The 124,230-nt window shown below is 46.3% G+C and overlaps 4 protein-coding genes and 2 long non-coding RNA genes across 11 annotated transcripts; 4 read left to right on the top strand and 2 right to left on the bottom strand.

The window, feature by feature from the left end:
* Window positions 1-4,218: 4,218 nt before the first annotated feature.
* Window positions 4,219-29,930, bottom strand: H6PD (hexose-6-phosphate dehydrogenase/glucose 1-dehydrogenase). 2 transcript variants are annotated; one of them, XM_079986905.1, is made up of 5 exons: window positions 29,818-29,930; window positions 24,984-25,631; window positions 20,233-20,350; window positions 8,416-8,685; window positions 4,219-7,987 (listed from the first exon to the last, which is right to left on the bottom strand). In XM_079986905.1, exons 2-5 carry the CDS (start codon window positions 25,611-25,613, stop codon window positions 6,627-6,629), a joined length of 2,379 nt encoding a protein of 792 aa, XP_079843031.1. In that variant the 5' UTR covers window positions 25,614-25,631; window positions 29,818-29,930; the 3' UTR covers window positions 4,219-6,626. The 2 variants fall into 2 exon arrangements, with proteins under 2 accessions (XP_079843031.1, XP_079843030.1); XM_079986904.1 differs by lacking the exon at window positions 29,818-29,930 and adding an exon at window positions 27,233-27,357.
* On the top strand, window positions 22,870-34,879 carry LOC307222268. The gene is made up of 2 exons (XR_013841701.1): window positions 22,870-24,623; window positions 34,435-34,879. It is a non-coding gene; the product is annotated as an uncharacterized lncRNA (long non-coding RNA).
* LOC307222291 lies at window positions 34,623-41,200 on the bottom strand. Its single transcript, XR_013841727.1, has 2 exons — window positions 36,627-41,200; window positions 34,623-34,825 (listed from the first exon to the last, which is right to left on the bottom strand). It is a non-coding gene; the product is annotated as an uncharacterized lncRNA (long non-coding RNA).
* Window positions 41,201-61,211: 20,011 nt separating this feature from the next.
* Window positions 61,212-75,253, top strand: LOC307222203 (uncharacterized protein). 5 transcript variants are annotated; one of them, XM_079987384.1, is made up of 5 exons: window positions 65,662-66,615; window positions 67,286-67,324; window positions 70,856-70,939; window positions 71,046-71,197; window positions 75,134-75,253. In XM_079987384.1, the coding sequence occupies exons 1-4, from the start codon at window positions 66,437-66,439 to the stop codon at window positions 71,056-71,058; spliced, it is 315 nt and encodes a 104-aa protein (XP_079843510.1). In that variant the 5' UTR covers window positions 65,662-66,436; the 3' UTR covers window positions 71,059-71,197; window positions 75,134-75,253. The 5 variants fall into 5 exon arrangements, 3 of the variants coding, with proteins under 3 accessions (XP_079843510.1, XP_079843509.1, XP_079843511.1); XM_079987383.1 differs by having other exon boundaries at window positions 67,230-67,324; XR_013841626.1 differs by lacking the exons at window positions 65,662-66,615; window positions 67,286-67,324 and adding an exon at window positions 61,212-61,642.
* An 8,964-nt stretch (window positions 75,254-84,217) lies between these two features.
* On the top strand, window positions 84,218-101,567 carry GPR157 (G protein-coupled receptor 157). Its single transcript, XM_079987210.1, has 5 exons — window positions 84,218-85,246; window positions 91,837-92,050; window positions 94,383-94,577; window positions 99,246-99,535; window positions 100,701-101,567. The coding sequence occupies exons 1-4, from the start codon at window positions 84,870-84,872 to the stop codon at window positions 99,471-99,473; spliced, it is 1,014 nt and encodes a 337-aa protein (XP_079843336.1). The 5' UTR covers window positions 84,218-84,869; the 3' UTR covers window positions 99,474-99,535; window positions 100,701-101,567.
* A 789-nt stretch (window positions 101,568-102,356) lies between these two features.
* On the top strand, window positions 102,357-123,167 carry LOC307222036 (solute carrier family 2, facilitated glucose transporter member 5-like). The gene is made up of 13 exons (XM_079987052.1): window positions 102,357-102,506; window positions 104,777-104,853; window positions 106,528-106,623; window positions 107,678-107,838; window positions 108,641-108,765; window positions 110,156-110,308; window positions 111,927-112,052; window positions 113,837-114,024; window positions 115,099-115,209; window positions 116,464-116,565; window positions 120,519-120,594; window positions 121,177-121,304; window positions 122,757-123,167. The coding sequence occupies exons 2-13, from the start codon at window positions 104,812-104,814 to the stop codon at window positions 122,931-122,933; spliced, it is 1,485 nt and encodes a 494-aa protein (XP_079843178.1). The 5' UTR covers window positions 102,357-102,506; window positions 104,777-104,811; the 3' UTR covers window positions 122,934-123,167.
* Window positions 123,168-124,230: the final 1,063 nt, after the last annotated feature.

Here is a 124,230-nt window from a genome sequence, read left to right as displayed (position 1 = left end):
GGAAAAGACAGGGACAGTTGCTCTCAACATAAACCACCTCACAGGGTTGTTGTAAGGATAAAAAGTAGGAAAGGGGGAAGACACAAGTGTGCCACCTTGAGCTCCTTGCAAGAAAGGGAATATGAATGTAATAAATAACTGCACAGCTCTGAAAGCTAAGCAAAGCCTCCATATATAAGAGCAGTATATCTCAGAGAACCAGATGCTAGTGGAACACTAGGTTTAAAACTAGCTGTCAGACAGGGAGACTCAACTCCAGAACATAGAAAAGGAATAAGAGAGTGCCTCTAATTTCATGCAGAGTAAATTTCAATCATGAATGAGAAACCAGAGGCAAAGCCTCTTGCACCTTGAGATTTAGCCTGCAATCCATATCGGACTGAAAGAGGGTGTCAAGCTCAGTAACACTTATTATTGAGTAAGCACATTTAGGACTGATTGCTCCTTACAGGGCAGAGCTTCCTGATCAGAAAGCATCATTTCCAGAGTGTGTCTTGATTTCCAGCACCTTCCTCTGGTAATCGAACCTCTTGCTTTTCATAGACAGTTACATGGTGGCATACCATTCCCTTGCTACAAAGACTGGAGGTTAATAGTTGGGGGGGGGGGGGCTTGACTGATGTTTCCATCAGTAGGAGCTAATGGGTAGGAGATGGTCTCCTGATAACTGGGGATCTCTCTGTTTTGGAATGAGATGCCCATCAGAGCTTGGGGAAAGTGGCAACCCTGTCAGAGAGGAGGGCGCAGGGATATGTGACAAACAGCAGTTGAAGTTTGGGAGAGAGCCAAAGACTCTGTGTGCAGGCTTTGGTGACTTGCAAAGTTGTATGTATAGCAAATTTTACTGCAACAACAAAAGCTTTTAAAGTCTCGGCCAAAAGAAAGCAAACTTACATAGCACTGAATTACTTGACATGCAGGAAAGCAAGGAACAGGTGACAATATTCAGCTCATAAAATCCACCCAGCTGTCTGTGCATGTTGATTTGCACAGGCTTATGCAGGTACAGTGGTACCTTGGGTTACAGATGCTTCAGGTTACAGACTCCGCTAACCCAGAAATAGTATCTCGGATTAAGAATTTTGCTTCAGGATGAGAACAGAAATCGTGTTCCAGCGGCGCGGCAGCAGCAGGAGGCCCCATTAGCTAAAGTGGTGCTTCAGGTTAAGAACAGTTTCAGGTTAAGAACGGACCTCCAGAACAAATTAAGTTCTTAACCCGAGGTACCACTGTATTGAGTTAAAATGTCCTTTTAAAGACTCTAGCCCTCTGCAATCTTGTTTATTCAACATTCTTTTAAAAGCATGTTCTTTTCTGCTCTTCTGCGAGGGAAGGAAAAAGGCCCTCAGTGTGGTTTACAAATATCAGTAATGGCAGCCCGTGAAAAAGGCAAATTCCATGCTAGGGATCATTAGGAAAGGAACAGAAAATAAAAATGACATTTCACAAATCTGTGGTGCAACTGCATTTGGAATACTGTTCACAGTTCTGGGCCCCTCAACTCAAAATGGATATTGTAGAGTTGGAAAAGGTTCAGAAATGGGCAAGCAGAATGATCATGCGGGTGACCCTCAACGCAGACAACACGGAGCCAGCAGGACCAATGGTCTCTCTTGAAGACCTTAGTTTTTCAAGTGGCGCCACCTGGTGATCACAACAGGTGGCACAGTGCCTCTTGCATCCTTCCCGCTGGGTCACGCCGGCCTATTGACATCCCTTTACAACACAGTTGGGAAAACTCCCTTCTTCACATCAGCCTTGGACATTCTTTTCCCTTGGTTTATGTTGTCAGAAGAGTGGGTTGTTGGGAGAATATTTTGCTTTTATCTTTGGATGAAGCAGCTGGGGGGCTGCCCAGGCCGTTCTGTTCTAGGAGACAAGAGATTGACTGCTCTGGTTGCACCATAAGAAGGGGATGCATTTGCTGTTCTCCAGTCTGCTAGGGCCATGACATCAGAGAGCACTGCTGTGTTATTGTGACCCTGTGGGTCCTCAGCGCATGGGCACAGATAAGAACAGCAGCTTGCGTGCGGAGGGGAGGAGGCCAGAGTCACTGGGCTGATGGGAAAACGAAAGCTCATTCGGCCCAGACTTTTCCTAGAATGCTATCTCAGAACAGCTGGGATCTCTCTGACCTTCCCAATTGCTAGAATAGGGCTCCATCTGCACTATACATTTAAACATTTTAAACAACCATGGTTCCCGCCCCCCCCCCCCGAATTCTGGGAGGCTGTTAAAAGTGCTGAGAGTTTACCCCTTTCCCCACCCTCACAAATACAACTCTCAACGTGGTTTAACCATCAAGGAACTCTGGGAGGGGAATAGGGCTCTCCTAATAACTCCCATGGTTGGACAGTGTTCTCGAAGCTACCAGCATGAGTTTGACCAAACTTCGGGAGGCAGTGGAAGACAAGAGGGCCTGGCGTGCTCTGGTCCATGGGGTCACAAAGAGTCGGACACGACTAAACAACAACAATAACTCCCAGAATCCTTAGCAAACCACAGTTCCCAGGATTCTTTGAGGGAAGCTGTGACTTTGTAAGGCCTGAAAACCAGCTGACAGGTCACATGACTTAAGTTTCAAGCAGTCATGGCCTCACCCAAAGAATCCTGGGAAGTGTCATTTACTAAGCGTGCTGAGAGTGGTTAGCAGAGGAGACCCGCTATTCCCCTTAACAGAGCTGCAATTCCCACAGTTCCCCGGGAAGAGGGACTGACTGTTAACACTTTGGGACTGTAGCACTGTGAGGGTTTAACAGCAGAATGGAGTGGTGGACTCTCCTTCACTGGAGGTTTTTAAGCAGAGGTTGGCTGGCCATCTGTCACCTGTGATCTCTGCACTGCAGAGGACTAGATTGGATGACCTTTGGGCATCGCCCCATGGGGAAAAACAGGAAGGTGCCACACACCCCTTCCCAAGCCTTGCTTACTGGGGTTGCATGGTGGCAGCTTCCAGTGAGATCTCTCAGAGCTGTCACAAGATCTTGGTGGAAGCCGCTGCCTACAAGTCTCTGAGTCTATGTGGGGGAATAGGGCTCTCTTTTCAGCCCTCAGCACCCTGCACCCCCTTTTAAATGCTTTTTTTAATCAATGCACACATAAAAGGCATATATTTGCACAATCAGAAAAAAATAACAAAACACAACTCCCAGAAGCCGTGGCTGTGGGAAAGCCAGCAAAGTGAATGCGCTGAGTGAGCTTTTTGTTAGTGGCTTGGGCTCCCCAGGCTGTTTCAACACCAGCATGGTTCCCTTAAGAGAGGGGCCTTCATTCAGGTTACTCATAGAATAGAAGAATTCTAGGGTTGGAAGATACCCCCAAGGGTCATCTAGTCCAGCCCCCTGCAGCTCCTACTGTCAGAAAGTTCTTCCCAATGTTTAGCCAGAACCTCTCTTTTTTGTCATTTGAATCCATAGGTTTATGCTTAAAAACATTTTTGTTTAGGCGAGCCTCTCCAGACACGTGGAATGTTGACAGGAGTTCTAATTGATTTTCATTATTTTCTGAATGTTTTAAATAGGCTAAAGTTTGCATTAAAATGGACATATTTAGTGAAAATAACCCACAATGATGTATTAATTTGGGGGAAATTACTTTGCAAAAAAATGTACAGTTGTAGCTTGGATCCCAAACCCCTTGGTACTCAGAAAATTTGGCTCCCGAATGCCACAAACCTGGATGTGAGTGTTCCGGTTTGCTAACGTTCTTTGTAACCCGAATGTCCAACGGGGCTTCCGTGGCTTCCAATTGGCTGCAGCAGATTCCTGCAGCCAATCAGAAGTCATACTTTGGTTTCTAAACGTTTTGGAAGTCAAACGTACTTCTGGAACGGATGCTGTTCCACTTTCAAGCTATGACTGTATATTAGGTGAAATTGCACACAAAAATGAGGAGAAATTCACACTAAAATGTTGATGGATTTTCTTGAGGATTAAAAAAATTTGCAAATCGCTGCAGAAATGTGAACTGAATTGATTGGAAAAATTGTAAGTTGAGAGAACCAAAACACACAGATACATCCCTGGTTAAGATGTAACCCACCCTATTATCAGTGGAACTGATGAAAGGCAGGATATTAACCAAGGAAACAAGCAAAGGAATATATTACTGATTCTTTTCTTTTTGAGGGAAAACAAATACCAAAATATAATGACATTTAAAACATTTTTCTCTACTTATTGCAAGGGTGAGACTTTTATTTCTAAAAAAAAAAAATCATTTATAAAATTTAAAAAGTTTTATTTCCAGTGTTCACTTACAAAAACAACTTTTTAAATGAGACGTAGTAAAAATTGTGTCATTTAAGCAATTGTAGAGGGCATTCCTACCCCGTAAATGTTTAAATACAGCAGTAGTAGTCAAAGCCGCAGCTGGCTTGCTGCAGGAAATCTGAAGAGCCTCTGTTCAAATCCCCACAGAGTTTGATAGTATTTAAAGAAGACACATCTCTTATACTAAAGCAGTAATTCCCAAACTTTGATGTGGAAAAACTGAATTAATCAAAGAGAAATCCCAGAGCAGGTGGCTTCAGAGGAGGTTTCCTGCTGCATCTCTGTATGATATACTGCTCTGGGGGAGAGAAAAAAGGCCAGCCTGTGTAGGTAGGTACACCTGCCATGGTGGAATTGCTTTATCCCATCACTGCCACCACAGAGAGGGGCTTACAAGGGGGGCTGCCTGTCGCATCTCTGTATGAGCCGCTGCTCTGAGCCTGCCTCTTTTTCAACCAGACTCCTGAAGAAAGGGAGGGAACACGGGCTCCACTGAGAGTGGACAGTGGTTGCTTTTACGTACTCTAAAAACAGCCAATGATGGGAGGTGTACTCCCAACAATGGGAGAGGGCACAGGCCCCCCCCCTAGCTCTAGGCAATGAAATTCAGGTCGCATCCACACCACATTTCTTATGCACAATTCCTAGTGGTTCAGCAATAAAACTGCAGCACATTTGCAAAGCTGGTATGGTTTCAGATTGGATTGGGGGCCACATGTTGAGATTCCTGCCTTGCAAAGCATTGGGCTACGTGACTCTTGGAATCCCTTCCAACTCTATGATTCCATGGCTTCTCCTCAAAAATCCTGGGTACTGCCATTTGTTAAAGGTGCTGGGAATTGTAGTTCTGATATGTAACCTAGCATTCCCAGGATTTTAGAGGGACCGTGTGCTGTGTAAATCATAGAGTTGCAGAGCTAGAGAGGACTCTGAGGGTCATCTAGTACAACCCCTGCAATGTAGGAATGTATGGTGTGGCTGCGATTTGCGTTCATGCAGTCCTATGCCACATTTTATGGGAAAATCAGTAGGAACACAAAAGAGACTTCGAAAGCCACTATTTTTTTAAGCCTAGTTTAAAAGAAACTCTTAACAAGAAAAAGTGGAAAACTCATGTAACAGCACCACCTTGTGGCAGAATCTAGTCATCTTTCCTCTTTTTGCCATTCTGCTTCGATGCTAGGAACTGGCTTTGACATCCACCACCCTGCAAAGATGAGAAAATCCCCTAGGCTAGCACCTCAATGCAGCATTGAGCTAGGCTCACCTAAGGACACTGAAATTATCAGGCGTAGGAAAGCTTTCCTCCTCCCTGGATCAGGCTGCAATCCAGCTTTCACAGGAGGTAACAAGGTTTTTGGGACGGCTGGTGTTTTAATACTCTGCAGGAGGACTTGCTCAGTGCAAAGTGAGATCTCAGGTTGTGCAAAAGTTCATGAATTTGCTCAGTGCAAAGTGAGATCTCAGGTTGTGCAGAAGTTCATGAATTTGCATATCGGCTCCCTTTGCATGAATTATTCAGAAGAGGAGTTGTGGGTATGTTTGTATACCAGCACAGTGCGTGTGTATTTGTGCACGTGTGTGTGTGCGCGCACACACACACACTATCTTTCATATATTTATATCTATATATGGAGAGATGCACCGTGGAGCCATTTACCAGGAGCCAAAACCTACAAATTTCCAAAGGGCTATTTAAACAGTGATTTCCACTGTGGATGTTTTAGGGCATTTGTGAGAGGCAGATCATTTATAAGACCCCCCTCCTTTTCCTCTAGAGGAGAGGGGAAAGTGAGGCACACAGCAGTGAAGAGACTTGAGCATGGCAGAAGAAAGAGCCAGGAGGACATCTCGGCTCTTAAAGCCACCACTCATAAGCTCACAGGTCCCAATCGTTAACCGACGGAACTCACAGCCCCAAGATGTGGGAACAGGCATCAGCACAGACAGCTTTAAAAATCCCAAACAAAACAGGATTAGACAAATCCCACAGGGTAGAATGGGTTGATCAAGGGCTATGAGCCATGATGTCTAAATGGATCCTCTGCGCACGGTGGCAGTGTAGCACATTAGGGACATACCTGAAGGGCTTGTCACATCCTGCTTTTAAGTTTGCGGGCCAATGGTGAAATAAGGCCAGCTGTTGTCGGAAGTAGCAGGTTATCAGACAGGCCTTAGTCTGCAGATCTTTCTTTAAACAAAAATAAAAATACAGTCTCATTAACAACCAGTGGAACTCCCTGCCACCAGACAGAAGAATTTTCCTGAAGACAGCTGCAACAGCTGCCCGATATCCTGAATGCCAAGACAGGCAAAGGGGGAGGGGGAGGAGGTGAAGGCAGAACTACCGGGGCATCATCCAAGCAGTGCCTCATAGTCCACGTACCATGCTATCTGGCCAGAGCTGGGGCTGACTCCAGAGACGGGCCATTTCTTGGGTTCGTGCCCCACCCTGCTGACTACTGTCACGATGTCATGCTTGCCCTTCCCCATCACCAGCACCGACACCCGCTTGGCCTTGTTGATGAGCGGCAAGGTGAGGGTCATGCGCTGGTGCGGCTTGACTGGGCTCTCGGTGAACACCACGCCCTGGCTCCCCTCGAGGCCCACGGGTGAGTGCGGGAAGAGCGAGGCCGTGTGCCCATCGGCACCCACCCCCAGCAGCACCAGGTCGAAGCTGGAGTTGGTCACCAGGGCGGCGATCTCGTTGGCGTACAGCTCGGGGCCCTTGTCCTCTTCCACGCAGAGCCTCCGGTTGAGGTGCACCGGCATGGGGTGGATGTTGAAGTAGGGGACTCGGACGTGGCGGAGCAGCTGCTCATGCAGGTTGCCGAAATTGGACTCCAGGTCAGTAAGAGGGACGCAGCGCTCATCCACCAGCCACAGGTGGGTCTGCCTCCATGGGAAACCGTAGTGACGCGTAGCCAGCTGCCGGAACAAAGCCAGGGGGCTCGACCCTCCCGAGAGTGCCATGTGGAACTCCCCGGACCTCCGGACAGCACTTGCCGCCGTCGCTTCGATGTCCGATGCCAGCCGGTTGATCAGTTCCTCCGACCAAGCGGTGATCAGCTGGCTTTGCCGAAACCTGGACTGGATCGTCTTGTACTTGTCCGGGGTTTGTTCGTCCCTCGCGTCCATCAGTTCAATGGTCTCTTTCGCCACGAAGGACACTTCCCTGCCCACCATCTCAAAATCCAGGAGCTGCTTGTTCTCCCGCCCCCCTGGGTACAAACGCGGGACCTGGCTAGACAACCCGTCCAGTAGTGGCGTCCAAAACGCCCAGGATGCCAGCAGGTTCTCCACAGTGATGAAGGACTCTTTCTTGCCAGAGTAGATCCTGGAGATCAGGACTGAGTAGGCGTCCCTCTCCGCTACGGGGACGTAGACGTAGTAATCACAGAGGGGCTGTCCGAAGATGCGCAGCTGGGGGCGGTTGCGGACTTCCTTCCAGCCGCTGTCTGGCATGGTGGGCTTGAAGAGGTTGCGGCTGACCAGGATGGCGGGCGAGTTCAGCTCTCCCTGCCCGATGTGGAAGATGATCTGCCTGGGCTTGCACTGGCTGCTCTCGGGGTCCCACATCGTTTCGTTCTGGGTGCAGTAGGCCCGGTTCTTGAAGAGGATGCGTACATAGCTGATCCGTTCATCCAGGACTTTCCCGGAGGCGAGGATGAAAGGGACCCCTTCCCAGCGGAGGTTGTCCAGGTGAACCAGCACACCTGAAACAAAAGATGCAGAAGTGTTGTTATTATTGTTACGTCGCAACTGTCTTGGTTGTGGGTCCTGGAAGACCTGCTCCCTGACTCAGTGGGCTTTCCCCAACCGGCCTGACTGACTGACTCCAGCTACAAAAGCTGAGGCTGCTGAACAGACTCTTGGACTGGCATATAGCTTAGGCCCAGGGGCTTTTGTTAGGGGGTGAGGTTGTTGCTGTTAATTGATATTATTTTTTTATATCTTTTATTTTAGATACAAAAATTACAGGGCGGGTGGAGAAGGGCTCATGTACCTTTAACAAGGAATTCCACCAAGTGCCGCTTAACAGGCAAGCAGCTATTAAAAGTGCCAGAGCCCCGTCCTCTTTTGCACCCAGGGAAGGTGTTTTCCGACTTTTGTACTTGGCCACGCTTACCCCCACTGGACTTACCTGCGAAGGTTGGAGTCCTGCTGAAGTAGTCCTGCCCCTTCTGAAGCTCCTCCCTCACGTGGCTGTTGTATGCCACGTACTGGCCAATGACAGCGCTGGTTATCTCTGGGCTCTGGAGCGACGTGAAAGCCTGCAACTTGCTCCGGATGACGTCTTCGGAGCTGCTGATATTTGCTGGGAGCTCCATGGCGAGGAACATCAAGATCTCAGTGAGGTGGTTCTGGTGGATGTCGCGGATGACCCCGTATTTTTCATAGAAGCCAGTGCGATCTGAGCACAGGGGTGGGAACAACAGTAACAACAACACATAAATGATGCCCAAATAGTGAGAGACGCTTGGCAACCCACTGGTTTATTTATGGGAAGGGCTGTAGCTCAGTGGCAGAACTTCTGCTTTGCATGCAGAAGGTCCCAGGTTCAATCCCTGGTATCTCCAGGTAGTTCAACCCCCTGCAATGCAGGAATCTCAACTCAATGGGCCCTCCTTGGATGCAATGATGTCTCGGATTATACTACTCCGTGTAGACCAGGCTTCCTCAACCTCGGCCCTCCAGATGTTTCTACAACTCCCATGATCCCTAGCTAGCAGGACCAGTGGTCAGGGATGGTGGGAATTGTAGTCTGAAAAAACATCTGGAGAGCTGAGGTTGAGGAAGCCTAGTGTAGACAATACTGAGCTAGATGGATCTATGACTTCAAAAATCTTTACCCCATTGGGTATCTGTCTTGGATTTGAACTGATTTTATTACGTATTGCTGTTTTAAACTGCTTTTGTATTTATAATTGCTTTGCTAATTGTTTTTAGATATACAATTGGTGTTAACTCTTTTCATACAAGCGACTGATGTACACATTTTTTTTTTATTAAAATTTTTATTACATTTTCAGTTTACAGAAAAGAAAAAGAAGGACAAACCAGAAAAAAGAAAGAAAGAAAAACAATCCAACTTTCAAAATACATTTTTAGGTTACTAACTGGACTTCCCCACATCTCCCTCACCCTGCGTTCTTTACAATAAACATATCAGCAAATTATTACCTTGTTTCGTATCTTATTTATATCTTTCAGAGTGTTTTACTTCTAAATTTAAAGTAAAAGGTAAAGGTAAAGGTACCCCTGCCCGTACGGGCCAGTCTTGACAGACTCTGGGGTTGTGCACCCATCTCACTTAAGAGGCCAGGGGCCAGCGCTGTCCGGAGACACTTCCGGGTCACGTGGCCAGCGTGACATCGCTGCTCTGGCCAGATCCAGAGCCAGAGCCGCACACGGAAACGGCGTTTACCTTCCCGCTGGTAAGCGGTCCCTATTTATCTACTTGCACCCGGAGGTGCTTTCGAACTGCTAGTTTGGCAGGCGCTGGGACCGAGCAGCGGGAGCGCACCCCGCTGCAGGGATTCGAACCGCCGACCTTTCGATCGGCAAGCCCTAGGTGCTGAGGCTTTAACCCACAGCGCCACCTGCGTCCCAAAATTTAAAGTACCTTTTGTCAAATATTTATACCTTAAGATAATACATAAAATAACTTTAAATTTCAACTTTTTCTTACTTATAACTTAACTTTCTATTTTCCTAGTCTAATTGCAGGAGCTAAAATTTCCAAGTCATGCAGATTCTTAACATTCATACAACTTCTGCCAGTCATTTCAGCCAGTTCCATATAGTCCATCAACTGCGTCTGCCACTCTTCCAGCGTGGGAAGGTCTTGTATCTTCCAATATTTTGCAATGAGTATTCTTGCTGCTGTAGTTGCATACATAAAAAAAGTTCTATCCTTCTTTAACACCTTTTGGTCCACAATGCCCAGGAGGAAGGCCTCTGGTTTCTTAGGGAAGGTGTACCTAAACACCTTTTTTAACTCATTATAGATCATTTCCCAGAAGGCCTTCACTTTTGGACAAGTCCACCAAAGATGAAAGAATGTCCCTTCAGCCTCCTTACATTTCCAACATTTATTATCAGACCGATGATATATTTTTGCAAGTTTGACTGGGGTCATGTACCACCTATATATCATTTTCATAATATTTTCCTTCAGGGCATTACATGCCGTGAATTTCATTCCAGTGGTCCATAACCTTTCCCAGTCTTCTAACATAATGTTGTACCCAATATCCTGAGCCCATTTTATCATGGCTGATTTGACTATCTCATCCTGGGTGTTCCATTTAAGCAGCAAGTTATACATTCTCGAAAGCGCCTTGGTCTTAGGTTCTAACAGTTCTGTCCCTAATTTCGATTTTTCCACCTGGAATCCTATTTTTTTGTCTGACTTAAAAACCTCTTGAATTTGAGCATAATGAAACCAGTCTTGCACCCTATTCTTTAATTTTTCAAAGCTCTGCAGCCTCCAATTATCTCCAATTTTTTCTATTATTTCCCAGTATTTCGGCCATCCGGCCTCCATATTGGGTTTTTTTCGAACCTTGGCCTCCGCTGGTGATAACCACCTTGGGGTCTTACCTTCCAATAAGTCTTTGTATTTTGTCCAGACCATAAATATAGCTTTCCTGACAATATGGTTTTTAAACATTTTATGAACCTTTACCTTATCGTACCACAAATATGCATGCCATCCAAAAACATTATTATACCCTTCCAGATCTAGGACGTCAGTGTTCTCAAGGAGTAACCAATCTTTCATCCAGCAGAAAGCCGCAGCTTCATAATATAACCTTAAATCTGGCAGGGCAAACCCCCCTCTCTCTTTTGCATCCGTTAATATTTTAAATTTTATTCGGGGCTTTTTGCCCTGCCAGACAAACCTAGAAATATCTTTCTGCCACTTCCCAAAACACTCCACTCTGTCCACGATCTGTAGGGTCTGAAACAAAAATAACATCTTCGGCAATACATTCATCTTTATAGCTGCAATTCGACCCAACAAGGAAAGTTTCAATCTTGACCAGATCTCTAAATCTTTCTTAATTTCTGACCAGCATTTTTCATAATTATCTTTAAATAGATTCAAATTTTTGGCAGACAAGTTTACCCCTAGGTATTTTACCTTTTTAACAACATTTAACTCTGTCTCTTTCTGAAACCCATCTATTTCCAAAGGTGTCAGATTTTTCTCCAAAACCTTGGTTTTTTGCTTGTTCAGTTTGAACCCCGCTACCCGACCAAATTCATAAATTAATTCTAACACTCTCTTCGTACTAGATTCTGGCTCCTGTAGTGTTAAAACCAAATCATCTGCAAAAGCTTTCAATTTAAATTGTTTCACTCCGACCTGTATTCCTTGTACCAACCGATCTTCCCTAATCATGTTCAAAAGCACCTCCAGAACAGAAATAAATAACAGAGGGGATAGGGGGCAACCTTGTCGTGTTCCTTTTTCAGTTTTAAATTCTTCTGTCACCACATTGTTTACTATCAGTTTAGCTTTCTGCTCTGAATAAATTGCCTCTATTCCATTTTCAAACCCCCGTCCCACTCCCATCCCTTCCAAATTTTTCTTCATAAACCTCCAAGAAATGTTATCAAAGGCCTTCTCCGCATCAACAAAAATTAACACTGATTTTGTATTAATGTTGGTTTGCAAAAGTTCCAAAATATCAATAATATTCCTAGTATTATCAGACAAATGTCTTCCTGGGAGGAAGCCTGCCTGGTCCTTGTGAATTACTTCATTTAATACTTTTTAAAATCTACTTGCCAAAATATCTGCAAAAATTTTGTAATCCACATTTAGGAGTGAGATGGGACGGTAGTTCTTAAGTTGAGTCTTTTCAGTTTCCACTTTAGGGATCAATGTGATGAAGGCTTCTTTCCACGATTCCGGTGCCTTCTTCCCCTCCAAAATCTGATTGCATACCTCCATTAATGGTTGTATCAAATAATCTTTCAGTATCTTATAATACTTGGAGGTAAGCCCATCCGGACCTGGAGATTTGCCTAGTTGCATATTCTGGATGGCACCCTCTATTTCTTGTTGTGTTATTTTATGATTCAGGATTGTTCTCTTTTCCTGGGCAAGTTTTGGTAAACCATTTGTTTTCAAAAATTGGTCTATCTCCTTCTCCTCTTGTGGCCCTTGAGTATAGAGCTTTTTGAAATATCTCTGGAAACACTTCCTAATTTCTTCGGGTTTCTGGATATCTTTCCCTTCAATCTCTAGATTGGTGACTGTATTCAATTTTTGTCTCTTTTTCAATTGCCATGCTAATAGTTTCCCACACTTGTTAGCTGATTCAAATGATCTTTGTTTCATTTGTTTAATTTTCCACTCAACTTCTTGATTTATCAGTTTCGCGTACTGTGCTTGGTAAAATTTAATTTCTCTCAAGATCTCCTTCGATTTTGGCTTAGATCTCAACTTTTTCTCTCCATCTCTTATCTTCTCTAAAATCTTATCTTTTTTCCCATTCCAGATTCTTTTCTTTATCGTGTTCTGTTGTATCAGAAACCCTCTCATAACTGCTTTGCTTGCATCCCAGATTGTTCTCCTTTCCACCGTAGTATTCAAATTTATTTCAAAATAATCTTTCAAGGTTTTTTGGGCCTTCTTCACAATCTCCTGATCTCTTAATAGGGTGTCATTCATTTTCCATCTAAAGGAGCCGATTGGAGTAAGTCTTAATTCCATTTTCATAGCGTTATGGTCGGAGCAAGTTTTGGGGCAGATTTCCACTTTTCTAATCATAGGTGCCAGCCTTCTAGTTGTCCATATTTAGTCTATTCTTGTCCATGACAGATGAGCCTCAGAAAAGAAAGTTCCTTCTCTATCTAAGGGATTCTTAGTCCTCCAAATATCGATTAAGTCCATATTGTCAGTTAGTTCAAAAAAAGTTTTGGGTAGTCTGCCATCTTTTGTTAGACTTAGGTCTTGTGTCTTATCCATATTTGTAGAGACCACTCCGTTCATATCTCCCATCATAATGATGTTGGTGTAGTCCAAATAGTCCAGGAGTGTCTCATGTAGTTTCCTATAAAATTCTGATTTCCCCTCGTTCGGTGCATAAATTCCTAATAGCAAAAATTTTTCTCCTTGGGCCTGTATTTCAATAGCCAAAACTCTTCCTTGCTCATCTTTGAATAAAAATTTTGGTGACAGGCTCTCCTTTGCATAAATCACCACTCCTCTTTTCTTTACTTTATCCGATGAGATGAATTCTTGGCCTAATCTTTTATTAATCAAGACTTTTCTATGGAGCCTGGTCACATGTGTTTCCTGCAAGCAGATGACGTCCAATTGTTCTTTTTTCAATATGTGAAAAATTCTTCTTCTTTTCTCTGGGGAATTTCCGCCATTTATATTCCAACTAAGAAGCTGCAGAGACATCCTGGGTCAATCTATTGGTCCTGTGGTGACGTCCCTTTCTTTTGGTCCTCTGGTCCCGAGGGTGTAGGTGCCAGTATAGGTGTAAGCGGTGGTGGTGGCCAGGCTCCTGTTGTCCCTTTCTGTAGATCCTCTTCGTGGTCGTTCAAGAACTTTTGTTGGTCTTCTGCTGTTCTAATTTTAACTTTCTTTCCTTTGAAATTAAAGGATAGTCCTTGAGGAAACTCCCACCTATAAGGAATTGAGTTGCCTCTCAGTAATTTTGCAAGTTCTATATACGTCGCTCTAAGATCCAAAAGCTGTTTTGGTATGTCTCTGTAAATTTCAGCTCTGTTGCCGTGGATGTCAAGTGATTTTCCAAAATGAAGGCCTAATATTTTATCTCTCTCTTGCTTAGATCTTAAAATGATCAAACAGTCTCTGGGTTTATCCCTCCTCGTCACTCTTCCCAATCTGAAAGCAGTCACAATTTTAAAATCCTTATCCTCTTCAATACCCCAGAACTTTGAAAATTCTAATGTCACTTCCGGAGGCGGCGCGAAACAGCAATGGCGGCCCTCTTCGTGTTCTGAAGAGGGGCTCCGCAGAAAAGGGTCGTTCGCTGCGGCATAGCGGCGACCCATCAAGAAAAACCACGGGCAGAGTGAGCTCGTGGCCGTGGGACTCGGCGGGCGCCAGAAGCCCCCCCAGAAACGGAGAAGGAACCCCGTAAGGGGCTCCGGAACGTGGAAGGGTGAGCGGTGCTGTGAGTTCATTGCTCTTTCTGCGGGAAGCAAAGCCGCGCGGCTGCTGCTGCTGAGCGCCGACCTTTCTTCTTGGAACATCAGATTTGCAACTACAACCCGTGAGTAAGGGGACTTAAAAATTATCGGGACTAAAGTATTTAATTTGGCTGAAAACGGGAAACGTAACCAGGAAGTCCGCTTCCCGACCGTGCTAAAGAGATCAAAGCAAAGTTTGACAAGCGGGAAGCGCTTTGAAAGAACTATAAAAAAGATTGGATTATCGTGCAGACTATTGAACTTTTGGCAGGGATTAAAAGAGACAATTTCGGAGTATCTATGCTGATTTTCTGACTGGATCTTCCTTCTTCCTTTGGGATTTATAAATAATTGAAGAAACCAAATCTGTGGGCTGCCAGGGTAAAGAAGAACTGTCAAACTGCCAAACTGCTGATATTGTTTTTAAGGTTGAAAGTGATGCATGTAAACGTTACACCATAGAAGAAATAGGGAAACTGTTTCTTGCACCCTCTCTGAGACTTTGTATTAAGTTGGGAAAAGCTTAATGCTAAAAAGAAACTAAAAGACCTTTTAGAACTTCAGTTGTTTCTTCTTTGGATTATTGGGACTGTAAAGAAGGAAAAGGACGCAGGTGGCGCTGTGGGTTAAAGCCTCAGCGCCTAGGGCTTGCCGATCGAAAGGTCGGCGGTTCGAATCCCTGCGGCGGAGTGCGCTCCCGCTGCTCGGTCCCAGCGCCTGCCAACCTAGCAGTTCGAAAGCACCTCCGGGTGCAAGTAGATAAATAGGGACCGCTTACCAGCGGGAAGGTAAACGGCGTTTCCGTGTGCGGCTCTGGCTCGCCAGAGCAGCGATGTCACGCTGGCCACGTGACCCGGAAGTGTCTCCGGACAGCGCTGGCCCCTGGCCTCTTAAGTGAGATGGACGCACAACCCCAGAGTCTGTCAAGACTGGCCCGTACGGGCAGGGGTACCTTTACCTTTACCTTAAAGAAGGAAAAACCTCTTTCTTTCAGTTGAACTTTATTACTCCCCCTAGAGGACTTTGGATTTATAATTCTCTGGGAACTATATTTTGTTTTGATTCTCTGCTGCCTGATTGTTTATACTTTGGAACTGTCTCTCTCATGGGAACACATACAGTCTAACCTTGATACACAGACGGGATTGGAATGAGTGACGCAGGGAAAACAAGGCTGGCTAAAATAAAGGCAAAACAATTGGTACAAACAACTTTGACTTCCCAACCACGTAGATCATCTGTCCCAGCTGTTCTAGAAATACAAAAAGGGGCTGTTGAGCAGACATCTACAGGGGATATGGCTTCAGGAGGATCTGAAAAAGTTTTAAATCAGATCCTAGAACAACTGGCAATTCTAAATAAAAAGGCGGACGAACATTCGACTAAAATTGATCAAGCCACATCCTCAATAAATAAATTGACTGACCAGGTGGCTCAACACACACAAGCAATTGGGAATCTTCAAGAAGCAACAGCAGAGAATCACAAACTGGCTGAGGAAGCCAAACAAAAAGCAGAGGAAGCCAACTTGAAAGTTGAGGCATTAAAGGTGGAGGTGAAGCCGTTGCATAAACAGATTAGTGAACAGCAGGCCTACTGGTCGATGACTGAACTGAGAAATCGGGAAAGCAATCTTAGACTTAGAACTATTCCAGAACTTGAACAGGAAGATCTGATTGGTTATCTGATGTACACATATTTTAAATTGCATTGAGATGCTACAGTGGAAGCGATTCATAAATGAGATTTATAATAACAACACCAACAGTTTGTTGAACTATAGAAATTAATGGACCCATTAATGATGCCCATTAATGTCAATAGGCCTACTCAGAGTAGGACTAACATTGGAGACAATCCATTGATTCCAAAATTGAATCCAAAATTCAACTAAGTTTTGGTCAGAGGAGGCCCACTCAAATCAACAAGCATGACTAAGTTAGGCCCACTAATTTCAGTGTGTCTTCTCTGAGTAAAACTTACTTGAATACCTTCCAATATTCCTATGCTGCCCAACAATTAAAGTTTCCTGAGCAGCTAAGAATAGATTTTTTTAAAAAAATGAATTAAATGCAAAAGCATTTAATCTAGAATTTAGGAGATTGGCTGCCTCTTAACATGGCCATCATGACTATATTATTATTATTATTATTATTATTATTATTATTACCCAGTGAGCTTCATGGTTGTCTGGGGGTTCGAACCCTAGTCTTCCAGGTCTTAGTCCAACATTCAACCCACTACACTATGTTCACAAACCCATCCCCCATAAATTTATCCAATCCCTTTTTGGAAAAACTAAGTCATAAATGTGTTACTGTAACAGTGGCTGTGGAAATGCCATACATTCAAAGCACACGCCCCTCAAAATAATCCTAGGAACTATACATTGTTAAGGGTGTTGGGAATTGTAGCTCACTGAGGGGGGGGAGCGTTCTTTAAATATATATTGTTTATGCAGCCAAAATTTCCCTACTCCAGCTGAGAACCTAAGACGTTTTAAACTTCTTCTGTGCATGTTTGCAAAACACAGGCAAGAGCCCTGTTCACCCGTGGGCTGCTACTGAGCTCCTCGGGAGGAAGAGCCAAGCAGAAATGAAACGGAACAAGAATAAATTGAAATAAAATTTAAATGTCAGACTGGCTGGAAGGAGCGACAGGTCCTGCTCAGCCTCATACTGCAGTGCCCTTGAGAGGTTACAGAAAAGGGTTAGCTGCAGCCTTCCTTTCAACAGCCCTGGCTGGCTCATATCTTAGGCTGCACACATGCACCATCTCTTTAAAGCATCCCTTTAAAACACTACTCCTCCAAAGAATTCTGGGAACTGTAGTTTACAGAGCTACAATTCCCAGCATTTTAAAACTACGGCTCCCAGGACTCAGTGTGTGGTTGTGCTTCAAATGTAGGAAGTAGGAGCCATTCAACTTTACGCAGAGTAAATCCATTGATGTTAACAGACATAGCTGTTCATTTCAATGAGTCTACTCTGATTAAAACTGAGGGGACAACCAGTACACAACAACACCTGGTGATCAGGTGTGATGCATATGTTGGGGGGGAAGAAGTGGGAGGAAAGAAAGGCAATTTATCTCTAGAACCCCCTCCCTCATTTCTCCTTGGTGCTCAGATGCAGACGATCTCTCTGCAGATGACAGTGCGACTCTCTACCCTCTTAAAAACTTTGGAACCGAGAACACCCCATCTCCTTCCAACCCGGCGCACATTCATTAGCGTAATCAATGCTGCACACACATTTTGGCACAGGACCTGGGCAATGCAGGCATCACTTGAGCATTTGGGATGGGGGTGGGGGCTGGTGGCAGTGGGCTGTCAGCAAATGAAATATCACCCCTTGGAAGTCTTGCAAGGGGGAGAGAAATAAGGAGACAGCCTGATGGCATTGGGTTAAAGCCAATGCTAGACCTACTCAAGAGTAGACCCACTGAAATCAACTGCCACGGCTCGCTCAGGTCTGTTCATACTGAGTAGGTCTCAGCCGGCGACTATTCCCTTTTTTTCTCAACCAGGATGCAGGAAGCAAACGGGAGTTTGCCAAACCACAACAACTTTAAAAAGAAAAGAAAAATCGCTCAAGTATTTTTTTTTAATAAGGCAATGGCTAACTGGCACGGCACCCCCGCTGCAGGGAGCGAAGGGTGGCCAAGCGGCTGTCCCCAGAACGGAGGCAGGCGGCAGGTGCAACCGGCGCTGCGGAAGTAATGCAGCAGCCACTGCAGGGAAATTGAGCACAGCTGTGTCCTTGAGTTCATGGGGACGTGAGGCCTGGCTTGTCCTGACGGAGCTGAGAATGGGGTCGCAAGGAACAGGACCACAGCCAGCTTCCAGGGTGGGGGAAGCCCTGCAGCCTTCCCCACTCCTCAATAATACTAGCATGGAAGGTGGGGAGGGGGCTTCATTCAATGAGGATTGATTTGCAGCCCAGGGAAAACCGCATTATACCGACTCGGGCGACTTGTGTATTGGGCATGAACACAATTATTATTATTATTATTATTATTATTATTATTATTATTATTAATTATTATTATTATTATTATTATTATTATTATTATTATTTATTATCAGCACCGCCCATGTATTAATTTCCCCCTAAGCCCCCACTGTCTCAAGGCAATTCACACGTGAGAGCCAGTTTTCCAGAGTGGTTAGAACCTGGGACCTGGGACACGAGGGTTCAAATCCTGCAGTGAAACTCACTGGGTGACCTTGGGCCCCTCACAGTCTCTCAGACTAGCCTACCTCACAGGGTTGCTGTGGGGATGAAACCACTGTCTTGAGGTGATGTACATATCAGGTAATTCAAAATACACTGGTACTTCTTTAGTGTCTGTGAGTATCTTGTGCTTTATTCTTGGCCTTCCCGCCCCCCCCCCCCCCCGATAAACTTAGAAATTTCCTTCTGCCATCTTTTGAGGCAATCATCTTTCACCATTACTGGGACTGACTGGAAAAGAAATAGCATTTTTGGCAAAACATTCATTTTTACTGCTGCTATTTTTCCTAGCAAGGAGAGATTCATTCTGCTCCATATTTCTAAATTTCTTTTTATCCCAAACCACACTTTTTCATAATTATCTTTGTAGATATTTTTGTTTCTTGATGTTAAACATACCCCTAAATATTTGACCTTTTTATGGACTTCTATCTCAATACTTTGCTCCAACTCTTTTTTCTCTTCTTCCTTCAGGTTTTTAACCAATAATTTGGTTTTATTCCTATTTAATTTAAATTCCTGCCGCTTCCCCAAATTTCTGAATATTTTCTATAACTCGGGGGGGGGGGGGAGGCCAAGAATAAAGCACAAGATACTCACAGACACAAAAGAAAGAGGCAGTTTAGCTCTCCCAGACCTTAAATTGTACTACGAGGCTGCATGTTTGGTTTGGATTAGGGACTGGATAAAACTGGAAAAGCAAGAAGCATTGGATTTGGAAGGGGGGGAATGATGAAGATGATATGTTATGATAATCTGTTATACAGTGGTGCCTCGCAAGACGAAAAGAATCTGTTCCGCGAGTCTCTTTGTCTTGCGGTTTTTTCGTCTTGCGAAGCAACCCTATTAGCGGCTTAGCGGCTATTAGCGGTAAAGTGGCTTAGCGGCTATTAGCGGCTTAGAAAAAGGGGGGGGGGAGCAAAAAAAATCGCAAGACTCACAAGACGTTTTCGTCTTGCGAAGCAAGCCCATAGAGAAATTCGTCTTGCGAAGCGCCTCGAAAAACGGAAAACCCTTTCGTCTAGCGGGTTTTTCGTCTTGCGAGGCATTCGTCTTGCAGGGCACCACTGTATTGAAATTATTACTAAAAATCATTTTTTTAAAAAAAGAAGAAGACACATTCCAGATCTGCAAAGGGTCCCCTTTCCCATGGCCATATCTGCATCAGATATTTAAAGCACCAAAGCATCCTGGCAACTGTAGGGTTTTGGTTTTTTTAAGGGTGCTGGGAACTGTAGCTCTGTGAGGGGTCTCCTAACAACTCCTAGAATTTTGAACAAATTGCAGTTCACAGGATTCTTTGGGGGAAGCCACGGAAAGTGGTATAAAAGTGCCTCCACACAACACATTTAAAGTACACGGCTTCTGCCAAAGGATTCTGAGAACTTTAGTTTGTTGAAGGTGTTGTGAACTGTATCTTTGTCATGGGCAAACTATAGTTCCCAGGATTCAGAGAGGGGCCTGTTTTATTCAAATGTGTGAATGTAACCTCTGACTCTCGAGCTACCCCTCCAGAGGACTTCAAATCAAGACTCACGTACTCTTCACATCCACTGTCTCCTTCAGGACAATTTCCACCCTTTCAACATGATGCCGGTTCCAGATCGGATCCAAATGGTGTCGGTTCTGGTCTCGGAACGGTAAGATGTGAGCCACAGCCTTTGGGGAGGAAATAATTGAGATTAAAAGGTGGAAAAGGCAGGGGAAGACAGAAGAGTTTTTTTAAAAAAATTCAAAAGCAGAGGGATAAATGTTTAATTGCTTCTGGGGACTTGGCACAGAATATAAATAAATTACTGCGATAACTACGGAGATGATGGGAAATTCCACACCACAGGAAATTCCACACCGAGAGCCAGTGTGGTTTAGTAGTTAAGAGTGTCAGACTAGGACCTGGAAGACCAGGGTTCAAATCTTCACACTTGGCCACTGGGTGTGACCTTGGACCAGTCACTGCCTCTCAGCCTACCTCACAGGGTTGGTGTAAGGACTAAATGAGAAGCAGGGGGAAAGCCACGTAGTCACCTTGAGCTCCTTGGGAGGAAAAGGTGAGATATAAACGCAAAAAATAAAATGAACAGATAATAATTTCAAATAATAGTTTAAACTATGCATTGCATGAAGAAAGTCCTTTCTTTCGTTTGTCTTGAATATTCCAAAATTCACCTTCACTGGATGGCCTCAAATTCTAGGAAGATGAGAGAGAAGAGGAGAAAAACCTCTCTCTCCATTTTCTCTGCAGCAGGCATAGTTTTATGCATCTTACATTCTTAGAAACCTCTACTGTGTCCTTAACAATTTTTCTAAGCTAAAATACCCAAACGTATTTCATCATACGTGTGTGTGTTGCCCCTTAATATCTGATTCAGCATGGGGTGGGGTCCTGATATTTTAGTCAACCAACAAAACACAAGTTAACATTTTAATGCACTGTTGCCCTCCCATAGCCAAACATTGGTTGAACTGAAATATTTTATTTTTGGAGGTGGAGAGGTACTGACCCCCCCAAAAACACCCAAAATTAATTCAAAGCTGTATTTAGATTTTATTTTTACTTTGGTGGGAGAAACACTGGTAGAGATTTTAAATCACTACCCTTCCAATAGTACCGGTATATAACTTTACCTAACATTTAATTCAGATTTTGAGGGGGAGAGGAAATCAAGGTGCTGGAATTTAGTAGAGGAGGGGAGACAGAAAATTGGCAAATGGACAAAACTCTGAAGGTTTCATCTGAAAAAGCCTTTACCTGCAAAAAATAAATAAAAATGTACACACACCACACACTTTTGAATTCCCTGTGGACTCAAAAGTGGCTGAATCAGACAGATGCTGTGAAGATCTAACCCCCTGCCTCCCCAGGGGGGTTGGAGTTGCTGCGGTAGATATTCACATTACCAATGCAATATGGCTGTGGTTGGAGGGTTTCTTTTTAAGCAGGGGGATATCTCTTTCTTGAAAACCGAAAGCAAAGCACATGGCCTCAGGGCCTTTCAAAATGGACACCTCAAGGCCCTTCTCAGACATCCAGGGTGCAATTCTTCCTCAATTGATGGAGGACTTGGCTCCATAGATGCTGTTGGAAACAGTCCTGGCTTCCCTCAGGGAATCATAGGAATTGTAGTATTTAAGGTGCTGAAAGGAGGAAACCCCCCCCCACACCATTCCCCTCACAGAACTAAAATTCCCAGTTTCCTGGGAAGAAGGACTGGTTGTTAAACCATTCTGGGAAGTGTAGCTACGTGACGTGGGGAAAGAGGGCTCCTCTCAGCACCCTTAACAAGCCACAGTTCCCAGGATTCTTTGTGGGGAAGCCATGACAGTTTAAAGTGGCATAATAGTGCTTTAAATGTATGGTGTGGACGAGGCCTCGAAAAAAGGCAGTCAACCCGTGTTGGGACTATACCAGTTCAGACTGCAACTGGAGGGCTACATGAAAAAATGCTCCCACAGAGTGATGTAGGCAGGCGGGGGGAGCCTCCCCCCATGTAGAAAGCTAGCATGTCAGGAGCTTGGCTCTCCTCAGCATGTTAGATATCTGTGTGGAGAGAATACTGTATTTTGCCACGTGCTTGTCACCGCTGCGTAACAGTCTCACACCCCCTTTTTGGGAAAGGAAAAATCGGCACAAAAAGATGTGACCGCTATGAGGCAAAATGCTGTATGTTTGCCTGGAAAGTCCCCACCTGCAATCTAGTTGAGACACAGACGGACTACTTCTGTGAGGATTATTCATTCAGACATACATTCAATTTATGGGAATGCCTGCGGCCTGAAACCCCAGGGATCCACTGCCAGGTAGGCCTATGGTTTGGATGGCTGGCTAGGAGAACAAAACAAAAGGCCTGTGTGGTATTATCTGTTTGTGTGGAACATGGTTGACACGTGAAAGGTTAAGATACACCTTAATGATCTTGTGTGAAACTTAGGCTGCATACACACAGGACATTTAAATTGCATTCCGCCCCCTCAAAGAATTATGGGAACTGTAGTTTACCTCTCACAGAACTACAATTCTCAGAACCCTTAACAGATTATTTGTGGGGGGGGGGTGTATGATGCTTTTTAGATATATGATATGAGCGCAGCCTCAGAATAAGGCTATGTCATTGCAAGAAAAAAACATATAAATAAAATTTATAATTGGGAATAAAATTAGAAAAATGCTGATACCACGTTTCAAATTTAGGGGTTTAACTGCATTAATACTAACTAACAAATACCTGATTACCACTATCCAGAATCTGCTTCCTGAACCAAGGAATAAAAAACCCTCATCCCTCACTAGCGCCACAGTGACATATCCCCCCCCCCCCCGCCCATTTTGTTACTGACTTGGAGCTAAAGACTTTTCCCCCTTGTAAAGCTGCCTGATCAAAAAACAAACAAGCAAACGTAAAGGAGAATTGTGCGTGCTCCACATTCCTTATCAAATTAAAAGCCTCGTTTGGAAAATCGGGCGCTTGGCTGACTCTCCGTTAGCGAGAGTGTGGAGGGCGGTCGGCGGGGGTTGATGACTCAGCGAAATTGAGGTTTCTGACCTTGGTTGGGAAATCAGGTGGATACAGCTTTGCTGGTGTGGCCAGTTTACAGCAGTGGTGGGAGCTAATAAAATAACGGGCAATTATTACTTGGGTGGGGAAACGCCTTCGTCTACAGCAGCAAACTTTTTCAGGCAACTTCCCCCTTGGGGAGTTAAAATAAAAACTAATCTCCAGTGCCCCCTACCCTACTCTATAAAAAACAATATTCAGCATAGCAGTTTGCGCAACCCTCTAAGGAAGATAACGGTGCAATAAAATTCAAAACAGCAACAATTAATTTCGCATTTGCTCAAAACCCAGGTAAAACTATTTTGTTTAATTAATTCAACAAAACAAATGGCACCAGCTTTTCAAAGTCTGAGTGTCCTTTACACCTCCAGTGCCTCACTGCTTCCCTTTTGCCTCTTAGAACCCCCCAGGTAATTCCACCACACACATTCGGAGCACTGGTCTACAGCTTTATTTCATCACGAACACATAAGAACATAAGAAGAGCCCTGCTGAGTGAGGCCAGTGTCCCATGCAGTCCAGCATCCTGTTCTCACAGTGGCCAGCCAGGTGCCCCTAGGTGAAGCCCTCAAGCAGGACCTGAGCACCAGAGCACTTTCCCCACCTGAGATTCCCAGCAACTGGCATTCAGAAGCATTGCTGTCCCTGGCAGTGGAGGGAGAACATGGCTATGGATAGCCCTATCCTTCATCCAAGTTGGTGGCCATCACTACATCTTACAACATTGAGCCCTGTGGGATCAGGCCAATGACCCAAACAGCTCAGCATCCTATTCCAACCAGATGCCCTCCCAAAAGCCCACAAGCAGGAGCTGAGTTTGACAGCACTGGTCATTTCCAACTGCTGGTATTCAGAGACCCAACAAGTCCAGCATCCTGTTCTCTCGATGAGCAAACAGTTGCCCATGGGAAGCCCTATCCATTTGTATTCCTAGCAACTGGCATTCAGGGGCAGCCTGCATCCAACAGTGGAGGTCAGGATTAGTAGCCACGGATGCATGGAACTGAAGCCCACCTTAGCCCAGGGGATGGGGAATTTGTGGCTCTCCAGGTGTTGGACTCCAACTCCCATCAGCCCTGACCAGCAATGCCAAAGGTCAAGGATGATGGGAGTACAATAACATATGGAGGGCACCATATTGACTACCCCTACTTTATTGTTTTATTTACAAATCCAGTACTTTTGAGGAATTTGACCACTTTGTGCTATTGCACATGTTGATTCAGTCTTGCTTTTTTCCAGGGGGGATGTTGCCAGCCTCTGCTCACCTGCCCCAACCACCCTGGGCATGTTTTCCAGAAGACGAAGTTAAGAAAGTCTGTTTTAGAACGTCTACTTTGCAAGTAGAAGGTCTAAGGTTCAACCCCTGGCATCTCCAGGTAAGGCTGATAATGTCCCCATCTGAAATCCTGGAAAGCTGCTCCCAGTCAGTGTGACCAATACTGAGCTAGATAGTCTAATTTGGGATAAGGCAGCTTCCTATGTTCCTATGTGTTACAGGACGAGCTGTAGCTCAGTGGTAGGGCATCTGTCTTGCACACAGAAGGTCCCGGGTTCTATTCCAAGCGTTTCCAGGTAGGGCTGGGAGAGAACCCTGTCCAAAACTCTGCTGCCAGTCTGTGTAGGCAACATTGATCTAGATGGACCAATGGCTTGACTCATGTTTACTTACTATGTTTACCAGCAGCTTCCCACGTTTACCAGGTTATATCCCCTCCAGTTTTCACAAGGAGACTCACCTGTTTGCCAAGGTAGTGGTCCACCCTGTATATCTCCTCTTCCCGGAAGAAAGTCCTTAGCTCATCAGCCAACTCCTGGGCTGACCTGAGATCATGGCCAAAAGGCTTCTCCAGCACCACCCGTAGCCACAGCCCTGGCGGCGGCCTGCAGCTGCTGTTGATGTGGCGGGCAATCTCTGCGTAGGCAAACGGCGGCACGGAGAAGTAAAATATCCTGCCCGCTTCTTCCATGCCTTCCTGACTGAGCGTGGTCATAATCTGCCGGTTTAGGGTGGCGTAGTCCTCTGCTGTCTTGAGCTGGTGGTAATCTGTCAGTCTGATGAACTGGTCCTTCAACACAGCACACCTGTTTGGGGGTACGTCTGAGGGACAGGCCAGCCTCTTCAGCCGTTCAAAGACCAGCCTCCGACCTCGCTCAGGCTCTGTCTGAGCGGCCCCATGGAATGTGAAGGAATGCCCGTGGCTCACCTCGTCCAGGTACATCTGGAAGAGTCCTTGCCACAAGTATTTATTGGCAAGGTCTCCTGTGGCACCCAGGAGGACCACAGAGATGTGGCCACGGGACTCTTTGGTCTCAGAAGAGAGGACTCCCCAGAGGAAGATGAGGGAGAAGATGGCTCTGAAAAGCATCTTGGGAAACAGAGAGAGCTGGAAGGAAAGTTTTAAAAGCTATGATCATTTCCTTTCATTTACCTAACAGAAATTTGCATGCCACTTGATCATAAAAAACCTCTAAGCGGTTTACATAAAATAAAAGTTATCAGTAAAAGTCAGAAGTTAAAACAAGTTTGCCTAATGTCACCCCCGAAATACATACATACAATCAGTTAAAAAATAACTGTCCATGTCCATTCATAGAATCGGAAGGGACCCTGAGGATCTTCTAGTCCAACCCCTGCGATGCAGGGATACGCAGCTGTCCCATTTGGGGATCAAACCTGCAATCTTGGCATTATCAGCATCACGCTAGAACCAACTGGGCTATCAATATAAAATTAAACTTTAAGGATTGTAGTAACCAACTCAGTCCTATTCAGAGTGGACTCACTGACATTAATGGACATAAGTGATTGTTTCCTTGCATTGATATTCCACGGGGGCATACATGGTTCTCCCCCTCCTCATTTAACCCACCCCCAAACAACCCTGCAAGGTAGTTTAAGTTGAGAAGCAGTGATGGGCTCAAGGTGACCCAGTGAGCTCTACAGTTGATTGGGGGATTTGAACTCTGGTCTCCAAGTTTCTAGTTCCAATACTCTAACCACTACACCACACTGGCTCTGGTGTGAGGAATTTTTTTCAATGTGTTTACTCTGGGTAGGATTAGTTTTGCAAACAAACCTAATAATGTATCATCCTCTTGATATGTTGGGGTTTTTTTTTAATGCATTTTCCATTCAGCTCTCAGTAATACCTCAACATGTATTATGGCTTTGTAAGCCGCAATTTTAAGATTTTAAAAACAAACATATCTATAAATAAAACTAGTTATTACAAAAGCACCCTTACGACCCCAATTCAACCTCATTACAAGGAATCAGATCCCCCTAATCAGGGCACACTGAAATATCCTACAACTTAGGGAAGTGGGGTGAGCTCCTTTACCCTTTTTGGTAGCAGTATATAACAACCCAGGTAAGGTATGGAACGTGGGTGGTGCTGTGGTCTAAACCGCTAAGCCTCTTGGGCTTGCTGATCAGAAGGTTGGTGGTTCAAATCCATGCAATGACTTGAGCTCCCATTGCTCTGTTCCAGCTTCTGCCAACCTAGCAGTTTGAAAGCACACCAGTGCAAGTAGATAAATAGGTACTGCTGTGACAGGAAGGTAAATGGCGTTTCTGTGTGCTCTAGTTTTTGTCATGGTGTTCCATTGCACCAGAAGCGGTTTAGTCATTCTGGCCACATGACCCGGAAAGCAGTCTGTGGACAAACGCTGGCTCCCTTGGCCTGAAAGCAAGATGAGCACTGTACCCCATAATCACCTTTGACTGGATTTAACCATCCAGGGGTCCTTTACCTTTTACCTATAACAATCCAGGGCCTGCCAGATGTTATGCACTACAATTCCCATCAGCCCAATAGCAGGGGCTGATGGGAGTTGTAGTCCAAAACTTCTGGAGGGCACCAGTTTGGTGAATGCTGGTTTAGGACCAGAAGACCTACAATTAGCTGTGCTCATCCTCCCCTACCTTCTAAACAAATGCCAATCCGATTCATTGCCTTTTGCTGATCTTGCCATATAGACTTACCTAAGCCGTGGAATACCGGTAAGTCACCTGCAGAGGAACCAGCTTCTTTTTAGTTCTGCTGCCTTTATGTCTTCTAAACTTGTGAGAAAGAATCTGCAAAACCAGTCTGGCTGCCGTGTTCAGCTGTAAGGTAAACAAAAGACTACAGAGATAAGCAATTCCCAACTTTTCCTGGTAAGACTAGACCCCTCCTATTCCCAGCGGGGGGCGGGGGCGGGAATAGCAATGCATACATTCCTCTCTCCTTATACCACCCTGTTTTATATTCACCATGGCTAACATCTGTCCCTCTCAGGGTGCATGGGATTGACTGATTGATTTGATTAATTAATTAATTACACTGTAATTTGTTTGTACAAAAATAATACCCCCCCCCAGTTTAAAATACCATAGACTGTTTGATTAGCCAAAGACCTAGGAGAAGAGGAATGTTTTTGCCTGGCGCCTAAAGATATGTAATGAAGGTGTCAGGGGAGACTCCTTGGGGAGAGCATTCCACTGCAGAAAAGGCCTGTTCTCGTGTTGCCGCCCCCTGGACCTCTCATGGAGGAGGCACATGAAGATGGGTTTCAGGTGATGCTTGCAGGATCTGAGCTGGTTTTGTGGTCCTGAGCTGGTTAAGGTACACAAGGGTTTTAAAGAGGCACACAAAAGTGCTTTAAAGAAATAATTTGGGTTGCTTTATAAAGACACAGTTTTTATTATGTAGTTTGTATTCTCATTTTGTATTTTAATGTTGTGAACCTCCCTTTGGTCTTCAGATGAATGGCAGTATACAAATAAAATATACCATGTAAAGTTATAAATCTCAGTGGGGAGAAGATGGCAGCCCTAAACCCAGCCTTGTAAATAGCTCTGTACAAGGTCCACAGTAAACCTACACTAGTCCCTTGCAGCTTGAAAGAGTCAACTCTCAAAAAGCTTCCCTGACTGGTTGCCTAAAGCCAATTCTTACTTGCCAGAGAGGAGAGTAGTGATTTGAACCACACTTGAGCTTGTGGTGTCAAATTAATATCTACAAATGTGCAAAGTATGCCCTGATAAGTGTGTGTGTGTGTGTGTGTGTGTGTGTGTGTGTTTTCTTTTGCTGACGAGACCACAATACCAGAGATGGATCCATTCATCTCCTTGGAGCAGATTCAGCAGCTTGAAATGCTTCTAACATACCGGTATTCCTCCTCCCACCAGAAAACTCCCTAGTTACACAACACCCATCCAATTGCACAAAATTCACCTAGCTGTTCCAACAATATTTCTTTATCTGTGCCCAGTTGTCATGCAAATAAACCCAGACTATTTGAGGGGAGGGGAAGCTGATAATTTGCTTAACCGCTTCCATGTCAGATTGATCAAACAAGGAAGTGTGTGAGTAGCACTGGACTACTGATTTTCAACCATCATATGAGCAAAAGCAACTGGAGCAGTCTTGTGGGTGTATTGCTTGGAATATTATTCCTTGGAATAAAATCCCAAGGATAGGGAATCTTAAGGCCTAATATGGCTTTCCAAACCTCTCTGTATCGTCTTTGAGGTTCTCCCCAGGCCATGCACCCCCCCCTCCCCAGTCTCAGGCCACACTCTCAGCTAGCCCTGCACATTCTAGCTTGTGCATGTTATCGAACTGTGACTCTTGCTGAACTGGATGGAGAGGGGTGTTTGTGTGTTTGCATGGCTGGGATGTACCATTCTGCACAAAGGTGGTGCCCATGAGAGGCCTCGAGCCCAGCAAGGCTTTCAGTGGGTTGAGGTCTTATTTGAGTGCCAGGGAAAGCCTTGCTGGGCTTTTTAATCTAGGCCAGAGGTGAGAACCTGTGGCCCTCTGTATGCTGTTGGGACTCCATCTCCCATCAGCCCCAGCCAGCGTAGGCAACAGTCAAGGATTATGGGGGTTGTAGTCCAGTTTTAAAAAAAGCAAAAGCAAGAGAGGTAAAGCCACATGTTCCTCAGCCCTGATTCAGGTCACACCAACACCACAGGTTTAAAGCAGCCATATGCCACTTTTAGCAGTCATGACTCCCCTCCCCTCAAAGAACCCTGGGAACTGCAGTTTGTTAAAGGTGCTGACCTCCCAGAACTACAATTGCCAGCACCCTTAAGGAACTACAGTTCCCAGGACGCTCCGTGACCCTGTAGAATGACCCGGGCAATTCCAGCTCTGTCTTGATTAAATGGCTAGGAGTTTTATTAGAAGCAAACCCAGGCCGAGGCGAGAAAGCTTCCTGCTTTGACCACGGTGCACCTTTTTTTTTTTTTTTTTTTTTTTTTGCCATGCTCCACTGCAAGATCAGCTGGTCTGGCGCGGCGGAAGGCCAGATCTGGAGGCGGCTGCCTTGCTTGCCTTTGCAAAGAAACAGTTAAAAATAAACTAAAATCTCGTCTCCTGGGTCTTCCTCCAGCAGGCTCAGAACGAACCTTTTTCTCCCAACGGCGCAACGCAACACTTTCAATTTGCAATGGTGCAACCAGGAACCTGTTTAGCGGGCGATGGGGGTGGAAGAGGAGTGGACTTGATTGACAGTTCTGGACCGCTCCCCCCCCCCCCTTCCCATTTTGCTGTAGGTCCAATGCTGATCCAGGGCACTCACCTCCCTCCCACTGGCGGCGTGGAGCCCCCAAAAGCGAATTTTGCAGCAAACGTGAAGCGCGCTCTTGATCTGGTTTCCTTGGAAGGGCAAGAAGGCTCCTCCTCTTCCAAATAACAAGCAGGTTTTTTTTGTTTTTTTTTATAAAAAAGAAAATATTTATGGTTCGCGTTGCACAAGCGCAGGCAGTTGTGATGCGGGAGGGAGAGTTTTAGATGCCTACTCGGGAGTCAGTCCCGTTAAGTTCAGCGGGGTTTACTCCCAGGTAAACAGGCTTAGGCGTGCAGCCAAAACTAACTGGTAACCAAGTGGGGAAGAAGGCCCTTGGAGTTGTGGGGGGGGGGGGGGGATTCTGCTGCCAAGTAACAGACTGCAACGCTCCTCAATACTGTGCACGCATTTGCCTAAGAGAAAGTAGCAATGAACTCAACGGGGCTTACTTCTGAGTAGACATCCGTTGGGCTGCGTTGGTAAGGCTTTTTATAAAGCGTGGGGGAAAGAACTTTTTTTTAAAAAAAGCGTTTTTTGTTGCAAGGCAGTGTTGAACAATGGTTAGGTGCAATTTTTAATCTTCCTTTTTTTAGACCGCACTTGTGATGTTGTGGCCTTCAACACTGCAATCCCATACACATGTGCAGTGCTTTACTTGAGAGTAAGGACTATATCCAGTGTTGGTGGGTCCATTGGAATGAATAGACATGGTCCATTCATTCCAATAGGCCCTGCTCTTTCGAAAACATTGAAGCTTCAGAAAACAATATTCCTGTTATTTTTAAAAAAATTATGGCTTGCTTCCTCCAAAGCGTCTTGAAGCGATTTCACAACACAATCTGCAAAAGCAATGCAAAAGCACACCTGCGAAACAGGGCATTAATAATAGTAATAATAATAATAATAATAATAATAATAATAATTTCATTACCTGCCCTTCATCCAGCAGGTACCAGGACAGATTATGACAACTTAAAATTCAGAATTAAACAATAGATTACAGTCACAGCAATCAAGGTGGCCCCTGAAAACACACGGCTCTGTGGTTAAACGCCTGGATAATAAGCTGTGTTTAATAATAATAATAATAATAATAATAAAATTTATTTATATCTCGCCCTCCCCAGCCGAAGCTGGGCTCAGAGTGGCTAACAACAATAAAAGTAACACATTTTACATAAAGTCACAATCAATTAATTGAAATGCATTCTAAAATCAATTCATTCTAAAATCAATTCAAAATCAAATTAATGGCAACCATTGGGCTAGAGTTCTGTGAAGATTTCCAAAGGAGGGGTTCAGACTGTGCCTTGGCCAATATAACAATTAAAACAAGTATAGTATTTGTTTAAGGTATTTATATACTGCTTAACTATTAACATTTCTAAGCTGCGGGTGCTGAAAATTACAGAAAGTAAAATCAGCCCTACAAAACAATTACATATACAACTGGACCTACTCAGAATAGGCCCCATTGAAGTTAACAAACATGCCTAACTTAGGCTCATTCATTCTTTTATTTCATTTTTTTGGGGGTGGGGGGTGGTAGTGAAGGCTTTTCTTTTCTTTTTAAAAAAAATCATACAAACAGAGAGAACAGTTTTAACAACAGATGAAAATTAAAAGGCAAAAACCAAAACCAAAAAACAGGCATGCACAATAAGCACAGTTGCATGTGGGTTAAAATAACGAAGTCCAAGTAAAGAACATTAGTGTTAACTGATGATCAAAGGCTTATTATTATTATTATTATTATCATCATCATCATCATCATCATCATTATCATTTCATTTATTAAATTTGTATACCACCCTTCATCCGAAGATCACAGGGCAGTTTGCAGTGCCATTCATTTCAGTGTGTCTACTCTGAGTAAAATAATGGCTGGCTGCAACCCTGGCTGCCACGAAGCATCCACTCTCCATATTGATCTGTGCAGGGTTTAAATCCCTTGCAGCTTTCACAGCTTAATGAGATGGGCTCCTTTCCATCCCAACCTTTCTTCTCTCTCTCTCTCTCTTTCTCTCTTTGGAGAAGACAAGGACATTGCACCTGCAATGTCTACCCTGGCTAGTGGAGTGGAGGAGCCAGCCGGCCTGGAACACTCTGCAGCCGGCCGCCAGTTGCTGCAGTGGAGCTGCAATGCTCACACGCGCAGCATGTCCAGAGGACACATACCCGATGAGTTAGGAGCTGCTGCAGTTACAGAAAGCTTGGGGAACTGCAGAGGTAGGTAGGAAGGAGGGGGCGTGGGCAGAGCTCCCCTGGCGCTCTCCGATTCCTGATCCTAAGTGAGGGGGGTTTAAATGCTGCTATAATCTCCCCTGCCCCATCTGGCTTCATTCTGCCTTCCCTCACCCCAGCAAGAAGGCCTTAGATATACAAATCATTGATACCAGCGGGACTGCAAATCAAACTTAATGCATGCCGCCAAATAATTAAGCTGAAAAGTCGTCACACTCCATGCACGAATCCGTTTTGGGTTGCGGCAGAGCTTGGAGAGGTTGGTTTGGAAGGTGAATATTCCTGCATCTCCTAAATATTTCTAAATAATAATAAAACTGCTTAGAATAATTGTAATGAAATAATGCATCGTAACCACAAACCTCCCTCTGCATCCCCCCAGCATTTGTGGCAGGCCTTAAAATTAGTCATAGGAATCAGAATCGAGCACGGCTGGATCAGGCCAATGGCCCATCTGGTCCCATTCCTACAGTGGCCAGCCAGATGCCGGTGGGAAATTTGCAAGCAGGGTTTGAGCATGAGAACACCCTCCTGTCCCGTGGCTTCCAGCAGCTGGTATGCAGAATCATTGCTTCCTTCAACCATCAAGGCAGGTCATAGCTATCATGTCTAGTAGTAGCCATAGGTGGGGAATGGACTTGCTTGCTCCCACTTTTTTAAAGGCCTGGTCCACAAACAGCAGGTGAAGAGTGTGGGTTTAGCTGGCTCTCCCTCACCCCAAACTCTTTTTATTTTTTACGAACAAAATAATTGGAGGTTTTTTAACCAGTAGAGACTCATTTGAATGGGCGAAAGTGCTAGCTAGCCAAAGAGGAGAGGGAAGGAAGGAAAGAAATGTCCATGGGGCATAGGGAGCTGCTGTACCATTGGTGTATTTAGCTCAGCATTGTCCTGGCACAAACTGCCAGCAGCTCTCCAGGATTTCAGGTTGAGGGCAATTCCCAGCCATACCTGGAGGTGCTGGAGATTGGATTTGGGGCAGTGGGGCTTTCTGCATGCTAGGCAGCTGCTCTGCCCCATAGCTGTTGGCACTCCTACCGTATCTCTCTTTTATGGCCCCATTTCATCATTTGAATGTTGCATTTTTGTATAATACCGTTCTGAGATTTTTCAAATATTAAGTGGCTTAGAAATGCTTTTAAGTAGATCAATGTGTGTATGAACTACTGCTGACACTTAATTTTATTCTACTCTGTTGACTTTTGGGGCACTGCTTTTAAATACACATTATGTATTTGGGATGTTGCTGTGGGCAAAGCCCTGTGAAAGCAGGAAAGATGGGTTATAAATGTTCCAAATTATTATTTGCTTCTCTGCACGCACAAAAGGTGTCTTTCAGGCTTAAAGGGTGGCTGGGTAGTAATCCTAACTTGCAGTCAAACTGTGATTTATTTGGAGGTGTAGCTAATGTTGATCCTACTCCAAGGAGACCCACTAAAATTGGTAGGCTGAAGTTACCCATGTCCATTAATTTCCATGAACCCACTCTGAGCAGGACTAACTTAGAAGAACTGCTGCCTTAATTGACATGGGCAACTCAGCTCCATGAGTTCCAGTGGGTCTGCTCTGAGTAGGACTTAAAAAAAAGGTAAAGGTACCCCTGCCCGTACAGGCCAGTCTTGACAGACTCTGGGGTTGTGCGCCCATCTCACTTAAGAGGCCAGGGGCCAGCGCTGTCCGGAGACACTTCCGGGTCACGTGGCCAGCGTGACATCGCTGCTCTGGCCAGAGCCAGAGCCGCACACGGAAACGCCGTTTACCTTCCCGCTGGTAAGCGGTCCCTATTTATCTACTTGCACCTGGAGGTGCTTTCGAACTGCTAGGTTGGCAGGCACTGGGACCGAGCAGCGGGAGCGCACCCCGCCGCAGGGATTCGAACCGCCGACCTTTCGATCGGCAAGTCCTAGGCGCTGAGGCTTTAACCCACAGCGCCACCTGCGTCCCTTAGGAGTAGGACTTAGTTGGAAACAATTGTTTGTGTTTTAGATGGGGACCACTAATGTATAGGACTGGGGTTGATCTAGATGACCACTGAGGTCCCTTACAACTCTAAAATGATAGGATTCTAAGTTTTGCAGAGTAACACAAGCAGACACAAGTGTGTGCGAGCACACACAACGTTCCCATGCCCCAAGAACCTTCCTGCGACAACTATCCATCAAAAAGAAGATGTTCAGAATAGCTTTGATGCATTCATTGACTAGCAACACTCTCTGGCTTCCACATTTGCAGAAAACTGATGGAGGCAGAATGCTGCCTCTGACGTGGAGGTGGTTTTTGCCTTTCCATAGGAAGATGCAATCCTGCAAAGTAAGTGATTTAATATATTTAATGTCCTCCCCATTGGCACCCCCCCTTTCTTGTCTCCTGTCCCTGCTTAAACAGCTTCTCTGAGCTTCCCTGGATGCTATCCGTGCAAGGACTCCTTCCCAGGTCCTGCCTCCTGAGCAGAAGCTTGTAACTTTTTAACAAGCATCATTCCGAGAGGAAGGCAGAGCTGCAGATCACAGGTCCGGGAGAAGGCAGGTAATGTGTGTGTGTGTGTGTGAAGCAAGAGTGTTTGATAACCTGACTCTGATGCATCTCAATTTATTTGAATTTATTTTTATTTTAAAATTATATTTCTGTAATATGCCCATGGTCTCCAGGAATCAAAACAGTTCCGTTGATTTGCAGAAATGACTCGGTTTTGGGCACCAGCCTTCCTACCCGACTCCCATGGAGAAGATTCCCAGCTGTTCCTTCAACTTTTGATTTGGAGCCGGTTGGAATTATCCTAGGGGATCCATAGAAAGAACAGCTGAATTATATTCCCGTTTCCCTAAAACCACCCTCCGGGTTTCAATATTATTTCTGATTTAAGTTGCTGTGGGTGTGGGGTGGGGATTGCATGTGTCTGCTTGATGTTAGGGGTGATTTGATGCTTATAATTTTTTTTTAAAAAAAATTGCATGTGAAAGAAACCCAGGTCTTCCCTGGGAAGTTGCTTGCGGCATATCCATTGCATTTTTCCCTCCCCCTCCCCCTTCTTTATTCTGATGCAGTCTCGCTGCAGTGGGAACTCTGGGGGGAGGAAGGAAAAAACTGCAGAGCTTTTCTCTCTTCCCCTTCCCTTCCCTGCTGCAGAAAGAGTATGCATCAGAGGGCATCCTCTTGCAGCAGAAAGCATTTAGCGAGAGAAGCAGCAGCAGCAGGAGGAGGGATGGTCTTCCAAGAATAATCTCTGCCTTGAATTTCATTGCTTCGCCCTTCCTCCTGCATTAGCGTGTCTCTGCTGAAATGCTTGAGAGCAGCCTATAACATTGCAGGTTGTGGGTTAGTGCAAAAAGGCCCCAACTCTCTCCTTCAAATTATCTGTAGTTGGGTGGTTTAGGGCATCTTTCACACTCTCTCTCTCTCTCTCTCTCACACACACACACATGTCTGCTATTCAACTCTCTAAACTTGGGAATGGATCCATTACAGAATGGGGCACAGCTCTGCTCAGCTGTCTGGTCTCAGATATTAACCAGGGTTATCTTTCGGGATTAATTTAGCAGGAACAGCTACAGTATTTGGAACTTTATTATGGGCGGGGTAGGAGAACCAAGGGGAAAGTAATTGTGGTTTATAAAATTATGGATAGTGTGGCATCACTTGGGAATGTATATTATTATTATTATTATTAGTAGTAGTAGTAGTAGTAGTAGCAATAATAATTGCATTTTTATCTCACCTCCAAGGAGCTCAAAGTGGCATCCATTGTTTTCCCCTCCTCATTTAATTCCCACAACAACCCTGCGAGGTAGGCAAGGCTGTGAGGCAGTGACTGGCCCAAGGTCACCCAGTGAGGTTCGTGTCTGTGGGGATTCGAACCCGTGTCTCCCAGGTACTTGTCGGACACTCTAACCACTACACCATGCCGACTCTCATTGTAATGGCTCTCATTACAGATTCCTGAGTTTAATTATGCTCAGCTGTTCCATCCCATAAATTAGCCAGGATTATCCCCCAGGGTTATTTTAACTGGAAAGGCTGCTGTGTTTTGTTTTGTTTTGTTGTTTTTAGTTTGGGGCAGATAACATAGCGGAGGTTGATTGAGGTTTATAAAACCCTGCCTTTGGACTTCCTGGGACCATCTGATTGGCCACAGTCAGGATTCTCATAGAATCCTAGAATTGTGGAGTTGGAAGGGATCACGAAGGTCATCTAGTCCAATCCCCTGCAATGGGGGAATCTTTTGCCCAACATGGGGCTTGAACCCACAACCCTGATGTTAAGAGTCTCATGCTCTATCAAGTAGGGAGCAGCAGGCTGGGTGCGATGGACCCATGGCTTGATGCAGCTAGACTCTTTCTTATGTTTAGCCACAACAGGTTCTGGGTGGCAGGTCCTTGCTGAGAAATGCAAAGTTTCGTGCCTGCTCTAACTTCTCTTCCTCTTTCCTTGTGCCCCTTCTGCATAGAGTAATGCATGCTTGGAAATTAATTCATTTTAGTTTTTGTTAATTCAGTTATATTTGAGGGAGGGGAGACATTCTCCAGTGACCCTTGAAGGTCCAGCCACTTTCCGTTTTCCAATTTCCCCTTTCCACTGACCCGACTGCAGCGCTGGGTTTAGGGTGGTGCGGGTGGTTCCCCTCCACAGGGCGCTGAGCTGAGTGGGCAAATAGCAATAGTAGTAGTAGTAGTAGTAATCCCTATATTTATCTGGATGCCTTGCTCTGGGCGCCATATTACCAAAGCCCACCCCCGACTGATTGCTTTCAGAACAAGGAACCTGTAATTAAGAAGGCAGCAGATTCAGGCACCAGAGGAAATTGTTGTCAAAGTGAAGCTGGAGTGATTTCTCCCAAAATACAGAGAATACTAAAGAATGATTGTGTGTTGATGGCAGAGCAGAGAGTCCTAGATTCAATCTCCAGGTAGGGCTGGGATAAATACCTCTGCCTAAAACTCCAGAGAACAGTTGCCGGTCAGTGTAGACAATACTGGCATACCCGGACCAATGGTCTGACTTGGTATAAGACAGGTTTCCTGTGTCCTTGTGGCACTGGCATAGGTGATGTAAACTTTCTCTTCCAAATTATTGCAGGAGTGTTTTTAACCCTTGATCAGTGCAGAGGCTGCACCCCTGCTTGCTGCACTCACCAACCTCTATCATGCCATTCTCCCTGTGTTCACCCACTCCCATGCCATGTTGTGGAACCTGCCTTCTCTTTTGCTCCCTTGTCCCACCCAGTTCAGGATTGCGATGACAAATCCTCCAGTGGGGCCTGCTTTCTGACTTCATACAAATCCTTCAGTTGGGGGCTGTGCGATGAAGCCTTACGTTTTTTATGTACATAGGAGCATGTGTGTGTGTGTGTGTGTGTGTATTTTGGCCATTTTGCATTAGGAAAATAGGGAGCTGCTTTACACCAGGTCAGACTGTTTGCCCATCGAGCCCAGTAATGTCTGCTCTGACTGGCAGCAGCTCTCTAGAGTCCTAGGGTATATTTGCATTTGTGGCTTAAAACACAGCAAGGTCATTTTGCACAGTGTTCTTTTTGCACATCACAGAGGGGATGGGGATGGCTTAACCTGACGTGCATGAACTTTTTGGTTCCCCACCCCTGGCCACCTTTCTCTGGGAACTCCTATTCCTGAAGCTGTCATCTGAACAGGCCTACTCATTTGCGCATGTGCAACAGCTGTTGGAATATGTTCACATTACCACTTACTCCACATCCAGCTTTCTAGTCAAATTTTAATTTATTTTTTTCAATTGCATTTATATCCCACCTTTTTCTCCAGGTGAGCTCAAGGTCAAGTACATGGCTCTCCCTTTCCTCGTTTAATTCCCACAACAACCCTGTGAGGCAGGTTAGGCTGAGAGGCAGTGACTGACCCAAGGTCACCCAGTGAGTTTCTTGGCGGAGTGGGGATTCGGACCCTGGTCTCCCAGGTTCTAATCCAACACTCTAACCGTTACACCACACTAGCTCTGTTTTTTTAAAAAATTAAAAAAATGCACCAGTATTTTGTAAATAAACGCCTTACCACATATGCATCCCCTCAACTGCTTCTACAGTGGTACCTCAGGTTACAGACGCTTCAGGTTACAGACTCCGCTAACCCAGATATAGTACCTCGGGTTAAGAACTTTGCTTCAGGATGAGAACAGAAATCGCGCAGTAGCAGCGCGGCAGCAATGTGAGGCCCCATTAGCTAAAGTGGTGCTTCAGGTTAAGAACAGTTTCAGGCTTTTTTTTACAGTCTGGTGGTGTATAATAAGCAAACAAACAAACAGGATTGATATGGATTGATACAAATTGAGTCAATGGGTTCCTTGGATGGTGCTAGACTCTCCTTCACTGAAGGTTTTTAAGCAGAGGTTGGATGGCCATCTGTCATGGATGCTTGAGTTGAGATTCTTGCATTGTGGGGGGTTGGACTGGATGACCCTCAGGGTCCCTCGTGGTCTATGATTCTATGATATGGATTTCCTTGAGTACATGCAGCTTCCAAAAGTAGAAGCAGTTGGAGCGCACTGGATGCAGAGCAAGCAGAAATGCGAACAGATACTCAAAGAATCTTCCCCATTACCTGCGCTGTAACCTTTTTAATAAGAGATGCTGAAGGATTGATCCTAGGGCCTTCTGTATGCAGAGCAGGTGTTCTCCCACTGAGTTACAGCCCGTTCCCTGTTCCTTTGGCTTTCTAGGAATACAAATGCATGGAGAAGGGTTGTACAGGGATGCGCATCAGCAACTGTGACTTTCATTCCAGTGCAATAGAAACCAAATTTCCTGTGCTGCGTAATTTCTCCCAGTTGCAGAGAATGTATGGATGACTAGCTAACGCAGCCTGGGCAGCATTTTTTTAAAAAAATAAAAATGGTGGCAAGCTCATTTGCCTGCATCGTCCCACTCTCCTATTGCTGGCAAATGGAATCACTTCCCTGCGGTTTTCCAAATCGTCGCCTCTCTTCTCTGGCCTGATCACCTGCATTGAAAGCTGCCTTTCAGGATTGTCTACCTCAGAGGTGGAGCTTTCTAGCCTCTGGGCAATCCTTTGAGGGCCATGTGCCAGTGGTGGGCAGGGCCAGAGGGAAAAGTGGGCGGAACAAGGCGTGTGAAACACCTGAGAGGAAGGTAAAAACATCTGAGATGTGAATAAGGGTCTGGGGAGAGTTATGAGGGCCAGATAGAGAAGCAAGGAGGGCCACATTTAAACCCTGGCCTGGGCCTGAGATTCTGCCCTCCATGTCTCCAGGATTTCAGACAGTCTTTTCCCAGCCTGCCCCGGAGATGCCAAGGATTGAACTTAGGGCCTTCTGCATGCAGAGCAGATGTTCTGCCACTGAGCTACAGCCATTCACTTAAGAAGATACAGGAACAGAGGAAGCTGCCTTATACAGAGTCAGAATTTTAGGTGGGGAGTTTTCCCCATGAGGTTCCCATCTCCCTACATCCCCCTCCCAGAGCTGGTTTAGCAGTCAGTCCCTCATTCCCAGGAAACTCTGGGAATTGCAGCTCTGTCAAGGGAATAGGGGTTCCCCTACAACTCTCGGCACCCTTAACAAACTACAGCTCCCAGGATTCCTTGGGGGAAGCAGTGACTGCTTAAAGCAGCACCCCAGTGCTTTCAATGGACATGGCCTCAGTCCCATTCAGAGCAGGCCCCTTGAAATGGATGGACCTCTGCTGGCCATGCCCATTCATCTCAATGGGTTTTTGCACTGAGCAGGGCTGACGCTGGAGACCTCCTGAGGAATCCGCTGCTCCCTTAATCCTGGAGAGAGCAGAACTCCCTTCATTTTTTTGCTGCGGTTCCGCGGCATCCCCTGCAATAAACTTCTCAGCTCGTGAATCAATCCCGCCCCTGCCCCCCCCCCGCCCACTTAGAGAGGGATTGCCCATCACGCCACCATTGCCTTGCTTGGCCACTTCATTTATTTCTGAGTTTATTGATTCTCTCCCCTTCATAACTCAACGTGTGGCACGTTCCCCTGGCTCCGCTACCCAGCACTGCAGCAAACGTGCATTTTTGTAAATCATTCACTCTCCCCCTCCCAGCCCATGTCTGCAAGGCGTGGGCACGTGGTCGGCAAAGGAGGGCAGTAGGTGCAACGAAGAGGGAGCCTTCTTGACTAATTGTGAGCCGTTTGGCTCGGAAAGGACCACAGCTTAGCTTTAGAGCATCTTCTTTGCATGCAGAAGCCCCAGGTTCAATCCAGTGTCTCCAGGCAAGGTTAGGAAAGACTGTATCCGTGGAGAGCTGCTGCCAGTAGGGCTGGGCGATATAGCGTCCAAAACCAGTTTGAAGTTCACATTGCAAATCACAGTGTGTGTAACGGCTAGGCGATACCTGGTTTTCAAAATCATGATAACTCACCAGCTAAACACTGCAATGTTATCGCCAGCTAAATCTCACAATATCACCAGTTAAACATTGCAATCTACCACAATGTCTGAAATAAGGATGGAACTATACAGAGGTGAACAGGGCAATGTCCTGGCAACTGCTACTACTTAGGGGTCTAAAACAAATAAACGACAATATTATCAATAATAAAACACTCAGTTTCATCACCAGGCAAGGCAAAATGCATCCCAACAGAACTTTTGGGTTTGGGTTTGGCTACCAAATGGTGGTATTCAGGACAATCTAAAGTACGTCAATGAGTGATAGTCAATTCAAATAATCTGAAACTGCCAGCAGACCTCCTAGGAGGTAGAAGCAGCAGTGGCAGAAACAGCTTGCCATGACTGTCATATGTGTCGGCAGTAGCGGCGACAACCTGCAAGGCCTTGTGGTGGCAGCACAATCAGTGGTGGCCTGCGAGTCATTGTGACGGTGATGGGAGGAGGCAGCAGTAACAGCAGCAGCCTGCAAGGCCTTGTGGTGGCGGAACAAGCAGTGGCGGCCTGCGAGGCCTTGCGGTGGTGATAGAGTGATGGGAATACCAGTAGCAGTGGCGATAGGAGGCAGCGGCAGTAACGGTGGGAGCCTGCGAGTACTTGCAGCAGTCACAGGAGATGGTGGCTATTGAATAGTGGAAATGATGGACGAAGGACACAGCTCTGTTGGATTCACAGCTCTTTATTACAGCAGTTAGAACTGCTCCTGGAATCAGATTGACTGCAGCCTAGCTGGCTGCTTTATATAAATACTAAGTAACTTGTAACAGTTGTTGTTGTTTAGTCGTTTAGTCGTGTCCGACTCTTCGTGACCCCATGGACCAGAGCACGCCAGGCACTCCTGTCTTCCACTGCCTCCCGCAGTTTGGTCAGACTCATGTTTGTAGCTTGGAGAACACTGTCCAACCATCTCGTCCTCTGTTGTCCCCTTCTCCTTGTGCCCTCCATCTTTTCCAGCATCAGGGTCTTTTCCAGGGAGTCTTCTCTTCTCATGAGGTGGCCAAAGTATTGGAGCCTCAGCTTCATGATCTGTCCTTCCAGTGAGCACTCAGGGCTGATTTCCTTAGGAATGGATACGTTTGATCTTCTTGCAGTCCATGGGACTCTCCAGCACCATAATTCAAAAGCATCAACTTGTAACAGTAACAACTCACAACTAGCTAACCAATCAGTGAGCGACAGTTTTCAATCCTTCATTGGCATACTGGTGGCCCTGAGTGAGAACTGAAACTAATCTTAATACATAACACCACTCCCCACCTAGAAGAGGTATTAGGCTCCTCCAATCCTTAATTGTTACAACCATATACCATATACGCTAGCCACGGATTTGTTTAGAATTACAAATACTGATATCATTTATCAGTTCAAACATGCTGTCAATTTCCCCCCCCCCTTGTATCTCTAATATTTCCTCTGACGTAACAATTGGTACATATGCCCTTCTGGGTATTCTTTCTCATCTTGGAGGTGCTAGTGGAGCCAGTGGAGAACAGGCCAGTTTTGAAGGGGGATTGGGTCTGTGTAGAGACATTTTTTCCAGATCCGCCTTGCTCCCGATTCTGCTCCCCTTTACATAAATGTGTGGCAGGTGGGGGAACCTTGAAGGAGATATTTGATGTCTTAATTGTTGTTCCTTTAAATTTCCCCCCTGTCTTTTCATCTTCATGCAGGGGAGACTGGGGCAAAGGGGAGGCCGGCTGGCCTGCCAAGCACCCAGGGTGATGCTGAGCTGCTCCTCCTGGCGCCATGCACGGGTAAAACGGGGAGGCAGCGCTGCCATTGTCCCGCTTGCTCCACTTTTGGGCACACCAGAGGCTTTTCAGAGGGAGATTGGGTCCCAAAGGGGGTGCACAGAACAGACAGCGACCTTGGCAGGCCTCCTCAGCAGCCCGGAAAGTCGGCCTATGTGAAGAAAATTCATTTATCAGTTTTAGATCCTTAAGTAGTATCAGTTTCCAGGACATTGTCCTGTTTGCCTCTGTGTAGTTCCTTCCTTGACGCGGGTGGCGCTGTGGGTAAAAGCCTCAGCGCCTAGGGCTTGCCGATCGTCAGGTCGGCGGTTCGAATCCCCGTGGCGGGGTGCGCTCCCGTCGTTGGGTCCCAGCGCCTGCCAACCTAGCAGTTCGAAAGCACCCCCGGGTGCAAGTAGATAAATAGGGACCGCTTACTAGCGGGAAGGTAAACGGCGTTTCCGTGTGCTGCGCTGGCTCGCCAGATGCAGCTTGTCACGCTGGCCACGTGACCCGGAAGTGTCTTCAGACAGCGCTGGCCCCCGGCCTCTTGAGTGAGATGGGCGCACAACCCCAGAGTCGGACACGACTGGCCCGTATGGGCAGGGGTACCTTTACCTTTACCTATATCATGATATTGAAAACCAGTTATCGCCCAGCCCTAATATAGAGTTGGAAGGTAACTGGAGGGTCATCTAGTCCACCCCCTGTAATTTTGTTGTTGTTGTTGTAGATCAGAGGCTGATAATCTCTAGCCTGTGGGCTTAATCAGGCACCTGTCAAATCTGAGCTGCAGGTAGAAGGGGGCATAATAGGGCTCTGGATCCAGTTCCCCACCTCTGCTGTGCAACTTCATTATTATTATTTCAAAAAGGTTTGTCACATGACAAATCTGAAGAATCATTAATTGTGCAGGATGTTTATGTTAGCCAGATTTAATATGTTTCCCTCGATTATAGTGAGAGGAAGATATTTAGCTCTCCCAGAATCAGAGCGTCTCTGCAAATGTAGTAAACAGGAACCTGATACTTTGGAGCATATTTTCTTTTCTTGTGATTTTGGCATTTATGCCAGAAGACAATTATTAGAGGCCTTACAACTAAATAGGCTGCCTTCTACACTACCAACAGTTCAGAACCTGCTTTCGGACAGTAATGATCAAATTCCTTTAATAGTGGCCGAATTTTTGAGTGCTGTCCATGTAGAAAGGCTGGGCCGTTCTAAACAGATTTAGTGGTTGTATTGTATTATTTATGCAAATTGATTTTCTCTGGAGTTAAAGATCTGACTGGGACAAACCTTGTTATGTTGAGCTTGTATTTTGCATAATTTGTATACTGTGTCTGTTTGATAATGTGTGGTTTGCTATGCCTAATAAAGGATATTTGATTTGATTATTATTATTTTAAAAAATAAGTTGCTCCAAGCATTGCTCTTGCAATTGGAGGAAGTCTTTCCAAACTATATCAGAAAAGAAAGGGACAAGAAGTGGATTACTGAGCAATCTCAAAGCAGTTTACAAAAATAATAATAACAACATTGTCAGTAATAAAAGAGTTAAAAAGAACTGTTTAAAACATTTAAAAAATAAGATTCAGATGGCACAGAAAAGAATACAGTGAAGGTGTCTGTCTACCTGATTTCATAGGCAGGGAGTGCTGTGAGTGCTGCCACACTAAAAGACCAATTTCTTACAAATGCAGAATGGGTATTATGGTAAGGTGATCTTGCAGGTAAACTGGTCCATGTCAAGTCTGTTGCAGCAAACAGCTAATTTAAAGGAATTCAGAGGCATAAGCATTTTCATGAGTAAGCCGTCTTTTTACGAAACAGAATATGTCGGGCTGAGGTGGGGAGAAAATCAAATTATTTCAATGCTGGTGTTGCAGTCCAGGTGTTTAAACACCTGGAATTCCACCCCCCCACACACACACACGCTGCTGTCAACACCCCCAGATAACAGCAACCCAAAACCTCTTGCTGTTGAAGGTTGCCCATTACCGCTGCTCCAAAGCTTTCTCCTGTTCGTGCTGCAGCCGTTGGTGCGGTGCTTTAAAGTGCTTTTAAATCCTCTTTCTTTCCCCCTAGTTTCTTCCAGCTGACTGCATCTCTGCAGAATCCAGAGTAACTATAGGAGTGGGGTGATTGGGAGATGATGTATACAAGGGGGAGATGCTGACTATTTAAGATTTTGGGATTGGGGGCCGCCATGTGAATTTTTTTGGAGGTAGGAATACGGCCGACAGTCTGTGCATAGATGGTGTTCATTTTCACAGTTATTTCACTTTCTTTTACCAAAATATTTTGGTAAATATTTTTTTATTTCATTTTATAATGCAGAGAGAACGGTCACAATGAAAGATAAAAAATAAAAGATGAGAAGCAAAACTATGAAACAGGCATGTAGAATAAGTACAGTTGCACGCGGGTTAAAACAGCAAATTCCAAGTAAAGAATATTAGCATCATCTGATTATCAAGTACAGTTGCAGACTTTGGCTATTTCATTTCTAGAACGACGTCTGTGCTGATTGTTTGGAAGGGGAGAAACCCTGCCAAAGAGTCTTGTGACACCTTAAAAAGACTAACAATTAAAAAACAAAAAAGACTAGCTAAAAAAAGCTGACTATTTAGCTGGCCCTGCCTGTGGCGTTTCACCAGCCAACCCACCTCTGCGAAGAGCTTAATGGTTTTTAGCTCTATTCCCAGGTGCCCTGGCAAATTCTGCCTCCACCCACCCACTTTTTTCGAAACTGCATGAGGCTGCGTGATGAAGCAATAGCATTCCGGCTCCCTTCTGCAGCCAACGGCTGCACAGTTGCGAGAGCTGATGATTTGGCATGTTGTATGGAGTGGGAAAAGCATGCAGGACATTCTGCAATAACTGAATGGAATTTCCATGTGCCCTTGTTCCCTCTCTTGTCATGCAAGACAATCGGCTTCATTCAATTGGTGGCAGGCTTAGGTGGCTCTTCCTCTCACTTGTGGAACTCCCTGCTACGAGACTGCGGCAGCTTGCTTGAGCAACTTTGAAGGTGAAAAGAGGCTGAAATAAATTTATGTGGGACTAACAACTTGTACCTTGACTGGCCTGAGCTTCATGGCCAAGTGGGGATTTGAACCCTGGTCCTCCTTGGTCTGGTTCTGGCACTCTACCTACTGCACCAGTAATGTGGAGGAGAGAAGGTTTTGGAATGCCCTTAATGGGGAGCTGACCTCTTTCTCTTCTCCCCTGCCCCACCTAGTGATAACCCTGACTTACCAGCCTCTGATGTGGGCTTTGGACATGAGAGTCTCCTGTTGGCGTCTAAACGCACCTTGGGTTTGCCAAGGAGGATGCTCAAGCGTCCTCTCCTGAGACTGTTCTGATGTGCCAAGTCTGCACTGTAACGTTTGGCAGTACAGCCTGCTGGAAGTAGAGGAAACCACTTGGTGTGCATGTGTGTGTGTGTGTGTTGATAAAGGTGATAGAGGATAGAAAACATGGTGAGATCATTCGAGGCTTGAAAGCAGCAGTGGGTTGGTAGGGTGCAAGGCAGGAAGCCTAACAGTAGGTGGCGCCAGAGGCAATGACAGGCTGAGCCAGCTGATTCTAGTTTTGCCTCCATGATGAGTTCTACAAGGGGCAACACTGAAACTGAGGAGGAGGAGGAAGTCGACAGCCAGGGCCTGGGCCACCCACTAGACTGCTTGTAAATTAAGAAGGCAGGCATAGATTAGTGGGGCAGTGTCTCCATTCACCCAGGCAGCCTCCGCAGCCCAAATGACTATAGCAGGGGTCAGCAACCTATTTCAGCCATGGGCCGGTCCACTGTCCCTCAGACCATGTGGTGGGCCGGACTATATTTTATTTGGGGGGGGGGAAATGAACGAATTCCTATGCCCCACAAATAACCCAGAGATGCATTTTAAATAAAAGCATACATTCTGCTCATGTAAAAATGCCAGGCAGGCCCCACAAACAACCCAGGGAGGCATTTTAAATAAAAGAACACATTCTACTCATGTAAAATCACGCTGATTCCCGGACTGTCCGCAGGCCGGATTGAGAAGACGATTGGGCAGCATGTGGCCCCCGGGCCTTAGGTTGCCTACCCCTGGACTATAGGCTAAAATTGGTCCAGAGCAGTGAGAGGAGGCTTCTTCTTGGATATTCTGCCAGCACTGACTATATGTGTGTGTGTACGTTATGATTCAAAGTGTGAGCTGGAACTCTGTCTCCTGAGCCGAAACCTCAGCTCCATCACAAGGAGGCCACTGGGCAGCTCTAGGCAAGTCCACAAGCCTCAACTTTCTCTGTTTTGCAAGGGGCAAGCAAAAGAAAGTGCATTGTTAAACTGTGGAACTCCCTTGTGCAGGAGGCAGCAATGGCCACCAACTTGCACCATCTCCCATGGGACAGCCCTTTGCTACGGACAATGTACACATCATACAATTAAAGCACATGAGCTTCCTCCAATGAATTCTGGGGGTTGTAGTTAACCCCCTGCAGATCAACAACGCCTAGCACTCTTAAACTACAGTTCCCAGAATTCCTTGGGTGAGTGGGTGCATACTGTGTAAATGCATGTTGTGGGTGCACAGCCAATGTCATTCCCCAGCCTCAGCTGCCCCGCTTTGTAAAATGGGCATAAAGAGAGAGCTGCTTCACAGGCTATTTGTAAAGAGGAGAAAATGCTGCAGTTGCCAGTCACTGCTATGTTGACAGCACCTTTCATCTGCATTCCTGAAAGAACTATTTTGAGTGGATGCTTTCTATTTATTTTTTAAAAAGAGCAAAATCCAATATGTGTCAACTGCAACTGTTTTTCATGCCTGGGGGCCTGCTGGCTTCTCAACTCTGTGCGAAAGGGAAAGGGGTAACTGTACTGAAGGTCGGCTGATGGTGTATGAATATCCGAAAGACTCCTGTGGTGTTTGTACAGTTTTACAATTACTGGCAAGCTAATCTCCCCTTGCTTCTCCCTTTTTTCTATTTCGAGGGCTTGGCTGGGAGCCCAGTGTGATCAGAGTTTTTGCGGAAATCAAGGGCCGGAATAAAATGATGCAACTGTGGAGGTTTCCATGGGCAGTGAGCTGGCTTTGGTTTGCAAAACACACATCCTCGTGCAGCACAGGATGTGGGAGACCAGGAAGTTCGCTGAGCAAATAATTTGTCCTTAACCCCACTGGTTTACAGACTGAGTTCCGGGAACTCCCATGGTTCCTCCGAATAGGGCTGGCGGCAGGGGTCAGAATCATTGGGCATCTGCCAGTGCCCACGCCCTTGGAGGGAGCGGCCTTGGCTGAACCTCAGAACATCCTGGCTCGGCCGCTGCTTAACCTTGCTATCACTGCCTGTTTACCTGGCCTTTCGTTGGAGTCACTGTCAGTGGTGTAGCGTGGGGGGTGCAGGGGGGACCGCTCGCACCGGGCGCAACATCTGGGGGGCGCGCGCTCGCACTCGCAGCTCTCTGCCCCTACCTGGCTCACTCACTCTCACTGCAAACAATACATGTGCTTAGGGGGTAAGGGTTTCTTTAACTAATTTAGTGGAAGAGACTCGAGTGCTAAAATCCATGGGTTAGGGGGCGCAAATCCACGGGTTAGGGGGCGCAAATTACTTGCCTTGCCCCTGGGTGCTGACAACCCACGCTACGCCACTGGTCACTGTTGCAGCACAATGGTTAAAACACTGATCTATGAACTGGGAAGTTCCAGGTTTGATTGTTTTCTGTCACTTTAGCCAAGCCATTCTCTGCACCACCATTGGCTCTCACTACTTGCCCCCCAACACAATCTGTAGTATGGAGAATAACAATATTGAATTCCCTGATGGGCTAATTTCATTAGTCTGTTTATGGTTGGCCTGCCATGTACTTGAGGGTTCTGTTCTGGGGCTCCGTACGCAAAGGCAAAATTTTGCAAAGTCAGGAACCGCTGTCCTGAGAGGTGGAGGTTTGCATACTGGCCTCCAAGAAGGATACACAAGGACTTTGTAAGTTCCCAGGACCCTCTTGCAACTTTCCCAGAGCTGGGTGCCCAGGTAAGGAAAAAATCAATAAATGGAGAGCAGGGGACAATGGGCTCTCCATTTACTTACTTATTCATTCCTCCCTCCCACATAAGATTGCCATCGTGTACATAAATTGAGCGTAAGTTCTGGACTCACTGTATTTACAAAAAAAAAATCTCTGCCACCACAGCTAATTAAAAATGATTACAGCATGAAATCATGAATTATTATAATTATATCCCGCCTTTTCCCCACACTGGGATTCAAGGCAGCTTACACAAACTAAAACAACTCAAGTAAAATAAGAAAGCTAAAAACAGAAAAAAAGACAATAAGTTAAAAAGTAATTGAGCTCTGAAACAATTAAAACAATATAAAAACACATCTATTTTAAAATATAGATTGTAAAAACAGCACAACACTATTTAAAAAAACCAGTCAGTTCCCAAAAGCCCGCAGGAATATAACCTGCCAGTGGAAGGACAGCAAGGAAGGAAGGAGCCAGTCTATCTTCTCTAGGAAGGGAGTTCCAAAGTTGTCTGGGAGCAGCCACCGAGAAGGCCCTATTCTGCATCCCCACTACGCGTGCCTGTGAAGGTGGCAGGATCGAGAGAAGGGCCTCTGCCAGAGATATCAGAGCCTGGCCAGGTGGTTCTTGGAGAATACGGTCCTTCAGATAGCTTGCGCCTAAGCTTTGCAGAGTCTGAATCTTGCCTCTGCCTAGTCAAGCCATTCTCCCTCTCTTTACCCCCTCCTCCCCCAATCTGCAATATGGATAATAATAAACTCCTTGATGGGCTCATTTATTTAGTGCATTTATTTATTGATGCGTTTGGGGGGGAAATTCTGAACTGCCAAAGTTAAGAAAAAGGACATCGTGGCAGTGAACAGCATGAAATCAAGAATAAAATTGCTTTCATAAAACAAGTCAGGAAATCCATCAGCAGATCAGTTGTATACATCTGCATAGCTGGATTGCTCTTTTTGGGGTGGGGGGGAAGCCTGGGTGGTTAGGTGAGGTCTAAGCTGGTGCATAAATGCCAAAATTGTAGGTACTTCTCTGATGCTTTCCCTCCACTGTTGGAGGCAACATGCCTCTGAATACCAGTTGTTTGGAATCACAGGTAGGAAAAATTTCTGTTGCATTCATATCCAGCTTTCAAACTTCCCATAAGAGATTGTCCACTTTAAGGATGCTGGACTTAGGTGGCTGGCCTGATCCAGCAGGGCTCTTGATACCAAATAGTTAAACTATGGAATTGATGACCACCAATTTAGATGGCTTCAAAAGAAGGTTGGGCAAATTTGTGGAAGGCAATGCTTGCTAGCTGCAATCATTGCATTCTGCTTCCATTTGCCATAGACAGCAATGCTTCTGAATACCAGTTGCTGGAAGCTGCAGGAGGGGAGAGGGTTCTTGTGCTCAGATCCTGCTAGCGGGCCTCTGGGTGGCCACTATGAGAACAGGAAGCTGGGTTAGATGGGCCTTTGGCCTGATAAAATGGGGGGAAAGCTTGTAGGGATGGCATCATGGTGGAGACTTCCATTCCGCTCACATCTGAATGCGTACCTTTCCTGAGCCTATTTCCCAAACTGAGGTGCCACTCTTGTTTGAAATACATGCTTCTCTGAGGTTTGCAATGAAGTTCTCTGGCCAAAATAAAATAAGTGTGGATCCAGAGGAAAACGTACACAAAGTGTGTATATTAGTAGGGGGGTGGCATACAATACGCATTGCATTAGAGTACTTGCTTGCAAAAGAACGTGTATATTTGTGTGCAGAAATGCACACATTAGGACAAATGCATTCAGGCTTTTAAACTTTTTTCAAAGGGATGCAGAAATGAGGCAAACTGGATTTGAGATTGGAAGAGAGAAAATGACAGATTTGTTCATCTTTAGTAAGTCAGAAGAGCCCTGAAGCAGGGTCAGTCCAGTGGCCCATCTAGTCTAGCATCCTGTTCTCACAGTGGCCACCCAGATGCCCCAATGAAAAACCTACAAGCAATGGTATCAGGTTTTTGGATGTATGCCTAGACCTGCAATTCAACTCATTGAAGGTGTCTTGGCAAGGACTCTGTAATGCAAGGTTTATACTGCTTTCAGACTTCACAGTGGCTTGGGGTGCATGCTTCCCCAGGTATGGTGTGTGACTTTAAGCCACTCCCTTAACAGATGGGATGTGTATGGTTATTTCAACCAAACTGTGTGCTTTTTCAAGGATGTGCTTTGGACATTGTCCAGGAGGGGGAGCTGTCTGCTTACCAGGTGTGGAAAACACCTTTCTGCGCAGATTGGAGAGGGTCCTCTACTGTATCCTTAAGCACTTCATCATCTACAGGGAAGCATTCATTCCCCCTAAGCAGGGTGGAGAAATGCAGGAGCCCATGTTTGTTCTGCTCAGAGGAGACCACCTTGAAATTCATGGACACAACAAACTTAGATCCATTTATTTCAAGGAGGTCTACTCTGAATGCAACTTAGTTGGATAAAACTGTTTTTAACAGTTTAACGCTAAGCAAACCAAAACACAGCTATGCACTTCTCGTTGCAGTTCTCCAACTCCAAAAATATGTGCAAAAATGCATATATTAGAGGAAAGCGTGCCTTAAAATGCATATAATCATGCAGATTAATACAGAAATAAGCATTATGTTAAGGGAATTCTGGACTTCTTCATGCAATGCATATGGAACTCACTGCCACAGGTGGCAGTGATGGACACCAACTTGGATGGCTTTAAAAGGGGACTGGACAAATTCATAGAGGGCTAGCAATGGCTACTAGCTACGATGACTGCTCTGCCTTCGACATGACTGTCATAGACAGTCATGCTTCTGAATACCAGTGACTGGAAACCACAGTGGGTGGGAGTCCTTGGGTTCTGCTTACTCATGGACTTGCCATTGGGGTATCAGGTTGGTCCTTTGAGAACCGGATGCTGGACTAGATGGGCCATTGGTCTGATCCAGCCAGCTCTTTTTATGTTCTTATCCTCAGATGTATTCTGACCTCTCTATTTAATGCAGGTTTACTCTTTCTGGAGAATATTCTGTAAGTTAAAAAAAAACTGCTACCAAAGACCAGTTTATAATATCAAGACCCCACCTCAGCTGGAAGTTAGACCTGGCCTCCTTTAGTTACTTCCGGGCTGGATATCTGCACTGACCTCTATGTGGGGTTGCTGCCGCCTTTGAAAACAGCCTGCAAAAAAATCACCAACTCGTTCAAAACCAGACAGCTAGACTTTTATGAGGTGCTGAAGAACTGGAGCACATAATTGCTCCAGCCTCGTTCCAGCTGCATCGGTAAGTTTGTGGGTTCAATTTAAAGTGCTGACCATTGATTGATTGATTGATCCTACCTTCATTCCCCACCCTCCGCCACCCAAGGAGCTGAAGGTGCTTCTTCCCTTCCTCATTTGATGCCCACAACAAGTACATCCATTGGCTTGCATTTAATGTAGTGCTAATTAACTTGTTTTAAAAGGCAATTAGACGAATTCATGGAGGAGAAGGCTATCAACCCAAGTGGGAGAGCTCAGTTGGTGGAGCATGAGATTCTTAATCAGGGTTGTGTTTGTGAGCCCCACTTTGGGCAACAGATTCCTGCATTTCTTGTGTTCCCTTCCAACTCTAGAATTCTGTGATTCTGCGATGGGCTACCAGCCACAGTGACTATTTTGCACATCTGCTGTTAGAGGCATTATCCTTCTGACTAGGGCCAGTGTGGTGCAGTGGTTAGAGTGTTGGACTAGGACCTGGGAGACCAGGGTTTGAATCCCCATTTAGCTATGAAACTCACTGGGTGTGAACATGGGTCAGTCACTGCCTCTCAGCCTAAATGCCCTCACAGGGTTGTTGTGGAGATTAAATGAGAATGAGGGAGAGCCATGTACTCCACCCCTGAGATCCTAGGGGTGAGAAAGGTGGAAGAAAAATGCAAAAAATAACCAGTAAAATAATAAAAGCCAGTAGGTGGGAGTTTCAAGTGGGCAGAATGTTATTGGGCTCCTTTCCAGCTTGCAGGCTTCCTATAGGCATCTGGGTGACCACTCTGAGAATAGGGTGCTGGTTGAAGTGTGGTGCTGATAATGCCAAGGTTGCACATTCGATCCCCATATGGGACAGCTGCATAGTTCTGCATTGCAGGGGGTTGGACTATATGAGGCACCACAGTTCAAGAAGGACACGGACAAACTGGAACGTGTCCAGAGGAGGGCAACCAAAATGGTCAAAGGCCTGGAAATGATGCCTTATGAGGAACGGCTAAGGGAGCTGGGCATGTTTAGCCTGGAGAAGAGGAGGTTGAGGGGTGATATGATAGCCATGTTCAAATATATAAAAGGATGTCACATAGAGGAGGGAGAAAGGTTGTTTTCTGCTGCTCCAGAGAAGCGGACACGGAGCAATGGATCCAAACTACAAGAAAGAAGATTCCACCTAAACATTAGGAAGAACTTCCTGACAGTAAGAGCTGTTTGACAGTGGAATTTGCTGCCAAGGAGTGTGGTGGAGTCTCCTTCTTTGGAGGTCTTTAAGCAGAGGCTTGACAACCATATGTCAGGAGTGCTCTGATGGTGTTTCCTGCTTGGCAGGGGGTTGGACTCGATGGCCCTTGTGGTCTCTTCCAACTCTATGATTCTATGATTCTATGATCCTGAGATTCCCTTCCAACTCTACAATTCTATGACAAAGTGAGCTGTTGGCCTGATCCAGCAGGGCTCTTCTTCTGTTTGTACAAGGATTTACACTTAAGCAACGGAACATCCCCCCCTCTTCCCGCACCACACAAGCAGTAAGTGTGTTCTGGGGGGGGGGGGAGTTCTCCCATCTCTCTAGAGCAGATTTGGGGAGGATTGTGGGGTGAGTGGGTGGGCGGGCAGACAGAGTTCTGTTGCATAGGACAGACAAAAGAAAGGACTTCTTCATTCAGTGCATAGTTAAACTATGGAACTCACTTCCACAGGAGGCAGTTATGGCCTGCAACCTAGATGACTTTAAAGGAGGACTAAACAAATGAATGGGGGAGAGGACTGTCAAGGGCTACTAGTCATAATGGCTATGCTCTGCCTACATCGTTGGAGGAGGCACTGCTTCTGAATACCGGTTGCTTGAAACCACAGGAGGGGAGAATGCTCCGAGGCTCAAATCCTGCTTGCGTGCTTCCCTTTGGGGCATCTGGTCAGCCACTGTGAGAACAGGATGTTGGACTAGATGGGCCATTGGCCGGATCCAGCAGGACTCTTCTTACGCTCTTAATCAGGTCATGACCATTAACTTCAGCGGGTCTGCTCTGAGTAGGACTAGCAGCGGATACAACCGAGTTACGACAATCAGGTTCTCCCAGAGGAAATTTGGACCCGAGTTCCTATTGTTTTGGTTTGCAAGGGGTTAGGTGGGGTGGGCTTAGCAGCTGAGTGAAAAACAAGGCTCAGTCATGGACAGCTCATCTCGTCGCGGCTTCCCCTTCCTAACCACAACCACCTTCCTTCCTCGCTCTCCCGTGGCCTGAGTAGCCTCTGAGTAACCAGTGAGCACACTCTTGAACGCTGATCAAGGCCGTATGGTTCCGGTGACTCACAGAGGATGGGAAACGGGGCTTTGGAAACCCTTTTGTTACAAGGACCTCTTCTGCCCAAAGTGGGGCCGTCAACATCCATCTACAGATGGCAAGTCCCAGATGCCTCTCTTCACCCCCCTCCCCTTCCCCTTCTCTCCGCGGGCGGCGTTGCCACAACACTGCTCAAAATGGCAGCATATCAGAGCGTGATGCGGCTCTTAATTACTTGATAGAAATGGCAAAGAATGTGAAAGGGTGTCATTGCATATCCACACCTTCTTTGCAAGCAAAATGTCCCCTGTTCAACACCTGGCATCTCCAGGTAGGGCTGGAAGAGACATTCCCTCCCCCCAAAAAACCTCCCTGACTGAGCCCACAGAGAGCTGCTGCCAGTCAGTGTAGACAGCACCCAGCTTGACAGAGCAGCTGTTTGGCTCAATATAAAGTAGATTCCTATGTTCTTAGAACACAAGCCCTAATGCCTCTCCTGGCTGGTAGGTGTTTTTGCTGGCTAGTAGCCACCAGACTGTAAATGCTGGTCATGCTGACACAAGCATTTGCTAGCCGACAAGACCCATTTAGGGCAAGGGCCGTAGCTCAGTGGTAGAGCATCTGCTTTGCCTGCAGAAGGTCCCAGTTTCAGTCCTGGCACCTGCCAGTCAGTGTAAGCAGTGCTGAGCTGGATGGACCAATAGTCTGATTTCCTATGTTCCTGTTTCAGGGACTGGCACCATTGTGGGACAAATATCCCAATGTTTCTGCACTGTATGTCTCTTTTGTAAGGATTCCTGCTATGTGACTAGCATATGCATCCCATAAAATTGAGGCCCTGGACCAGCTAAAATTAGTCATGTCCAAGTCCCATCGAAAGAATACGTAGCTTGAGTTGCTTTAGGGGCACATGAATCCCGCCTAACATTAGTTGGAGTGCAGCCTTAACAATCTACTTCATATTTATTGTTTTGATTCATACAGAGTTTTATGCAGATTTTACTCAGTTTACTGAGCAAATCTATGCATGTGTCTGTTCATATGCAAGACCCACTGAGTTCAATAGGAGTAGGGATGGCGGGCAATTGAATTACCGTAAGTTTGAACCCTACCTAATTCGGACTTTTCACTGCAATACACAAACTGAAAGCCATCCTCCGCCCTTTGAAATTTGCCCTTCTCCAAACTTCACAATGCAGTTCTGTAGCCAAGCAATGTGTACAAAAATGCAGATACTGAGATATAAGTGTGCATAAGGGATATAATGTGCATATGTGAAAAATAGCATGCAGAAATTAAGGAAATCTGCTGGGGGGGGAGAGTATATTAGGCAAAATTGCATATAGGAAATGTATGCATTAGGAGGAAATTTATGGCTGAATGCTGAAATATGGCAAACAATTTAAGAGTGGAAAAATGAGAAACTGAAATGGACAGATTTCATAGAGTCACAGAATTGTAGAGTTGTAAAGGGACCCTGAGGGTCATCTAGTCCAATCACCTGCAATGCAGGAATTTGCCCATCCCTACTCCCAAGTAAGCACATATAGGATTGCTACTGCAAAGAGCCAATTGAAACCCATGCAATGAACCAAATGCTGTTTGTTCAATGGTATGACTGGCCTTTTTCCCACCCCATTGCGATGCAATCTTTCCCTGGAGAATTCTGCAGTCAGGAACCCTTTTTCTAATGGTTATTATTATTATTATTACTTTAAAAGTTGCCCTATGGAGACTCTGTCCTTAATGTCTAGCCTAAACTATTCCTTCCCTTTTGCCACTGAGGCTCTTGGCTGTTTATCGTCCTGCCTCCTTCTGAGGCTGTGGATAAATCCCTTCCTTCATTTAGCCTTTTACCTCTGTGTTATTTATAGAACTTCTGATCATCTCTGTCTGCTCTCTCGCTCGCTCCCACAGTCTTTGCATTGCCAGAATGCATCTCAGTGTCCCTGGCTGTGTTTCCCAGGTCTTATGACTGCAGTTACCTGGAGCGTGTCTCTATGCGTGTCTGTCTTAAAAGTCTTTCTAGGCCTTTTCAGCTTCTTGTTTTGTGCATCTGGCTGTTGATCTGTGTCGGCTGTATGCAGAACCTCAGGCATGCAGGCTGAATGTGGCCCTCAGGACCTTTCCACCTGGCCCCTGGCACTTCTAGTCATGGCACACTGCTCATTGGCTTTTAGAACTACTTTGTGACTTGTGCTAAATCAACAGGACTTCACTTAGTCATGACTGGTTTTCATTTCAACGAAAGATGAGCACAACTACTGTAGCTTAGTTGGATTCATAGAATAATAGAATTGTAGAGTTGGAAGGGACTCTGAGGAGAAGTATGCAGCTGTCACAGACGGGTATCAAACCTGCAGCCTCAGCATTCTCAGCACCATGCTCTAACCAACTGAGCTATCCAGGTCAAGAATATGCCATAAGTATTGACTGACAATTGCACGATCTATTTAGGGCGGCAATGCTTGGTTAATCCTCCAAATTCATCGAGGATAAGGCTATCAGTGGCTACTAGTCATGATGGCTATGCTAGCTAGGGATGATGGGAATTGTAGTTCAAAAGCAGCTGGAGACCCAGGTTTGGGAAATCCTAGGTTTGATTAACCCATTAAATAGCTTCTGATTTAAAATGATGCCCTTGATTAAACATATAGCAGGTTGGTTGTTGCTCTGCAAACTTATGGATAGTGGAGACCATCTTAGAAGATGCATTTCCACTGTCCCCCCCAACAAAGACAGAATGCCTTTTTCAACACATCTTAGAAGAGGCTTTTCCCTACTCAGATGGTAATGCCTCATCAAAGCTGATGTCTATTGCAATGTGGGTAACCACCTCTGAGAAGAAAGACATGATGTTTTTGTGCTCTTCAGAATGATTGTTTTGTTCATCGGCTGAGATATGCAGTTGCGTTCAATTAATTAACCAAATTAAAGCCCACCCAATTAAGATTTCTTCAGTTGGGTTGCAGCCCTGATTCCAATATTGTGTTGGTTTTGGGAACACCTTCTGTTTTAATAAATTTAGAATGTGGTTCTTACATGTAAATCATGATCTGCCTCTTTAGAATGCAGATGACATCAGTGTTGTTTTAAATTGCTTCAGTGTGTTTTCAGAAAATGCAGTTTGGTTCCAGGCTCACGCCTCAAACCATTATAAACATCCTGTATAAACTTCAAGTTTCTAGTCCTTAATCTTTAGTCAAAGCTTTTCCCTTCTCTGCACTTAACACTGACTGACCCCTCTTTCCAAGAGTGTGCCCTCTAAGAGTAATAGTCCGTCCTGATTTTGGGTAAGCTTTCTGTTTATATGGGAAGGGATGCATGTAGCTTTGCAATGTAGCGCAGATGCATTTTGCTTGTGACACCCTCGCCCCCATCAGAGATTACTCAGATTGCTTATCAGAGCTATTTGTGTGGGTTTCATTAATCCCTCTGTTATCTTACTTTTGTGGCATTTCTCTGTCTCTGGAGACAAAAGAGGAGTTCGCCTTTGGGTGTGAAGTCAAAGTGCTGGAAGTTTGCAGCGCTTGCTATGGCAGTAGAGACTGATAGTGGAGAGACTTTTTGTTTCAGCTGGGGCAGCTGAAGGCATCGGATTGAATGCAGCACGTATTGGAACATAGGAAGCTGCCTTATACTGACTCCATCTAGCTCAGTATAGTTAACACTGACTGGCAGAGGCTCTCCCGGGTTTCAGGCAGTGTTCTCTCCCAGCCTTACTTGGAGATGCCATTGTGGGGGTCGAAGCTGGGACCGCTTGCATGCAAAGCAGTTTGCTATGGCCAGTCACTTCTGCTCTTATTGATTTCAGTAACCAGAATGAAATGGGTTTAGTCTTAAAGTCCATTATTATTATTATTATTTCAATTTGTTGCCCACCCTTCATCATAAGGCCCCAGGGCGGATAACAGCAACTTAAAGTTCAATATTAAAACAGTTTAAAACAAGTTACATTTCTAGGCATAGGGTGTGTACTGAAAATGCTATCTCAGGTGTCAAGGGCCTGAGGTGGTGTCTTTAGCATGTGATGGAAATGATCCCATGCAGGTGCTGGATGCACTCCTGTGGGGAGGGAATTTCACAGCTTCTGGTTTGCCAGTGACAGTGCCCACTCCTGGACTCCCCCCTCCTAACTTCTGGGGCGGTGGAACTACTACGAGAGCCCCTTCTGCCAATAGTAAAACCCGAGAGGGTCTGTAAGGAATGAGGCGGTCTTTCAGATATTGAGGACCCAAGTCGTTTAGGGCTTTAAACATCAACATGAGAACCTTCAATCAAACTGGCATCCCCTGCGTCTGTTTTAAAACAGGGGTTCTATTAGTTTTAAACTGAACCCCGGGCAGTAATCTGATTGCTGCATTTTGGGGATTAGGATTGCTTGGCTCTGGAAATAGGTGATCTGGAGATAGATGTTCCAGGCAGACCACTCTACTGCTAAACAGCACGGATTGTCTCCAACGTTAGAGTTGACCCGTTGAAATTAATGCACAGGGTGAAACTTAGGTCTGTGAATTTCAGTAGGTCTATTATGAGCAAAACCTACTTAAGATAGTTGGTTGCAACTAGGAATGGAGGAAGAATTAGATTTGTTGGCATTTGAAGGAGAAATCCCCCAGTTCACATGTCTTGAACCTAAACACCTATCTGTTGAAATTTGTCCTTCTCTGAATTTTGTGATGATCCCATTCTCCAACCTAGCAGTATGTACAAAAATGCATCTGTGGGCAGTTGTTGGGCACATAAATGTGTACATTACTGAAAATGACACAGACATCCTTTGAAATTCACACTTCTCTGAATTTTGCAATGCGGTTCTTGAGGCAAGTAATGTGTACAAAAATGCATTATATTAGGGTAAGTGGCTTGCAAAAATGTGTGTATTATCAAAACCGCATACAAAGAAATGCATCAGCCCTAAAATGCTGAAGAATTTTCATGTGGATTTTTTTATTTTAAAAAACCCCAATAATTCACAGTTTGCTGTGGAAATGTGGGGACCTGAATTTAAGACTGGAAGAATGAGATGCTTAGAGGACCAAAACTGACAGATTCTTCCATTCCCTAGATCAAGCCCCAATGCCTCTTTTTCCTCCTCCTCCTCCTTGAAGAAATAGAGAAGCAGGCTGGCAAAAAATTCAATCCATTGGTCCGAACTTAGTAGTATTAAGCATGGGTGTTATTGTCATGAGGTGGCTGAAACCCTGGAGTCACTGGCCCCTTCCTTCCTTTTCGAAACTTAATTTTATATATTAAGGCGGGGGGGGGGGACACCTTTGCATATAGTTTATTATATGCACAATGCAAACTGCAGTAGTGGTGAAACCCTGGTCACCCACATCTTAATTTCCCAAGGCATCTACACAAAGAAATTAGCATATGAAATGTATTGGGTCCTGAGTCTTAGCAAAACCTCTAGCATTGTCTCTGTGTGTGTGTCTTTAAAGTCCTAAAGGCTCTTTTGGGAGAAAGGGTGAGATTTTAATGATAATAAATAACAATGGTAATAATGAATAATAATAGTGAGGATGAAATTGGCTGGTTTAGCATCATTTTTTGCAATCACTTTTGCTGTTGATTCAATGCATTAAAATATTCCTAAATAGTAGTGTGTAACTGATTGACAAATACACGATCTCAAACAGACGGTTTTGCATTTACACACCATTAAGACGAATGACTTTGCACCTCTAATTGTTTCAAAAGGAATTTGTTCAATTGATAGTTATTTGCACACACCTGCCTGTTACTAAATATCCCCCAATAAAGAGGATGGGTCTCATGAATCCTGTGTTCTACTTATTCCAGTGGATGGTGGATCTCTGGCCCAGGGTCCAGGTGTGACTCTTTGGGCTCCTCTGTCTGTCCCTCATAAGCCCCCCCCCCCCCCCCCCGGCAACAGCCCTAACTGATTTTGCTTTGCGTCTTCCTTGAGTGCTTTTGCCTCACTGGAAATGTGTCCTTGAATTCTGCCGTTTGCTTCCTTGGGTGGAAGATAGAGAGGAGTGTGTGAGTGTATGCAGAAACTAGTCTGCGGTACAAAGGTAAAATTTATATCCATTGCTCCACCCACTTTTGGCTTTACCCCCACTGGCATGTGGCCCCTGGGAGGTTGCCCAGAAAGAAACATGGCCCCCCGGCTGAAAAAGGTTTCCCCATCTCCAACTTATTCCAAGGTAGAACAAACAAGCTCTGCTTTTCAAGGAACCTGCTGCCTTTCGCACTGACTTCTCCCTCGAACCTGAGGCCAGGCGGTTACCAGCTCTGAACGGGGTGGTTTCCTGGTGGCCAAACTGATGCCCCTAAAGGGTAGCCCACAAGCAGGACCTGAGCGTGAGAGTAATTCTCCCCGCTTGTGATTTCCAGCAACTGACAGCTTAATGCAGTGCATAAGCTTGCCCTCCCGTATGTTCTCTCCTTACAACAACCCTTGGAGGTAGACCACAGCTGGCCCAAGGTCCCTGGATGCTCTTTGTGGCAGAGTCAGGAATTGAACCCAGGCCTTCCCTGTCTCAGTCTGACACATTACATCACAACTCACTTACATTCAGGCTGCTCTCTGTGGTGGTCTTTTTTCCAGATCTCGGTCCAGAAGCTACACAGGAGCTTTCTGGGCACCAGGTGTGCAAAAGCACAAGGACCAAAGTCTAACATAATCAGTGCTGGTGGCCCAGTCCTCTTTTTGTAAGACTGGGTGAAAATAGCTTTGCATTTATAGGCCCCAATTTTCCTTTGCTTGCTCTCTCTGAATGGGGACCCTTAAAAAAAACACCAGGATGAACATTTAACTAGCGAGCGCAGTCTGCAGATAGCCAGGTATTCTGGAATTCAAGATCCCACCTCTCAATGGGACTCTGTTGTAGACACTTCCTTTTTTTAACCATGGTGATACTTCTCAGGCTGTGGACACACCATTCATTTAAAGCACATTTCCCCCGACTTCCCAAAGAATCCCAGGAATAGACATTTACCCCTCACAGATCTACACTTCCCAGCACCCTTAACAAATGACAGCTCCCAGGGTTCTTTGAGAGGAGGAAGAGTTGTGCTTTAAATGTATGGTGTGTCTGTAGCCTATGCCTCTGTCGAAATCTGTAAAAAATGGGGCTAACACTGCCCAGTTTTGCAGGGCTGTTGTGCGACTGCGTGGGACTAACAGAAGCCTTCCTTAAGCAACCACAGTAGTTCTTTACAGGACAGAGTTGCACAAAGCAGCTTTCATGCGCAGTTTGATGCCACTAAAAAGGTGTGCAATCAGCTGGGAATGTCTCCTCTGCGTGGCCTGCTTGGGGTATGCTCACGGGGTGTGTGTGTGTGTGTGATTGCACTGGAGCACTGCAGTGTTCTTTCCTTTGCACGTCCTCCTCCGTCCCGGCGCGAGGCCATGCCATGCGCAGGTGATGCGCGTGCAACCGAGACAGCCGTTCAAACTGTGGTCCCAGGGAGCATCCCCGCACACTTAACAAATATCTCTCCTCTGCTAGAATGAGAGAGAAGAAGAACAGGGAAAGGAGGGGGGGTGTCCAGATGACCTTGCTGATGCTCTCATGCGCCCTTGAGCCTGCGACCGCCAATCGCACTCCTTTTAATTAATTAATTTCCCCCACCTCACCTCCCCCACTGCCTTTATTCCCATGCCTGCCTTTGGGGCTTCTCGGAGAGGGTGCCTTCCCCTTTAAGAGTCTCCTGAACATGCTGATATGCAGAACTCCTGCAGCTCTGTGTTGCGGCACTGTGGGGGGAAGTCTGCTGAGCTGAGCAGTTTGCTCTGCCAGAGATCCCGAACAATGTCATTGTGTGCGAGAGGGAGAAGAAGAAGACACTGCAGTCAACTTTCAAGCCAGCTAAGCTGGCTAGCTGACTTCTCTCCATCCATCCATCTATCCATCCATCCAAGGCTCGCCTCTCCTTTGGACGCTTCGACAGCAAGGTAAGTGACCTTTCTCTCCCTTTCTCTCTTTTAAATTCTACCTTTCTCCAGGTGTTAAGAAATAAAAACGAGGTAGCAAAGGTGATCTATATCACCCTCTCTTTCTCTAAAAGAGGAGGAAATGCAAATCCTTGTGTCTGGTTTGACTTCGGGTTCCATCCTCAGTCTCTGAAAGCTGGGGGAGTCTCATCTTGTGCCTCTTGCATGGAACTCTTTTGGACCCACTTTGAAAAGCCGAAATCCTTTGGGATTTTAAAGTCGGTCCTTACAGCTCAGCGCCTGGATTTCTGCAAGTGCTGTAGCTTAAGTGGCTTGTGGACTGAACTAATTATATTTTACTTCTCTTCCCCATCTCTGTCCTGCCCCATTTGAGTTTTGAATTTAAATTTCATTAGGCAGGCTAATGAATATATATTTAGAGATACAGTGTGTGTGTGTGTGTGTGTGTGTGTATTTAGTGAGCTTGGGATGGACTGGAATTAGCTGAAAGCTGCAAAGCCCTATTGCATGCTTACCTGGGAGTAACTTGCATCAAAGTGTGTGGGACTTACTCCTGGGTAAAATTTATGATCTAGAAGAGTGTTGATATTGTCATCCTTGCTACTTCTGGAAAATGGTCACTGGAAGTATCCGACTAAGTCCTACTCAGAGTAGCCCAATTGAAACTTAATGTCTGTAAGTTCATCATTCGTCCAGTCATTTCACTGAGCTTGCTCTTGAGTAGAATTAATGTGGGAGATGACCCACTAGGTGTAAATGGAATTTCCATTTTCTAAATTATTTTTGAGTTATGGTTTAGAAGGGGCTATTTTGTTGTTTCAAAGTGCTACCTGGATTCTGCATTTAAATTTTGTGGGTTTTACACACACACACACACACACACACACACACACACACACTCCCCTCTGGCAAGCGATGTCAGCTCATCTTCTGGAGTTTGATTACTGCAGGGAAAAATTAGTGTCAGGATAAGTTACGATGACACTCAAGACTCCATTAGCTTTTGAGATTTATGGCTGGTTAAAAGCTCATTGGGTGACACTGCTTTTCGTTTTGTTTTCAAGACTTCCAGGAAAATAATTTTCGGTCCTCTCTCCACAGAGCCAGATGGGAGGCTCGTTCCTAAAGCTCTCAAAAAATACCTCAGACAGGACCAGTCTCTTTATTGCAGCACTCCATGTTTTAGTCTCAAATTCTCTGTTGCCATGCACAAAGCCAGGAAGGTACAAATTTATGGTTGCCCGCAGTAGAGGCCTTTTTAGGATACAAGTCTACAGCTGGAGGTCCCTGTGACCAAGAGGGCTAGAAACTTGAACAGGCTTTCATTTCTTTCTTTCTTTCTTTCTTTCTTTCTTTCTTTCTTTCTTTCTTTCTTTCTTGGGAGCCTCATGGCTTTCCATGTAGAGGAAAAAAAATATGAGCGAGTTAAGAGAATTGGCAGGTGCTCCGGTTTCGAGAGTTTGGCTCCGTGGGATAGGTCTGCTCAAATCTGTGCTTTCAGGCCATACTACTAGGAAGCAAAACCCACTGAACTCAATGGCCCCTTATTTCTGGGTTCAACATTTTTCCGTGCAGAAACCTAGTTAATATTGATGGGTTATCAGCGCACTTAACGTGCATGCACCGATTGCAATTTTGCCGCAGTTCTAAAAAGTATTGAGTTGTCTCCAGCGCTGGTCCTACTCGGAGTAGACCCATTGAAATGACTCCACACTAGTAACTTGGGTCCATTAATTTTAGTGGGCTTGCTCTAAGTAGAACTTAGTTGGATACCATCCTCGGATAGGGACGGTGGGGGATCCCAATTACTTAAGCAGACCTTGGTCAGGGACTGTGTGTGTGTGTGTGTGTGTATAAATCTGGAATAGTGGGTTTTCATTAACAATGCTTCTGAATCTGAGCATCACCCAGGGACCGAAACTGAAGGAAATAGGTAGCAGAAAGAAGGCAGGCAGGCAGGCATATCTTGAATCTTTTATTCATGTGCATTGCAGTGGGTCCCCCCCCCTTCTTCTTTAGGTTTAGCAAGAGTGATGGGCACCAGCTTGAAAGAATGATTTTTGTATTGCCGTTTGGAGCAAGTTTTAGGGAGAGGAGAAGAGGCAGGAGGGAGATGGTAGTGTTTGTGGTAAAGTTGGGGGGTATCAGTAACAGAAGCAGATGGAGTAGCTAGCTTACATGAGTTGAACGTGGCCGTCTAGGCTCGTGGTTTGTGATGTCATCGCTGCAGTATTCTGTCCTCGCCTGCCGATTTGGCTTTTCCAAATCACTCAAGTGTCTGCCATGGGTGACTGCGAAAATGCTCACCTTCCGTGGCTGTGAGGAAGGCCTCTTCTACTCATCGTCAAACACTCTTCAAGCCACGTGCGGCGGGGCAGACAGAATGGACGGGGAGCATGGCTGGATCAGGCCAAAGTTTTTCCAACTGTGGAACAGCCTCTAAGAAGTAGGCCATGAAGAGAACGGATTTCTTCTTCAGAGGTACACTGCCATGGGAAATGGAGGTTCTAACTAAAAGCCATGGAACTGTTGCCCACAAAAGCATCCTGCAGCAGAGAATTCCACAGACTGTATGCAAAAAGACCATCTGCTGTGAATTGTCGACCAATCAGCTTAACTGGATGAGCCCCTAGTAGTATTATTGAAAAAATTATCTCTATTCAGAATCGTATTAACTTCTATCATGTTCTCTGTTTAGGACGCCACCCAGCCAAAAAAAGTATATTGTTTAGGTGCAATCTCAGCGCACTTCTCTATTCATGCGCTTCAGCCACAGTCAAAAGTGCGCATTTGCCCAGGATAAGTGTAATCACCCCGTTTTCTGAATCTCATGCCTTCATGCTCAAAGGATCCCACAAATGAGTGCAGCGCTGCTCGAGGGCCTGTGTAACTCCAAACTTGCACAGTTAGGTGGCTAACAACTATTTTACTGTATTCTCAAGAAGCTGCGCTGAATGAACGTATTTTTTAAAGAATGATCAAATGCTTCCAAAGAAAATGCTTCCCCTTTGGGAATCGACAGTGCTTGAAATGCACACCCTATTCCAAGTTAACTGTCTATATGCGTTAGGATTTTTGCTACTCTTAAAACCGCTACTAGTTTTTGAAAGTCATTGTCAGCATCATTATTTATGGCTTGCATCCATTTCAGTTATAAACTCAGAGTAAGCTCACTGAAATCAACGAGCTTACTCATTAAAGCCATATCCATTAATGGCAACGAGTCTACTTTTGAGTAGGGCCAGCACTGGATGCAACATGTTATGGTTAGACTATATTGTGCTTTCAAAGCATCTTCCATACATTCACCCCAATCCATCAACAGACATCCATGCACACAGTCAGTCTTCTACGTGTGCCGCCAATACAGACGTCAATGTGCATTGAAAGCTCATTTCCACATGCACCGAAATACTTGGCCAACCCCTGATGAACCGATTGAAGAGTTTTCTGATGGGCATTGCCATGTACTTATCCCTCCCTGCCTCCAGAGCCACCGGTAGCTGTGTGCTACTAATTTGCCCAGGGCTGGATCAGCCATTGGACCATTTTATCAGCAATCCTTACAACAACCCTGCAAGGTAGTATTTTTTGCTTATCTTCAAAAGGTGTGTGTATTTCAGAAGGTCACTGAGAATGAGAGAAGGTCGCTGTCCTGAAAAGTTTCTAGATTCAGGTAGGTAGCCGTGTTGGTCTGATGTAGTTAAAATAAATTTAATAAATTAATAAATTGTCCAGTGGCACCTTAAAGGTAAAGAGACCCCTGACTATTAGGTCCAGTCGCGGACGACTCTGGGGTTGTGGCGCTCATCTCACTTTATTGGCCGAGGGAGCTGGCGTACAGCTTCTGGGTCATGTGGCCAGCATGACTAAGCCGCTTCTGGCGAACCAGAGCAGTGCACGGAAATGCCGTTTGCCTTCCCGCCAGAGTGGTACCTATTTATCTACTTGCACTTGGATGTGCTTTCGAACTGCTAGGTTGGCAGGAGCAGGGACTGAGCAACAGGAGGTCACCGCTGACCTTCCGATCAGCAAGCCCTCGGCTCTGTGGTTTAGACCACAGCGCCACCCGCGTTTGTTCTGGGTATAAGCTTTCATGTGCATGCACACTTCTTCAGATATACTGAAACAGAAGTCACCAGACCCTTAAACATAGTGGGAGAGTGGGGTAGGGTTTTTCTCAGGAAGGTAGGAGGAGATGGGTGATTGACTCAATGGGTATGGTAAACCTGTTGATGACTGTTGACGACTGCAATTAGTCCTACAGGAAAAAACAAGGGATAGTATGCATATGACCAAAAATAGTTTTAGCATATGTAATGAGACAAGACTCCGATATCTCTATTCAGCCCAGGTCTCTCCATAGTTTTCAGTTTAGTAATATGTTGTAATTCAGCAACTTCTCTAAAAAGTTTCTGCATGAGTTTATGACCGGGTTGGGCTTTGAGCGGTTGTTTTATATTTTTATTCATTGCATTTATATCCCCACCTTTTTTTCTCCAATGAGCTCCAGGTCCTCCACGCACTTGGTCCTCCATGTTCTCATGTAATCCCCACAACAACCCTGTGAGGTAGGCTAGGCTGAGAGACAGTGACTGGCCAAAGTGAGCTTCATGGCTAATAGGAAGATTTGAGCCCCGGTCTCCCAGGTCCTCGTCTGACACTCTAACCTGGCGATCAAGTCTTGTATCCTCTGCCTCCTTTCCCCTCAGATGAAGAATGCTGTGTGAACTCAAAGCTTGCATGCTCCCACACTGCTGGTAGAAAGATAAGCTGAGCAAAAGATTCACCGCTATGACGGCTGCTGGCTTCCTTGTGATCTGCCTGGGCTTGCCTGGACTTGTTCAGCCACTTCACGACACCCAGTTGCAGATCCCAACCTCAGAAGCCCCATCCTGGTGCACTGACGTTTTGAAAATTCTCCAGAGTTTCCCTTTCACTTCCAAGTATGCTAACTTTCCAAGTCTGTGCAGGTAGGATGTATATATTTTGAAAAAATCATGATCTGCAATGCACATTTGTTTTGTGTTTTTTTTTTAATGTGTGTACACTAACTCAGTACAGGAATATAGTGGAATAAGTACAATGCATTCATCAAATATTGCTTGGCTTCTGGAATGGGGGGTGGGGGAGGGAGCGGTTAGAGAAAAGGCTAGGAAGCTCTCTGCATAGGATATTATAAATTAGCCTATGTATATTATACCTGGTGTATATTATACCTGGTGCGAGAGGTCAGACAGGCTGCAAAAATGCCAGGGCACAGAGGAGCTGACTAAACTACAGAAGTGGCTGTCGTGGGGGGGGGGGGGCAGTGCCGTGAAGCCCTCCTCCCAACAGTGTGGCACTATTTAACACATGACACCCTTTTGAAAACATCTGCACTGGCTGCCCATCTGCTACCAAGCCAGTTTCAAGGTCTCTGCATTGATTGACAAAGCAGCTTAGGTCCAGGTTACTACGAGGGTCACCTGAACCCTTATATCTCAGCTCAATCATTGAGATCATCTGCGGGGGGGGGGGGGGGGTGTTGGTGAGGTTCATTTGGCGGCGGCAGCATCAAACTGAGTCTTTGATGTCATCTTCCCAGCTCCGTGGAATGCTCTGCCTTCTGTCCCAGCTCTGAAAACTTTTCTGTTCCTTCAGGCTTATGCAGGGAAGGAAGAATGCATCTTTCCACAGCAGGTGATTTCAACTTTTAAAATATGTTTTTTTTAATTGTTATAAGCCGTATTTTGTTTCTGTTTATGAATGGCAGAATATATTCTTGCCATTTGCTCTAATTTTATTTCGTTTACAAATAACGTTCAATGTTACTGTTTTAAGTGGAGAATCCTGGGACCTGTAGTTTGTTCAGGGTGCTGGGAACTGTAGCTCTCGTGATGGCAGCACTCTTTACGCACGGCGGTTCCCAGCATTCTCCATGACTGTTAAAGTGGTATAATAGCTTGCTAAATGTACGGTGCAGATGTGGCCTAAGTTTTCCTCAAAGTTAACGAGTTGAAATTAAGGGACTTAAGTTACTTATGCCCATCAACTTCAGTGGGACTACTCTGAGCAGGACTGGTATTGGCTACAACCCTACATGTGCTGCCTCTGAGCTGCAGTCCCCACCCCCCAATTTAGCTGGTCCTGAGGATTTCTTGAAATGCATAAAAAAGCCAAAACACTGGTTTTCAGACAGTATCATTAAAGGAGGGGGGGGGGGATGTTTCAGGAAATCATCTTATCACAGCGGTGGCAGAAGTTTTGAAATAATCTTTGGCAAGTGGGTAATTATGTGCCCTTTACTGATGGTCTTGCATTTATGGATGGGTTTTGTATAGATTGGGATGGGCGAGCCTGTCAGTATCAGTTTCTCATTATTCCAAATGTAAGTTAAAGGATGCATTTTTGCATCAGCTATTCCTCCCCCTTAAGTCCTCGTGAAAATTTGACACCCTTCCCTTTACATATATATTTTGTGTGTGCAATTTTGCCTAAAAGATGCATTCCTCTTGAATGATTCCCCCAATATATGCATTTGTTGTTGTTGGAGAACCACATTGCAAAAATCAACAAAACATGAATGGGGAAGGGTGGCTTCATTGCAATTCACACATTCTTTAGGTCATTTTGCATTAAAATTGTGAACTGCACTGAATTGCTCCTGTGTCTCTATATATAGAAGGGAGATTTGATAAATAAAACCTGACTATTACTATTTTTTAAGCCACACAGAATGAGATCAACGTTTGTCCTGAATTCAAAGGAACTACATAAAGTGAAGCAACGTCTTGATATAAATATAGGGGTGTGTGTGTATAGACAGTGTATTCCTACACAAAGTCCCACTGAGCTCAGTGAGACTTGCTCCTAGGTAAGTGTCTATGGGATTGCAACCCAAAGCCCCATCTGCACTATGCATTTAAAGCTGTATTATACCACTTTTTAAACCCCCAAAGAATCCTGGGAGTTGTGGTTTGTTAAGAGTGCTAAGAATTGTTAGGAGGACCCAATTCCTCTAACAGACCTACAATTCCCAGAGCTTTGATTGGCTGAATAAAACATCCCCTGATTAATTAGGTGGCAGACACATTTTTTCAAAAATGCATATGTGAAATTTAATACAGGTACGTACAAAGACTGCAGATGACAAGCATCATTTTAGAAGAGGTATTCCCTTCTGTGTGGAAGAGAATTGGCGACAGGGAGATGAGAATGCCTCTTTTGACATGGTCCTGGCAACAACACTTTGCTGCAGCGTTCTGAAATAACCTTGGAAGTGGGCGAGTCATCTGAATACTGCTGATGATGAGATGTGGCAAAATCACCTGCTTTCTCTGGGTGACTAGAAGGAGAGCCAGAGCAGGCACTCGCACAGAGAGGCAACAGGAAGCCCCTTTAGTTGGGTGGCCTCACACAGAAGCCTGAAATGTTGTTAGTTCATGTCTCACAAGGTACTCATGCAAACTTGCCCTAGCACAAGGTTTAAGAATGACTAAGCTAGTTAGGTAGCCTTTACCTTTTTGAGAGAGTTGCATAATTACTGTGGCTTTTATAGGCCCTTGTCAAACTGGGTCGTCCAGCCTGCTGTTTGTTCCCGGGGCCTGTGACTCAGAACTGAAGCTGTGTGTGTTTTAAGGGTGTGTGAGTTGCCCTTTGCTCGATCCCATCTCTTAGCCTCTGTCCTCCTTCCCCACACCCTGCCCTTCGCTGTGAATACAAGTCAACCCACATGGTTAAGCCAGTGCAAGGATTACAGCTCTTAAAAAAACAGGGGCAGGGCCTGAGTGACAGATGGGTGGCTATTACAGCCAAGAAGTTTTGATCTCTTTCAGATGCCTTTCTTTCCTTCCCCCTTGTCTTTTGTTGAGGGAGTGTATATTTGCCCACTGGTTAGTATTTTTGCCTTGTTTCAACAAAAGGCTCACAAAAAGTGAGCAGAGGTCTTGGATGCTTTAGTTGCATTGCAGGGGGTTGGACTAGATGACCCTTGGGGTCCCTTCCAGCTCTACCATTCTGTGATTCTGTCATTCTAAGGTGATTTACAGAATTAAAGGGTTGTGTCTGAATAGGTTCTGCTTAGGGTAGACCCAACTTGCACCAAAGCCAGAATGGGGACTCGCGCAGAGATGCAGTGGGCAGCCTCCCCTAGAGTGATTTATTATTTGCAATCTGTGGGTTGTTTCCAACTGAGCCCCATTCAGAGTAGACCCATTGAAATTATGGACCTAAGTTGGCCATGGTCATTAACCTCACATTGAGTAGGTCTAGCACTGGCGACAACCCAATGATCATGAATAAACTGGGCCTGTTCGTTTCAGTGGGTCTTCTCTGAGAAAAACTTAGTTGCATACAACCCTCTAAGGTAGGCATGTTCAATAACTTCAGTGGGTCTACTCTAAATTCGACCAGCTTTGGATACAACCAACTAATGAACTCAAGTTAGTAATGTACATTGACTTCAGTGGCCCTACACAGAGTTGGACACACACCTTTCTTTTTCAAAACATAACACAGCAGGTGCTGTAACCTTCCAACAGTTTGATTTCACCCCCAAAGGTTCACTCCTCCATTGTCTCCTGCGACAGACAGATGCCAACCAATAAGGATAATCTTAAAATAATAATTTTAGGGAGTAGTGTAATGGTTACAGTATAGGTCTAAGAGCTGGGAAACCATCAGGTTCTGGTTACCATTCATCCACGAAGCTCAGTGGGTGATGTTGGGCCAGCCACTGCCTCTCAGCCTAACCTACCTCACAGAGCTGTTGTGAGGATAAAATGGAGTGGGGTAGAACTCTATATGCCACCTTGAGCTCCTTGGGGGAAAGGTGGGGTGTAAACATTTAAAAACAAACCAGAAACTAAAATGACATAAAAACAGCACTTCGAAGAGAGTCATAAGGACTAGCAACTTGGGTTTGTTTGTTTTTTAAAATTGAGATTCCCCAGGAAATGAGATTCAACACTTGGTTGCACTTATCGTGCTCTTGCTCTGAGCCCTGGACTGGGTGTTTCAGTTCTTGGAATGTCCCAAGATAGGCAGGTCCAAGGGAGAGAGAGAGAGAGATATCATAAGAATCGGCTGGAAGGGCAACCATGGAGGGCAAAGGGGTGAAGCGTCACTCTGTTTTGCTTCAAAACTTTCTGCATTCAGCCTTATGGATGACTCATCCAGAAACTCTTTCTCTTTCTCTCCGTTTCCTTTTCCCCCTCTGGTTTTGCTTTTCAGAACGCCAAAGCCTGGCCAAGACGTCTCACGTTTCCTCCTTCGACTCTCCCTCGTCCATCCAGGTGCAGAGATGGCAATGGGCAGGTGAGGTCAGTGGGTCAATGAAACTTCGGAGTTCCCTGTCCTTGCACCAGGAAGGGTGGCTTTTTGGAACAATGTGTGAGTGTGTCTCTGTGTATTTCAACACTAGGTTAAAGTGCTGACTGTGGGGCGGGGGGGGGGGGGGGCTCCACCCTTCAGTGGGGAGGAGATTGGCTGCTCCTGCTGCCCGGCTGATATACTCAGCAGTCGTCCTGTTGACGACTGAACAGGATGCTAGTCCTGAAGACCTTCGTGGAACAGGTAAATTGACTACTTTTCTGTTTCTTTCGACCTTACGTCTCTTATACCACATCTGGGCAGCTTTAATTCTATGGTGGGCGAAAAACTGTGTCCTATTCCAAGTCTATTCCAACACTGGAAGCTGCCTTCTAGCTTGGCTTTACCTACACTGACTGGCAGCAGCTCTCCAGGAGCCTCTTCCAGCCCTACATGGAGATGCCAGGGATTGAACCCAAGACTTTCTGCCGCTCTGCCTTCACTTAAGATGCATTGGAATCTGTCTTATACTGAGCCAGACACATTGGTCCATCAAGCTCAGTATTGTCTACACTGACTGGAAGCAGTTCTCCAGGGTTTCAGGCAGGAGTCTCTCCCAGCCCTACCGGGAGATACCAGGAATTGAACTTGGGACTTCCTGCATGCAAAGCAGATGCTCTGCCACTGAGCTATGGTATTTCCTGTAAACGTAATGTAAGATTCTAGTCCTCATGATTCGAAATTAAAGGCTGATTTAAATAAGAACAAAGGAAGCTGCCTTGTGCCAAGACCATTGGTCCAGATAGCTCAGTACTGTCTGCACTGACTGGCAACAGCTTCCCTGGGGTTTCAGGCAGGGCCTATATTCTCAGCCTTACTGGGAGATACTGGGGGTTGAACCTGGGAACTTCTGCATGCAAGGCAGATGCTCTGTAAAAATATTCTAGTCCTCCTTGTTTCTAAATAGAGAGCTGAGTTTCCATTATGGGATGGCATGATGGTTTTGCCCTAGGGCGAGGTGGGATCAGATGTTAGCAGGGGCATTTCCCCCCCCCTTCCTGTGCACAGCAGCCTGGCCCCCAAACCCTGCCCCAGAGTGCCCTTGCGTGTTTCTTTTCAAAGCCCCAGATTGGCGTTTTCCTGCCAGCCTTCTGCACCAGCCGAGTTCCCCCTTTTCCTGCTGGCGTGGCTGCTCGCCTGCGTCAAGATGAATCCTGTGAGTCTCCGATGATTCATGGGTGCACCCTCTGTAACCCCACTGTGCTTTCTTCCAGAGCGCTCTGTTTGGGGAGAAACAGGGTGGAGCTGGGAAAGGCAACCCTACAGCAGTCTAAATGAGTGAGGACAGGAACGTGGCTCAGTGGCATCATGGAATCATAGAACTGCAGAGTTAGGAGCGAACCCAAATGGTCATCTAGTCCAACTCCCTGCAATAGAGGGCACTTCCTAGAGCAGCCTTCGCCAGCCTCATGACCTCCAGACATTTTGGACTACAGCTCCCATGAGCCTCTGCCAGCACAGTCGACGGGAGCTGGAGGGCACCAGGTTGGCAAAGAGCTGCTCTGCAATCACGCCTAAGTGCGGACGTCTCCCACTGTCTTGTAGATCTGTGCTTTCCCATGCAAAATGCAAGTTTCTAGGCCTTAATATCACAATGGCTTTCCTTTACAGCGGCAGAGCATCCGCATTTCATGCAGAAGGCCCCAGGTAAGGTTGGCACGCAGGTAAGGTATAGGGACACGGGTGGCGCTGTGGGTTAAACCACAGAGCCTAGGACCTGTCGATCAGAAGGTCAGCGGTTCAAATCCCTGCGACGGGGTGAGCTCCCGTTGCTTGGTCCCTGCTCCTGCCAACCTAGCAGTTCGAAAGCACGTCAAAGTGCAAGTAGATAAATAGGTACCACTCCGGCGGGAAGCTAAACTGTGTTTCCGTGCGCTGCTCTGGTTCACCAGAAGCGGCTTAGTCATGCTGGCCACATGACCTGGAAGCTGTACACCGGCCCCCTCAGCCAATAAAGCGAGATGAGCGCCGCAACCCCAGAGTCGGCCATGATTGGACCTAATGGTCAGGGGTCCCTTTACCTTTACCTTTAAGGTTGGCAGCAGGCCCAGGTAGGAGTGGAAATGACCCCTGCCTGAAAATCCTGGAGGGCTGCTGCCAGTCAGAGTAGGCAATGCTTACTAGATGGACCAATTGTCTGACTCGGAAGAAGGCAGCTTCCTGTGCTCCTTGACATTAGGACAGACTGCGCTAACCTGGCGCCCTCCAGATGTTTTGGACTACAACTCCCAGCTGAAGAACACCAGGTTGGTAAAGTCTTACATCTTTCTTTGCTTCACTGTGAAGGTCAAAATATTGGCTGGGGCAGAGGGAGAAATCTAGGTATAGTAAACATTTTAACATGAGCCCTACCTAATTCGCACATCTTGAAAACATTTTCAAACTGAAATGCAGCTGTCCTTCGAAACTCATGCCTTCCCAAATTTTGGGATGCGGTTTTCTGAACAAACCGTACAAAAATGCATATATTGGTGCATGGAAACATGCAGAGTAGTGAAAATAATACACAAAAACGCATTATAATAGAGGAAATTGCTGGCAGAAATTTGTATATTTGGAGAAACATGCTTTAAAATGAGGATGGATTTTTAGCCATTTCTATTTATTTAATACTGTATTTTATTTTGTTTAGACTCAATGAAGTAAACCAAAATTTCCATATACTTGCACTATTACAACAGGTTGAAAGCAGCATAAAGTTGAACAATATAATTAAACTTATTCCAAAAATCCCACCCATTTTTCCAAAAACCTACTAGGTTGATTTATGTGTGTTCTTTTCTAATAGGTTAACTTGACTTAATCATTGTTGCTATAGATCTGACTTTTCCGAGCCATTTGCATACAGTGGGAGATATACTTTAGTCTTACATTTTGTTAACAGAAGTGTGACGAACTAAATGCAAGATTGGAAAAATGAGAAACTGAGATGAATGGCAATTGACAGACTGGTCCACACCTAAGCTTGACCCAGAATCCTTTTTGTTGGTGCAAGGGATTCTGGGATGTACATAGCTCAGGTGGGGCCAGCCATGACCCAATGAAGATCAATGGACTCATGGGTCAGCTCTGAGAATGACTAAGGTGGAATACCATCCAAACTAAAGAATTGACAACCGACTTCCCTTTTAATAGGATTCTATTGATTAGTTTCTGTAAAATATTTATAACTTGCCCTTCATCAGTGCAGATGCAGAACACAGAATAGCCAGCCAAATAATAAAAATGACAATAATCTGTATTATAAAACAAACCACGAAACTGAAAGCAAAACAGGAGGGAAAAAACAATATCACAACAGCTTATCGAGAGAGCGTACCTGAGCTTAACTTTTTATTTATTTACTTAGGTGACTTAGAACCTGCCCTTCAGTCAAATCAATCTAAGATTGGAAAGCAACATAAGAATATATACAATACATAATAACATAAAACAATCTTGGTGGGGGGATCAAACCAAAATAGGAGGCGTTTGGCTACCTTAAGAGAGGAAGTAGCGGGGAGATTAGGGGATTCCCTCCTGGAAAGTCATGCGGGTTGGGCCTGATGGGAGTTGGAGTCCCACAAGATCTTGAGGGCCACAGGTTCCCCATCCCTAATGGTAGAGCCGGCCTGGCTAGAGAGAAACAGAATATCCTAAGGACAGCAGAAGAGCCCTGCTGGATTGGGTCAAAAGGACCACCTAGCCTAGCATCCTGTTATCACAGTGGCCAACCAGATGCCCCAGTATGAAGCCCACAAACAGGACCTGAGTGCAGTAGGAACCCTCCCTGCTTGATATCCCCAGCAACTGTAAGTACGATGCACATTGCCTCTGGCAGAGACAGTATTATTATGATGGCTATGTATGCACCATCCCTTTAAAGCATATTTCCCTCCCTCCCCCCAAATAATAAAAAAAAAGAATCCTGGGAACTGTAGTTTAGCACAAACCAAAGAAACTACAGTTCCCAGGATTCTTTGTGGGGTGTGTGCTTTAAACATATGGTGTGTACGCAACCTGTATCAAGCCTGTAACATAGCTAAGTCAAAAGGATGTCCTTGGCCGAGGCCCTGCCAAAATCTAGGTGCTGGTTGTGGCATCAAGCTTCTAGTCCTCTTTGAGTAAACCTTTTTTTCCCTCTTCTTCTTTTCTTCCCAGGGCTTTTAACCTCAAGAAAGAAGGTGAGGTGGAGAGGCTGGTGACCTTCCCTGTGTCTGCCTCACCGGCCAGCTCTCTGTGAGTGCTTCTCTGGCAGTGTCTTAGCTGGTTGTTGTGTGCAATGATGGAGGAAGCAATCAGCAAGAATACTGCTGCAGAAGTGCTACACACTTTCATCCCTGCTGAGCGTTTCCTCCTGCAGAGCCAAAGCGAAAGGACTCCTATTCCTGGGAAACGGGATGGGCCTCTGTTTATCCCACACCTACTCTGGACAGCTTCTAGGAAACCAGGAGGACTTCAGGAGCTACAGAAAGCCCCAGGTTCAGGGAGAGCAGGGTAGGGTAGGGTTGTCAGAAGCACCCCCAGACACTGAGGTTTTAGGACCCAAACCTGAGACCTAGGGGCTTCCCCCCTGGTGGTCATGGGAGGTGGGGGTTAATTGGGAGAGGGAAACAGAAGGCAGACGCCACTCCGTGTTTCTGTGCTATAATTTGAGGCCAACTCCTGCCAAGCTGAAGCTTGCAAGCTGCATGTGCACTCTTCTGAATAATTTTGTTACCACAATTTTGTCGTTTTAATTTTATAATTAAAGGCACTCTCGCCCACCTGGAGATTCAAGCCCTCCAACTGCCACCTAGAGGGGGCCAGGCAAGGCTAGAGACTTCACACCTGGAGTTCTGACAACCCTATCAGAGGGGGATAATAGAATCGTAGAATTTTGCCCAACGTGGGGCTTGGACACATGACCCTGAGATTTAGAGTCCCATGCTCTGCTGACTGAGCTGTGTTGAGACTGGCTGATTTCTCTGCCATTAGACTTTATTGCCATGCTTCAGCTGCTCATTTGGAAGTAGCACAGGAGCCCTGCTTGGAAAAAAGCTGGCAGCCTTCTATAGGATCTAAGGACAGGAGAGGCTGTGGGCATGTAGGTGAGGTTAACATTCAACATAAGGACTTCGGAAGCTGCCATATACGAAGTCAGACCATTGATCTATCTAGCTCAGTACTGCCAACACTGACTGGCAGCAGCTCTCCAGAATTTCCAGCAGTGGGCCTTTGCTCATCCCTCCCTAGAAGTGTCCTGGATAAAACCTGGGATCATCTGCATGCAAGGCAGGTGCCCTGCCACTGAGTTATGACCCCTCCTCAGTAAGGTTGCCACCTTTTCTTTTGTCCCAGCTCCTGTGCCTTTCAACAGCAACCTGAACACAAAGAAATTAAGCTAGGGAAACCCTTGCCCACCATTTCTGTTTGTGTCAGTAAAAAAAAAGTTACCAAGTTCCAGCATATCAATCAAGCTGATGCTAAATGCACAGGAGCAGGGTGGTGGGGTGGAGTTGGCAACCAAAGCCATGCTTCTGGGTGAGAGGAAACTAGTTCTACTCAGAGCAAACCCATTTAAATTTATGGAGATAACTAACTTAGGGCCATTAATTTCAGTAGGTGATTAGAACTTAATTGAATACAACACTACAATTTTGACAGGTTAAGCTTTTGCAGTTTTGGGGTGTGTGTGTTATATATTTACTCTTTGGGGTGTAACTCAATAGAAGGCAGCAATAGCCTAATCAAGCTGCGAAACTGATTGACTGAACTAATTAAAAGCCTCATAGTAGCAGTGGGTCAATACCAGCAATATCTCGAGCATATTTAAAGAAGATAAGAGAGAGTCTCTCTCGACTAAACTTCGGAAGCGAATCATGGGGAGCTGCAACGAGAAATAGTATAACCAGTAAGAATTCAAAATGGGGCCATCAAAGGTCTCCCCCCGCCCTCCACAAAGGCCAGTTAATGGTGTGTTCTCCATTGATACCAAGTTGCAGCATTATGGGACTTTTTGGTTTGGAGAAAAGGTGACATGATAGAAGTTTATAAAAATTATGCATGGCATGGAGAAAGTGAATAGAGAAAAGTTCCTCTCCCTCTCTCACAACACCAGAACTCACAGACATCCAGTGAAGGTTGAAATATTCAGGACAGATAAAAGAAAGGACTTCTTCATGCAGTGCAAAGTTAACCTGTGGAACTCACTCCCACAGGAGCCAGTGAAGGCCATCCAACTAAAAGAGGGTTGGACAACTTCACCCTGGAGGCTACACCGCTTCTGACAAACAGTGACATATTCTCTGTTGAGGCCAAGAATTTGTGGGAGAGCTCACCTGGTACAGCATGAGACTTTTAATCTCAGGGTCGTGGGTTCAAGCCTCACATTTGGCAAAAGATTCCTGCATTGCAGGGGTTGGACTAGATTACCCCTGAGGTCCCTTCCAACTCTACAATTCTATGAAATTCATTGCCCTCCTGGGAAATCACAGCATTCAAGGAATTATAAAGGAACCCTAACCATAAGAACATAGGAAGAGTGTTTTGGATCAGGCCAATGGCCTACCTAGCCCAGCATCCTGTTCTCACAATGGCCAACCAGGTGCCTGTGGGAAACACGCAAGCAGGATTCAAGCACAAGAGCGCTCTCTCTCCTCTCCAGTGGTTTCTAGCAAGCAGTATTCAGAAGCCTTGCTGCCTCTTAACTGCAGAGACAGAGCACAGCCATCCTGGCTAGTAGCCATTGATAGCTCTCTCCTCCAGGAATTTGTCCAGTACAATAATCCTGCAAAGCTGAGCCCATGCATCAAAAATTGCCCTCAGGGCTTAGTCATCTGCAAAAGGCAGCTCCGGTGAGTGCTTGACTAGGGTTTTTCCAGGAATCTCAAGTGTCTGGCCAAAAATGCAATGTGTGGTTGCAGCAGAGTTGGTGCACAAGAATATGTTGACAAGTGTCTCTTCGGTACAAAAATGTTTTCAGGGAGCAAAGGATTGGCTGTGTCTAATGGGCAAGGAGAGGGGGGAGGGAAATACCCAAATCCCTGAGAGTTCAGCAGCCACCCCCCACAGACTTTCAACGAGTATAATGAGGTCTAGAAACTTGCTTTGTTGTTGTTGTTGTTGTTTTAAAAAAGGAAACAGAATTGCAGGGAGCTGTAAGGTAAAGGTAAAGGGACCCCTGACCGTTAGGTCAAGTCACAGACGACTTTGGGGTTGCGGCGCTCATCTCGCTTTATTGGCCGAGGGAGCTGGCGTATAGCTTCCAGGTCATGTGGCCAACATGACTAAGCCGCTTTTTGAAAACCAGAGCAGTGCACAGAAACACTGTTTACCTTCCCACCGGAGCGGTACCTATTTATCTACTTGCACTTCATGCTTTCGAACTGCTAGGTTGGCAGGAGCAGGGACCGAGCAACGGGAGCTCACCCCGTCGTGGGGATTCAAACCACTGACCTTCTGATCGGCAAGGCCTAGGCTCTGTGGTTTAACCCACAGCGCCACCCGCGTCCCTGCAGGGAGCTGTACCCTGTGCCAAATACCACATTTTGCAGGTTTTCTGATATACCTACAAAATAGGAGCAAGCCGTGCCTAACACAGGTGGAGGCAGACAGGAGGACACATCTGCACCATACATTGAAAGCACATGGGCTTCTCCCAAAGAATCCTGGGAATGGTCATTTACCCCTCACCGAGCTACAATTCCCAGCACCCATCACAAACTACTATTCCCACGATTCTTTGCGGGAGGCCATGTGCATTAAATGCGTGGCTGCGACCAGAGTCTTGGCTTAATAAGACTGATCTCTGCTGCTGCATTCCTGTTCCACTTTCTTTTTATAATTCAAATGAGTTATACTTTGGGGAGGGAGGGTAGCAATGGTTTCAACAGCTGCAGAAACCCATCTGCGGCTCAAAGAAGTGTCGGAAACCTCAAGCCTGTGAATTATGTATGGCCCTCCAGCTCTCTCTATCTGGCTTTCAGGACTCATCCTAAATCAGGGGTCGGCAGCCTAAAGCCCATGGACCCCCGCTGCCTGCGTGCATGGAGCAGAGTGGGGACCATCTTCTGTGACGCTGGCCGACTTCCCATTGGATGCAGGAAGCTCCTGCAGCCAATAGGAAGCTGCGCATGACTCCTCTGCACCAGAAATAGTGTTTGCGCATGTGCACATGCACTCCAGCCCACTGCAGCGTGTGCAGGACCACAAACTGGTCCAAGCCACAAAAACTTTGCCAGCCCCTGTCCTAAATCATAGCTCTACCTCCACACCCCTCCACAGGCCACACCTGTTCTGCACCTGATCTCCTTTGCCCTGGATGTTATAAACCTCTGTTGCACAGATGGGCCATATGGCTCCTGTACAAAGCTAAGTCTCATGTATTGCCCTATGCACAGCTTGACTTGGACCACACCCACTCCTGAAATGTGGCCCCTTTAAGCTTACCCATGAAAGAATGTGGCTCATTGAAAAAGGCCCCCGTACCCCAGCCCTAAAAGTTGGGCTATAGAAGTTGGTTATGTATGATCCCAAAGTGAAATTTTATTTAATAAAATACAGTAAAAACAAAGTACATGCTTCTCTTCTTGCTTCTGCTACCTTGGATGCTTAAGTTGAAAGACCTAGGGACAGGTGGGTGAAAAATAAGATCCGGTCCACAGTTAAAAGGTGAACCCACCTAATGTGCCGTTTCCAAAACAACCTGCGACCTGAGAAACAGCCCTCCTTCAAAATTCACACGTTTTCGTGCCTACAAAAACTCGGGGTGCATAAAAATGCGTATGTTTGAGAAACGTACAAAGATGCGTTATTATTTCATTAAGATTCCAGGGCAGGTTATAACATTAAAACACAATATTAACAATGGTTTAAAACAACTTCTGGTTGCAGATATTGGGGGAAATGTGCATACTGGGCAAATTTGCATCTTAAGAATGCGTATCTTGGGATAAATTTGCTTTGAAGGGTTTCCATGAGGACTAAAAAAAACACACACCACAGACTGATATAGAAATGTGGAGAATTGAAGACTGAGGAAAGGAGACGCCTAGAGGAACCAAAACAGACAGATCTGCCAGTCTCTAGACACACGGGTGACACTTGTATGTCACCCTTGTGTGCTCTTTCTCGAAGTCATTTCACTCCTGCACCTCCCAACACTTGGGCTCCAAGCCTGAGAGATCTTGACTAGCCAAGAATGCTTCACATATCTCCATGACAAGAGAGTCCTCCTACATTCCACTGAGAGTAAATCCACCGGACCGAAAGTAATGCTGGCGCCAGCCTAAGGGTGAGACTGGTTTTATTTTCTTTTTTTAGGGGCTCATTCTAAACCTGTAAACTCTGTTTCCGCCTGTCCACTCTACAATCCCAATGCTGTGTTTCCAACAGAGGACAGTCAGGTCTGATGCTGAATTCATGAGCTAAATACATGAATGTTCTCGTTTTAACCCATTGTTTTCCCTCACCCCATGTCTGGTTTTCGGTGGTATACTGGTCCTGTGCATGGAGGTTCACTTCTACTTATCTATCTATCTAGACGATTTCTCTTCCACTTGATTGCCTAAAGATGTTCTCAAAGCAGTTTACCAAAATTTGCTGTATCAATCAAAAACATTATCATTCAAAATTATATATTCCTTTTCAACGCATCTGGGTCCTGAAGCAGCTTAAAATAATTGCACCAAACAACATTTTATAGCCTAACTTAAAATATCAAAGAATAAAATACCGGAACAGCATTCACGGTGCAAAGAAGCCTCCTGAAATAAGTAACCTGGCAGCTGAAACTCGGCAAAGTTAGTGCCTGCCTGAGTTCTAGTGGGAGGGAGTTCCACAGAGATGGGCCCCCTACATTGAAGACACGTCTCCTCATCGACATGAGGTGTGCTTCTCAACTAGTGGACCATTAGTAGTGCTCCCTCAGATGATCACAGTGATCAACCTGGGATGTCTGAGGCAAGGCATAAATTAAGGACAAATGGAGCAGTGCCCTACCAAGGCATTAAGGCCACAGCAAGCCCTGCCTTCTTACTTACAACCAGCCCAGGGGGTGGCAATGCCTGCTGCCTCCCTCCTCACTCCCTCCCACACAATGCTAGAAACAGCTCTGCCTCTCATGGGCTCTAGCGCCACCTACTGTTGGGCTCCCTGACTTCCATCCCACCAGACCCAATAAGCCCCAGTTCATATGGCAGCCTTATGGTCTAAGGCAGAGGTTTTCAACCTTTTTGAGTCCACAGCTCCCTTGATCAACTACATTCTTTCTGGAGCACCCCTGTGGGGCTCAGGAGCCCAGTTATGTCACCCCTTGCCTGCTGAGCTGGCAGCATCTCACCCTTTTTCGGGCACCCTCCCTTGTGGAGGGTTCCCTCAGCCTCCTCTTTTCTCCCCTCTCATTGGGAGTCCTTTGGGCAGCTGCTGCTGCCATCCCTGGTTTCTGAGTAAAGTCCCTTCCCTGCCCCAAAGAGAGGTGCCTCTCAGAGGTATCATTCACCTGCTGAGCTTATAGCCAGGGCTGCAGCAACAAACAGCTGTGCAAGCCTTGGGGAGGCAGAAATGTGAGAGGGCATCAGAGGAGGGAGGGAAGGAAAGAGGGACAGAGGCCAGTGTTGCCCATGGCACCCCTGACCACCAGTCAAGGCACCCCAGGGTGCCATGGCACACTGGTTGAAAACCACTGGTCTAAGGATTATTCTTGATCTTCCCTGGCTCTTTTGTCTTTTGTGCTGTTTTAAAAGGAAAATAAACCTGAAAAGTATTTAAATTGCATTCCTCTTGTACAAACCCTTTGAAAATAGAAAATATGCATTTTCAGTTCATTCATCGGTAAAAATTGCATTGCACACATTTTTTACGTGAGATGCGTATTTTTGTAATGCACCAAAACTGACTTGCAAATACCAGAGGGGTGAGTAATCTGCATGGGAGTTGCATCCTGATCTACAGGCAATGGAGACACTGATTCCGGCCCCCTGCAAAAAAATATTTCCTACAAAAAGTGGACTGAAGATATTACTCCCCATTCGTAATTTATAGTAACCTGTTCTGTAAAAACCCAGCAGGTAAGCTGTCTCAAGGTATAAAATTCAGCATATATTTGCAGATCAAGCTGCTGTGTTAAAGGCAGAGCAACAGAGGCTGGTTGAAAAGTTGGCAACCGTACTCCTAAAGATAACTATCTCACTGGGGGGGGGGGCGGAATTGAGGAAAATAATTCTCCTACTGCTTGATATCTGACTTACCTAAGTGTTCTGACGGTCTGGAAAGAAATGTCTCTTGGAGCCAATAGGACTGATCAGATTAAATGTCAGGGACAGGATAGCAGGCAAGGCAAACATTTCTCATTGTGGAAGGGTGTCAGGGGACGCACCAGTCAGGAAGCTAGTTGAGAACTTTGTTATCTCTTAGACAATGGTAGAAACTCCTGATTCCACCCAATTACGACTAAATTCAGTGCCACCAAGCAGCTAGATCAGCAGTGGGGAATGTCAGACTCAAAATGCAGCTCTCCAGACCTTTCTGACCATAGAACTTACTTCCCTAGGCCCTCTTTCCACCTTTTTTTTTTTTTTTGCACCTGTTTGCCCTTTTTTGCACCTTCCTCAACTGCCTTTTCAACTCTGGCTCCGGCCTGGTGGAACGCTCTGCCTCATGAGACCAGGGCCCCACAGGATCTGATTTCTTTCCGCAGGGTCTGTGAGACAGAGTTATTCCACCTGGCCTTTGGCTTGGAGCCAATTTGATTCCCTCCCCCTCTTTCTTTTTCCTTGCTCCTCCTGTGATGAGGCTGCATTTTAACGTTTTAATGTTGTCTTTTAATCTTGTTTTTAAGTTGTATTCATTCAGTTTGTTTTCATTATTGCTTGTTAGCCGCCCTGAGCCCGGCCTTGGCTGGGGAGGGCGGGGTATAAATAAAAATTATTATTATTATTATTATTATTATTATTATTACAAACCCCAAAATCTGAAACCTGTGCCAAAGTTTTGTAGGATTTGGTAGCAAAACCCCCGCGTCTTGTATGTCCCCCAAGCTGAGTAACTGATACTCAAATTGGGGTCCTAGGTATCCCCCCCAAAATTTGGGAGTTCATAGTTAATGAAGCTCTCCCACTATGCCTCTTCCTGGCCTGAGGGGAGGACAGAGAGTGGTGTGTAAATGTGTGTGAAGACAGACTATCTTGCAAAGGTAAAATTAGCATTCATTGGTATTTTTGTCTGGCCAAAAAGTCTGCCCCCCCCCCTTTCATCATTGCCGTGTGGCCCCCAGAAGCTCACACAGAATAGAATGCGGCCCTAGGGAGGGAAAGGTTCCCTACAATGGGACTGCAGCATAAAAACTATCCACACATCTCACTCCCCCTTTTGTTTAAAGAAACTAAAACAAATCAATAGTGATTAGATTTTAGTTCGGGTAATCTGTCACTTATCTCTAAATGTGGGGTGGGGAACAACCAGCCTGCAGTCCGGATGCATCTTGCCGATAACATCTCCCGATGAAAAGAATTCATCTGCTAAAAGGCTACTGTCGACCCTAATTGTGACACAGAGGTGGCAGTTTTTCAGGGGAGCGAGTCGCAGCTGGGGAGGGAAGAGTTAAGTTCTTGCAATGTCCAGGGAAATTATTAGGATTCCACTGTAAGTATCTGTCCTGGTTGGGATCTCAATTATCCCAGGAACTCACTAAATTGCCTTAAATAGACTACTCTCTATCTGCTCCCCACTACTCCAAACTACAATCTGGAGAGAAATTCAATACACAAAAAAGCCCTGCTGGCACAGGGCAATGGCCCATCTTGTCCAGAATTCTCTTCTCACACTGGAGAATCAAATGCCTGTAAGAAGCATGCAGGCAGGAACCTTAGCACAACAGTAACACTGGCCTTCGTTACAGGTTTGTTGTAAGGTTCAGCATAATATAATGACGATTGCTCCGGCACATGTTTGCATCCTGAGAGCTTGATCTGGGACAATGCTGACATCTAGAGGTCGAAGTGGAGAATGCATGCTCTGAAATACAGCCGAGACAATGCGCGAGGCAGTACCACTGATTTCCACTGAGGCTTACTCCCGCGGAAGCAGGTATAATAGGATTGCAGCCTGGGATAACCCGTAGATATTATTAAAATAACGAAATAACAAATAATTAATCCAACGAATAATAAAAAAGGCTGTGAAATTAAGTAAACGATGACTGTATTAATACAAACAAATTAAGAAAACATATAGTCCACATGGTAAAGATAGGACGGTGCTGCTGCTGCTGTCTTAGAGGAGGGCGCTCTGTGCATGCTCAGAAACTCAGCTTCTGGGGGGGAAGGGACTGGGCCACTTCAAGCGGAAGGCATCTGCCGGCACAGCCTCCTCCATCCAGTCCGCTGTCTACCGCGCTCCGGAGAAGAAGGCAGGGAAGCGAAAGGAGGAGCCAGCCAGCAGCCCCCGGCCTGGGTGGGAGGGGACGCGGCGTCGAGGCCTCCGCCCGGGGCTTGGGGAGCGACAGGGCGGGACGTAGCCGAGAGCCGGAGACGGAGCCGGAGCCGGAGCCCGCTCTGCCTCCTGCCTCTGGGCGCCTCAGCCGGAGTCCGCAGCCGGCTCCTCCCTCCGCGCTTTGTTTCCCTTTCCTTTGAACTCCCGGGCTCTCCCCCGCGTTCTTCTCCTTTCACTTTCCCGGGTCTCCCTCGCTCTCGCTCTCTTTCCGCCTTCCCTGCAAAGACACCCCTCCCCTCCTCACTTTCCTTAACTTTCTCCCTTCCTTCCTCGCCTCCCGCTGCGCGCTCTTCCTTTCTCTTAACTCCTTCCCTTTCCTGCCGTGATTTGCCCTGCTGAGATTTCCCTCCCCACACCCACCCAGCCACCCACCGCCCCACTCCGACCCCCTCTTGCCTCTGCGGCCAGGCCAGCCTCCCCTTCCGCCATGCCCCACGGCGCTCTGCAGACGGAGCTGTACCCCTTCGAGAGGGTGACGGTGCTGGTCTCGTGCGCCCTCTCCTTCCTCGGGTCTAGCCTCTTGGTGGGCACCCACGCGCTGTGGCCCGAGCTGCGGACGCGGCCCCGGCAGCTCCTGCTCTACCTCTCCTTGGCCGACCTCCTCTCGGCCGCCTCCTACTTCTACGGGGCCCTGAAGGACTTCGGCTCGTCCACGTGGGAATGCGTGGCCCAGGGCGCCGTGTCCACTTTCTCCAACACCAGCTCCTTCTTCTGGACGATGGCCATCGCCTTGTACCTCTACATCAGCATCGTGCACGGATCGCCGACGGGGACCAGCCTCCTCTGCTTCTTCCACGTGGTGAGGTTCGTGGTCTTCCCCGTCTCTCCATCTTCTCTTCCCTGTCCTCGGGGACTCCCCTTACGGGCCACTGCAAACAAAAACAAGCAAGGAAAACAAGGGTTTTCCTGGAAGTTTTGAACTGAGGAAGCTTTCCGGGGAATTTTCCCAGGAAACTTTCTGGTGCGAACTAAGGAAGCTTGTTTCAGGGGACCTTCCCCCGGGGTGAAGCAAATAAATTTGGGAGCCAAATGCATGATCTAATCTGGCATAGTTTATCTTCCGTGTATTTTGTAAACAACTCCCCTTGCCTAATAATTGTAATTGCGACCGGCAAACCAATTCATTGATACAAACAACATTTTTGCAGAAAAATACAGCACAGGGGACTTTCCCACCCCAACACATCTGCCCAGTCCTGGTGTCCAAAGGAGAAATATGCAAGCTTCTCTGGGCAGAAACGCACCTCTTTCTGTAGCTCATGGGGTGTCCCTCCACAGTGTGGTGTAGTGGTTAGAGTGACAGACCTGGACTTTGGGGGAATCATAGAATTGTAGAGTTGGAAAGGACCCCTAGGATCATCTCGTCCAACCCCCTTACAATGCCTGTAAGGGGATCAAACCTACAAATTTAGCATTGTCAGCACCATGCTCTAACCAGCTGAAACCAGGGTTCAAATCCTTGCTCAGCCATGAAGCTCACTGGGCCAGTCCCTCGCTCTCAGGCTGCTTGGCTTCAGCTGGTAGACCTCAAGGTTCTTGCTAAAATAAGAGAAAAGCAGTTTCCACAACCACAAGCCTGTAGTCTGCTCCCCTCTAGCACTCTCCATCTCCCTTCACATACTGAGATGGACCAATGGTTCATCCAGCTCAGTGTTGCTTACACTGACTGGCAGCAGCTCTCCAGGATTTCAGGCAGAGATTCTCAGCCTTACCTGGAGATGCTGGGGATTGAATCTGGGACCTTCCGCAGGCTGAGCTAGGATCCATCCCTTCCCCCTACTCTCTTATCTTGCCTACTGCTGGAACTTAGATTGTCAGTTCCTTGAAACAGGGTGGGGTGAGAATGCGATCAATAGGTGACCTAGCAAGAGAGCTTGGGGAGGGATCAGCGAAAGAAACAGCAGCTTTAATTCACTTGCTGGGGCTTCCCCTGCCTCCCTCTGTGAGCCGATTTGCCAAGTCGAAGAAAAGCCTTTATTATGCCATGTGAGATGGGCAGTGGTCACATGCCAGCCTCCAAGTTGTGACCACAGTGACCCTTTGACGCTCTGGCCTGCCAGCTGTTCAGCCTGAAGTCATCTGGTTCAGCAAGGGGGTATTTGTTTAATAGCTTACTTATCTTCTTTTTATTCGCCCCCCCAGTACATTTTCAATTAATTTAATGCCAACTTTGTTAACCTGGTACCCTCCAGATGTTTTGGATTATGACGGCCCTGATGGGAGCTGCAGTCTTAAACATTTGGAGGGCAGCAGATTGGTGAAGGCTGGTTTCATCCATTTCAGCAGCTGCCTGCTCGCCGTAGGCGACTGGATTCCACGGAGGCACAAAAATACAGCAGACAGAGAGGACTTCCCTGCTCTCTGAGCCCCCAGCGAGCTAGTAAAACATTTTGCGGGCTAGTAATTTTTGTGGGCTTATTTACAAGGCTGCTTTTGTATAGATCCAGCTTCCCCTTTATTGGGGCGGGTGGGGGTGGGACTTTTCGAGGCAGCTTAAAATGAAATAATAAGCAATTAATCGAATAAACAGTGCTGCACTAAAATTGAGCATAAAACCGCAGCACAGGATATTATCCGAGGAGAGATGCACAAACCATTTCTGTTAGATGAAGAATCACGGAAGCAAGGTGGTCTTAGCCTGGTTCCTAGAGCTGCAGTCTCCTGCCCATTTACTTGGAAAGAGGATGTAGCTCTGGTGGAGTACCTGCTTTGCATGCAGAAGGTTCCAGGTTCAATCCCTGGCATCTCCAAGTAAGGAGTCAAAAAGGGGACCTTTTTTCAGCCCAAGGGTTGTGCTCCCTTATGGGTGATCTTCTAGGGCAGTGTTTCCCAACCTTGTGCCTCCAGCTGTTTTTGGACTACAATTCCCATCATCCCTTGCCACTGGTCTTGCTAGTCAGGGATGATGGGAGTTGTAGTTCAAAAACAGCTGGAGGCACAAGGTTGGGAAACACTGTTCTAGGGCAGTGTTTCCCAACCTTGGGTCTCCAGCTGTTTTTGGACTACAACTCCCATCATCCCTAGCTAGCAAGACCAGTGGTCAGGAATGATGGGAACTGTAGTCGAAAAACAGCTGGAGACCCAAGGTTGGGGAACACTGTTCTAGGGGGCCCATGGAAGTGGTAGGCGGGGTCAGAGGCAAAAGTGGGCGGAGTAACAGCTGCGGCTCCTCCCGTTGCACAATACAGTGGTACCTCGGGTTACATATGCTTCAGGTTACACACTCCACTAACCCAGAAATATTGCTTCAGGTTAAGAACTTTGCTTCAGGATAAGAACAGAAATCGGGCTCCTGCAGCGCGGCAGCAGCAGGAGGCCCCATTAGCTAAAGCGGTGCTTCAGGTTAAGAACAGTTTCAGGTTAAGAATGGACCTCCAGAATGAATTAAGTACTTAGCCTGAGGTACCACTGTACAGGTTTCTTCGCATATCCCTCTCTCTACTCATCCTAGCAAGCAAGATGGATTTTCATGATTCTTATGCTGGATAGATCAAAGGTCTGGCTATGGAAGCATTGTGTGCTCAGTCGTTCTCCCAGACCTCAGGAGGAAAACCTGTTCTGCGCTTGTCCTGGCAAGGATTTGAACTCTGCCCATCCTAGTACTGACATGCCATTTGGCATGTTTGTCTCCTCTCTCTCTCTCCTTGAGAACTTGGCCATCATCAGAACAGAGCTTGGGTGTGGCTTGAGATTACCTTTGCTTGTCTCCCAGGATAGCTTCTGTTCTCCTAGGTAGGTGAGGCCTGTCGATTGGAGTAAGGAGCTTCTCTTTCCCGTCCAAACCACACGCTTTTACCTGACCTATATCTGGAGGTAGCAGTACACGGGCAGTAAGTTTTTGCAAAGTTCGATAGCATTCTGGGTGGCTCAGATTTTGTCTTTGGGACTGCAGTGCAAAATAGCAAGCTCCACACTCAATGTTGCCCTCTGCACATGCTTTTTGTGCTCTACGGTTGAGATCCATCGGTAGGAACCTATAACAAGCTTAACAGGTGGTTACACTGGCTTTTGGCCCAGCCAGACGCCATACATACCAATCATTTGAAGCACGTTTCCCCACCCAAAGAATTCTGGGAATATGATAGCCTGTGTGGTGTGGTGGTTAGAGTGTCGGATTAGAGCCCGGGAGATGAGGGTTCGAATCCCTACTCTGCCATTAATTAAACTCAGGAATCTGTCATGAGAACCATTAGTGTCAGACAAGTACCTGGGAGACACGGGTTCGAATCCCTACGGACATGAAGCTCACTGGGTGATCTTGGGCCAGTCACTGCCTCTCAGCCTTGCCTACCTCGCCGGGTTGTTGTTGGGATTAAAGGAGGGGGTGGAGAACCATGTGGGAATTAAATGAGGAGGGGAAAACAATGGATGCCACTTTGAGCGCCTTGGAAGAAAAGGTGGGCTATAAAGTCTGGTGTGTGCAGAAACACGACAGGTAGACTCCTTGGAGACGAGGTTTCCTTAATATGGAACATTTGGGGAGGAGGCTAAAGGTGAAAACAGGGTTCTTGGCACGATGAGCTCTTTGGAGAGAAGAAAAGGGGGGGATATGAGCCAATGCAGTGTAGTGCTGCTGTCCCACTCTTGTACTTGGGGGGGGGGTTGCCTTTGTCTGTTGGAAACTCTCAAAGCGCTTGGGTGCCAGCATTGGAGCGCCTTGCCCATCGATGGTGTTTCTCAAGTGCGTAAGAGGCTTTTTTGTTTTGAAACTCTTTAGGACTGGCAGTGAGATTTGGAATGAAAAACTAGACAGGCTGGTCACCTGCAAAGGGACATCAACAAGCAGTCAGCCTCTTAGCTTGTGACTAGGGAATATTTATAGCTCACTGCAGGAAGGGGAGGCCTTTCAGAAAGCCAGCTGATTCTTAGGCAGCCAGGCACAACTTATATTCATTATTTATTTGCATATTCATAACCTACACTTTCATAACCTATGCCAAAGGTCGCTTATGTGACTGAAATGCTTTTATCTGTGTTTTAATTCATGTAAGCAACTTTGAGTCCCCAGTCGGGGGGGGGGGGAGGCGGGATATAATTAATAAATAAATAAATTTGTTTGTTTCATGGAGTTTATACACTGCTTGCTTGTAAAAATACAAAAAAATAGAATCATCACCAAGAAAAATTAAGAACAATAGTTTAAGGCTTTTGAAAAGTTAACTCGCATCAGCTTTCTAAACATCTAGGTAGGCTTTTCTAAATAAAAATGTGTTTAGCAGATGTTGAAAGCAGTACATTGATGGCGCCTGCCTGATATCAATAATATAATAAAATCAATCAGTATCTGTAAAATGTAAATTTAAAAACAATAGGTCAAAGAGAGAAATTCATACTGAAAACACCTGTCTAAAAAGTAGAGTTTGTCAAAGTCATCCCAAGAGAAGGCAGGGGTGGTTGCTGCCAAACCTCAAGCAGCAGGGAGTTCCACAGGCAGGGCCTGCCACATGAAAGACTCGGTTCCTGGCGAAGGCCAACCTAATCTCACAGGTATGTGAGGAACCACCAGAAATGCCCCATCAGAGGATATACCAATGATCAAGGTGGTGTATAACTGATCAGGGGGTCCTTAGGTTACTTTGGAGGCAAGGCATTTAAGGCTTTCTGAATTGACGCAACAGCCTTGATCTTGATAGCAAATCGGGAGTGTTGGAGCATCTTGGGAACATTGAGTGGGAAGTGATAGTATTATCCACCTAGCTTGTTTGTCTGGGAATTGGCCACCTCACAGTCACTTGATTTGGCTTCTGGGTTGCGAGTGGCGCTGTGGGTTAAACCACAGAGCCTAGGACTTGCCGATCAGAAGGTCAGCGGTTTGAATCCCCACAATGGGGTGAGCTCCTGTTGTTTGGTCCCTGCTCCTGCCAACCTAGCAGTTCGAAAGCACATCAAAGTGCAAGTAGATAAATAGGTACCGCTCCGGCGGGAAGGTAAACGGCGTTTCTGTACGCTGCTCTGGTTTGCCAGAAGCGGCTTAGTCATGCTGGCCACATGACCTGGAAGCTGTACGCCGGCTCCCTCGGCCAATAAAGCGAGATGAGTGCTGCAACCCCAGAGTTGGTCACGACTGGACCTAATGGTCAGGGGTCCCTTTACCTTTACCTAGCATGCATTATAGATGTAAACCTGTCTTGCAATCTGTTTAACAGTTTTGATGCCAGACCAAGGCCTGGTGGGAATTGCAGGTTGATGAGGGATTACGAACATAGGAAGCCGAAATCCCAGAGAGCTGTTGCCAGTCAGTATCAACAATAGTGAGCTAACTTAGTGGCTGGGGCAACCCAGTCAGATGGGCAGAATTATTACGGCTATGGTTATTCTAATATACGGCAGATTCTATGTCTTAAGAAAAAGGCTGCAGCTTAGTGTTAGAGCATCTGCTTTGCATGCAGAAGGTCCCAGGTTCCACTGCCAGCATCTCCAATGAAACCCTGGAGTGTTGCTGCAGGTCAGTGCAGACAATGCTGAGCCAGATGGACCAGTGGTACAACTTAGTATAAGGCAGCTTCCTCTGTCTTAAGGGAAGGGCTTTAGCTCAGTGGTAGAGCAGCTGCCTTGCATGCAGAAGGTTCTGGGTTCCGTTCCCGGCAGGGCTGGGAGATACCCCTGTTTGAAACCCTGGTGTGCTGCTGCTAGTCAGTGTAGACACTACTGAGCTAGATGGAACCTAAACATGTAGCATTAGCCAACAGATTTAGCATAGACCACACACACACACTTCTTTCCCATGCTTTGGGATCAAATGCCTTCTCATCAGTTGGTCAGTCACGTCTTGGGTCAACTGGCTGAAGTCCGTCTTGCTGAAGTCAATGTTTGCATCTCGCTAAGGTTGCAGCATAACGCCTTTGCACAATTAAGCAAACAGGCTTGTCCTCTCATAAACTCTGTTCTAGTTCTGGGATGGGAGGGCAGAATATCCGGATGATAAGGAAAGGGGAGGCAGGAAATCAAGAGGCGATTTCCTTAACCCTTGAGAGTGATTTCTGGAGCTGCAGGTGCCAAGGATTGAGATGCAATTGTGTCTGCTTAGAGCACCACCTGGAATGGGTATCTCCACTGCCCAGACTGGTTCCTTGAGATCTTCTGCAGGCAGCTCAGGTTGTGGCTTGTCATCTCTAAAGATTTGGAGGGTGAAGACCGTGGCACCTGGTGCTCCTTGAGAGTGGTAGGGCAGAGGACAAGGGTGCGTGTTGGACAGGGGAGTCTTCCCACTTGGTTTCCTTGCAATGAGGAGAAATTGATTTGAATGTGAACCTTCCTAATTTGGGCTCCATGGATTGCTGTGCAAACCGACACGTGGCTATCCTTCAAAACTGAGTCACGATCCATGAATTTTTTGACACAGTTCCTGAACTGGAACCAAAACATGCCTAACTATTCCCCCTCTCTGCCTGCAGCTGGGGAGTGCCGCTCGTCATCACCGTGTTGGCCGTGATTCTGAAGAAGATCGGTTATGACGCCTCCGATGTCTCTGTGGGCTGGTGCTGGATCGACATTGAGGCGGAGGATCGGATCCTGTGGATGCTCCTCGCAGGGAAGCTGTGGGAGATCCTGGCCTACGTGACTCTTCCGGTCTTCTACATCCTCATAAAGAAGCACATCAACCGAGCGGTAGGTATTTCTTTTTTTCCAGGTAGGGGAAGACTAATTGTCTAGGGTGAGCATGAATTTCTTCCAGGATTCAGGGATGCAAGTGGCCATTTGGGGCCTAAGGGCTATGCTTTCTTGTCATCATTGCCGCATCCAGCAGGGATGTTGACACAAAATTGGAGGCCGTGTGGGGAGTCAGGGATGGGTCAAGCTTGGAACTGATTGCAGGAGGAGCTTTGCGCCTGAGACTGGACTAGAACTCCCAGAGGAACATCCCAGACCAACAGGGCCTATAGGTCCAGAACCTGGACCCCTCACATTCTCCTGAAAAACCAGGTGCCTCCCAACATTCATTTCATTTCATTTATTAGGCTTATAGGGGAGCAGAACTGAAGCACATGACTTCACCTCTAGATGCAGTCTTTTCCGCTGCATGTTGCCATCACAGTCCCCAAACCTACGAAAATAGTTTTGCAGTTAGACTGCCCATGTTGTTATGCTCATTTTGCAATAAGTGTCTGTCCCCCGTTGGTGGGTGCGTTTTGTTTGTTTGTTTCTGGCTTTTCCTGGTGGTGGAGAGTAATTTTCTGGCAATAGAAATAATTCCAGATTCTTATGCCATTCCATTCTCCTCTGCAGGGAGCCAGACAGCTGCCCTAGTCGTCTGGTTAAAAACAAGTCACAATTTGTGTGTTGGAACAGGTGTTGGCAGCGGGATGGTCCTGTAACTGGATCTGACCCAGGCTGCCGCATTCCACGCCGGACGTTCCAAGCCAGCGTCTTTCCCTTTGCTTATCTCTATTTGAGCACAAATGACTCCACCTTAGATATCCCTGAGCCACCTCCAAAGCTGCTGGGGGGCGGGTTTCCCCGCTAGGTCCTGCTCCGATCTGACCCAATGATATTAAGGGACCTAAGAGAGCCAGGGGGGTGTAGTGGTTAGAGCGTTTGGCTAGGACCTGGGAGAGCAGGGTTTGAATCCCCATTCAGCCACAAAGCTCACTGGGTGACCCTGGGCCAGTCACTGCCTCTCAGCCTAACCTACTTTGCTGGGTTGTTGGGGAGACAACACAAGGAAGGAAGGAAGGAAGGAAGGAAGGAAGGAAGGTAGGTAGGTAGGTGACGTTTGGTGGGTCAGTAAGCAGGTCTCTGGCTGGCGCTATACATAGGTGCAAAGAGTGTCCCTCGTTCAGAGTTTTACCTCTGCCACTAACTCCAGTCAATCAATCAATCAATCAATCAATCAATCAATCAATCAGTTATAGCAACCCTTAAGCAGGCCACAGTTTCTCAGCCCACAGTGCCCATCTGCAGTGAAGCCTGATACTGACCAACTTCACAAGGCTGTTGTAACAATTACTGAGATAACGTTCAAAGCAATTCATGTGTCCCATGGGGCAGGGAATATTCCCATGCTGAGGGCTGCATTCCATTCTAGGCAATCTTCCAGGGGCCGTGTGCCAGGCATGGGCGGGGCTAGTGTCTAGGGTTGCCATATTTTGGCAAAATCACACAAAAAGAAGATGTTGAGCTATTTTTTAAGGGAAATCGCCAAATACGACATTGCCCACATGGGTTGCCATACAGCCAGATTTTCACGGACACTTTGCCTATTTCCGCCCAGACACTGCTTCTGACTGTAGCATTCCGACTATTTCTGGGAAATTCTGGACATATGGGAACCCTACTAGTGTCAAAGGTGGGTGGAGCAATGAAAGCGGATGTTACCTTTTGCTACTTTCTACGCACTCTTCTACGTGTCTGTTGGGACGCGGGTGGCACTGTGGGTTAAACCACAGAGCCTAGGACTTGCCGATCAGAAGGTCGGCTGTTCGAATCCCTGTGACAGGGTGAGCTCCCGTTGCTCGGTCCCTGCTCCTGCCAACCTAGCAGTTCAAAAGCACGTCAAAGTGCAAGTAGATAAATAGGTACCGCTCTGGCGGGAAGGTAAACGGTGTTTCCGTGTGCTGCTCTGGTTCACCAGAAGCGGCTTAGTTATGCTGGCCACATGACCCGGAAGCTGTTCGCCGGCTCCCTCGGCCAATGAAGCGCGATGAGCGCCGCAACCCCAGAGTCGGCCATGACTGAACCTAATGGTTAGGGGTCCCTTTACTTTTTTTTTACACGCTCTTCTTGCACGCCCCTCTCTCTATCCAAGCGAACAAGAGGCACAATCAGAGTTCAACAGCACATCCCTGAATCGGGGTTGGTGAGGGCCTGGCAGGGGGACTCGGGGGGCCGCAGTCAGCCTCTGGACTTTGAGGTTCGCCACCCTTGAGACAGATGCTAAATTGATCCTGCCACCACCCACGCTTTCCCCTCGCTCCTCATGGTGGTCTTCCTTTTCCCAAAGCATGCTGCGCTGTCAGAGTACCGCCCTATCCTGTCGAGGACCCCGGCTTTACACCTGAGGACTTCCGTAGCGGATAAGAAGCTGATCCTGATTCCAGTGATATTCATTTTCCTCCGAATCTGGAGCACCATCCGGTTCATCTTGACGCTGTGCAGCTCCCCTGCTGTTCAAAACCCGCTGCTGGTGGTACTTCACGTGAGTAACTTATTTGATTGTTTGATTATTTGATTGTTGTTAGCCGCCCTGAGCCCGGCTTCGGCTGGGGAGGGCGGGATATAAATAAAATTTATTATTATTATTATTATTATTATTATTATTATTATTATTAACTTAGCTATAAGGCGGGTGGGAGGTCCTGGAATGTGGTCACTTCATCCTAGAGGTTCCCAAAAGGTCTATGAGGCAGACTTTCACTTATTTATTTTTATTGTGACATGAATATTTATTTTTATTGTGACATTAAAACTTTTCTTCCAAGGACCTCAAGGCAATGTTTGTGGTTCATCCCCTGCAGTGCCTAATTTTATCCTCACAACAACCCTGTGAGGTGGGTCAGGCTGAGAGGTTATTTAGTAGCCAAAGGGCACCCATTCAGCTTCAGGGCTGAGTGAGAATCATCATCATATTTATACCCCACCCATTTGGCTGAGTTTCCTCAGCCACTCTGGGCAGCTCCCAACAGAATATAAAAAATGTGATAAAAACCCAAACATTAAAAACTTCCCTAAACAGGGCTGCCTTCAGGTGTCTTCTAAAAGTCAGATAGATGTTTATTTCCTTGACATCTGAAGGGAGGGCGTTCCACAGGGCGGGTGCCACCACCAAGAAGGCCCTCTGCCTGGTTTCTCTTTAGCTTCACTTCTCACAGTGAGGGAACAGCCAGAAGGCCCTCGGAGCTGGAACTCAGTGTCCTGGCTGAATTATGGGGGTGGAGACGCTCCTTTTTGTCCTCTGTCTTTTTATCCCCTGCAGCACACACCTTTCAGTATTTTGGAAAGCATTGTGTAATGGATAATAATAATAATAATTTATTTGTACCCCACCCATCTGATGGGTTGCCCCAGCCACTCTGGGTGGCTTCCAGCATATATAAAAACATAGTAAAACCTTAAATCTTAAAAAGCTTCCCTATACAGGGCTGCCTTCAGATGTTTCCTAGATGTTATATAATTACTCATCTCCTTAACATCTGATGGATAAATAAAGGCACAGCTTGATATTCATTTGCATCAGCCACTGGTCTCTGCAACTTGAGTCCAAAATGCAAACTAAGCCAGCGACAGAAAAATTAAAATTAAAATTAAAAAAATGTTAATGCAATTTTAGGCTGCATCAACAGAAGTAGCTGGAAAGTGGTGCCAGCTGCTTTGATAAACCTTGGGCAAAGAAACAGCCGATATATAAAACCATTTGGACCAGTAGTCATTGCTACCATTATATAATCCCCTTTCTAAGGCATCCAGGGAGAATGCAATGAATAAGAAGATAAAAAGAGCCCGGTGTGATTAGACCAAAGGAGCTCTCCAGCGCACTATTTTGGGCTGCGTACACACCATATATTTAAAGCATGTCCCCTTCTCCTTTCCAATAATCCTGAGAATTGTAGTTTACCCCTTATAGGAGGAGATCTAAAGGAAAAGGAGCCTATTGATGTATGCGGTGGTCTTTCAAACCAGTGTACAAATTTGGGGAAGAGGTAATAAAGGAAATTCCTGATATAATAGGTGCACCACTGCCTTTAAGCCCCAAACTGTGCCTTCTATCAATTTTTGATGGGTCAAATGCAGACTTAATATGTAAACTACTTTTTCTATTAATAGCTGCTCATTTGACCAAATCACAGGACTGGGAGGAGTTGTTGGGGTTTGTTTGATGATTTATGTCCATAAAGTAATGTTTATTCTCACTTCTGAGAAACTGACTTATGAAACTTACTTGGGGTGCAGCTAAATCTCCATTGGTTACTTATATGATTAGTCAATAATAGAGATGGCAAGTTCTGATGGAATATGCCTTTATTTGGTGTTCACAATATTTGGTTTGTAGTCTTTTTGTGTTGGGTTGTATCTTGTATGGCATAGCAGAATTGGCCGCATAGAATCATAGAGTTGGAAGGGACCTCAAGGTTCATCTAGTCCAACCCTCCAATGCAGGAATCTCAACACAAGGTCCCCCATCCAATTTGAAACCATATCGGACCCTGCTTAGTTTTGCAATTGTGCTAGCAGTTTTATTGCTGCACCACTGGGAGGCCATAAGCCACATTCTACATTTGTAAGAACTCCAATATTTTAGTGTGGCAGCATCTGCACTTTGGAACTCCCTGCCTATTGATATCAGGCAGGCTGCCTTCACCGTACTCTTTTTTTGGCGCCTGCTAAAAATATTTTGGTTTAGACAGGCCTATGCAGATGCTTAGAAGGTCGCTGTGAGTCTTAATCTGTTTTTAATCTGTTTTAAGCTTCCAAATGCCTTAAATTATTGCTTGGTGATAATTTTATCATTTTATCATTTTTTTGTGTTTGTGTAAACCAGTAATGTAAAAAGGGACGCGGGTGGCGCTGTGGGTTAAACCACAGAGCCTAGGACTTGCCGATCAGAAGGTCAGCAGTTCGAATCCCCGTGATGGGGTGAGCTCCCGTTGTTCAGTCCCAGCTCCTGCCAACCTAGCAGTTCGAAAGCACAAAGTGCAAGTAGATAAATAGGTACCACTCTGGCGGGAAGGTAAACGGCGTTTCCGTGCGCTGCTCTGGTTCACCAGAAGTGGCTTAGTTATGCTGGCCACATGACCCGGAAGCTGTACGCTGGCTCCCTCGGCCAATAAAACGAGATGAGCGCCGCAACCCCAGAGTCGGTCACGACTGGACCTAATGGTCAGGGGTCCCTTTACTTTACCTTTAAACCGAGGGTGGCAAACTTCCAAGAGACTGCAATCTACTCGCAGAGTTAAAAACTGGCTTTTTTTAGGGTAGAGGGAGGCCTGTTCTTTAGGGATTCAGGTCAAAGTTGTTGAGCTTCTTTTGATGGGCTGCAAGGCTAAAATGTTTAGCTTTTTTTAGGGGAGTCAAAGTTCTTGGGCTTCTTTGCGGGGAGCCAGTGATCTACTAGTGATCTACCACAGACGTCCAGTGATCTACCGCTAGATCACGATCTACCTGTTGGCCGTGCCTGGTGTAAACCATTTTGAGGTTGTATTTTTACAGTCAAGCAGTGTACCGTAAATTTCGCTCCATAACACGCAGATTTTTCCTCCTAGAAAGTAAGGGGAAATGTCTGTGCGTGTTATGGAGTGAATGCCTACAGATGGCGGGGGAATCTGCTGCAGTTGTGAGCAGTCCGTGGCTCGCTTTGAAACAGCAAAGCGGGTGTAAGCGGCTCCTGTCAGCGAGCCGAGCTGGGGAGGAGGGAGAGAAGCAGAGCGGGCTTGGCTGCTTTAAAACAACCCCGTCCTCTATGTTCCTCTCTCCTCCCCACTGAGCGGCTAAGTAGCAGCAAAGCTTTTCAGCCAACCTAGCCGGGAGGAGGGAGAGAAGCAGAGCTTTAAAACAACCCCGTGCTCTCTGTCCCTGCCTGCAGTTTTTTGCTGTCCGGTTTTGGATTAGCCACTGTGTGTGTGTGTGCTTGAGCTATCGTTCTCCTCCTCCTGCTTCCCGTTCACTCTCCCTGCGCCCCTGCGCTCTCCCTCCAACTTTAGAATTGACACTCTGTGTGTCTGTGTGTGTGAGAGAGAGGGCTCCTTCTCCTCCTCCTGCTTCCCGTTCACTCTCCCTGCCCTCTGCCTCCGACTTTAGAATTGACACTCTGTGTGTCTGTGTGTGTGTGTGAGAGAGGGCTCCTTCTCCTCCTCCTGCTTCCCGTTCACTCTCCCTGCCCTCTCCCTCCCTGCCCTCTGCCTCCGACTTTAGAATTGACACTCTGTGTGTCTGTGTGTGTGAGAGAGAGGGCTCCTTCTCCTCCTCCTGCTTCCCGTTCACTCTCCCTCCCTGCCCTCTGCCTCCGACTTTAGAATTGACACTCTGTGTGTCTGTGTGTGTGAGAGAGAGGGCTCCTTCTCCTCCTCCTGCTTCCCGTTCACTCTCCCTGCCCTCTGCCTCCGACTTTAGAATTGACACTCTGTGTGTCTGTGTGTGAGAGAGAGAGGGCTCCTTCTCCTCCTCCTGCTTCCCGTTCACTCTCCCTGCCCTCTCCCTCCCTGCCCTCTGCCTCCGACTTTAGAATTGACACTCTGTGTGTCTGTGTGTGTGTGAGAGAGGGCTCCTTCTCCTCCTGCTTCCCGTTCACTCCCCCAGCGCCCCTGCGACTTCCAGCGCCCTGCGACTTTAGGGCCAGTTCTCTCTCTGCGTGTGTGTGTGTTTTGACCTCACTGCGCTTGTTGGGGGAGAGTGTTGGTCGCAATTTTTCTTGATTTGTCTCAGAGTGGTTACTATCATGGTTTCCTTGCCAGGGAGGAGGGAGAGACGCAGAGCCTGCTTGTTCTAAAGGAGCAAAGCCGGAGAGGAGCCTCTCCTGCATTATTAGCAGCATCCTTTTCCACCCACCCCACGTGTGCTCCTTGTCCCTTGAGTTCTTTTCCTTCCCTCCCCACTTAAAACGTGGTTACAAAGCATGGATCCACATGGATCCTCAGGATTTTTGCATTGGGCTACCCCAAACTCACCGTCAGATCACATGTCTGTGGCCACAGCATGAACCACAAAAATCATACATCCACTGTTTCGTTTAGAATATTTTTTTCTTGTTTTCCTCCTCTAAAAACTATGTGCGTGTTATGGTCAGGTGCGTGTTATAGAGCGAAAAATACGGTATACAATTTATGAATTGTATACTGAGCTTTTCCATGAACCACCTTCTCTCCCTCCCCAGGGCATCGGTAACACATTCCAAGGTGGTGCCAACTGCATTATGTTCGTCCTTTGCACGCGGGTCGTCCGGAACAAGCTTCTCTCCTCCCTGTGCTGCTGGAGATCCAGTAGCCCAGAGCATTCCCTGGCGAGCCCAGAGAGCCGCTCCCAGGGCCCTGATTCGGCCACCAAGGACTGGGGGGATGCGCGAGAAGGCGACCGAGCGAGAGCGGAATTCTCAAGCACCTGATCCTCAAAGGAACGCCCCTGTTTCAATGGAAGACGGGGCTTTGCCCAGTCAGGATTTTATCTGTGAGTGTTTTCAGCTTTTGAGGGCTTCTGGTAAAGTTTTGGGGTTACCCCCAACTCAAAGCAGACCCACTGAAATGAATGTACCTCAGTTAGCCGTGCTCATTTGTGGCAGTGAGTCTACTCTTGAGTAGAACCTACAACCCTCGGCTAGGTATTTCAAAGCCAAAACGAGGAATTGAGGCTGCCTCCACGCTGGGAATTTACTGTGGACTAGCCGCGCTTCGTTCACTCACATTTTGTGTGGCGTCTGCACAGTGCTGTGAGCAAAACGTATCCTGTTTCCCTTGTTCGGCTTCTCCCCCCCCCCCAACCTGCAACAGAAACCCGACTTTTTAAAAATGCAGTGGAATTTCCCCTGACGCAGAATGCAGATGGCATAATGACATTGCTGTAGCCATTTTCGAGGTTGTGTCTTCTAGCCACTTCCTTCTCTATGGTCTGCCACGTCTCTCTAGGAATCAATCCCTGGCATCTCCAGGGAGGCTGAGAATGTCCCCTGCCTGAAGACTCTGTAGAAGGTGTCTTCCTTCCTATGCCCTTCAGGGGAGGTGGAAATAGAAGGGATGTTTCTGAGACATAGCTGTCAACCGTCCCTTATTTGGCAGGAAGCTCCCTTATCCCAGCACTGTGTCCCGCTGCTGTCCCTTATTGATGATGTCCCTTAAATTTCCCGGGTTTCAAAGGAAGCAGCTCCTCTCTCTCCCTCCCTCCCTGCCAGCCAGGGAGGAGGGAGGCTCCAACTGTGTTGCTTGGCTGCCTTGCTCACCCAGTAAGGAGTCTAAGAACGACTGGGGGGTGGAGCTTGCATGCCTTGTGCCGATCAAATCGGCCGCGTTGCCTGGGGACTCGCCTTTGCTCAGCACTTCCCAGCAGAGAGGTGACAGTGGTTTTCCTTGCTGCATCCCCTTTGCCGGGTTGCTGCGCTGTGGGAACCACCGCTTGAGGCTTCGTTTGGCTGCTGGCTGGGCTTTCTGCCTTTGGCTTGGAGGGGCTCAGAAGTTGAACATACCTGTGCTTGGAAAATCCCTTATTTGGGCTGCTGATCCCTTATTTTCGAGGCTGCTGGTTCCTTATTTTCAAATCTGTAAGTCGACAGCTATGTTCTGAGCATAACTAGCTCTCCTCTCACTGACTCTTTCATTTGTTTGTTTTGCTGTCTGGGCAGGTAACAGAAATGCCTCCAAGTGCCTACAGAGGGAGCTACTTGCCTGAGAAAAAAGTAGCCAAAGTTTTCACGGGTCTGCGGTGAGGGGGCTCTTAATGATGAACGTGCCCCTTTCTGCCCCTTTCTGGAATCCAGTTCCTCGGCTGACTTTTCACTTCTCTCTCTCTCTCTTTTTTTTATCGTGGGGATGTTGCAAAGATACTTCCCAGCTTCCACTTTTAATTCTTCTTCTCTAAGGCTTGTTTTAGTGCTTTAGTTTTCTTTTAAGAGACTTGGGGAATTCTCAAAGCTTTAGCAAGGGCTTCTTTTCAGGATCAGGCGGGGAGGAAGGCGAGGGAGAAAACCCTGTAAGGGATTTGACTGTTGCAAACTCACTCCAAAGAGAGGAAGTGCTCCAGATTTTAGGTTTTGCATGGTTGGTTGACTTACAGCAGCTGATGTTTTCGACTGACTACAACTCTCATCAGCCCAAACCAGCTTGCCAGAACATTGGGTCTCCACGCGGAGAGGTGGGTTTTTCTTTCAAAGTGTCCTCGCTTCAGAAATTTCCTACAGGATGAAAGAAGAGAGGAAGAGTCTGCGATTCGCTGCGGAGCTTTCCTGTGCAAATAGATATAACCTGCGAGACTCCCTGGACGTGTAACTTTTCAGAGGACTGTGGACTGAACACTGTTTAAAAAGATCATGTTTCCTGTTGGAATTGTCATAATTATGCACTGGAGTTTTGTGTGTGGTTTTTTTAGTTATATTTTTTTTTATAAAACAAATAGACAGAGACTAACTTTGAGCTGCTACCTTAAGTTTTCTGGTTTTTCTTTCTTTTTTAAAGAAATGAATAAATAAAGTAGCTACCATTTTGGTGAACAACCTTTGTAAGAACTATGAATCCTCTATCTATCTATCTATCTATCTATCTATCTATTTATCGTTGTTGTTGTTTTAATTTCGATTCATGCGTCCCTTCCCACGAGGCATCCCAGAGTGATTTGCAATAGGAGAACATATTTAAAAGCATTTATATAGATACTTTTAAAAATTATAATATATTTTTTTAAAAAAACAAGTTTAAAGCAACAAAAGCCCATATATAAAATCAAATTTCAAATCCAAGATAGGATCTTTATCCACTGGGATAAAGATTTAGAAGGCTCCTTGAAAGAGGGAATATTTAGCAGGAACATATATAATTTTTTTTAATGAATTTTATTAGTATTTTCCACACAACAACAACAACAACACGAAAGATATCAAAAAATAATAATACACAACACACAAAAATCAACATTCAAAAACTAAAAAAACACACAACAAAAACAAAACAACAAAAACAAATCCATATCTAACGAGTTAATATTATAAACACTAAAACAACAACAACAAGACATTGATGGATTGGTGGAAGTCAATGTCTAGCAGGAACATATTTAGCTAGAGCTGGCATGAGTCCGAATGCTGGGAATTGCTCTTGCAGGGAGAGTACTCTTGCACTCATAACCTGCTTGTGGACATCCCATAATAATCATCTGGTTGGCCACTGTGAAGACCGAGTGCTGGTCTAGGTGGGCCATTGGCTTCATGCTGCAGGTTATACCAGTTCTGTTGTGCTGGCAACAATTCTGATATGCTCCTACATTGGCCGCCTTTATTGGGCCTTCCAACTGTCAACAGCTGCTTCCCCCGGAATCTTCCAGATTCCTTCCTCTGATTGGCTCTTGCCATACCGTCTGCCTTTTGATGTCCTCCTTTCAAGGGAAAACAGAGCTTGGCTGATTCCCCCTGCTCTCCTTGCCAGGGCAAAAAGCTGCAGTAAGTTTCTGTGCCTCTGCAGGAATGCACCGGCTGTGTGGGGTGGCTCCCTATGGAGGGGCTTCACCTCTGGTTAAGAGCGGTAGTCTCGTAATCTGGGGAACCGGGTTCGTGTCTCCACTCCTCCACATGCAGCTGCTGGGTGACCTTGGGCCAGTCACACTTCTTTGAAGTCTCTCAGCCCCACTCACCTCACAGAGTGTTTGTTGTGGGGCAGGAAGGGAAAGGAGAATGTTAGCCGCTTTGAGACTTCTTCGGGTAGTGATAAAGTGGGATATCAAATCCAAACTCTTCTTCTACCCACTTCTGGGACTCTTGATCCAATTGACCGCCCTGAGAGAGAACGGCTGAAGTTCCAGCTTTTGACTTTGCTTCAATCTGGGAGTGGGGGAATCAGCCCCCCCTCCAGATGTTGTGGGACTACAACAACTACCATCTCTGCCAACGGCTGGGATGGGTGGGAATTGGGAGTCCAACAATGTTTAGAGGTTCCCTCGTCCCCATTTTAATCTGTCTTACTAACGGCCAGAGCAGCCACTCATGCAGAGACGTGGCAGGGAGTCTCCTTTCTGGATGGTGCTCCTGCGGGCTTTTCAGATATTGCTGGACTACAAATCCCACCATCCCTGATCCCTAATCAGTCTTAATAAAAGTGTTTGGGGGATTGTAGATCTGGGAGGTCTCCTATCAACTCTCAGCACGCTTACCACACTGCAGCACCCAGGACAACAACAAATTATTTTTTGGAATTGTTGATTTCAGAAAACTTTTTTAAAAAGGTTTTTATTAAAGACTTTCTTGCGTTACAAAACAAATAAACAGGAAAAAGCATGTCTGTGCCCCCACTACCAATTCATAGAGTCCTTTTCACAGTTCTTTTATATGTAGTGGGAGACACTTTTGTCGTAGACATCTTGCAGTTGGGGGAGAAAGAAGGGAGGGAGAGGGGTGGGGGTTTTGTTATAATAATAATATAATTTATTATTTATACTTCAGCCACTCTGGGCGGCTCCCAACAGAATATAATAATAAAAAAGCGATAAAACATCAAACATTAAAAACTTCCCTAAACAGGGCTGCCTAAAAGTCAGATAGTTGTTTGTTTCCTTGACATCTGATGGGAGGGTGTTTCACAGGGCACCACTAGCGAGAAGGCCCTGTGCCTGGTTCCCTGTAACCTCGCAGTGAGGGAACTGCCAGAAGGCCCTTGGAGCTGGACCTCAGTGTCCAAGCTGAATGATGGGGATGAAGATGCTCCTTCAGGTATACTGGGCCGAGGTCCTTTTGTTTTGTTGCATAGTGTTAGTGTAGGGATTTGTGTCAGCATCACACAGGTAGGTCCTTTGTTACAAAGAAGTTGCACTGCAATTATGAACGCAAACCAACCAAGCTCTGGAGCTCTTGCAATGTCAATAAAAACAAACAAACAGCGTAAATAAAGCATTGCAAAAATACACGGTTGCATGTAAAAATGTTAAGGTAAAAGGTAAAGGTAAAGGTACCCCCGCCCGTACGGGCCAGTCTTGACAGACTCTGGGGTTGTGCGCCCATCTCACTTAAGAGGCCAGGGGCCAGCGCTGTCCGGAGACACTTCCGGGTCACGTGGCCAGCGTGACATCGCTGCTCTGGCGAGCCAGAGCCGCACACGGAAACGCCGTTTACCTTCCCGCTGGTAAGCGGTCCCTATTTATCTACTTGCACCCGGAGGTGCTTTCGAACTGCTAGGTTGGCAGGCGCTGGGACCGAGCAGCGGGAGCGCACCCTGCCGCAGGGATTCGAACCGCCGACCTTTCGATCGGCAAGTCCTAGGCGCTGAGGCTTTAACCCACAGCGCCACCTGCGTCCCTAAAATATTTAGAAATCAATATCTGTTCATTTTCCTTCCGACACACCCTCCGTCCATCTCAGACTCTGGGTTTTCACCCCAGGGTCCAAACAAACTCAGCTCACCCACAAAAGTTTCTCAACCAAAAGAGTTCCTGGAAACAGCAAATGTCGCCTTAGTCTCTCATTGTAGGCTTGCTTTTTATGAGCAGGCCCAAGGTGGATGTTATCTCCCTAGGCTGCTACAGCTGTGTCCCATTCAGCTGCCCTCTCCACACTCAGTTCCAGGTACAACAGGTTTGTTGATTTCCCCAGGGGGTCCAGAGGATGGGGAAAGGGCCCCCTTCCACTCACAGCTCTTTCTTCATCCTCTGTCCTCTCCTCCTCCTCCGACTCCTCTAGTTGATACCATCTCAGAACGCCCAAATTCTTCTTTCTCCCTACAGCTCCCTGCCTATTTTTCACCCATATCCAGGGAACTATGGAAACTTTGAATACCTCAATTCCCAAACGCAAGAAAAAGGTGAGTTCAGATGCATCCTGGCTCCCCCTGGTGAGATTCAAATCAAAATTAGCCACAATGGTTCGAAGTTCTAAAGCTGACCAATTCAAATGGGTACCACAACTCCCCACTGTCCCTCCTCATTGGCCATGCTGGCTGGGACTGATGCGAGGTCGAGTCCAGCAACAATTGAAGGCCACCATCTTAGCCAGTGTGGTGTGGTGAGGGTGTCCAATGAAGACCTGGGAGACTAAGGTTCAAATCTCCACTTGGCCATGAAGCGAAGAAGAAGAACAAGAACAAGAACAAGAAGCAGCCACCTGAGCAGCCACTCATGCAGAGATGCAGCAGGCAGCCTCATACCTTGATGGTGTCCCAGCTCCCAGGCGCATTAGGTCCAGGAATGGGCAGCCTGTGGATTTCCATATGTTGTTGGACTACAACTCCCATCCTCCCTGACTGTTGGCCGGGCTGTTTTTGGGCAGATGGAAGTTGAAATCCAACCAAATCTGGAGACCTGGAGGCAAGGTTTGTTTCTGCCTTTGCTGTCGCTTCTGCTTCCTTGCAGTTGGACTTATCCCTAATAGTAGTAGTAGTAGTACAGTGGTACCTCTGGTTATGAACTTAATTTGTTCTGGAAGTCCATTCTTAACCTGAAACCATTCTTAACCTGAGGTACCACTTTAGCTAATGGGGCCTCCCGCTGCTGCCGCACCGCCAGCACCCAATTTCTGTTCTCATCCTGAGGTAAAGTTCTTAACCTGAGGTTAGCGGAGTATGTAACCCGAAGTGTTTGTAACCTGAGGTGTTTGTAACCCGAGGTACCACTGTAATTAATTAGTTAGTGCCCATCTAACTGGACTGCCACTCTGGGTGGCTTCAAACAAATTTAAAAGTGAGACATCAAACATTCAAAACTTCCCTATAAAGGACAGCTTTCAGATGCCTTTTAAAAGTCAGATAGTTGTTTGTTTCCTTGACATCTGATGGGAGGCATGACTACCGAGAAGGCCCCCTGTCTGGTTCCCTGTAACCTCACTTTTCTCAGTGAGGGAATTGCCAGAAAGCCCTCGGAGCTGGACCTCAGCGTCTGGGCTGAATGATGGGCGTGGAGACTCTCCTTCAGGTATGCAGGGCCAAAGTCATTCAGGGCTTTAAAGGTCAGCACCAACCCTTTGAATTGTGCTCAGAAATGTTTTCCAAGAAGAGGAGGGCTTTTCATCGATAGGGGAGGTGCTGGAGTCACCCCAATGTCTTGTGAAGTCGTGCTCAGGGTTTCTGGTGCCGTGGGATGTACCACTCACCTGAAACACACACCCCCCAGGTCCTACTACTGCATGCAAATTGCTGCCTCTCAGCCTGCCCGGACTGTAGGTCCTGCTCACTGAATCAGGACAACCATGCCTGCAATTTTTGCCTGCTAATGTGGCCTGGGGATTGTGGCAGGCCACATTTGGCCACTGGCTGAGAGAGGCAGTGATTGACCCAAGTTCACACCAGTAAACATCATGGCTGGGGATTCAAACCCTGGTATCCCAAGACCCAGACCGATACGCTAACCACTACACCGCACTGTCTCTGGAGTGTCTGGCCATGCTTCGTTTTATGGGTAGGGCTGGGTTTTCACTAGTAGGTGTCTCTACCACACCTGCGCAGTGTACAACCAGCAACCCTGTCTACTGCTCTTTCCTATAGGAACTGACATTCGGACTTCTAATTGCTGCAGTGATTCCCTCCATTGGATCCTTGCAACTGGGATACATCTACTGGGTTGTCCTCAACCCAGAGACGGTAAGCCAGGCCTATCATCTGTGGGACTGCTTAGAATCATAGAACTTGGAAGAGAACCCCAAGAGTCATCTAGTCCAATCCGCTGCAATGCAGAATCTACATAGGACAGGGGTGGGTCAATGCATTCGCTTGGAAAAGCCGTAGCTCAGCAGCGGAGCATCTGCTTTGCATGCAGGAGTCTCCTGGTTCAAAACCCATAACATCCCCGAGCAGGGCTGGGAAAGATCAGAATCTGAAACCTCAAAGAACAGCTGCCAGTCAGTGCAGACACTACTAGGCTGGATGGGGGGAACGCTTCTACTGGTCCTACCAGGGACTTAGGTGGTGCCATGGGCTGTTTGGACACCGGGGATTGGTGGAGGGCACCAGCTGGGGAGCCCCCAATGGAAGAAAGTGGTGGGGTAACAAAGAGCTCTGCTTGAGACTCTAGGAAGCTCCTGCCATTCAGAGTACAGTGGTACCTTGGTTCTCAAACTTAATCCATTCTGGAAGTCCGTTCCAAAACCAAAGCACGCTTTCCCATAGAAAGTAATGCAAAATGGATTAATCGGTTCCAGACTTTTAAAAACAACCCCTAAAACAGCAATTTAACATGAATTTTACTATCTCATGAGACCATTGACCCATAAAATGAAAGCAATAAACAATGTACTGCAGTCACACAATCAATCAATCAATCAATCAATCAATCAGTAGCTGAACTGGGGTCCATGCAGTCACAAAAACAAAACAAAAAGAGCCGCAAAAACAAAAACACAAAATAAATAGCAAAAACAGACAGACCTCAGCGTCAAAATGGAAGCGTGGCACTCAAATCGGAAGCGTAACACTCAAAACAGAGCATGTTTGGCTTCTGAAAAAAGTTCGCAAACTGGAACGCTTACTTCCGGGTTCGCAGTGTTTGGGTTCCAAGTTGTTTGAGTACCAAGGCGTTGGAGAACCAGGGTACCGCTGTAGGTGATACTGCGCTGGATGGTATAAATTAGTTTCCTGTGTCTCAGATCCTGTGTGCTTGTCCCACACTCTTTCATCTGATGTCTCTCTTCCACCTTAGGTCTCACATATAAATTCCAACATAACGGAAGAGACCGAAAGGATGGATATCAGAATCGAAGAGCCTCTGAGTGGCCGGGTGGCCTTTAACGCTATGATCTTCCCACTTGGAGGCATCATTGGGTCGCTGATGCTCGGCACCTTGGTGGATGGCTGCGGCAGGTACAGAGATAATAGGGTGATGGAGAACAGTAGGCACAGCCAGAGGTGTTGGGGGGTGGGGAATATGACTATCCCTGACCCACATCCCCCACTGATCTCTAGTTAAGCTATGTGTTGGGTCATTGCCTTAGAAACATAGGAAAACACAACACAAAGGAATACAGATAAATAAAGCAACGCGGCTCACATGACTCTGTATGCAATTATATAGAACTTATATAAAAGACAACATGTAAAAATAAGACATTTATATTCCACCAAGCATCCATTTCTTTAAATATAGCCTTTACATGATACACGGGTGGCGCTGTGGGTTAAACCACAAAGCCTAGGGCTTGCTGAACATAGGGAGCAGCCTCGGGCTGTTTCAGACTGTTGGTCCATCTGAATCAGTAGACCAGGGGTCAGCAAACTTTTTCAGCAAGGGGCCAGTCCACTGTCCCTCAGACCTTGGGGGGGGGGGCGGCGGACTATATTAATAAAAAATAAAAAATGAACGAATTCCTATGCCCCACAAATAACCCAAAGATGCATTTTAAATAAAAGGACACATTCTACTCATGTAAAAACACGCTGATTCCCGAACCATCCATGGGCTGGATTTAGAAGGCGATTGGGCCAGATCCAGCCCCCGGGCCTTAGTTAGCCTATCCATGCAGTAGCCAATCAGTATTGTCTACACTGACTGGCAGCAGCACTTCAGGGCCTTGTGGCAACTCCGCAGCTGCCCTCCCTCCTCTCCTCTTTTCGCTGCTTGGGGCCTGCTCATCTCCTCCTCACCCCCTTTTTGCTGTCTTTTCAGGAGACGTTCCTTGATGCTAAATAATGCTGCAGCCGCCGTTGCCTGTGGATTAATGGGTGCTTCCAATGCAGGGAAATTCTACGACTTTGGCATTTTTGCTCGCTTCCTCGTCGGGATATCTTCAGGTGGGAAAAAAAAAAGCGCCCTGCACGCAGTCTTTGAATTGCCTTTTAACAAAACCAAGCCAAACAAAAGCAGAAAGCTGCCTTGAACCCGTGTCTGTGGTTTGAAGCTTTGGCTCCTGAACCCAGATGCCTAGGCTGCTTATCAGCATTAAAAAGTTAGGGAGCCGTGCACAATGTTAATCCTACTCAGAGTAGACCCGTTGAAAATAATAGGCGTGCAATGTACCTTTAAAGCAGTATCATACCACTTTAAATACTTCTCCAATAGAGGATTCTGTTTCAACTTTTAAACCCCTCTGGGCAGCTTCCAACAGAATGTTAAAAACATGATAAAACATCAAACATTAAAAACTTCCTTAAACAGGGTTGCCTTCAGATGCCCTATAAAAGTCAGATAGTTGTTTATTTCTTTGACATCTGATGGGAGGGCGTTCCACAGGGCCGGTGCCACTACCGAGAAGCCCCACTGTCTGGTTCCCTGCAGGGTAATTTTTTTCCATTTGTCTCTCCAGCTTTGACCAGCGCACTTCTCGTTTTCTTGCCGTGCATCATTTTTATTTGTTTACTTTACTTTCCCCCCTGTTTAGCGCTCTTACAAAAAAAAAAAAAAAAAAGGTGATCAAGTCATATAGGTGCAAAATTTGTGTGTGTTCCCTCTCATTTGTGATGGCTCCAATCACAACTTTATTTCCTGTCTATAATGATAAGTATTCAATAATACATATTGGAAAGATCCCGTTTCCTTTTACATATGTCAAATGATTGTCTGATTCATCTGGTTTCCTGGTTTTCTGATTCTCTTCTGATTCCCTGCCATGGGTGGGTGAAGCTGAAGGTGGAGACAACATGAGAAGCAGGCTATACAATCATGGAGTCATAGAATTGTAGAGTTGGAAAGGACCCCAGGGTCATCTAGTCCAACCCCCTGCAACACAGGAATCTTTGCCCAACGTGGGGCTCAAACCAACGACCCCGAGATTAAGAGTCTTGTGCTCTACTGACCAGGCTATCCCAGTTATATTGATTATAGGAAGAATAAATGGGATAACATAGGGTTTCTGGAGTCTTTTCCCAAATAAAATTAGAGGCAAAAATCCCAGGTGGGAACATCCAGTCCCAGACCAAATAGAAAATGCGGCAAAGAGGTATGGACTTAAGAGAAAGTGTGGCTGGGCCCTGAGTTCAAGTGGTGGGAGGCAGAACGGCTGGGACCAGCAAAGTTCTACTCACAGCAAACCCACTGAAATTAACAGAGTTATCTGTGTGCACTAGTCTGTTCAGAGCAGGATTAATAGTGGTTGCAGCCCTATGCCACAAATGATGAAGTAACGCCGTGGATGAGGTGCCTCTGCCAGTTGTGCCTGTGACCCTTTGATCCTCTTTTAACCAGGCTTGTTTTCCACTATGATCCCGTTATATGTTGGAGAGCTTGCCCCCGTAAGCATGAGGGGTGCCTTCACGATGATGTCCATACTGTTCTTCACCATGGGTCTCCTCTTGGCTCAGGCCATCAGCAGTCCCAACATCCTTGGGAACAAGAAACGTAAGTTGGAGAAAAGAGGGTGGGGTCAGGGATGTGGGGGTGGCGCTGTGGTCTAAACCACTGAGCCTCTTGGACTTGCCAATCAGAAGGTCAGCTGTTTGAATCCGTGCAATGGGATGAGCTCCCGTTGCTCTGTCCCAGCTCCTGCCAACCTGGCAGTTCGAAAGTATGCCAGTGCAAGTAGATAAATAGGTACCACTGTGACGGGAAGGTAAACGGCATTTCCATGCGCTCTGGTTTTCGTCACGGTGTTTTGCTGCGCCAGAAGCGCTTTAGTCATGCTGGCCACAGGACCCAGAAAGCTGTGGACAAACGGCAGCTCCCTCGGCCTGAAAGCGAGATGAGTGCCGCAAGCCCATAGTCGCCTTTGACTGGGCTTAACCGTCCGGGGTCCTTTGCCTTTTACATCCTATGATATGTAGGCAGACTAGGCATGGCATCCTACTTCATAATTAAGAAGAGCCAATTTTAAACATCTTTTTAATTTCGTCATGTATCATTTCCCCAAATACCCTTGCTTTCTTGCAAGCCCACCACATATACAGTAGATACAGTGGAACCTTGGGTTGCGAATGTGATCCGTACGGGAGACACGTTTGCAACCCACAGCATTCGCAACTTGCTGCACCGCATCTGCGCACACGTGAGTCACGATTCAGTGCTTCTGCACATGCGCAAAGCACTGAAACCAGGAAGTAACCCGTTCCAGTATGCGTAACCTGAAGCATCTGTAACCAGAGGTACCACTGTATATACAATCCATCTACCTTCTTTACACTTTCCGCAATTGTAAGGAACCTTCTTATACATTTTAGATAATTTGTTTAAATGAATGTACCAAAAAAGAAGCCAGAAGCATTTTTCTGTGCGGGATTATAGGCATAAATTCCAAAGGAAATGTTAAAGTTGTTTTTGTATGTAATGACAACAGCTTTATGTGCAGAAGTGGAAGGAAGGAAGAAGTTCCTAACAAAGAAGAATGAATAAGTGAGATAATGGACTATGCAGAACTGGCAAAATTAGGAGAATCTCACGATGATCGTTTTATGGAAGAATGGATGTCTTTTTCGGACTGCTTAGAGAAATATTATAGTATGATGAACTCACGAGCAGGATGTGAGCAACGAGCAACAGAAGTAATTAGTTTATAATATAGAAGATAGGGGGCAGCAGAAGCGGAGAAACCACAACTCCATGGAAAACGGGTTGGGAGGTCAAAAAAATAAGAGAAAAGATGAAATTGTGTTTTGATGGTATATGTTTAAAATGTTGAAACTTAATAAAACATAATTGAAAAGAAAAGAAAAAACATAACAAGAGCCTTGCAGAACAGGCAAGTTGCCATCAATCGCCCTTTCCTCCATGAGTTTGTCCCATCCTCTTTTAAAGCCATCTAAGTTGGTGGTGGCCACCCTGGCCTCTTGTGGAAGTGAGTTCCACAGTTCAGCTCTTCCTGTGGTCGGCCCCTTCTTTTCTCTGCCCTGCATTCAGTTTTGCAAGATGTGTCGTGGTCCTAGCGTTAGGAGAGGGGGAGAAAAGTGCTCCCCCCGCCTCCACTCCATGCTTCACTTTGTAAACGTACCTTGTTGCGACTTATTCACTTGTCTCGTTTTCTTAGGTCTGCCAGTGATGCTCGGCTTCACTGGGATAGTTGCTTTCTTCAACATCCCGCTCCTGCTCCTGTGCCCTGAAAGTCCTCGCTACCTGTTTATTCAAATGAAGAACGAAGCAAAAGCGAGGAAAGGTAGGCTGGCTTTGTAGCTTTGTGTTATGTACTGAAGTTCTCACCCTGGGCCAGCAGGGGGATACTGTAGATAGTTTTCACTCAGGTCCACATATGCAAATAAGGGATTGAAAGTGACGTTCAGTGATTGGATAGTTACAGAAAATGGTTACTGCTGCGTTCTAGTGGAGCTCTATATAAGCAGGCTGGAGTTCAGTTCACTTCTGTTCTGGCCTGTGAATAAACAAGAGCTGTTTGAAGAATCGCTGTGTCGTCTGATATGTTCACCCACAATTTAACTCTTTGTATGCAGAAGGCCCCCGGGCCCAATCCCTGGTGTCTCCAGGTAAGACTGCAAGGAGGTGGGAAGTGATATCGGGATTGACAGGGAGGCGTTTGCCCCTCCTGACCGTCAAAGTTTGCTTGGGCTGTGACTGATGTCAGACCCTCCAAGTGTCCCTATTTTCCAGTCCCGGGATTACAGAAGCCACCCCAGTTTCTGATTTGATCCTGGAATATCCCACTTTCCCATAGGAAGTCCCTATTTATCATCAGATAAATATTGGAGGGTATGGTAGGGTGGCCCCTATTTTCATCAGAGAAAAGTTGGAGGGTTATGGAGTCACGCAACCTTCGGGTGAAGGAGATAAGTAACTATACAACCTTTAGAAGACATCTGAAGGCAGTTTTATTATGTTTTAATCTATGTTGGAATTAGGGACGCAGGTGGTGCTGTGGGTTAAACCACAGAGCCTAGGACTTGCCGATCAGAAGGTTGGCAGTTCGAATCCCCACGACGGGGTGAGCTCCCGTTGCTCGGTCCCTGCTCCTGCCAACCTAGCAGTTCGAAAGCACGTCAAAGTGCAAGTAGACAAATAGGTACCGCTCCGGTGGGAAGGTAAACGGCGTTTCCGTGCATTGCTCTGGTTCGCCAGAAGCAGCTTAGTCATGCTAGCCACATGACCCGGAAGCTGTACACTGGCTCCCTCGGCCAACAAAGCGAGATGAGCGCCGCAACCCCAGAGTCGGTCACGACTGGACCTAATGGTCAGGGGTCCCTTTACCTTTATCTATGTTAGAAGTCCCCTTCATGGATCACTGCCTTGCCGTGGTGAAGGGGCTTGAATACCTCAGAGAAGCTATGAGCTATGCCGTGCAGGGCCACCCAAGATGGACAGGTCATAGCGGAGAGTTTTGACCAAACGTGATCCACCTGGAGCAGGAACTGGCAAGCCACTCCAGTATCCCTGCCAAGAAAACTCCATGGACAAAGACAACAGGCATATAAAAGTTAGGACGCTGGAAGATGAGCCCCTCAGATCGGAAGGCGTCCAACATGCTACTGATGAAGAGCGGAGGACAAGTACAAGTAGATTCAGAGCTGATGAAGCGGCTGGGCCAAAGCCGAAAGGACGCTCAGTTGCGGATATGCCTGGAAGCGAAAGAAAAGTCCAATGCTGTAAAGAAAAATATTGCATAGGTCAAACATGAGTTTGACCAAACTGCGGGAGGCAGTGGAAGACAGGAGTGCCTGGCATGCTCTGGTCCATAGGGTCATGAAGAGTCGGACACGACTAAACAACAACAACATGTTGGAAGTCTCCCAGAGTGGGTGGGGTATACATAATAAAAGTATTATGGAAAAGGATGTCTCTATTTTCATCGGAGAAATGTTGGAGGGTATGTGATGTTTACACTCTAGTCTGGACAGTGCGTAGTGCTTGAATGCTCTTTCTTCCTCTGATTCTCTCTCTCTCTCTCTCTCTCTCTCTCTCTCTCTCTCTCTCTCTCTCTCTCCCACCCAGCCTTGAGAATGCTCAGGAACAAGGTTGACATGGAAAATGAGATTGAGGAGCTCCGAAAGGAGGAGAAGTATGAGATACAAGAAAAGGACATGACGATACTTTCGCTTCTGAAAAGCCATAGTCTCCGTCGCCAAGTCATCACCGTTGCCATTTTGTTGGGGGGCCAGCAATTTTCTGGCATAATTGGGGTGAGGAAGCCAATGTTCCAAGTGGCTCAGGAGCTGTGGGAGAAGGGATGAGGGATGAGGGACCTTTCTCTGCCGGGAGGGGGCATGTTCCTGTCCCAGAAAGTGCCTGAGGGTCACGTGACATTGGCTCCTGTAATAATGGGGGGGGGGGGGGCTGGCTATATTTTTCAACTGGTGAATGAAGGAAAGAAAGAAAGAAAGGGCTAAGGAAAGGAAGGCCAGAAGGAAAGAGGACTGAGGCTTTTACGTCCTTCAGCAGTGAAATGATATAGTAAAGCTGGACCCACAGTTGTGGCCAAAATTGGCAAATTTCAGGGAAGCCAGATAACCTCCAGGGGAGAACTGATATTCTTCACTGGTTCAGGAATATATTTCTTCAAGCTCCTCTCGAACCATTGAAGAATTTCACTTATGTTTGTCAGAAAAAACATCCTCTGAGAAGTTTTGCTCTACAATCAGCATTCAGAGGCTGTAACACTAGGTTGCTGATTTGTGTGTGTGTGTGCATGCACGCGCACACCCTCCCAGACAAGGAATTCCAGAACATTCTTCCAGGTGAAGCAGGTGGGGAACTGAATCCAGCGGGAGGAGCCATTTTGACACCCCCAGCTCTCACAGGCCAAGTTTGACAGGGTGGGGGCGATTGCCTCATGTCACATGAGGCAACCCTGTGTTGCTGTTTTTAGCCAGGCATTTTAACTGAATTCCGGTTTTGTTTTGTTTTTTTATTTTGTTACCGGGAAGGATGAAATCAAATTTGGGTGTATTGCCTAGAATAGAATGCATAAATAAATATCCTCCTTCACTGGAGGCGTTGAAACATAGCTTGAATGGCCACTTGCCATGGGTTTGTTATCCGCGATTCCTTCACTGCAGGAGATGACTCTTGGGCTCCATTCCAGTTCTTTGGCTTTATGATTCTAAAATACATTAAAGTCAGCTCTCATCAGCGAAGGGTTGTTTGGCGTGGTTTCTATTTTATTTCATTTTGCTTTTTCCTCTTTCCTGAAAATTCCTGGTAGCCGGCATCTTCTTCCGCAGCTGATGTCTTTGTTTGCTGTGATCTGCTTGCAGGGCTTCTTCTACGCAGAGAAAATCTACAGGTCGCTTCTAAGCAAAGAGAGCCATATCTTTTATATGAATTTGTCTGTGACGTGTTGGCTCTTGTTTATAGCCTCCATAACGGTGAGCCATCCACTCTCTCCTTCCCTTTCAAATCTCCAAACTCAATCCCAGAGAGACCTGCATTTGGCCTATAGTTTTCCCACTCTACCAATTAAAGAGAGGGAGGTTACATGATGTTGGCTATTTATCTATTCAGTCTGGCTTGTTGGCAAGGAGGGTTTAGATAAGGCCACATCAAGGCAACTTTTCTTTACGTTCCTCCAGAACTTTCCTTAATGCAAAAAGCTTGATCTTTTGGGGATTTTTTTTTTGGGGGGGGGGAGGAGCAGTTTTGTTGCGCAAGACATCCAATCAATTGTTTAAAAAACTTTTAACTCTTTATATTTTTATATTCCTTGTAAGCCGCTTAGCTTTCCTACAGTCAAGCAGTATGTAAATTTTCTTAAATAAACTACAGTGGTACCCCGGGTTACATACGCTTCAGGTTACATACGCTTCAGGTTACACACTCCGCTAACCCAGAAATAGTGCTTCAGGTTAAGAACTTTGCTTCAGGATGAGAACAGAAATCGTGCTCCGGCGGCACAGCAGCAACAGGAGGCCCCATTAGCTAAAGTGGTGCTTCAGGTTAAGAACAGTTTCAGGTTAAGAACGGACCTCCGGAACGAATTAAGGACTTAACCTGAGGTACCACTGTATAAACACTTGTAAGAAATTGATCTCTTAGTATGGCAGCACCTATGCTATTGACATCAGGCAGATAGATACCTTTGCTGTCTTCTTTTCAGCACCCACTTAAAACAAAATTGGTTTAGGCCACAGTTAGTTTTGTTTTATTTCTTCTTCTCCCGTTGGTTTTAATAAAATTTTGGATATTTTTTTAAAATACATTTTTTATTGATAATTTTTCATATTTCCTGCAAACTAAGAGGCTTCATGACAATCAAGTAGGATATAATTGTTGTTAAATAAATACACGCAGGTAATTGCATGCATTTAGGAAGTTTGTCTTGAGGAAGACTGGCCAGTTCCTTACTTGGTTTGCTGGTTGGCAGCAGCTATTTTCGGGCAGAAACCATGGAGAGAGGGAGTGCGGAGATCTTTGATTTAAAATGTTCCCATGGGAAATAATGGAAATTGTCAGCTCGTTCTGTGAACACTAGCCTAACAAAAGATTTCCTGGGAACGCCTTATGTCCAGTTAGCGGGACCTGCCTGTAAAATCAATAAATCAGCTGTAACTGCAACCTGAAGCTGTTGGCTGTGATCAAAGGCTTCCTTTCTCTCTCACCCCCCCTGCCTTTATATTCCCTAGATGTCTGTCATTGACTCTGTGGGGCGGAGGTTTCTCCTACTTCTGGGATTTCTGATCTGTAGCGTTGCCTGCGTCTTGCTAACCTTGACCCTCGAACTTCAGGTGAGTAAATCGCAACTGGAAGAATGCAGAGCTGAACGTCGCTCATTAAAATTAGCTATTCTGCTTTGTTTAGGCCATTATTATAATTCTATATAATAATTAATAATAATAATAATAATAATAATAATAATAATAATAGGCATTCTAACATGGCCTTCACCATAAACAACTCAAGTCCTCAATACCTGAGGAACCTCCTCCTTCCCAGAATCCTCTTGGATTCTGAGATTTCAGAAGCGGGCGCTCTTGGTAGTTCCTCCACCGGCAGAGCCGCAGGGTGGGGGTTGCGGACGCCGAGGAGAGAGCTTTCTCTACGGTGGCCCCTAAGTTATGGAACTCCCCACAGAAGTGTGTCTGTTACCTTCCTTATATATATATATATTTAAAAAATAATATTTATTACTTTTAAAGCTTACAAAAAAGAAAAGGAAGAAAGAAGACAAAAGAAAAAAAAAGAACAAAAAAGAGAAAAAACAATACAATACATAAACAATACAAAACACAACCTTGACACATTAAACTAACACAATAAACTAAACCAAACAAAACAAAAACAATTTAAAAACATACATCATACCTTTTCCATATTCTATCTTTCATTCCCTTGTATCATTGACCTCCTCTCACCTCCCTCTTTGTATTCCACTTCCATTAATTGTTTCAGCAATTTCTTTCCATCTTTCTCTATTTTCTATCATATAAATGTCTTAACATATTTTTAATCTTATTTCCATTAAAATTAGTATACTTATTTAAGCTTAACTCCTTATAGCATTTCAGCTAAAGCCATAAAATATCCTTCCAACATTTTTCTATCACTCATTAATTTTACAATATTTCTATATATAGACTTTAAATTTCCAGTCTTCTTCCACCTTCTCCTCTCCCCAGTCTCGGACTCTACCAGCCACTTCTGTCAACTCCATACAGTCCATCAACCTGGAGATCTTATGTCCGAGGCTCTTAACTCTTTTCCACGTCCCTTCTGCCAGTCTTCTTCATATTCTTTGATGCTAAAGAGCAGATCTCGGGGAAACTCCAATCCAACAATACTTTTATTCCTTCTCGACAGGTCAGCCAGATTTCCATAATTAAAACTAGGATCCATAAAGTATTTCCTGGCATGTTTCAAAATTCCTCCAAATCCAAAGGCCCCCAGAACTCCAATCTCCTCCTGGTCCAAGTCCATATTCCAAAAGTCAGTTAATCCCTGCATAGAGGGAATCTTTCCAATTTTCCTTTTTTAGTCCAGGCCAGGCTCCGGTCTTCAAAATCTGACTTTTTCTAGTCTCAATCATAAAGGGCCTCAATTTGTAATCCTCAATTTGCCTCTGTAAGGCTAAGGCTCCCCCTTGTATTACTTTAGGTTCGACAACAGCAACTTTCTCCTTCTCCTTTCCAGCAATTTGTCCTGTTGAAATAGATTCCTGTGCCAAATCCTGAATAATTTCTGTATTGGTGCTCACTTTTGGTTCCAAAATGTCAATTTTAGTAGTCATAGCATCCATCTTTTTATGAAGCTGTTCCAACAAGTGGCTTATCTTAGAAAATGCAGTCCATAAGGCTTCTCCTGTCCACATTCTTGAATATCCAAGGTCAATCTCTAGTTCTCACAGTTCTTATCAAGCAGCTGGAGATTTCCCAGCTCCACTCTTGTAACAGTTTCAAAAGCTCCCTCTGGAGGGGAACAGTCTCCACTTGTATCAATCTTTTCCAACACAGATCAAAAAGTAAAGATAGTTTCAATTTTCAGATACTTTCCCTCCCTTTTAAACGCAGAAGCGGACAATGGAAACAATATATTTCTCTTATTTAACTGACTGTCAACATACGTTCTCTTCGCTGTCAATGAACTCTCCCAAAACGTCAATCACTGGGAGCCCGTTCCCAGGTTCAGAGCAGTGGTAATTTAATTTTAATCACTCTCTCCTGCAGGATACACAGTCCAAAATTTCCCCCCTCTTCTCCTGCTTCCAAGGGGGGGTCTAATAATTTCAATCGATGGAAGTTTAATCCTTTACATAAGGCTTTCTGAGACCTTAACTTGTAAGCTCTTTGTGTCAGTCTATTTACAAAAGGGGAAGGCGGACTTCCTGTTTTGAACCTTCCCTGTTTGATGCCAAATTAAGATATTTAAAGATCCAATTTTCCGTTTTACTCACGGGTTGTTGTTTAAAATCCAATTGTCCACAAGAAAAAGTCAGCGCTCTCCGGCAACAGCAATGCGGCTTCACTCCGTGAAAGAAGCGGTCAATTCAAAGCACCACGCCGCTCACCCCACGTTGCTCCGGATCCCCAAAACAGGGTTTCCCCGCGAGTAGGGGAGGCACAAAAGGTGCCAGCCAAATCCCAGGTTCACAATCTTCTTCTGCCTGTGATTTCAATGGGTCTCCGCCTTCGCTGTGGCGGTTCAGACCCAACTTTCCACAGAGCAAGTTCCTCCCGATCGGAGGAGCTCCGCCATTGCCGGGGGCGCCAACCCGGAAGTCCCTGTTCCCTTCCTTATAAAGCTTCTGGCATCTGCTGAAGACATACCTCTTTGCCTTCGCTTTTGACCCTTGTGTGTATTTTTAGGACGCAGCTAATTTTTTGAGATTGCAAGCTGTTTTAAACTGTTTTTAATATTGTGTTTTAACCTGCCCTGGGACCTTAGGGTAATAAATCAATCAAGGACAACAACCCCACGATTCTTGAAAGAGATGTTTCTAACCGAAACTGTTTTTAGATTTTTTATTTTTTTAAAAATAATAATCTCTTAACAACTTTTATGACTGTTCCAGCTGTTTTTAGAATGCTTTGTGAGAATCAGTCCTACTAGAAAAACCGGCACACAGACTGAGGTCAAAAAAGTAAGGGCAGATTTCGTTCCATTTGGCATGATTTTATTTTCCATGTCAAAAATGTAGAACATATCCACTCTCCCAGCTAGAAATGCTGTGGATAATACAGTAAAATGGGAACACGTGCTTCTTCTTCTTCTTCTTCTTCTTCTTCTTCTTCTTCTTCTTCTTCTTCTTCTTCTTCTTCTTTGGTGATCACTCACAGCCGAATAAGATTGTCCTCCATGAACACGGTTTTAACAGAGCATCTGTAAGTGACTGTGGAGGCCAGTTCTGGGTCCGCACGTCCTTCTCCAAGTGGGGACATAGGTTTCCGGGTGGGCAGTAAGATTTGCTGGAAATACAGCTGGTCCCCCTAGAAAATAAGGGATATCGATGTTGATCACATTTTTACCTTTATAAACTTGTTATATACGGTAATTCCTTTTATACCATAAGTGTGGACTGTGTTACTGATGTCTCTGACCCCTCTCTTTATCTCTCCTTTGAGATTTCATGCCTGTTTTCCATGATGATTTTGTACTAAGCTTGATTTTATTTTCATTATTGCCTTTATATGCCACCTTTTTTCTCCAGGTGGGGTACCTGCTTCTCCCCCCCTCCCCATAGACTAAGCTTGAGAGGCAGTAACTTCGTCCAATTTCACCCAGCAAGCTTCATGGTCGATTGGGGGATTTGAACCCTGGTCTCCCAGGTCCCCAGGATGACACTCTAACCACTAAACCACACTGGCGCTCTGATTTGGCATTTTAATAAAATCGCGACTGTGTTGGCTGCCCTGGGGTCCTCCGAGAGGAAGGGCAGGATATAAATTCAATAAATAATAAGGTCCCAGGGCAGCTATGGGTGGGGGAGAAGACTCCATTCAGTTTGCTTTCAAGGGGAAATCTAACCAATCTGTGCTTTCCATAGCAATTCACAAATGGAGGCAAAATTCACCCTGCTCTGGATGCAAAGCAGTTCAAGGAATGTACTCAGAGACATGTATATGGGGGAGTTATGTGTGTGTACAAAGATGCCTATATCGTCCAAGTCAAAGGGTGTGGTGATTCCCCACCCCTGCCTCAAAACGAGAGGCAACCTCGCTCATGCACAACTCTCTTTCTCCAACAGTCCATGCAGCCATGGATGATTTACTTGAGCTCCGTTTTAGTCATTGCCATGCTCACTGGATACATCTTTGGGCCAGGTAAGGGCTGGGGTGACGCACAAAAATTATTTGAGGTGGGTGAAGAACACGGGCCTTTTCTGTGGTGGCTCCCCATTTGTGGAATGCTCTCCCCGGGGAGACTTGCTGGCGCCTTCGTTACATATCTTTAGGTGCCAAGCAAAAAGTCATTAAACAACCTATGGCCTTTTAAATGTGTTTTTTTTGGGGGGGGGGAGTTATCGGTTTGTTTTTGTTTTATTATGTGTTTTGCGTTCTCATGTTGTATTTTTGTGTTGTGACTTCTGGATGAAGGGCGATGTGCAAATTTAATTAATTAAGATGGAAAAGACATAGATCCAGCACTGGAAGGGAGTTATAGCTCCAAATATCTGCAGGGCCCTGTCTGTACTGTACGTTGGAAGATGTTTCGTATCACTTTAAACAGTCATGGCTTCCCCCCCCCCCAAGGAATTCTGGGAACTGTAGAGTGGTTAGGAGACCCCTCCTGTTCCCTTCGCAGAGCCACAATTCCCAGAGTTCCCTGGGAAGAGGGTGCGACTGTTAAATCACTCTGGGAAGAGGGAGCCAAATTCAACACCCAGCTTTGTTCTGTCTTCCCAGCTATAATCACCTATGTGGTCACTCTCGAGATCTTCCTTCAGTCATCGCGGGCCACAGCTTTCACGCTGGGTGGAATAGTGAACTGGGTCACCCGCTGCTTTGCTGTGGGGATCTTCCTTAAGCTAGAGGTGAGTGGTTCTGCCAGGTCCCTTTTAGCGGGAAATAAATAAATAAAACAGCAATAAAAATCACATTTCTTCGAGCCACAAACGGTATCTAGCAAACACAACAGCTCCGCCCCAACGGTAGGAAATGACGTGGGAATGCTGGGAGAATGCAGGGAACCAGTTTGCATCTGCTGCTGTTTAAAAGAGCTCAGCTCCAGCTTGCTCCTTGCTCAGTTGCTCCCCAGAGCACAGCCTTCATGTTTGCAGGCGGCTGGAACCTGGTCCCACCTTGCCTTCTGCCTGGCTTGAACCTCACCTTTCCCTACACCCTGCAGGACAGGACAACAAGCCCCTGCAATTGGTAGGCCAGGTGAAGTTCCTGAACTGAGGACTCTGGCCGTTCTGCTTTTTCGTGCTCGACAAAACGACCTTTCCTGGAGGTCCTGGATCGGCATCCAGACACCGTGCAGGCGTCATTAAATGGAAACCGAACCCTGGAAGGACAGGAGCCCTATGGGTGGGCTCTTCCACGGTCCGGGTGTCAGGTCCACGTGTCTGTTCTGGGTGGCGTGGCACCCCCGTGAAAGCGGAGGTCAGCAGCCTTTCCCATCCCGAGGGCTGCATTTCCTTCTGGGGGCCACATGAGATGGGCAGGGCCAGCGGCACAAGGAGGGTGTGTTGAGCAACTGTGCTGGTCCCGAGGGCTAACCGTGCGGCGAGGTCCGAGTCCAGTCCGAGGTCGAGGGTGCAGTATGGAGGCTGTCCGTCGAAGCTGAAGCGGGGTCCAAGGCAGGGAGTCGGGTGAGGTCAGTAACTCTGGCAGAAGAGCAGGACAGGGTTCAGGCAGGAACAGGCTACCAACAATGTTGCTCCCGCAACCTGGGACTGGACTGGCTGGCTTTTATCTGCCCCGAGGCATAGGGCGGCCCCGGTCCACAGGTGACTCGCCTCTCCTGGCGTGGAGGCGAGCACTCCTCCTGCGAGAACTCCTCCTGTGAGAACTTAATTCCCTCCACCTCTCTGCCCTGAGCCTCTGCAGCTCAGGAGAGGCTGGAGGATTACCGGACCCAGAGGCAACCTCAGCTTCCCCTGACGGGGCTGAGAGTGGAGCACCTGCAGGCAATGGGTCCTCCATCACCTCCAGAGCAGACTCAGCTGGTGCCTGCACCTGAGGATCCAGCACAAGTGAGGACCCTTGAGGCTCAAGCCCCAGCCCCGGCTCAGCTGGTTCTGGAGGCAGGGACTCCTGTGCAGGCTGGGATTCCTCAGGTTCAGCCTCCGAGTCCGAATCCCAGGCCATCACAGCACACATGCAGATTTCCTCTCTGCACGCTCGGTTACAACTCCCAAACTGTGGCGGAAATGCCCAGAGCTGAAATGGAGACTGGGAAAACGAGGAGCCCGCCGGGACACATTGGTCAATCCCTGCTTACCTCCCCCTGTTCCCTCCCCCTTTTGTCTTTCCAACTCCAGCCGCTCACTGGGCCTTACAGCCTCCTGATACTTTGGCCTCTCTGCATGGTGACCTTTATTTATATTTCCGCGATGGTTCCGGAAACCAGAGGCATGACCTTTCTTGAAATCCGCAAGTCCATGGATCTCCAAGCCAAGGAGGATAAGGAAAGGATAGATAAAAACGCAGATAGTTAGAAACTCAGAAGGCGTCGATGCTGTGCTTAATTGTTATTTTTTAAGATACAACGGTCCAAAGAGATCCCCTTCATGCTGTCCTTCAGTCGCCTCAGCTCGGTTAACATGTACGGCCTTTTTCCTTTCAGTCCGGAAGAGCAACCCAAGCTGTTTCCCCCTTCTCTGTGTGCACTTATCTATTGTTCTACCACAAATGTTGTTTCTTTATTAAATTACGAAGGGCAAGCACAATCAGTCCAGAGCCAAATGTGTGAAATGACTCTCGAGCCCACAAAATCATGGCCGCTGGCAATGGGGCCTGTATTGTGGTCAGTTTTCTTCGATTCACCGCACCTGTTGTGCTGTTTGAGACAGCTTTGCTTGGTCAGAACAGCCGCGGCCTCTGGGGCATAGCTGTCAACCGTCCCTTATTTGGCGGGAAACTCCCTTATCCCAGCGCCGTGTCTTGCTGCTGTCCCTTATTGATGATGTCCCTTAAATTTCCCGGGTTTCAAAGGAAGCAGCTCCTCTCCCTCCCTCCCTGCCGGCCAGGGAGGAGGGAGGCTCCAACTGTGTTGCTTGGCTGCGTTGCTCACCCAATAAGGAGTCTAAGAACGACTGGGGGGTGGAGCTTGCATGTCTTGTGCCGATCAAATCAGCCGCGTTGTCTGGGGACTCGCCTTTGCTCAGCGCTTCCCAGCGGAGAGGTGATGGTGGTTTTCCTTGCTGCATCCCCTTTACCGGGTTGCTGCGCTGTGGGCTCAGAAGTTGAACATACCTGTGTTTGGAAAATCCCTTATTTGGGCTGCTGTTCCCTTGTTTTCGAGGCTGCTGGTCCCTTATTTTCAAATCTGTAAGTTGACAGCTATGCTCTGGGGCCCCACAAAAGTGGAGTCCCCAGGCCTATAAATCACACAGAGGCATTTGCACACACAGAGAGAAATCAAGTCACATTCACAAGCAGAGATTGCAGTTAGATAACCAGGCAAGGGCCTTATCAGGAGAGCAAGAGTGACATCACAGGCAGGCGCTTGAGGAAGAAGAAGGCTGCAGGTTCCTCTATTGGCGCCTACAAATTCCTTTGCACTTCTCCATAGACATCAGCCTGGATAGCTCAGTTGGTTAGAGCATAGTGCTGTTAATGCCAAGGTTTCAAAATCAATCCCCATATGGGACACCTGCGTATTGGTTGGACTAGATCAGGGCTTCCCAAACTTGGGTCTCTAGCTGTTTTGGGGACTACAACTCCCATCATCCTTAGCTAGCAGGACCAGTGGTCAGGGATGATGGGAAGTGTAGTCCTAAAACAGTTGGAGAC

The sequence above is a fragment of the Podarcis cretensis genome (genome assembly GCF_951804945.1).
Source record: "Podarcis cretensis genome assembly, chromosome: 8".
NCBI lineage: Eukaryota > Metazoa > Chordata > Lepidosauria > Squamata > Lacertidae > Podarcis > Podarcis cretensis.
Note: the sequence above shows the minus strand (reverse complement) of the source record. Positions and strands in the feature narration are given on the sequence as shown.

What these genes read in the sequence shown, in the direction of transcription:
- H6PD (XM_079986905.1), bottom strand. Translation starts at nt 25,613, where the DNA reads ATGCTTTTCAGAGCCATCTTCTCCCTCATCTTCCTCTGGGGAGTCCTC. An exon ending in ACCACTACCTTGGCAAACAG is followed by an intron (nt 20,351 to 24,983) that starts GTGAGTCTCCTT and finishes TCCTCCCCAAAG; the next exon opens with GCTGTGGCTCACATCTTACC. An exon ending in CAGGACTCCAACCTTCGCAG is followed by an intron (nt 7,988 to 8,415) that starts GTAAGTCCAGTG and finishes CTTTTGTTTCAG; the next exon opens with GTGTGCTGGTTCACCTGGAC.
- LOC307222203 (XM_079987383.1), top strand. Translation starts at nt 66,437, where the DNA reads ATGACGGCTGCTGGCTTCCTTGTGATCTGCCTGGGCTTGCCTGGACTT. An exon ending in AACTTTCCAAGTCTGTGCAG is followed by an intron (nt 66,616 to 67,229) that starts GTAGGATGTATA and finishes TCATCTTCCCAG; the next exon opens with CTCCGTGGAATGCTCTGCCT. An exon ending in AATGCATCTTTCCACAGCAG is followed by an intron (nt 67,325 to 70,855) that starts GTGATTTCAACT and finishes TTTGCTTTTCAG; the next exon opens with AACGCCAAAGCCTGGCCAAG.
- GPR157 (XM_079987210.1), top strand. Translation starts at nt 84,870, where the DNA reads ATGCCCCACGGCGCTCTGCAGACGGAGCTGTACCCCTTCGAGAGGGTG. An exon ending in TGCTTCTTCCACGTGGTGAG is followed by an intron (nt 85,247 to 91,836) that starts GTTCGTGGTCTT and finishes CTCTGCCTGCAG; the next exon opens with CTGGGGAGTGCCGCTCGTCA. An exon ending in CGCTGCTGGTGGTACTTCAC is followed by an intron (nt 94,578 to 99,245) that starts GTGAGTAACTTA and finishes CTCCCTCCCCAG; the next exon opens with GGCATCGGTAACACATTCCA.
- LOC307222036 (XM_079987052.1), top strand. Translation starts at nt 104,812, where the DNA reads ATGGAAACTTTGAATACCTCAATTCCCAAACGCAAGAAAAAG. An exon ending in TTGTCCTCAACCCAGAGACG is followed by an intron (nt 106,624 to 107,677) that starts GTAAGCCAGGCC and finishes CTTCCACCTTAG; the next exon opens with GTCTCACATATAAATTCCAA. An exon ending in CGAAGCAAAAGCGAGGAAAG is followed by an intron (nt 112,053 to 113,836) that starts GTAGGCTGGCTT and finishes TCTCCCACCCAG; the next exon opens with CCTTGAGAATGCTCAGGAAC.